The 144,179-nt window shown below is 44.7% G+C and overlaps 1 protein-coding gene across 1 annotated transcript; it reads left to right on the top strand.

Moving 5' to 3' along the window:
- Nucleotides 1-33,334: 33,334 nt before the first annotated feature.
- Nucleotides 33,335-119,617, top strand: PITPNB (phosphatidylinositol transfer protein beta). Its single transcript, XM_065417658.1, has 12 exons — nucleotides 33,335-33,375; nucleotides 41,629-41,659; nucleotides 42,619-42,764; nucleotides 49,296-49,387; nucleotides 50,191-50,198; nucleotides 54,028-54,102; nucleotides 55,380-55,463; nucleotides 91,841-91,918; nucleotides 107,057-107,167; nucleotides 111,484-111,606; nucleotides 116,652-116,737; nucleotides 117,679-119,617. The coding sequence occupies exons 1-11, from the start codon at nucleotides 33,356-33,358 to the stop codon at nucleotides 116,697-116,699; spliced, it is 816 nt and encodes a 271-aa protein (XP_065273730.1). The 5' UTR covers nucleotides 33,335-33,355; the 3' UTR covers nucleotides 116,700-116,737; nucleotides 117,679-119,617.
- Nucleotides 119,618-144,179: the final 24,562 nt, after the last annotated feature.

The following is a 144,179-nucleotide window of genomic DNA, read 5'->3' as shown; positions in this document are numbered from 1 at the left end:
CAGAGGATGTGCATGCAGACAGTTAATAGAGAGAGGGATGATCATGAAACTTTCAGTGCAAAAGACCAGGAAGAGCTTAATGCTCCACTTACACATATTAGAAAATGTGGCAAAACAGTAAGCTAAATCTACTACACTTCTTACTAGATGCAAATTATTTGGCTGTTGCATTACAGCTTCCTATGTGGGTGATGTAATATATTTTATTGGCCCAACTTCTGTTGGTGAGAAAGAGAGAGAAGCTTTTTAGCTACACAGAGCTCTTCCTCAAGTCTGGGAAAGGTACGAAAGCCAGATCTATGCTACAGACCTATATTGGTATAACTACCTCACACAGGGGTGTGAAAAACCCACGCCCCTGAAGACATAGGCCTTGGCTACACTGGCGCTGTACAGCGCTGCAACTTGCTGCGCTCAGGGGTGTGAAAACGCCCCCCCCCCCCGAGCGCAGCGAGTACAGCGCTGTAAAGCGCGAGTGTAATCAGAGCCTGCAGCGCCGCACGCTCGCTCGCAGCGCTGCAAGCTATTCCCCTCGGAGAGGTGGAGTACTTACAGCGCTGCGAGAGAGCTCTCACAGCGCTGGTGGCACGACTACACTCGCGCTTCTCAGCGCTGCTGTGGCAGCGCTGGGAAGTCCTGAGTGTAGCCAAGGCTATAGTTATACCAACCTAAAATCCCGCCCCCTCACAGACAGTACTATGTTGATGGGAGAGCTTCTCCTATTGACAGAGCTACCACCTCTCAGAGGTGGATTAACTATGCAGACGCTTCTCCTGTCAGCGTAGGAGCATCTTCACTTAAGTGCTACAGCAGCACAGTTGCAGTGTTTTAAGTGCAGACCTAAGAGTATGACAGCTAAATACAAGATTGACTAGATAGTTTAGCATAAGTAATGAGCACATATTTTAAGGTACTGTTCATGGTGAAGTGGCCCATTAACAACCCTTCCATCATAGCACAAAAAGGGGGGTTAGTGGGTTACAGATGGTTGTAATAAGCCATAAATCCAATGTCTCTGATCAGTCCAGGATTTTTAGTGTCTAGCAAAGTTATGAATTTAATCTTCCAGGCTTGTCTTTTGAAAATGTTGTGCAGGTTTCCTTTGAAGATGAGGACTGATAGGTCAGATATAGAGTGACCCCTTTGAAAAGTGTTCACCCACAGGTGACAGGTTTTTTTTGTCCTTTATCATTTTCCTGTGTGAGTTCATTGAGGAACATAGTGATTGTCTGGTTTCATCCACGTAGTTGTTGTAATTGTTATTAAGGCATTTAGTACACTAGATGAGGTAATTCAAAGGACGAGCCTGGACCTTAAATTCATGACGTTCCTAGATACTGAAAATACTGGTCTTAAATAGACACTGGATTTGTGGCATATTACAACTATCTGTAACCAGACTATGTCTACACTACAAATTACTTCAGTATAATTTATGTGGCTCAGGAGTATGAATAATCCACGCCCCTGAGCGATGTAAGTTATATCGACCTAAGCACCGGTGTGGACAGCGCTATGTTAGCGGGAGAACTTCTCCCACCTCTTGTGGAGGTGGATTTATGAAGCCCATGGGAGAGCTCTCTCCTGTTGGCTTTAGAGTGTCTTCACCCGAAGTGCTACAGCAGCACAGCTGCATCTGGGCAGCTGCGCCGTTATAGCTGCTGCAATGTAGACCTAGCCCCAGGATGTGTTTTTTTCCACATCCCCGAGCTACAAAATGTTACCGACGAAAGTGCAGTGTAGACATAGCCTTAGTACCTTTCCCAGACCTGAAGAAAACTGTGCAGCTTGAAAGCTTCTCTCTCTCACCAACTGAAGTTGGTCCAATAAACAATATTACCTCACCCACCTTGTTTCTCTAATATCCTGGGACCAACAAGGCTACAACACCACTGCCTTCAGCTTCTTATGTGACAGTTTGGCCCGAAGGGTTATCCTTTCTTCATTAGCCCAGAAGCATTAGAATAAGAGGAAGAAATATGTCAGTACAACCGCTAAGAAATTTTGTAAATGACGACGATGTTGATAATGCAAATAAATTTGGCCACATTTGTTCAAGCCACTGAGAGACCCCCATAAGTTCCACTCCAGTTCTAATCAACTTTACCATTTTAGTACAACATCTTAGAAACATCAAGATTGGAGGTGGGCAGCTTTTCGTTTACAGAACAGCACATACTCCCTGCTGTGCTGCACGACATGCCAGAAATCCCCCTACATATGTTCCATACATGGAGCTATAATCATACAGAACTGATACAGTTCAAAAGCTGCCATTTTCATACAGCCTATTTTCACACCTCCAGTGGGCTTCTTACTAGCAACTGAACTTTCAGAAAATCTGGAGCAGTAAAAATGTATTAAAGAGGAAAGTGATTAGGGTGCAGAGAAGAGGGAAGTTCAGTATTTGGGGAATTGGACACATGGCACTTCTACTGGTTTTACTGAGAGCTGTGAACACTTCCTGCCTGCTCCTGGGTGGGAGACACCTCACACACCCTCACACCTCACTTCCCCGCCCCATAGATGAGAAATGATCAGATTTGCCATTTATGTGTTAAAATTCAGGAAGTAAAAATAACCCATTTTTCTCCTTTTGATATTAGAATCCCTTCTGTGGACGTTACACGCGTTTGTCGTCGTATTTGTGCATGGTACAAGTGATAACACTGCTTAATACAGTGAGCAATAAGAACTAGGTATTATCCACTTTCACGATAAACCTCCCACATGCAAAAAATATCCCCAAGGCAATATATTTCCGTTTAGTTTTGCCCAGTATGTTTTACTGTGTGAAATACTAATTATGAATATTTTGTTGATTGTCTTTAGATAAATGGAAAGAGCCAAAAGTCAAATTCTGTCCTAATTTCATAAGGTGGCCTGAACTAGCCACGTGCTGATTCTCCTTTTTATCAGACCCTTATTTAAACAAGGAAACAAAAAGGTTCATATTGAAAAACTGTTGAGGTAAAGGTAGCTAAGGGGACACTCCAACCATGAATCCTACCCCTCAGCAACATTTCCCTTCAACTGGTACCACTTTTTCACTGAACATCTGTTTTAGGTTGTAGGGTAGGTACCAAGCTTGCAGAAAATCTGCATGTCCATTTAAGAAGCACTGGTCCCTTGAGGCTGGGTGACAATGAATTTGAGCGATTTCAGTAAATATGGGAATACTATAATGCATCTATTCTGCCATGTTGTCCAGAAAGGCTGTACATGTGTATTGTGAACTGGGCCCTTACGTTGCAGAGATCTTGCAAAAGAACTTTGAAGATGGTAACTCAAGGAGGACTAGTCAGCTAAGACCCTTCTCCCATGCAGCAGCTCTTTAGCACTCAATCTCCTTGTATGCAGTATTAGCCATGTTTGGCCTATATGGACTTTTTTGTAAATTAAAACTCTGTTTCCAGACAGCATTAAACATTTTATATTACAAAATTTACCATGTAAAAAGAATTTCATATTTTTATTGAAATTGCTAGGGCATTTGGCCTTCTTTCTTTGTGATTTCAGTGTCTATTAAAGCATGAGTTCTCTCAGTACTTCAGTGTTGTGTCCTAGGATCACATATCTAATGGATTGTTTAGTCCTCTGACTTCCCTACACCAGACATCTGGCCATGGACGACTGCTAACTACCTTCATCCTCAGACTCCAAATAAGACATTTGTCATGCAATAATTTACATGCTGTGGCTACGGAACATTAGCGGCCAGTTCCAACGCTATCGCAACTGCGACTGCCTACTAGTGTGGCAATGGGAGGGTTAGTGAGCACTCCCTTTGCTTCCTGTTGTAGAAGACAGTACTCCAATCAGAAAGCGAAGTAATGGTATGGACACCACCTCTTCCACTAGCAGGGGATGGTAGAGCCAACATATGCTCAATTTTCTTGTTTCTGCCAGCAGCAATGAGAAATGGAGGGGTGATATAACCCCCGGACTCTTTGTCTGCTGGAGCTGTGGTAGAGGGCAGAGTTAAACAAGCTTGTTTGGTTTAAGCTAGACTTTCACAGTGATATGTGCAAGGGCAGTTACTGCTTAGATGCTGTGACGACATGGGCTGCAGGCAATAAATAGAATTTGCCTTTTTATTGTATGTAAGGTGTGTCTGTGGGGCCTATCACTCAGCTATCTGTGCGATCTCTAGTTGTACAAGCAGAACAGAACATCTATGGGGCCTATCGCTCAGCTATCTGTGCGATCTCTAGTTGCACAAGCAGAACAGACTGTAAGAGGCCTACCCCAAATATCTGAAAGACCAGGCTCTCTCACCGTCAGGGTCTCCAACGCCTGGCAAGAATTAGCAACTTAACCCATGGTAGCATTGCTTGGACAGGCTGCTTGGTTACCACTGAACTCCTCACCTTTTGGAAGGAGCTTTCCCAGCAGCGAGTTCTGTATATTTGGCGTGGCAAGTACTGCAGCCCTCAGATGGGAGTTTTGTAGCTGACTGCTCCTGATTGCACTCCTGCCCTGTCAGCCAAGCGCCGTATTTCCATGGTGATGAGCAGTGTGTTAACAACGGGTTAGCTCCCGTTGTTTCCTGTTGGCTTGTCTCATTCTTGTTCCTAAGCTGGTGGCACCTCCTCACAGAGGCATAAGGAATACTGTCTCGGTTCCATCCAGAGATGTACTTTGAGTGCCAACCATTGCAAGATCTCACTGCACCACTGGACAAACATCAGGGATTTGGCTAAAAGTTTAATATCTGAATTGGTCCAACTACATTTCATGGGACAAAAGCAGATGATCAGGGACACTGGCATTTAGACAAAAGCCAGTGCAGCCTTTCTCAGAATCAGACATACAGTACATTCGCCTGATGTACTCTGCATCTGAACCACACACCTCAGTGTTGTAGCCTTTTTGCTGAAACATACAACTTTGGTCTTTTGACATAAAAGGGAAAATGGCTACATTTAGAAAATGTTACATTCTTATTTACAGTCAATTATATGACCATATTTGATGTTATATTGGTAATAAACCCATCCTTTGTCTTGGAAGCCAATCATCAAGAAAGAACACACACAGTAGCAGAATTAGTGAAGGCAGGAAAGCAGAATTCTTCCTTTTAGTGGAATACTGATCTCGCTACAGTCTTGTAAAGCCACCAGATTCCACGCTGATGATCATGTTCAAAAGGTGTAAGAATAATATACCTTTTAGGTGGATGGTGAGCCAGGCTATGAGCCTAATGTAGTGTCTGAACTTCAAATGTGAATTTCCAGTCTTTTAAATGCTCAGCTATTTTCAAACACTAACTTTGAGATTGTTATAAAAGTAATTTTAGATTAACAGTTTTGTGTATGAAAAGTCCAGAATTTCAGAGATGCCTGATATTCTGTAGGAACTCCCAGTTGGGAGAAACATTATTAATTTTGGAAATGCTTGTTCCTTCATTGCAAGCGAGAAGAATTTAATTTATCCTCCCTTTGTGTCTGGGTTTGCAGAGGCTAATGCGTTTGGCTCCTCTTCTCTGACCTGATTCTTTTGCACTGCTGACGTGGGACAAAGGAGCTGGAATCTGGCCAGTTGAGAATTCCCTAGTGCTCTCAGCTAATACAGAGCTGGCTCCTGGATGAACCATCCTGGCCATTGTCCCCTTGTGTTCCACTCCATTCGGCCAATTTTCAGCTGGGCTATGGTCCCCTGGGGGATAGATGCTACTGTTGTAAATTAGAGCAGCCACTAAGTTGCTCCAACTCAAGCCAGGCCAGACCTGGCCAGAGAATCAAGGAGCCATAATCTGCCCCCAGATGGCACTCGCAGCAGTTCTTAGCGTAGGTGAAAATCCAGCCTAATATACCTATTAGCAAGTTTTTTGCAGGGCTCACAAAATGAGAAAACTTTCCATTTGTTTTACCTTTACTAACCCATACGCACAGGCTTGTAATCACTTTGTAAATCTGCAGTAGGATATTTCTATTAACGTCTCCGTTTGCAGATGAAATGTGTTTCCGTCTCTTGGGAGGTGCAGATTCTGCTGCAAATAGCCTGGAGCCATTGAGGTGCTAATACCTTTACAAATGTTAGATCCACAATCAAGACGGGCAAGCCCAACCAACATTTCCATTGAAAAACTGAAATCCCTAGGGAGTCAGCAGCTCTATACGCAGCTACAGCAGATAATGAGGGTTTCAAAGAAAGTACAGACTGTAGCTAGCTGGGTAAACAAAAGACAAATGGTGTCCATATGTGGGGAAAGTTGCAACAGCAGACCGCAGTCAGCCTACATTTTGAAAACCACATAAAGGAAAATACTAAAAGCTTGAGAGCTTAATGCGGCCCTTGTTCTCTTAGCCTTCCCTTCCAGACAAAGTCAGTGGGATGGATATCTGCAACAGTGTCCAAGAGACTCAGATGGGAGGATCTTCTTTGTGGCTTTGAAATCTGAAATCTCCTGCTAATACGTTTCCTTTAAAGCAGGGGTCTCAAAGACGGGGCCCGCGGAGCTTTTCCCTGCAGCCTGCCAAGCTCCCCGCACCGCCCCCGAGTTATTTTATGTGGCAGCTAAGCTTCCTGCTTGCTGCTCCCCAATGTTTGGGGCCGGGTCTCTCCCCTGGCCCCGCCTGCCGCCTCCACGCGTCTCCCCGGAGTGTCCCCCGGGCTCGCTTACTGCCCCGGAGCCTGCAGCTCATGCTGACTCCACTCCGCTCTGCCGGCTTCCGGCATCACCTGCTGCCGCAGGGTCCTAGTGCCCCCCTCCACGATGGCTAGGGCAGGCTGCCCTTCCCCTGCCCTAGTCCTGAGCCTCTCCAATGCCCCAAACCCCTGATCCCCAGCCCCACAGCCCTCACCCCTGCACCCCCTCCTATCCCCAAACTCCATCCCAGACCCCCTCCCCCACCCAAACTCCTTCCCAGAGCCTTAGGCAGGTGGGGGTGGAGTTTGGGGGGTGCAGGTTCTGGGCACCACCAAAATTTCTACAAACCTGCCACCCCTGGAAAAGGCAGAGCAGGGAGGGAGTGGTGGTGCAGCCCAGTGCAGTGGGGGGCTTTAACAGAAGTAAATCTAACTAAGTGCATGTTTTGTCCTTTGAGTGAGGTGCATTACTGTTGGTGGCGCTTAGCACTTTCCAGGAGGGAGGGGGGAGGAGCAGGGAGCCACGCGCTCAGGGGAGGAGGTGGAGAAGAGATGGGGCAGGGGCGGGGCCTCATGGAAGGGGTGGAGTGGGGGCGGGGCCGGGGGCAGCGAGGGGGGGTGTCAGTGATGTGGCCCTAGGGCCAATCAGGGTGACCAGGTGTCCCGATTTTATCGGGACTGTCCCGATATTTCCTTGTTTGTCCCGCGTCCCGACCGATGTGCGGTCGGGACACTGGACAAACAAGGAAATACTCCGGAGCCCGGAAGTGCTCGCGCCCCCCTCCCGCCCCGACTCCGCCCCCTCCTTCCCCCATTGGCTCCCTCCCCGAATCCCCGCCTCTTCCCCAGGCTCACCATTCCTCCTCCCTCCGGCGCTTGTGGAGGGAGGCCCGGGAGACGCAGGGGAAGCGCAGGGCCAGGGTGAGTGAGAGCGTAGGCAGGACTCAGTCGGGCAGTAGGGAGAGTAGGGGGGCGGCCCACGGGGCCAGGCAGCCGCTGTTCTCCCCCCCAGGCAGCGGGACTCGGGAGCAGCCGCGACTGCAGCTCCCACTGCCGCGGGGGAGGAAGCGGCCGATGGCCAAGCTCGGCGGCTGCGGCTCTGGCGCTCCCGAACCCCCCGAGGAAGGGGCAGCAGGCCCCAGCCCCCCCGTCCCGCTCGAGTCCCGCAGGGGAACGAACGGGGCTGTGCTGCCGATGCCTCCGCCCCGGGGCCGCCGCGGGATAGCACCAGCTGGGCAGCAGCCCAGACGCGACTGGCCGGGGCTGGGCGCAGTGTGCGCGCTGCTGGGTCCCCGCAGCAGGCCCGGGCTCGGGGGGTTCGGGCCCGGGCGCCGCAGCCGCCGAGTTTGGCCATCGGCCGCTTCCTCCCCTCGCGGCAGTGGGAGCTGCAGCAGCGGCTGCTCCCGAGTCCCGCTGCCCAGGGGGGAGAACAGCGGCCGCCTGGCCCCGCGGGCCGCCCCCCTACTCTCCCTACCGCCCGACTGAGTCCTGCCTGCTCGGGGCCAGGCCGGACTCTCACTCACCCCGGCCCTGCGCTCCAGTGCTTGTGGAGGAAGGGGTGTGGTGTGTGTGGGTTTTTTTTGTTTGTTTTTGCCCCTCCCCCCCCCCACGTCCTGATATTTGACTTGGGTGATCTGGTCACCCTAGGGCCAATGCAGTAGTCCTCATGTGGCCCTCGTGGTCATTTTAGTTTGAGACCCCTGCTTTAAAGCCTGTTCTACCATGGGCCTCTCTGGATCAGGAAAATGAGATATGTTTAGCACACTTGTTAATTAACATGTTTTTAAATACACGTTGCACCTTGTAGGCAAAGGCAGTAGTGTTTAAGAATGTGTTAGCTGATCACAGACAGTGCACCATCTTCAGTGCTGCGGGAGCTGGTTCTAGATTACCACAGGCATAGGCGCCGACTCCATGGGTGCTCCAGGGCTGGAGCACCCACGGGGAAAAATTGGTGGGTGCTATGCACCCACCGGCAGCTCCCCACCCCGCCCCAGCTCGCCTCCACTCCGCCTCCTCCCCTGAGCGCGACACGTGGCCGCTTTTTCCCCCTGGCTCCCAGCGCGGTGCGGTCAGGGGAGGAGGCGGGGCTGGGGTGGGGATTTGGGGAGGGGTCCAATAGGGGTGGGGAGGGGGCGGAGTTGGGGCAGGGACTTTGGGGAAGGGGTTGGAATGGGGGCGGGACGGGTGGAGTCAGGGTGGGGGCAGAGGGCGCGAGCACCCACCGTCACCATGAGAAGTTGGCGCCTGTGACCACAGGGGACTGACAGTGCAGGAGGAAAGAGGCCTTCGGGTACCCTTTACCACTCACTCTGTTGTATCTGAAAGGGCTGGTTAATGGATGATGTTAGCATTAAAGAAAGTTACTGCACTTTCTAGTGCCTGGGTGAGTGCAGCGATTGGAGCTTAGCAGAATTATATGAGAAGAAATGGGCCTTAGGACTCTGATTTGGGCAATTAACTTTCCAAGTAGGGCTGTCAATTAATTGCAGTTAACTTTATGCGATTAACTCAAAAAATTAATCACAATTAATTGCACTTATAACAATAGAATACCAATTGAAATTTATTCAATATTTTTGGATGTTTTTCTACATTTTCAATATTGATTTCAATTACAACCCAGAACACAAAGTGCACAGTGCTCACTTTATATTATTATTTTTGATTACAAATAATATGCACTGTAAAAATGATAAACAAAAGAAATAGTATTTTTCAATTCACTTCATACAAGTACTGTAGTGTAATCTCTTTATCATGAAAGTGTAACTTACAAATACAGATTTTTTTTGCATAACTGCTCGCAAAAACAAAACAGTGTACAACTGTAGAGCCTACAAGTCCACTCAGTCCTACATCTTATTCTGCCAATCGCTAAGACAAACAAGTTCGTTTACATTGACAGGAGATACTGCTGCTTGCTTCTTATTTACAATGTCACCTGAAAGTGAGAACAGGGGTTCGCATGGCACTTTTGTAGCCAACGTTGCAAGGTATTTACGTGCCAGATATGCTAAACATTCGTATGCCCCTTCATGCTTCAGCCACCATGCCAGAGGACATGCTTCCATGCTGATGATGCTCGTTAAAAAAAAATGCATCGATTAAATTTGTGACTTACCTTCTTGGGGGGAGAATTGTATGTCTCCTGCTCTGTTTTACCTACATTCTGCATACATTTCATATTATAGCAGTCTCGGATGATGACCCAGCACATGTTCGTTTTAAGAACACTTTCACAGCAGATTTGACAAAATGCAAAAAAGGTACCAATGTGATATGTCTAAAAATAGCTACAGCACTTGACCCAAGGTTTAAGAACCTGAAGTGCCGTCCAAAATCAACCTTCTTCTTCGAGTGCTTGTTCATGTCGATTCCAATCAGGTGTGTGCATGCGCACGTGCACGATGGTCGGAAGATTTTTCCCTTAGCAGCATCCGTAGGGTTGGCCTGGAGGCCCCCTGGAGTCGCGCCCTCATGGCGCCTAATATATAGCCCTGCCAACTCGCCACCCCTTCAGTTCATAGAATCATAGAATACCAGGGTTGGAAGGGACCTCAGGAGGTCATCTAGTCCAACCCCCTGCTTAAAGCAGGACCAATCCCCAGACAGATTTTTGCCCCAGATCCTTAAATGGCCCCCTCAAGGATTGAACTCATAACCCTGGGTTTAGCAGGCCAATGCTCAAACCACTGAGCTATCCCTCCCCCCAGTTCCTTCTTACCGCCAGCTGGAACTTCCCTTGGCTCTTGCTCAGCCAGTTTCTTAGTTATTCCGTGTATATAGTTAGTTAGTTGTTAGTCATACTCCAGTTAAAGTTTAGTATGGTATAGTAGTTGGGGGTTCCCCCCCCCCGCCACTCCGGCCCCGGCGCCATGGCATGCCGCGGTCTCCCGGGATTTAAGAACTGTGTGGCTTGCGCCAAGCGCATGCCTAAGAGTGATCCGCACTCGTCGTGTCTTAGGTGCCTGGGGGAGACCCATCAGAAAGATTGTTGTAAGATCTGCCGCGAGTTCCACCCGAGAACACGTAAAGAACAGGAACAGCGGCTGAAGGTGATCCTCATGGAGGCAGCCTTGTGCCCCCACTCTGACCCGGGCTCGAGAGACCCGACCCCTACGGTGTTGTCCTCGACGTGGAGCGCCCCGGCGCTGTCGGCGCCGAGGAAGGACTCCTCCAGGGACGCTCGGCACCGCCACGGCTCCTCACGGGGCCCATCTGATAGTAGGCACCGCTCCCACTCGCCGGTGCCTCCAAAAGAAGAAAAAGCCGGACGACTGTTCTCCTCCGGCTAAGCCTCGAGAAGTGCGACCCCAGGCGGGCCGCTCCTCGGCCTCTCCTTCCGGGGCCATGTCGACTCCTGTCCAGGTGAGGCAGTCGAGTCTGGCCCCACCTCGATCTCCGGCGCCCACGCAGCAGCTTCAGCTCCCGTCCATGCCGGAAGCGTACCAGGCTGCCAGAGATCTCCTCCACCTGACGGCACCGTTCTCGCCCGCCAGGGAGGAACCCTCAGCGCCGGAGCCCCGTCCTCCGGTGCATTCCAAGGGAAAGCCGGCTATGATATCGAGGGGCTCCCCTTCGCCTTGTCCATCGGACCTATACGCTCCGACCGAGCCTTCCTGCTCCCCGAGCTCTCGACATTCGAGGCACCGAGGTTCGGCTCCTCCGTGGTCTTCAGTGTCTGAGACCTCGGAGTCAGAGCCCAACTCCTACCGCTCAAGTAGGAGCAGAAGCCGTAGAGCGAGGTCGGGCAGAGACGGAAGGGAGCATCAGGCGTGGCCTCCGCAGTGCCAGAACCCGCCTCAGTGGCCCTTCTGGACTCCCTGGGCTTATCACCAGGGCCAGGGAGGAACCCAGGGCCCACGCTCAGCAATGTCTTCAGTCGCCTCTGCTACTGTCATGCCGCCTTCCGCTGTGCATCCGCCCCCGGCGCCTACGGTCCCGACGCCTTTCCCTACGGCACCGTCGTCGACTCCAGCACCGTGCCTGGCTCCGACTTCGGCACGGCCTTCGCGACGGCGACACACCCGTCTCCCACACCTGCATCGTTGTCGATGTCGACCTCGATGCAGGCACCTATGGCCCAGGTGTCGATGCAGACACCTGGCCCCCGACCCTGGTGGCTCCTGTGAGCGTGCCAATGCAGCTCCCTCCTGTGAGACTGATGCCGACGCTGGCTATGATGCCTACGGCCCCGGCACCATCATTGGCGCCACCTCCTCCAACACTGCCCCGGGAGTCACGTGATCCGTCCGGGGCAGATGGCAGGGAGCTTCCACCACCGGCACACGCTTCCTCCTCCTCATCGCCGGACGAATCATTGGCAGGGACGTCTATAGCACCTGTGATAGAGGACAACAGAGTTCTACAGCAGTTGCTCCACAGGGCTGCGCAAGGTTTGGGCATCAAGGCCGAGGAGGTGATTGAGGACACGGATCCCATGGTGGACATCCTAGCATCGTCGGGGCCTTCATAGGTAGCGTAATCCTTCATAAAGACGGTGGTGGACACCACCAAGACTCTATGGCAGACGCCGGCATCTCTGACACCCACTGCCAAATGCAATGAGCACCGGTATTTCGTCCCCTCTACAGGCTTTGAGCATCTCTACTACCATCCGCCTCCGGACTCGCTGGTCGTCAATGCGACTAACCAGCGGGAGAGACAAGGTTTCCAAGGTCCTTCCCCAAAGAACAGGGATGCTAAACGCCTGAACCTCGTGGGCAGAAAAATCTACTCCATTGGTGGTTTACAACTCCGTATTGCTAACCAGCAGGCCATTGTGAGCAGGTACTCTTATAACACCTGTGCTTCCATGGCTAAGTTCACGGAGCTCGTTCCTTCGGACTCTCGGTCAGAGTTCACCGCCTTGGTGGAAGAAGGGAAATTAGTCCCCCGCGCTTCACTGCAGGCAGCCTTAGATACTGCCACAAGCGTCATGGCGACAGGGGTGGCTATGGGGCGGGGGGCCTGGTTGCAAGTCTCAGGGTTACCCTACGAAGTCCAACAAACAATTCAGGACCTCCCGTTTGGGGGTGAGACTCTGTTTTCAGAGAAGACGGACAAACAGCTCCACAGCCTAAAAGATTCCCTAGCCACCCTCAGATCCTTGGGCTTGCATACCCCCGCTACACAGTGGAGACACTTCTGCCCACAACCTCCTCAAAGGTTCCAGCAGCAGAACCGCCAGGACAATTCTAAAAGGAGGAACGGGAGCGGTAGGAGAAGGCAACATACCTCCGCTAATCAAGGCCAGCCCAAACCGCCCTCTGGCCCTAAACCGGCCTTTTGAAGGTGTGGTAGAGGACGGCGCACCAGACCAGAGACTGGATTCACCCCGCCTTACCTTTTCCTCCCGACTATCCCCTTTCTACTGTGCATGGTCCCGTATAACTTCGGACCACTGGGTGCTTCGCACGGTAGAGAGGGGATACTCCATCCAATTCTGTGCCCTCCCTCCCTGCCACCCCCCTTCCCCGTCCCTCTTCAGGGACCCTTCTCACGAGCAACTTCTCATTCAGGAGGTGCAGTCGCTCCTAGCACTAGGGGCAGTGGAGGAGGTTCCACTGGAGCACAGGGACGAGGGTTTCTATTCCCACTATTTCCTAATACCGAAGGCCAAAGGCGGCCTAAGGCCTATCCTGGACCTGCGCGACCTCAACAAGTTTGTGAGGAAACTCAGGTTCTGCATGGTCTCCCTGGCCTCCATTATCCCTTCACTGGATCCAACAGACTGGTATGCCGCCCTTGACTTGAAGGAAGCGTATTTTCACATAGCAATCGCGCACAACCACAGAAAGTTCCTCAGGTTTGTGGTCAACGGTTCCCATTACCAATTTACTGTCCTCCCTTTCGGCACCTCGAATCTTCACCAAGTGCATGGCAGTCGTTGCCGCCTTTCTGCGGAAACATCAGATACAGGTGTTCCCATACCTCGACGACTGGCTGATCAAAGGCCGATCCAGGGCTCAGGTGGCATTCATCAAAGCCACCTTCGAGAATCTGGGCCTCCTACTGAACGAGACGAAATCGACTCTGTCCCCAGTCCAGAGGATAGAGTTCATAGGGGCGGTTCTGAACTTAACCCAAGCCAGAGCATTCCTCCCGCAGGTGAGATTCCAGGCCCTCGACGCCATGATCCAGGGACTCAGACAGTTCACCACCACCACCACCACGAGAAATTGTCTCAAACTTCTCGGTCACATAGCGGCCTGTACATACGTGGTTCAGCACACCAGACTCAGGCTTCGGCCGCTTCAGTCGTGGCTTGCGTCAGTGTACAGACCTGCCAGGGACAGCTTGGACAGGACTGTGACCCTGCCTCGCCCTATCCTCGACTTGCTCCTGTGGTGGACGGACGCTCAGCAGGTGTGCTCAGGAGTTCCCTTCGTTGCCCCACAACCATCCCTGACGCTCGTGACGGACCCATCAGACTTGGGGTGGGGAACTCATCTGGGGGACCACAGGGCCTCTGGTCACAGACAGATCTCCGTCTTCATATCAATATCAGGGAGCTCAGGGCGATATGCCTAGCACGTCAGTCATTCTGCCCATATCTAGCAGGTTGATGTGTATTGGTCATGACGGACGACACGACCGCGATATTCTATATCAACAAACAGGAGGGTGCACGCTCCTCTCCCCTGAGCCAGGAAGCCCTCGGGTTATGGGACTTTTGTATAGAGCACTCAGTCGATCTACAGGCATCGTCCCTTCCAGGGGTCCAGAACGAGCTGGCAGACAGCCTCAGCAGATGTTTTCACAGCCACGAGTGGTCCCTTCGCCTAGACGTTGCATCTTCGCTCTTCCAGAGGTGGGGCTGTCCCCTGATTGACCTCTTCGCCACGCGACGCAACAGGAAGTGTCAGCAGTTCTGCTCCTTCCAGAATCACAGTCCGGGCTCCACAGCGGACGCGTTCCTCCTCCATTGGGGGGACTGCTTCTATACGCCTTCCCACCCATACCGCTTGTCCACAAAGTCCTACTCAAGATCCGCAGAGACCAGGCTCGGGTCATTCTCATAGCACCAGCCTGGCCCCGCCAGCATTGGTACATGTCTCTCCTAGACATGTCAGTCAGAGCCCCTGCTGCTCTTCCCGGACCTTCTCACGCAGGATCCCGGGCGGCTCCAGCACCTGAACCTGCAGTCGCTGCATCTCACAGCCTGGAGGCTCCATGGCTGAATACATTCGAGCTCTCCTGTTCAGAACAAGTCAGACAGGTTCTCTTGGGCAGTAGGAAACCCTCCACTGGGGCCACGTACCTGGCCAAGTGGAAGAGATTTTCATTCTGATCAGCTCAGCATGACTTTCCCCCGGCGCTAGCCTCAGTGCCCCAGATTTTGGATTAGCTTTTCCACCTAAAGCAGGAAGATCTTTCCTTGTCTTCTATAAGAGTACACCTGGCTGCCATCTCAGCTTTCTGCCCGGGGGTACAGGGCCGCTCGGTTTTCACTAACTCCCTGGTTAGCAACATGCTCCCTGCTCTACCTCTCCTATAAGGTCGCATTTCTGGTGGCAATAACTTCAGCTGGAGGGTGTCTGAGCTCAGGGCTCTAATGTCCGAGCCGCCCTACACCATGTTTTTTAAGGACAAGGTTCAGCTCAGGCCCTATCCGGCCTTCCTCCCGAAGGTGGTATCGCAGTTCCACATCAACCAGGACATTTTCCTCCCGGTTTTCTACCCCAAGCCTCATGCGAGTAGCAGGGAGCAGAGGCTCCACACTCTCGACGTCCGCAGAGCACTGCCCTTTTACACTGAAGGGACGAAACCGTTCAGGAAGTTGGTACAGCTCTTTGTCGCAGTACCGGACAGGATGAAGGGCCAGCCTGTTTCGACACAGCGCATTTCATCATGGATTGTGGCCTGCATTACCGAGTGCTACAATCTAGCAGGAATCCCAGCGCCCCTGATAATGGCGCACTCTACAAGGGCACAAGCTTCATCAATAGCTTTCCTGGCTCAAGTCCCCACCCAGGAAATTTGCAGGGCGGCGACGTGGTCATCGATATACACTTTCGCCGCACACTATGCAATTACTAGGCAGGCCAGAGATGATGCGGCCTTTGGTAGAGTACTCCTCCAGTCAGTGGACAGCTCCAACCCCACCCTCCTACCCCTCTGTTGGAGTAGCCGGCAAGAAGGAACTGAAGGGGTGGCAGGTCGGCAGGGCTCTATATTAGGCACCATGAGGGCGCGACTCCAGGGGGCCCCCAGGCCGACCCGACAGATGCTGCTAAGGGAAAAATCTTCCGGCCATCGTGCACGTGCGCGTGCACACACCTGATTGAAATCGACATGAACAACACATCTCAAAGATGTTACGAGAAGGTGTGTAGCCGTTTTTTCTGCTGGTGGCATCTGACTCAGATGATGAAAATGAACATGCGTCAGGCCGCACTGCTTTGGATCGTTAGCAACCAGAACCCATCATCAGCATGGAAGCATGTCCTCTGGAATGGTGATTGAAGCATGAAGGGAGATATGAATCTTTAGCTCATCTGGCACGTAAATATCTTGCAACGTCGGCTACAACAGTGCCATGCGAAGACCTGTTCTCACTTTCAGGTGACATTGTAAACAAGAAGCTGGCAGAATCATCTGCAAATTGTAACCAACCTTGTTTGTCTGAGTGATTGGCTGACCAAGAAGTAGAACTGAGTGGACTTGTAGGCTCTAAAGTTTTACATTGTTTTATTTTTTAATACAGTTTTTTTTACATAATTCTACATTTGTAAGTTCAACTTTAATGATCGAGATTGCACTACAGTACTTGTATGAGGTAAATTGAAAAATACCATTTTTTTTGTTTTTTACAGTGCAAATATTTGTAATAACATAAATATAAAGTGAGCACTGTACACTTTGTATTCTGTGTTGTAACTGAAATTAATATATTTGAAAATATAGTAAACATCTAAAAATATTTAAAATAAATGGTATTCTATTGTTAACAGCGCGATTAATCGTGATTAATTTTTTTAATCGCTTGACCGCCCTAGTTCCAAGTTACTGCCAGGGTAAAGGCCCCACCAGGTGTTGCCTTAACCATGGTCAGCGAAGCAGAGCAGAGGCAATCCTCCGGGCTCTGAATCAGTCTCTCTGAACTTCCTAATCCATATTCCAGGCTGCAGGTAATTTATAGGAAGGATTTGTCAGCTGACACTATGCAAAGTGAGTTCAGCGTAAACCAAACACCCCCCCCTCCCCCCCCACACACACACAGAGCTGTTTTCTGGCTGGTGTTAATCAAGTTCGAATTTGAGAAATGTTGGGAATTCTTTTCTAACCACAAGGGAATCGTTAGCAAACAAGAAATTTTCTCTCTCTACCCAATTATTTACTAATTAGTCCAGGTTTTTTGGTGTAGGGGCCAGAGTGTTTATAAGTAGAACAGGAATGTGACTGAAAGCAGTTTCATGCATTGCTCCCCACAGACCTACTGCATGCTTAGTGCAGTACAGAATTTCAGGGGTTGCATTCATACACTGCCCCTTCCCACCCCCAGCACAGGAGACAGGAATCCAGCAGCTGTCAGCTAAGAGTAATGAAATGTTACTGAATGACAAATGACTAGCAAATAAAAGCTGGAGTTAATTGTTCCTAAGGCCACCCACTGCCAGCAAAGAAACCAGAGTGAGTGTTGGTATTCTCAATGAACCAACCAAGAAATGAGACCAGAGCTAATTTAGAGGATTAAGGTGGATGTGCCTGCAGTAACTCAGAACCATTCTGCCAGTGCCAGGCTGAGGATCAAACACAAGGACTAATCTTTGCATGATGCAAACCAGCCCAACAAAGTGAAAGGATCTACAGTATCCAGAGAAGTCAGGCACTGACCATTACCTCATAAACAGGGCCCTACCAAATTCAGGGCCATGAAAAACACAACACGGACCATGAAATCTGGTCTTTTGTGTGCTTTTACTCTATATTATACAGATTTCATGGGGGAGACCAGCGTTTCTCAAATTGGGGGTCCTGACCCAAAAGGGAGTTGCGGGAGGGTCACGGTATTGCCAGCCTTACTTCTGCACTGCCTTCAGGGCTGGGTGGCCAGAGAGTGGCACCTGTTGGCTGAGCACCCAGCTCCGAAGGTGGCACCCCACCAGCAGCAGTGCAGAAGTAAGGGTGGCAATACCATACCATGCCACCCTTACTTCTGTGCTGCTGCCTTCAGAGCTGGGCGGCTGGAGAGTGGCGGCTGCTGACTGAGGGCCCGGCTCCGCAGGCAGCAGTGCAGAAGTAAGGGTGGAAATACCATACCATGCCATCCCTTCTGGCAGCAGTTCTGCCTTCAGAGCTGGGCTCCCAATCAGCAGCCACTGCTCTCCAGCTGCTCGTCTTTGAAGGCAGCGCTGCCACCAACAGCAGCACAGCAGTAAGGGTAGCAATACCCCAACCCCCTCTACAATAACCTTGAAACGACCCCCCCCCCACAACTCCTTTTTGGATCAGGACCCCTATAATTACAACACCATGAAATTTCAGATTTAAATAGCTGAAATAATGAAATTTACTATTTTTAAAACCCTATGACTGTGAAATTGACCAAAATGGACCAAGAATTTGGTAGGGCTCTACCCATAAATGAAAAAAACATCATTACTAAAAAATGCACACTGTCCTGCTTCATTCTTACAGCTGCAAGGCTGGTCCTGTATAAGAACATAAGAACAGCCATACTGGGTCAGACCAAAGGTCCATCCAGCCCAGTGTCCTGTCTACCGACAGTGGCCAATGCCAGGTGCCCCAGAGGGAGTGAACCTAACAGGTAATGATCAAGTGATCTCTCTCCTGCCATCCATCTCCACCCTCTGACAAACAGAGGCTAGGGACATCATTCCTTACCCATCCTGGCTAATAGCCATTAATGGACTTAACCTCCATGAATTTATTTAGTTCTCTTTTAAACCCTGTTATAGTCCTAGCCTTCACAATCTCCTCAGGCAAGGAGTTCCACAGGTTGACTGTGTGCTGTGTGAAGAAGAACTTCCTTTTATTTGTTTTAAACCTGCTACCCATTAATTTCATTTGGTGGTCCCTAGTTCTTATTTATGGGAACAAGTAAATAACTTTTCCTTATTCACTTTCTCCACACCACTCATGTTTTTATATACCTCTATCGTATCCCCCCTTAGTCTCCTCTTTTCCAAGCTGAAAAGTCCTAGCCTCTTTAATTTCTCCTCATATCGGACCTGTTCCAAACCCCTAATCATTTTAGTTGCCCTTCTCTGAACCTTTTCTAATGCCAGTATATCTTTTTTGAGGTGAGACCACATCTGTACACAGTATTCAAGATGTGGGCGTATCATCGATTTATATAAGGGCAATAAGATACAGTATTCTCCATCTTATTCTCTATCCATTTTTTAATGATTCCTAACATCCTGTTTGCTTTTTTGACTGCCGCGGCACACTGGGTGGACGTCTTCAGAGAACTATCCACGATGACTCCAAGATCTTTTTCCTGATTAGTTGTAGCTAAATTAGTCCCCGTCATACTGTATGTATAGTTGGGGTTATTTTTTCCAATGTGCATTACTTTACATTTATCCACATTAAATTTCATTTGCCATTTTGTTGCCCAATCACTTAGTTTTGTGAGATCTTTTTGAAGTTCTTCACAGTCTGCTTTGGTCTTAACTATCTTGAGCAGTTTAGTATCATCTGCAAACTTTGCCACATCACTGTTTATCCCTTTTTCCAGATCATTTATGATAAGTTGAATAGGATTGGTCCTAGGACTGACCCTTGGGGAACACCACTAGTTATTCCTCTCCATTCTGAAAATTTACCATTTATTCCTACCCTTTGTTCCCTGTCTTTTAACCAGTTCTCAGTCCACGAAAGAATCTTCCCTCTTATCCCATGACAACTTAATTTATGTAAGAGCCTTTGGTGAGGGAACTTGTCAAAGGCTTTCTGGAAATCTAAGTGCACTATGTCCACTGGATCCCCCTTGTCCACATGTTTGTTGACCCCTTCAAAGAACTCTAATAGATTAGTAAGACATGATTTCCCTTTACAGAAACCATGTTGATTTATGCCCAATAATTTATGTTCTATGTGTCTGACAATTTTATTCTTTCCTCTATACTTTATTCTAAACTGGCCCACTGCCCTTCTCCAGTAGCAGAGTAGCACTACACACCATAAAATCGTTGTTAACTTTATCATTCTGTGAACTGTTTTGTAAGCAAGAGAGAGAAAGCCCCTTCCTTGAGTCATCTCCCTTCCCCACTGCTGCCAGCTTTCACAATATTTGGTGTTTTTCTCCAAGGCCCAACTACCATAGTCCTGTGATTGTGTGAGAATCTCAGCTTTTACTTTAAGTTTCTAGCCCTTGTGGATGTGGAGAAAAAGCCAGGAAATGTGCCTAGCGTGTAACCGACCAGCTCAGAAACCAGAAGGCAAAGAAAAAGAACCCTAACGTATTATTTTTAAAAGTCTCACAATTGGGGGCAGGGGGTGGACTAATAATTTTCAGTGCTCGGGACTGGAAATGCTTCTCCGCCCGCATGGTTCTGAATGTCATTGTGCAGCTACCAGGGCACCACAGAGCATAGCTTGAGGATCACAGCACCAGGGAGCAAGTCAAACAAAACACCCACGTATGCAACTCAGCAAGTGTCTCCTGCGCCGTTCAGTCTACATTCTGTGGTGAAGGGAATGCTGAATCTCAGTAATAACTCATAGACTCATAGACTTTAAGGTCAGAAGGGACCAATATGGTCATCTAGTCTGACCTCCCGCATGATGCAGGCCACAAAAGCTGACCCACCCACTTTCCCTTGATAAAACAGCAACTCATAGCAAGTCTCAATAGGAAGTGCCCCTATCAGGCCAGCACTGCTATACTGAATTCTGTATATAACCCTTCTCATCTGTCAGCAACGCCCAACCACCCCTCCACCCAACCCTTCCCTCCTATTCAGCCCATCGATTTCAATGACTTCACTACTGCACTCATCCCTTCCTCCCTGTTCTATCCTGCACCTTCTCTGCCTCATGGATTGTCTCCTTCTCCTTTGTTCACTCCTCCAATTGTGACCTGGCATGCTCTTGCATGGCAAAGTCCTTTCCACTAACCTCCCAGCCCTGGGTTACCCCAAACAGCTGCTTCCTCCACTCCCATTTCCATGCCACTGAATACCTCTGAGCCAGTAAGGAGAGGAAAGAAGGCCTAGTGGATTGGACATTAGCCTAGACCCTGAGAGACCCAGGCTCTAGTCCCTGCTCTACTCCAGACATCTTACATGACCTTGGCCAAGTCACTTAGCTTACCTGTGCCCATCTGTACAACACAGCTAGTAGCCCTGCCCTGCCTCCCAAAGGTGATGTAAGGCTGAATACATTGCCCATGGTGAGGTCTCAGCTACTAGGATGATGCAGGCCGCATCTGTGCCTCAGGTGGCCAGATCGCCTGTGTGCCTTGCTACACTCCCCAGCATACATTCCCACAACCATGGCTTGGCTCGCGTCTGCTCCTCCTCACACATGCCCTTCTCCCTTTCTGCAAGTGCTTACTGACATTCTCAAAGGAAAATCAACAGCTGTGGTCTCCCTGCTCTCGCCCAAACCCTCTCTCCCACCACAGCAAGGTTTCTCTCCAGCACACCTCTCTTGCCACCAACCTCAAGCCTTCCACAACCTATTGCTATCCTTTGGCTTTCTAGCCTTTGCACTTACATGGCAGTTTGTCCAGGCCAATAGCATGTGTCACATGGCATGGCTTTGGGAGGGAGGCCCCCCCTTCCAGGGAGGGAGAGAATATGGCATGGGGCTCTGCACAGCCCCTTCGGAGTGGCATCAGGGGCCCCTCCCCTCCAGAAAGATAGGTATGGCAACATGAAGACCCCCTCCCCAAGTCTCCCAGTAGCACCTTCTGCCACACAGTCTCCTCAGCTGGGCTGGTGCTGACAATGCCCACCCTACCTCCCCCCACCCCCACCCCCCAAAGCAGTGGATCTTGGCATTAACACCTCAGAGAGATCCATGGGTCACTCAAATCGGCGCTACGGTTCAGGCTGGCTGTAGGCTCAGGCAGATGTCACCGTATCTGTGGCTAGCGTTTTCAAGCTTCTCTTGGCAGCCACGAGCACTAGAAATGTACTTTTATTCAAGTGAACACTGAGGCTGTGACGTAATCACATGATGCAAGGAGCTGGAGCCTTAGGCACAGGCCTGTGGTACCTACGCTTTGATCCAGCCCTTGCAGCATGTGTTCAAATTGAATCAACTGTTCAGTTCATCTTGAGGGAGCGGTGTTATATGGGTACATGACACAGGCTAGCCCTAGAATTCTCACACAACGGGGCAGCATTGGTCACACTTGCTGCTGATTACTTACGTTACATTAAAATGATAAAGTACAAATATGTTTCCATGTCAGACAACAGTCAACCTTCCTGCCAGATGATTCATTGTGTCTTTATTTGTGCAGGCACATGCTAAAGAAGGGCCTTCATTCACACTTCATGCAGGCATCTCATGAACCTACCTAACTCTGGGCCTTAAGTGAGAGAGAAGACAAGAGGTCTGCTGGTTATTGCAGGAGTGATCTGGGCAGCTCTATGGCATGAACCACTCCTATGTAAGAGAAGGAGAAACATGTTTAAAAATCTTACAATCAATAGATTCATAGGCCAGAAGGGGCCATTGCTGTCATCCTGTTTGAATTCCTGTGTAACACGTGCGGCAGGTCTTTCCTTAATTCCAGTCTGGAGCATCTCTTTTAGACAAAACGCCTATCTTGCTTTAAAAATTGTCAGTGGCCAAGATTGCACCACAGCCCTTGGTAAGATGTTCCAATACTTACTTACCCTAATTGTTCAAAATGTGTGCCTTATTTCCAGTCTAGTTTTAATTGCCAGCCATTGGATCATGTTATACCTGTGCCTGCTAGACCGAAGAAACCATTATCAAATTACTGTTCCCCATGCAGATACTTACCAACTGTGATCAAGTCATCCCTTAACCTTCTCTTTGTTAAAATGAACACATTGTGCTCTTTGTTTCTATCGCTATAAGGCAGGTTTTTCAACCCTTTAATCATTCTCGTGGCTCTTCTCTGAACCTGCTCAAATTTATCAACATTGTTTTTGAACGGTGGATGTCAGAACTGGATGCAGTATTCCAGCAGCAGTCACACCAGTGCCAAAAACAGAGATAATATACGCTCCCTTGTCCTACTTTATATTCCTGTTTGTACATACAATGATCGCATTAGCCCTTTCAGCCAAAGTGTTACCCTGGGCGCTCATGTTGAGCTGATTAGCCACCATGATACCCCCGTCTTTCTCAGAGTCATTGTAAGTATGGCCTTCATTCTTTGTGCCTAGATGAGTACAGTTACATTTAGCCACATTAAAAAGCATATTGTTTGCTTGTGCCCAGTGTACTGAGCAGTCCAGATCGCTCTATATTAGTGACCTGTCCGCTTCCTTTTTACCACTCCCCCAATCTTTGGATCATCTGCAATGTTTACCAGTGACGATTTTATTTTTTCTTTCAGGTCATTGATAAAAATATCAAATAGCATACAACCAAGAACTGTTCCCTGTTGGACACCAGCTCGGATGATTCTCCATTTACAGTTACATTTTGAGACCTGTCATTTAGCCAGATTTTAATCCATTTAACGTGTGCCCCGTTACTTTTGTATTGCTCTAGTTTTTTAATCAAAATGTTGTGAGGTACCAATTCAAAACTCTTACCGAAGTCATAATATATTGCAGCAACACTATTACCTTTATCAACCAAACTTGTAATCTCATCAAAAAACGATATCAAGTTTGTTTGACAGGATCTGTTTTCCATATACCCATGTTGATTGGGAATTATTACATTATCCTTCTATAATTCTTCATTAATTTAGTCTCATATCAGCCATTCCATTATTTTGATGGGGATCAATGTCAGATTGACAGGACTATAATTATCTAGGTTGTCTCATTTAATCTTTTAAAATACTAGTACAACATTAGCTTTCTTCCAGTCTTCTGAAACTTCCCCTGTGTTCCAAGATTTACTGAAAATCAACATTAATTGTTTAGCTAGCTCCTTGGCCAGCTCTTTGAAAATTCTTGGATGCAAGTTATCCAGACTTGCTGATTTAAGACTATCAAACTTTGGTAATTGCTATTTAACATCCTCCTGCATTACAAGTGGAATGGAAAGTATTTCTTCTTCATCATCATCATCATCATATATGACTACATCATCTGGCTTTTTCCCAGATACAGAACAAATATTTATTGAACATTTCTGCTTTTCCTGCATTATTATTGATAATTCTACCATTTCTACCTAGCAATACTAGTGTTAGGATTCTTTTTGTTCCAAATATACGTTGCCCAACTGCTGGACCTCCAGCCTAAACAAAACATCTGATAATTTGACATTTTTATTTTTTAAAATTATTTGATGTTACATCCCATAGAAAAGCATCTAACAACAAGTTCACAAGAATCTCTGCATTGCTGCAAAACCTGAAAATCTAAGCTTCAGTTTTTCCAAATTAAAATCAAATTCTTTATACCGAGACTCCTACTGGTCCATCAAAGAATGTACAAGCCTTTTCTTAGGCATCTGCAGCCCTTGCAGCTCCTGCACTCAGACACATATGCTGCTAATTCCCCCAACAGATATTTTAGACAAGAATTCTTATGGGCCACCATATAAGGAAATAGCTCAAAACATTGGGAAACTCAAGCTATGCACCCTCTGTGAATTTTAAGGGTGGTGGTTTTGATTGGCTTTTCCTAAAGATATATGGCAACATTTGTAAAACTAATTTCTTTTTTCATTTTATTTCTTGTTGCCTCAGAAAATGAAGCTAGTAATTAAGATGCAGTTTGAATCATGCTTAATAAACTTTGCTGTCTTTCATTACATTTCACACTGGTGAGTGAAAACCATTATATACAGCCCCAGGTAACACTTTAAAATAGCTAACTTTGTTTAAAAAAATCTGTTTTCCAAATTCCTTGTAATAAAATGTAATTGCATTTTCTATTTTGTCTGTGTGTAGAATCTGGTCACATCAAGTACACTGGATGAAAGTTCTTTTCAAGCAAAATTACCTCTTGTCAAGACATCCAGCATATGGACAATCAGAAGTTGAAATATTATTTATTTAGTTCAAAAAATGTTCTAGGTACAGTATAGATAAATATGAAGACAAGCTCCCAATCACAGATTTTATATAATTATGTGTGTGTGTGGAGTGGGAGGGGGTGGTTATAGGTGCCTGTGCACAGAATAGGAGACAGAAAGAACACAGGTGCAAAAAGAAAGGCAAGTCAGCAGGGAGACAGTTTAGCATGTGTCTCCATGTTAATTTCAGATCTATTTTAATGCAATTGCTGGGACTATGGACTACTTTTTCAGAGGTGCTGAGCACCCATTTGACTTCAGCTGTAGTGGAAGTCTCTATGGCCTGGGTAATAGTAACAGAAAGCAGCATTCTAGTGGTAACAGTTTTACACATTCCAGAAGAACATAAGAACGGCGTACTGGGTCAGACCAAAGGTCCATCTAGCCCAGTATCCTGTCTACCGACAGTGGCCAATGCCAGGTGCCCCAGAGGGAGTGAACCTAACAGGTAATGATCAAGTGATCTCTCTCCTGCCATCCATCTCCACCCTCTGGCAAACAGAGGCTAGGGACACCATTCCTTACCCATCCTGGCTAATAGCCATTAATGGACTTCCATTGACACATGCTATGGCAAGGAGATCCTGTTAGCCAGCAGGTCAAATAAGGCAGTAAGCTTTTCATCATAAAAGTGACACTCCCATCATGGACACCTCCTTCTACTTATAAACCCCTACCAAAAGGGGGGGGGGGAAAGGAAATACATAATAAGAGAACCCGTTCCCTAAGCAGTTTTCTTACCCCAAAAAGGTACCAAAGGCTCTATGAAATCCATAAGGGACTTTGCTCTTGCTATTAATTTTATGTGGAAGGCACCCAAATGCTATGTTGATGGGTGGTAGGACAAAGCCCTGAGATAGAGCAATAGGAATAACACGACTGTTACCACTAGAATGCTGCTTTCTGTTACTATTACCCAGGCCATAGAGACTGACATAATCTGATTCCTGTGACATTCAAAGGGCAGTTTCTCTAAACTGCAGAAAATTATTGCATGATCTCCAGAACTGCAGCCTCACATTTGTGAGTGATGAGTTGAGATGATGTTTTTATGTAATCCGAGGCAGCAGTGTGTATGTGAGGGAGTGAATTAAATTTGCCCAACACCTGCCTATTGTGTAGTGTAGCACATCTGGCTCTAGCTCATCAGCCATACTTGACCTAGGAACTTTAACTAGCCTATACACCATATCTTTGCCCTCTGTATGTTAATAAATAATCATTTGTGCTTCTGCAGTATCTTTCATCCAAGGATATCATTTTATGAACATCAATGAAAAAAAATCTCACAGCTCTGTGTGGAGTAACTATTATCCACGTTGCATGGATGGCAAAAGCTACAGAGAAACAAATTAACCTTCCCAAGGCTACAAAGCAATTGAGTGGTATAGCTGTGACAAGAATACAGAAACTCTACTTCAGTCCTGGCTTCACCAGTATACCACACTCTCTCCCCAAAGACCACACCTCACAAGCACTAATGACAACTATACAATGGGTAAAATCCTGGTGCCACTGAAGTCAAAAGGGGTCTTTCCAACTGGCTGCAGTAGAACAGGATTTCATCCTATATTCTCTGAGAATTTAGAAGTTTGTTGCTGAGCCCAAAAGGTGACACAGCAGATGAAAATTTGCTCTTCTGAAAATTTTTTTTAACAAATCTTTATATGTTGCTACTCTGAATGTGTTGTCCTTAATAGGGAAAGGCGTGGAGTTGGCTGACATGATGGTCCAAAGAAACATCGATACACTCTGTGTGCAGGAGACCAGATGGTCAGGAAATACACCCTGAGAACTGGGTCTGGGCTGTAAGCTGTACTATGCAGGTGGCAGTGGAAAGAGAAATGCTGTAGGAGTGGTGATTTGCAATGAACTTTGTAAAAGTGTTTGGGAAATCACTAGCGTGAATGACTGTTTAATGGTCTCCGAATACAAGGAAAGGAGTGCACATTATTTGTGGTATTGGTATACATCCCACAACAGAGAAGGAAGAGATCAGGCAGAGCCTGCAAAACTTAGCAGATATGGTTGGACCAGAGAAATTACTGCTGATCCTGGAAGATCTCAATGCTCATGGGTAGTGCCCTACCAAATTCACAGCCATGAAAAACGCATCACGGACCATGAAATCTGGTCTCCCTCTGTGAGATCTGGCCTTCTGTGTGCTTTTACCCTACACTATACAGATTTCACGGGGGGAAACCAGCGTTTCTTAAACTGGGGGTCCTGACCCAAAAAGTTGCAAGGTTATTTTAGGGGGGTCACGGTATTGCCACCATTACTTCTGCACTGCCTTCAGAGCTGGGCGGCTGGAGAGTAGCGGCTGTTGGCCGGTCGCCCAGCTCTGAAGGCAGCGCCTCGCCAGCAGCAGTGCAGAAGTAAGGATGGCAATACCATACCAGGAGCCACCGCTCTCCAGCTGCCCAGCTCTGAAGGCAGCACCACTGTCAGCAGCAGTGCAGAAGTAAGGGTAGTGGTACCACAACCCGCCCTACAATAACCTTCCAACCCCACAAACTCATTTTTGGGTCAGGACTCTTACAATTACAACACCATGAAATTTCAGATTTAAATAGCTGAAATCATGAAATGTATGATTTTTAAAATCCTATGACCGTGAAATTGACCAAAATGGACCGTGAATTTGGTAGGGCCCTACTCATAGGGGTTCAACTCATTCAGACTCTGAGCAAATACTGGGACAGTATGTGCTGGGAGTGGAGAATGCAGCAGGCGCCGCACTGCTTGACTTGCATTTAGATGATCAGTGGGTGACTGCCAACACTTGGTTTAAGAAATGAGGAAGTCATCGCTACATGTACACCTCCTCCCCACACCCCCCCAACCCCCTCCCAGAGCGTGCACCCCAGCCCCAGACACCCCCAGCCCCCAAACTCCCTCTCAGAGCCTGCACCCCCTCCCCACACACCCCCAGCCCTAAAACTCCATCCCAGAGCCTGCACCCCAGACCCCCTTCCCCACCCAAACTCCCTCCCAGAGCCCAGCCTCTCACCCCTTCTGCACCCAAACTCCCTCCCAGAGCCTGCACCCCAATCCCCTCCCCCATACCCCCTCCCCCACCCAAACTCCCTCACAGAGCCCAGGGCAGAGGTTTTTGGGGGGGGGGGGTTTCTGGGCGGCATGAGTGACATTGGCCCTCTGGGAGGATTTGAGGACTGGCACTGGCCCTGAGGTAAATTGAGTTTGAGACCCCTGATATAATATGTACCACGAATGGAGCAAGGTATGTATGGTGCATGGCACTTGTATCTTGGGATGATGGAACATACAGGGTGTGGCACTGAGGAAATGAGGGTCTAATGTATGTTGTGTGAGCATGAGCATACTGCCAGGGTGAAGGGGATGGGTCTGAGCCTCTACAAAGGTGCTATCCCCCGGTAATGGGTGTATAAGGCCCTACAGACTGGAGTTGCTGGGGTGGGGGAACTCTGCAGCATTTAGTACTTGGTTGGGGATTACGGAGTGAGTCTGTAGGATGTGAGATCCAGGGGAGGGACACCAGTTTAATTTTTTCTTTTCAAAAGTTTTTCAACAGAACAAATTTTTTGATTGAATATAAATTTGTTTTCATTTATTTCTTTTATTGCTCAAATAAAACTTTCAAACAAAAATTTTGATTTTTTTATTATTACATTTTTTTTTTTAAATTTGGATGGGTGTAATAGAGCTAAAGTCTCATTACCGGGCCAGGTGGTGTCGTGGGTAGTGCTCCCCAAATACCTCACAGCAGGAAGGCCAGTTCCTCACCTGAGGATGGGTTTAGCTTCACCTTGAGTGCAATGACCTTGCCCTCTTCTTATCAGAGGGGGAGCAAGACTGGAATGAGGCTTATGCCTTGCTTGCCGAAGGGGCAGTTGGTAAGGGAACCCGCGCCCTCCCATTCCACCAGGCTCCTACATAGGGTTCTATGCAGGGCCGGTGCAAGGATGTTTCGCACCCTAGGCGAAACTTCCACCTTGCGCCCTTCCCCCCCTCCCCGAGCCATGCGGCAGCTCCCCGCCCTGAGGCGCCCCCCCCTTCAGCAGCTCCCCACCCCCTCCAGCCCGGGGAGCCGTGCGGCAGCTCCCAACCCCAGCTCACCTCTGCTCCACCCCCCTCCCCGAGCCCTGCAGCAGCTCCCCCCACGCCCCCCCCCCCGCCCTGAGGCACCTCCCCCGTGGCAGCTCCCTACCCCCCCCCCGCCCTGAGGCGCCTCCCCTGTGGCACCCCCCCCGCCCCCCCCGCCCTGAGGCACCCCCCCCCGTGGCAGCTCCCCCCCCGCCCGGGGAGCCGTGCGGCAGCTCCCCACCCCAGCTGACCTCTGCTCCGCCTCCTCCCCAAGCACGCCATCAATGCTCCACTTCTCCCGCCTCCCAGGCTTGCGGCGCCAATCAGCTGTTTGGCGCTGCAAGCCTGGGAGGGAGAGAAGCAGAGCGGGGCGGCGTGCTCAGGGGAGGAGGCGGAGCAGAGGTCAGCTGGGGCGGGGAGTTCCCCTGCATGCCGCCTCCCCCCCTTACTTGCTGCATGCGGCCCTCCCCGCGCCCCCCTGCCCCAGCTCCCTCCGCCTAAATGCCGGCGGCGACCGGGGTGGCCGAAGATCCGGCCGCTGCGGTCGCCACCGAAGAAAATGCCGCCCCCCAAATCCTAGTGCCCTAGGCGACCGCCTAGGTCGCCTAATAGGTTGCACCGGCCCTGGTTCTATGAGAGTCAACAGGGTCGGGCATCCTGGAGTGCCCTCGGAGTTATCCTCCCTGGGTCACTTCCTACGATCTCTCTCTCCTCCATGACTTCAAGTGTAACATCCGGTAACAAAAGAAAAAGAAGAGGCAACTAAACCTTCAGCCCCAACTGGGCTCAGCATGCAGTCCTACTCCCCGGAGGGAGGCTTCTTCAGCACCCTTGTCCAGGAGCTCTCAAGATAAGTCTGTCTTCCAACCCAGCCTCCCCCAGACTGAGCAGGGCTACTCCCTTTTAAGCTTCCTGTCCAGTTGTAGAATGCTCTGCAGGGGCATGGCTACCTGGACCCAGTACTGTCCTTTAACCCTTTTGGGCCCCATGTGGGGTATGTACACCCCATCAAAATGGGAAATCACTTTCTTTCACTTTAACAAAAAGTATGCCTCCTTTTTTCCACTAGAAGGGACTAAAAGAGGGAAGGTACCCACAGTGAAAACAATTAAAAAAAATTTTTTTGTTTAGAAAATTTCTTGTAAATCCAAAACAATTACTGTACCTAAAATTTCAAACAAAATAAAGAAATTTGTTGGCAAAATCAACTTACCTTTTTCGAAAAGCTCTAGACAGGAGGATATATAAATTGTTGCATCAGCAGTACGGCCAGCTCCAAACATTCAAAACTCATGGGTCACACAAATCTCATGACTTTTTGGGGCCTAAAAATGATGAGATTAAAAAAAATGTTGGATTATTTTTATTTGCCTTCTAGCTCCTGAGCCTCCAGAGTCACTCGGTTCATATTTTCAAGCTTTTCTCTGCAACCACCAGAGTTAGAAACTTACTCTTTTTCTTTGAACTGAAGAAGATTCTCATAATCTCATTATTCCAGGAGCTGAAGCTTTAAGACAACATCACATATCACAAGACTCTCAATATAATCCTGTACGAGTACGCACGTACATGCCCATAGGCGATGCAGAGTCTAGTTCCCAGCTGTGGGATGGAGATTCCTATTGGCTATGATACTTGCACTGGGGGAGCCATATACCTATGGCGAGTGAGTGGTTTGGTTTAGGGTGTAACACTTAGTTGAGGAACTGACATATGGATGGGCTTGGCAGAATTCGATTTATTTATTTTTAGACTTGAGACAGACAATAATGCTTATTTTAAAGCATTTTTTATTTTTATCATTTGAAATGTTCAAAATTGCAGGAGACAATGGGTGTGTGTGTGTGTGTGTGTGTGTGTGTGTGTCAGACAATAATTAATGACAGTACCTGCTGAGATTCTGAAAGTTAAAGCTTCATAAAGATAAAAATCACAAATTGTCAACATTACATGTCAAAACATACAAATATCCATAAATCAAACTTCAGCCCTCAAACCAGAGGTTCCCAAACTTATTTGGCCTACCGCCCCCCTTTTCAGGAAAAAAATTTCAGCGCCCCCCCTCAGCATTAGATATATGTATTTGATATTAAATTGTCAAATATCAAACTAAATTTATCAAGAAATAATTAATTTAAAAAATAATCAATATGCAATTAAAAATCAGTTAATAGTTTTAATTTAGTTTGCCCTTATTTAAATAATTGTTACTTATTAACACACGCCTTATTTACCAATTAACACAGATGATTCGATAGATATAAATAAATGTTAATAGTTAAGTTTTTTTACGATTTCATTCCCGTTTTCGTTAATATTGTAATAAAAAATGACAAATATATTGACTGTACACTTCAAATAGTACTGTACCGACACAAGCCTGCTACGATTTTATTATTAGTAAGCACTAGAGACACAGAAATGTACAGTAGATATGTAAGAAAATGTATAAAAATACATGTAAATTGCTGTTTTATTGAAACAACAATAATACAATTTGCTTTGTATGTGATCCGTAATCTGTAAAGATCGAAGGTATCGAATATGAATAAAAATTTTTAAATACTTATTGCACTATTGTTAACTGCTTTTTACACAATTCAGAAACAATCTAAATTAGATTTCATACATGTCGCCTATTTATAGTATCGTATTGTAAACAAGTCATTACATGCACATATTCCTGCCGATGCATGCTGGACTTCCCGACAATGCGCGACACGCTCGCCTGCCAACACTTGCTTGTTAAGAGCTGTTGGCGGACTTGACACCTGATCGGTTATAATTTGTGAATTTATTTGGAAAATAAAGTAATCACTACAACTTTAACTCTATGTTACACAACAGATGAAACATGTACGGACAGTTTTTCAAAATTTTCTTATATTCTCTTCTTTCTTTATGCTTCCACCGCCCCCTTATTTTTATTCAACGCCCCCCAATTGCACCCGAGGCTACTACTGCCCCCCTGGATCGTTCCAGTGCCCCCCAGGGGGCGGTATCGCCCACTTTGGGAACCTCTGCCTCAAACAATAGTTTTCTTCCTTTGCCTTGTCTATAAATTTTTATTAACAATGGAAATAATTTTTCATCAGTTTGTGTGTGTGTGTGTGTATGGAGAAATCAACATTTACTGATTAAAATCTCTGCCTTCCAGTCCTACCTATAGAGGACAGCACTGAGGTGGGGCCCTAAATTGTGAGACACCAGATTGAGGGTCTCTCCAGGGTGTGATGTGTGTGTTTGGGCAGGGCTCTATAAGGGATGTTACCGAGCTGGAGGAGGGGACTCTATAGGGTGTGGCACGGGGGGCTCTCTAGGGGTGTTACCGAGGTGGGGGAGGGGACTCTCTAGGGTGTGGCACGGGGGGCTCTCTAGGGGTGTTACCGAGGTGGGGGAGGGGACTCTATAGGGTGTAGCGCGGGGGGCTCTCTAGGGGTGTTACTGAAGTGGGGGAGGGGACTCTATAGGGTGTAGCGCGGGGGGCTCTCTAGGGGTGTTACCGAGGTGGGGGAGGGGACTCTATAGGGTGTGGCGTGGGGGGGGCTCTCTAGGGTGTTACCGAGGTGGGGGAGGAGATTCTATAGGGTGTGGCACGGGGGGCTCTCTAGGGGTGTTACCGAGGTGGGGGAGGGGACTCTATAGGGTGTGGCGCGGGGGGCTCTATAGGGGATGTTACCGAGGTGGGGGAGGGGACTCTCTAGGGTGTGACGCGGGGGGGGGCTCTCTAGGGTGTTACCGAGGTGGGGGTGGGGACTCTATAGGGTGTGGCGCGGGGGGGGCTCTCTAGGGTGTTACCGAGGTGGGGGAGGAGATTCTATAGGGTGTGGCACGGGGGGCTCTCTAGGGGTGTTACCGAGGTGGGGGAGGGGACTCTATAGGGTGTGGTGCGGGGGGCTCTATAGGGGATGTTACTGAGGTGGGGGAGGGGACTCTATAGGGTGTGACGCGGGGGGGGGCTCTCTAGGGTGTTACCGAGGTGGGGGAGGGGACTCTATAGGGTGTGGCGCGGGGGGGCTCTATAAGGGATGTTACTGAGGTGGGGGAGGGGACTCTATGGGGTGTGGCTCGGACCGCGGGGGGCTGTACAGAGGCGGTACCGGGGACGCCTGGGGCCCTGCCGGCAGAGACCCCCAGGGGACCCTACCAGGCGGAGGCGCCCCACTGGGACGGGTGTGGCCCCTGGGCGGCTTCGAGGCTCTCGAGGGCGGGGCCGTAGGAGACAGGGAGGGTCCTGGCCGCGGTGATTGGCTGATGACAACGAGGCGAGTCTCTCGGAAGAGCGGTGCCTCAGGGATTGGTCGATGAAGGAGCTCGGGGTTCCTAATTGGACTCGATTAGGGCCGGTAACCTGCAATGCTGCTGGCATCGATCATTGGCTAGTTTGGGTGGAGGCTGGCGCGAGCAGGCTGCCGCTTCGGGGATTGGGCGCGCTGCCGCGTAGGGGCGGGGTTCCGATCCCGGAAACAGCGCGGTGAAGTCTGGGTGAGCGGTGCCGGTTGCGCTTGCGCAGTGTGGCTCTGTGTGCGGGAAGATGGTGCTCATCAAGGAATTGTGAGTCGGGGGCTGGGGAGCGACCGCGCCGTACATCGATCGTCTCCTGGGGGAGGGGCAGCTCCCTCATCCCGCCTCTTTTCCCCTTCCCCTCTGGGCTCCGGCCCGTCTCCTCAGCGCCTCCCCCCCAGTTCCGGCCTTGTCCCCGTCCCGGGCCCGCTGCCCCCCCCCCGTCCCGGCCTCCCCCCAGTCCCGGGCCCCTCGCCGCCGCCCCCCCCATCCCGGGCCCCTTACTGCCGGCGCCCCCTCCCCCCCGTCCCGGGCCCCTTACTGCCGCCGCCCCCTCCCCCCCGTCCCGGCCTTGTCCCGGTCCCGGGCCCCTCGCCGCCGCCCCCCCCCCCGTCCCGGGCCCCTCACTGCCGGCGCCCCCTCCCCCCCCGTCCCGGCCTTGCCCCGGTCCCGGGCCCCTCGCCGCCGCCCCCCCTCCCCCGGCCTTGCCCCGGGCCCGGGCCCCTCGCCGCCGCCCCCCCCCCCCGTCCCGGGCCCCTCACTGCCGGCGCCCCCTCCCCCCCGTCCCGGCCTTGCCCCGGTCCCGGGCCCCTCGCCGCCGCCCCCCTCCCCCGTCCCGGCCTTGCCCCGGGCCCGGGCCCCTCGCCGCCGCCCCCCCCCCCCGTCCCGGGCCCCTCACTGCCGGCGCCCCCTCCCCCCCGTCCCGGCCTTGCCCCGGGCCCGGGCCCCTCGCCGCCGCCCCCCCCCCCCCCGTCCCGGGCCCCTCACTGCCGGCGCCCCCTCCCCCCCGTCCCGGCCTTGGCCCGGGCCCCTCGCCGCCGCCCCCTCCCCCCCGTCCCGGGCCCCTCGCCGCCGCCCCCCTCCCCCCCGTCCCGGGCCCCTCACTGCCGCCGACCCCCTACCCGTCCCGGGCCCGTCGTCCCCCGTCCCGGCCTTGCCTCCGTCCCGGGCCCGTTCCCCCTCTTGGCCCCCGTCACTGCCCCGGACTCCGCGCCGCCGCCGCTCCTCCGTCCCGGCCTTCCCCCATTCCGGGTTGCTCACTGTCCCCCCTGCGAACGGGCTCCTGTGGTGCCTTTCTGTCACCCTGTTGGGCTCTGTAGTATCTGCCCCAGTGGGCTTCCCCGTCACCCCTGCAGACACCCCGTCACCTCTCTATGCCATGTTTCCAGCTTGCCCTGCATCTCCAGTGGCTATTGTGCCAGCCACTCACCTGCTTCATGCAGCTCAGCGATACTGCCCCCTCACCGATTAGCCTGGCGCACCTCTCCCACCGGTGCTAACCCAGTCTGTAACACCTTAGACTGTCACTGACCTGGGCACATTGTGTCTAATATGGGACTGAGTGCCTTGTTTGTTCTTAATAATAAGTAATATTCAGCAAGCCATGGGTTTGGGGCTGCTCAAGGCGGATGAGATGTGCCTTAACTGTGATCTAGGTTTCTCCTGAACTCTCTTGGGGAAGGGAAAAGTCAAGAGGAGATTCTGAGCCTGGACTGTCTTGGAGGGATGAGCACTGAGCCTGATTCCAGAGAGGGCAAGGGTGAATAATTTTCAATAAGTCCTGAAGCACTGGGGAAGATCCATAAAACTGGAAAAAAGCTAATGTTGTGGCAATTTAAAAAAAGGGGTGAATGGAATGAACTGAGTAATTATAGGCTTGTGAGCCTGCCATTGATTGTAGGCAAGATATTGGAGCAGCAGATGCTGCACTCCATTAATAAAGAATTAAAGGAGGGTAATATAATTAAAACAAATCAGCATGGGTTTATGGAAAATAAACCTTGTCAAACTAACTCCAGATCTGTGTTCATGAGATTGCAGGTTTAGTTAATGAATAGTGTTGACACACTTAGATTTCTGTAAGGCATTTGACTTGGTACTACATGACATTTTGATTAAAAGGATGAACGGGATAAAATTATCGTGGTACACATTAAATGGATTAAAAACTGGCTAACTGATAGGTCTCAATCTAATTGTAAACAGGAATAATCGTCAAGCAGATGTATTTCCATTGTGGTCTTGCAAGGGTTAGTTCTATGCTATTTAGAAGAAAATGTAAAATCATCACGGACAGAGTTTGCAATTGACACACAAATTTGGAGAATGATAAATAATGAAGAGGGACAGGTCACTGATTCAGAGTGATCTGGGATTGCTTGGTAAATGGGGCACAAACTATATGTTTTAATATGGCTAAATAGAAATGTATACATCTAAGAATAAAACATATAGGCCATAGTTACATGATGGGGGACTCTGTCCTGGGAAGTAGTGACTCTGAGAAAGATTTGAGTGTTGTGGTAGATAATCAGCTGAATGTGAGCTCCCAGTGTGATGCTGTGGCCAAAAGAGCTAACTAATGTAGTCCTTGGGTGCATAAACAAGGGAATCTCTAGTAGGTGTAGAGAGGTTATTTTACCTCTGTATTTAGCACTGCTCTAGTGCTGCTGGAATATTGTGGTTCAGTTTTGGTGCCCACAATTCAAGAAGGGAATGGATAAATTGGAACAGATTCAGAGAAGAGCCAGGAGTGTGATTAAAGAATTAGAAAACCTGCCTTATAGTGATAGACTCACAGAGCTCAATCTCTTTAGTTTAACAAAGGGAGGTTAGGGTGTGACTTGATTACAATCTAGGAGTATCTACATGGGGAACAAATATTTAATAATGGACTCTTCAATCTAGCAGAGAAAGATCTAACATGGTCCAATGGCTGGAAGTTGATGCTATACAGATTCAGACTGGAAATAATTACCCTGTCAAAAATGTACAACTTAACCACTTGAACAGTTTACCAAGGGTCATGGTGGATTCTCCATCACTGACTATTTTTAAATCAAGGTTGGATATTTTTCTTAAAAAGATGCTCTAGAAATTATTTTTGGGAAATTCTGTGACTTGTTTACAGGAGGTCACGCTAGATGATTACAGTGGGCCCTTTTGGCCTTCGAATCCATGAATCTGAATTATCGGTTTGCTCTGAAGTGTATTTACATTAGACCTGAGTGACTGAGTTTTAAATAACCCTGTGAACCTGGCCTAATAATTGCCAAACAGACAATGTTGATGATTTTACTTCACATGTTCTTTAGTCCTTTTTCACTTTTTGTGGCAGGAGAACCAGCTAGAGGTTTTTTCTCTAAAGGAAAGAATGTTCCCTTGGCATCACTGCAGTGTGTTGGCCACACGTTTTAACCAATATGCCAGATTTATCTATTCTATTTTATTGTTGTTTATGGAACAAAGTGTAATTGTTGAGATTGTACTATCAATATGCAAGTGCAGACACCTATAGTAGTTTTAAGTATGGAACTACAACTTGTGATGTGTTATGCATCCTTTTACTGTTAGATAAAGGAAATGCTAGAACTGCAAGAAACCGCAATAACGGATTGGGATGAAATAACAATTGTCAATTGCAAAGACCGACTCAAACTTTTGCACTTTCTTAGATAAAAACTACATATTCTATCTGACAATGTCTCTGAGTGCTCGGCTTCTAGAGCCCTTTCATACAGCAATGCCTTAAAGTGTTGGTTTTGCTCAAACTCGAGGGATGGAATTGGCAGCGGCTGGCTTAAAGTGATGGTTCTTTGTTTTAAAACAATTAGCTCTTTTCACCTGTCCAAAGCAATGTCAAAGTTGGTGTTTGGAGGCAATGTCTAAAATATCTAGTAGCAAATGAAATTGCCTCATTCCCATTATGTTGAAATGTCTCTTCCTCTGCTGGACATTGCACTGAATTTTGTTTTGTTGAAGAAATTCCCATTGTGTCCAGAATAAATCTTCCCTTATGTTGCATTTCCAAGTCAACTATGGTGACTTGTTAAAGGAACATATTTCTTTCTTGTACATAACCTGAACTTCTGGCCAGGTTTCTTATGTTTGGAGCCCTAGCGTTAGCTTTAGGAATTAATGCTGTGACAACTTAAGCAATATTTAGCGAATTCCTCTGCCAAGCAAAGGAGTGTCAAATGTGGACCACCGCCAAAAGTCATAATGTATAGAATAGTGCTTCAGCTCTTGTCTTTATAGCACAGATACTAATAATCTTGTTGATTTGTGGTTAATATGCACTGTCATCCTGTGCTTTATTGTGTTCTATCCACACTCGTTTGTCCTCACAGTCTCCATGAGAGGAGATAATTGCATCCCAGTAGAAATGAACATTGCAGACTGTTCAGAGCATCACTGCACTGAGACTCTGCTGTTTAGATGGCCAACTTGTTGGAGAGAGAGGGAGGGGTGGTTGGACTCCTCTAACAGTTCCCTTCTGATGGGTTATGAGTAATCAGTCAGCTAAAGAAACCTCCCTCTTACAACAGCAGTTGGGAAAGAGTCCATAGATTCTGGGCTGCAGTGTTGGCACAATGACTCATAGACGTCACTGCTCGAAAAGACCAGTTTCATTTCTCTACCTCCCCTGACCAGTGCAGACTTGTTCCCTACATTGTTTTCTAATGGTTTTTGTAGTGTAGTTTTGAAGGGCTCAGTTATGGGGCTCTCACCATTTCCATTGGGAGAGTGCTTTTCCTGGTGATGTACAGAAATTTTTCTGTTGCTTAGCTTTATATAATTGCACCTAGTTATGCCCGCTTGGACTCCTCCAAATAATTCCTTTCTTCTGGTGTTTATACCCATTCAGCGCAGTACAACATAATACAACTTTATTTGCATTTTGTATTTGACACAAACTGTGTCCCAAAGCCCTTGGATTAAATTTCACAACTGTGTCATTGTCATACTATCCAAACTATTACATACTTAATTTTCACTCTTTTGGCATAAGGAATTATTTCAACCTGTTAACTGTTTATGCTGCTCTTATCAGAATTTGCTTCAGTTTTTGATTTTAAGCATCTTTGCAGTGCTTGAGATGTGGAACAAAGAGTTAAAAATATACATCATTAAAATACAAGTAAACACAAGATGCCAAGAATCTCCAAATAATTGCTCTCCAAAACCCAGTAAATGGTACCCCATCATCATCATCATCTCCAAATTAATCCCATCAACCCATCTCCCCGTATGCCTAGGGGAAAACATGAGCCTGGGAGAGTGTCCAGAAAATTAACAAATCTGAGGAGTGGCCAGGAGTGCATTCTGGAGTAAGGAGCACCACCTTCTCCTGTTTAGACCAAAGGGGCTCCAGTTTGAGCATTTCTGTTGCTTGCAACCACCGGAGTATGCATAGGGAGATGGGCTGTCACTTAATGAGCCATAATAATTAATTTTATTAACCACTTTGCACTTTATAGGTCAAAGCAGCTCTTTGAACTCCACCTGGGAGTCAGTAGATGGATTGATCAGCTATATAATGTGCTCCCTGCAGGAAACCCCATTTAGCAAGTGGACAGCCACATTTGCCACTAACTTTAGCTTCCAAATCATTCCAAGGTCTGTCATCACGTGTAGCATGCTGCAATAATCTGAGCTCAGGGTGTCAAAGGCATGAATAATTGTAGCAAGGTCTGTGTCTGATAGAAACAGTCACTCCTCAGGCACAGATTGGGTTGTGGAGGCAGTGCTCTTGGCCAAAATTCTTAGCTCTGGGTAGTCCCAGAATTTATAAAGAGCTGTGTATTGTAGATCTATGAGACAACTGAACAGGTACCAGTAATTTCAGCAGTCGGGTGCCCAGAATTGGATGTTTACAGCATCCTAGCTGTGTCTGCATGCCACAGCTGTAGTGGGAGAGACAATCTCCTCCTTGCTACAAAATGAGGGTGGTGCTACTGCTTTACACATGCCCCAAAACTTCATTGGCCGTTTTTGCTATTCTATCCCATTGCACACTCTCATCTGGTGTGCTCTCTGCTATCTATAGGCCTTGCAACTACTGCTTCCCAAGCTTTTGCTTTCCACCAACTATCTGTATTTCAGATTATTTTCTCCTGGGGTATTTATTAGCTGTATTTTCCCAAATTGAACCTCATTTTATGTTTTGCCTTGTTATAGGATAGGAGAATGAGTCACTATAGTGAGGTTGCTTAAATGAATTAGGGTGGGTGAATTATTATTTTTTAAAAAGAACAGGAGTACTTGTGGAACCTTAGAGACTAACAAATTTATTAGAGCATAAGCTTTCGTGGGCTACAACCCACTTCTTTGGATGCATATAGAGTGCATCCAAAGAAGTGGGTTGTAGCCCACGAAAGCTTATGCTCTAATAAATTTGTTAGTCTCTAAGGTGCCACAAGTACTCCTGTTCTTTTTGCAGATACAGACTAACACGGCTGCTACTCTGAAACCTATTATTTTTTAGGACACAAACTGGTTTCTATTACTCACCCTGTTTCATTCATGTAGCTTTCCAAATTATTCACCTTTAGGGCTATAATCTTCTGTTCTTGGTTTCTGTTTGAAGGTGAAATTTTGGAAAGCTCAAGCAAAATGCTTTCAGTTATGGGATAGGATAAAATATTCTCTGTGGGAAGGAGAATTTCAAAGACCCTTTTACGGCTGAAGTATAAAAAGTAAAACTATGGGTAGTCCTTGGGGATTAAAACCCTAGCTTGTTGGGTTGAGGCAAAGGAGAAATAATTTTTATAAGTAATTATAAACCACTTCTAAGCATGCATAGTGGGAAGCTAAAATTGTAGCGAAGCCTTTTGAATCTCGACCCCCCCCTTGTGGCATCACTGCGAAATTCTGCCTTACTGGAGGCTTATGCAGGCACAGAAGCTGTAGCTGGGGCATTTTGTGTGTGTATATTTAAAAAAAAAAAAAAGTTTGCAGGTGTCTAATTGAAAACTCCTCAGCCCGACAAGCGTCTTAACATTCGGAGCAAGAGAAAATTATGGGTGGCAAGAAAAATAAATAATAATAATCATTCACAGCGGTTGATCTGTGTGCAACCGTTCCTGCATTCTACAAATACAAGCTTTTATTTACAGGAAAACTGTGCCATTCTGTTGCAGAGATGCAGCTCTTCCCAGTGGCGACTGATGTGCTGTAGTTTTAGTAACCCAGTTTGATTTGACAGTGTGGCCAAACAGTAGGAGCAACAAAAATGGAGCATTAATCCCTGTCGTCTTTCCATATACACTTTGTTAGTGTAGTATTTAAATTGAGTTTAAATACAGAAAATTCTCCCATCCCCTTTTCTTGGGAAAAACAAACATTAAAAAAAAATGCAAATTTCTTAATGCAATATTAAGTTGGTCAATTCTTGGGTAACTTTTACGTTCCAGATAATTACGATTTTAGGGTTATTTCAGCAATATTAAGTTGGCTGTATTGCACATGTGCATTTAGTGTAGAACAGAATTGGTAAATACTGTATGTACAGAAGCTTAATTGTGGCTGTTGAAATATTAACATTTCCTGATATTTGTGATTTTAACTCTGCTATATTACATGTATCAACACCGTATGTAAAGTACCTGCCCAGTCATACACTCCCTTTGCTCTCCCAAATTCAATGAGGCAATCTGTATTTACTTTTTGTAATGAGTACTTAATAGTTGCAATAATTAAAGAAATTCAGTGCACTCAGACTTGTGGTCACTCTCATTTATTATCTTAGGGCTAGTCTACACTGGCAATGCTAAAGCGCTACTGTGGCAGCGCTTTAACGTGCCTTGTGTGGTCGCGGCGTGGCGCTGGGAGAGAGCTCTCCCAACCCTCTTTAAAAACCCCACCTCCACAAGGGGTGTAGCTCCCAGCGCTGGTGCACTGTCTACACTGGCGCTTTACAGCACTGAAACTTGCTGTGCTCAGCGAGGTGTTTTTTCACACCCCTGAGCGAGAAAGGTGCAGTGCTGTTGTAAATTGCCAGCGTAGACAAGCCCTTACTTTGCATCATCATCAGCGGTTATTCAAGGATCTCAAGGTATTGTACAAATCTTCATTCCTGTTTTACAGATGAGGAAATTGAGGCCCATGAGTGCTGGGTGGTGGTAGTGGCCTGAGATGTACAGGAGGTCAGACTAAGGCAATAAAGGATGGTCAAAGCATTTAAAGGCTGACTCTCTGAAGTAACTTGCCTGAGGTGTCACTTCACGTCAGTGGCAGAGCTGGATATAATTCTTGGGTCTCCTTACTCCTCCCCTGCTTCAACCACTCAAACTTTTTTCCTTATAACAAGTATCTAACATGGGGTTGTACTTGATTGATTACTTTCTACTTATGTAATTTTGTCTAACTAGTATTGTTTTATAAAAGGTCAATGAACATAATTGATTTTGCCATTTTTATGAATATCTTTATAAAGGCTAATACAGATATTGCCTGTGGAACAGATGACTGACTGTTTAGATGCTTATTTTATACGTTCAGTTTGTTCCTTTTCTTTTTCAGCCGAGTGGTTTTACCATGCTCAGTGCAAGAGGTATGTACTCTCTACCTTTCTTGTTGGGCTTTATGGTCTTGTTTTAAAAACTGATTAGCCTGGATCCAAATGTTGGTTCTGTACTGTGTGTCCATTAGTCTACCAGATGTGAGTTACTGTCCCATCAGGGAGGCAGAGCAAACTTGTCTCAGCTCAGTGAACTTCAAAGCAGACAAATGACTACAGGTCAAGAAACGTTAGCCGCTTCCAAGCCAATGCAGTGCTTATGATCAAGAAAAGGAAATTGTAAATCTCTTCATTGCTGCAGAAACTTCCTGCTGATGAGGCATTGTGTGACTCGAGCTAATATACTTCTGTCTCCCATCAAACAGGGATAGGGACACTCTTTAAGTGTTTGAAACTGAGGATTTAAATGGCACTGAAATGCACTTAACTAAAGCTCACTCCCCAGAGTCCAAGTTGAACAGAAAACTTCCTGTTCTAAGGGGAAATGCAGCCTCTTTTGTTTACCTTCTGGCAGCTAGTTCCAGCCACCTAAATAGCTTTTTCCAAAGAAAGCTTTGTTATATACATGTGTGGTGACCTCTTGAATAACTGTGTGCATGTTAAAGCTGCAACGCTGGAAATAAAACTAATCATTTAACAATTTTACATGTAAACTAAAAACATTTAAATAGCCATACTTGCATGTCTTTTGCCAGAACAGAAATAGTGTTTCGAAGTTCTCTTGGGTATCATGGAAGATTGTATGCTGTTGTATTAATGTGGAACAAAACAAATAGAGCCCAGAGCCTGTTTTCATGATCCATTAGACATATTTTCCAAAGTTTTGTCATTCTCTAGTGTGCACTTTCCTTATAGTAAAGTGTCCATTCGCTTTCATGTCATTATGTCCATACAAAGTTCTCTGGTCAAATTGAAATATCTAAATTCTGACACACTAAACAGTTTTCCTCTGTCACATTTTAATGTTGAAATTTTGCATCTCTTAATTTCAGTATCAAGTTGGGCAACTTTACTCTGTGGCAGAAGCTAGTAAAAATGAAACAGGAGGTGGTGAAGGAATTCAAGTCTTAAAGAATGAGCCTTATGAAAAGGATAGTGAAAAGGGACAGTATACCCACAAAATCTATCACTTAAAGAGGTAAGGGATCTATTTGTGTTCTTTCTGTGGGGGAACTACTGACCCATGATTTCCCAGCTTCTATTTTTATTATGTAAAAGTACAATACACTTCAGTCTTGACCAGGAAATATTTAGAGCCAGTTTGGAATTTTATGAAGGGTAATGGGGAAGAAGAGGAGCACACCATAAAATAGGTCTGGACATCAAAAAAGGTAAGTTTTAGGCATTTCATTCAGAAGAGACTTTTCTGCTGTTTTATACAGCTCATCAAATTGCTCATGTTAAATACATGAGTTTTCCCAAAGCTTGTGATACTTCAGCCTGTGCTTTTGTTAGTGAAGAAATTCACGGCAGCAGCATATCCCTGCTAACATGTATTTCTGACAAGACTTCACTTGATACCTTTCCCTGTGCGACGTGAGCACTACCTCAGTCAGGCTACAGTTCCCTAGACTCTTCGTGAAATTGGGCCATATTTGCTGCCAGTGAGCTACGTTTTGTTCCTTTTACAATTATGGAAGAGGATTTCATCTGAGGTCATTTTCTTGCTTACTGTTTTGACACATATGCACCAGTGTGATGGCTAGTATAAAAAGTGGTTTAGTATCCTGGCTACAGTTGTCTTCCACTTCTACTCTTGAATGGGAAATGTTCATTAATATTTGCCTATTAAAGTTGTTGCTGGAATCTTGCTACAGCTACTGGGACCCCTGATCTATTTTGATCTTGTCACTACTGTAAACAGACTGTCCAGTGGATCAAAGAGTATAGTTCTGAATCTATTACGATTTTCTTTGAAGGCTTAAATAATATAGAACAGAAGCTTGTAGTTAAGACCTAGAAAAAATTGACTAATGAGAAACTGAATTGTTGACCAGAACCACCTCCTAGTTCTCTGTGATTGGTAATGTCAAAGTCTTCGAAGTTAGGAACATAACTTTCTGACCTAAGAAATTCCTCCTTGGTTGTCTTTCATTTTCCTTACCTAAAGTGGATCTGGGATTCAACTAAGCCCATGCTTTGTGCTAGTGTTTAATTTGGTAGGTGTATGCAGTACAGATTAGTAATGAAGACATGTGCCAGGGCTTCATTTCATCAGGAAGATGAAGATTAAGATACTGGTAATTTGTGTGTTGCTACAATTTTGTGGTGTATCTAGTAGAAATTGACTCGTGCAGAGTTTGCTGACCTAAGTTCATGAGGAGTGAAGCCCTCCTTCCTTATTTTCTGTTGGATTACTCACCATGATAGTTGCTGGTGTTGTTTTGTATGGCTTACTATATCTAGTTTACCATTTTACAAGAAACCAGAATTTTCAGCTCTCTTGTAATTGTTTAAACTGCTCTTCTTTTTTTTTTTTTTCCTCCAAAAAATTATGAAAATTGTGGGTATGTTGGAACAGAGTCTCCCAGCTGGCCTGTCATATTTCTAGAGCCCTTGTCGCAATACTACTTCTAAATCACTTAGTACCGAAATGTATATTAAATACGGAGTCTTAACTTGGGTCATTAGAGTATGACTTGTTTATAGACTGCCTTTAATGTGGGGTTCCTTACAGCTTTCCAGTTAGTTCACTGAGCTCTAAGAATAGGTATTATCTCTTTTAAAAGAGCTCTGAAACTCAGTAATATTTCACTTTTTGATTTGGTTCCCTCAGAATATATTACTCCTGGGGGAATTCTGCGCCACTGCGCAATGCAGAATTTAGCGGAATTCCCTGTTTACTCTGCAGAATTTCTGGCTGCCACTAGGGGCCGCTGGACTCTGCAGAGCCCAGCTCAAAGTGAGCGGATCGCCCTGCCTGGCAGGGCTGGATGCTGCACGCTCTGCTTGATCCTCATTCTCCTGGGATGGAGAGGGCCTGGGAGAACCAACCAGCTTTGGCAAAGGGTGAGGAAGGGCAGGGCTGCATCACAACACGTCCCCTGGTGGGACAATAAAGAAATTGGAGCGAGTAAAGGCTCTGGGTGTGCTGGTGCCTGGGGGCTGCCCCGCTGCTGGGCTCTGTGGGGAGTGGGGTGCCCCGTGGCTGGGCTCTGCGGGGAGGGGAGTGCGGGTATCTGAGCTCTGTGGGCTCCACACAGCCCCCTCCAACACCCCCAACTGAAACTGGGTTGTTGTAGGGGTTTCTTTAACTCTACTCCCAGGGGGAATCCTTTTTGCTGTTGTCTGTACTGTTGACATGTTGACAGGTATTTTGAAATAAATTACCAAAATAATTGAAACTGGAGTGATTATATTGTTGTTTTGACAAATAAAATATGCAGAATTTTAAAATATTGTGTGCAGAATTTTTAATGTTTTGGTGCAGAATTCCCCCAGGAGTTGTGTGTGTAATTTTTATATATATATATATATATATATATATATATATATATATATATATATATATATATATATATATATATATATATATATATATATAGCCACTTTCTGTGATACATGAGGATGTAATTCCTATGTTTGTTTAAACTTCAACATTTTACATACTTAAAACTAGAGCTGGTTAAGCAAAACTCCAATAATTTAGCTAACTCTCTTCCATCAGTTCATGAAGAAATTATTCATGAATTACTTCTTCTGTTTGACCAACTCCTTAAAAAGTAAAAAACCCAAAGGCACTTTTGCGAGTGCACGCGCATTTATTAAACTAAATGTAGAGTTAGGTATGTCCTAGTGCATATTAATCTCTGGATGGAAATATCCCTTAGACAGGAAAGTATGCCATATTTGAAGGATTGTAGCCTAAATGGGCACAGGGACAATAGACAAACTAGGGTAAGGCAATAATAGCAGGGAAGGCTGCAGATCTCCTTGTCAGACCTGGGCACAGTACAGCGACTACACTGTTGGATGTTGTTGAAGGTCTCCTGACAATGAATGAAGATCCACTGTCCATTGCTGATGTTTTCTATCATTGGCTTTCAATACCATTAATTATGAGGTGTTGCTGACTTGCCTGTAGAGGGAGTGGATACGACTTCTCTCAGGTTGCTGACCATTCCCAAAGGAGGAGGATGGATCCTTGTTCATCATACCCAAGAGTGCTCCCATGTGGAATCAAACAGCTTTCAATTTTATCTCCCTGCCAATTCAAGACATGCATGGAATCAGTGGCAGGGCAGGGATGGTGTTAATGAGGGGTATTTCAATATGTTGATGTGTGCTTTCTCATTTGACCCAGCCAGTGCTGTCCAATGCCCGGTTCAGTGTCTGTGGGAGACTGAGGTGACATGAAAATGAGACATCACTCCCAGCAGAGAGCCAGAGCAGGAACCCCTTTGGTTTAAAAGAGGGAGCTGCTGACAGGGTCCTGAAGTGGTGAATGCATTTCTTAAATAGCCAGATTTGGTGTTCTTCAGCTTGTGCTACCTTGGCATTTGGGGAAGGAGGGGTATGATAAGAGCTAATGTTTATGGTAAAGGCGGGGAGTGGTGACTATTTGTCAAATTTTAATTTAATCTTTGGTTAATTATTTTTCTGGTTTGGAGTGAGGAGCAGCTACTGGTTCAGCCTTTTTATGTGGCTTTTGTGTTTGTCAGTGGTGCATAGAGCTTGGATGTGTGTATCTTTTGTATATAAATCAAATAAATGTTCAGCTGGCTCACGTCTGATCCTTAGGTGTGTTTCCTTTTGGTGGAAGAGTGGTACGGGCACTCTTCAGTGTACACTGTAAATTGGGAGAACTTCAGTTGATGTATAAATGTTAGGATAGCCAGATCTGCATGTCTCTGCTAATTAGAATAATTTGGTAATAAAGTTTAGTAAGTAATACCTTATCTATTCACTTTAAATACTGAAATCTCATGTTTGCTATCAAACCAATCAAATCAGTGTTTTGCTATCCAAGATTAAACTTGTTCAAGTCAGATAATTTTTTTTATTGCCAAACAGAGGTTCCAGCTTGGCAGCATGAGCCAAAACATGAGCTGATCTGTTGGGACTAACTACAAGCACATGGAAAATTATATCCGGAACTTGATGTACAGGGTGCTGTGGCTACTGTGAAGTTGTTAAAATATTGTTGTTGGGTTGGCTCTGGCTAGGGTTACCATATTTCTGCAAGCAAAAAAGAGGACGGGAGGAGCCCCGCCCCCATCCTGCCCTAGCCCCGCCCCTGCCCCTCCCACTTCCCGCCCCCCTCAGAACCCCCAACCCTCCCCCTGCTCCTTGTCCCCTGACTGCCCCCTCCTGGGACCCTCCCCCCATCCTAACTGGCCCCCTAGGATCCTACCCCCTACCTGTACCCTGACTGCCCCAACCCTTATCCACACCTCCACCCCCAGACAGACCCCTGGGACTCCCACGCCCCATCCAACCACTCCCAACCCCCTGACAGCCCCCCCCCCCCCAGAACTCCCGACCCATCTAAACCCCTCTGCTCCCTGTCCCGACTGCTCCGATCCCTCTCCCCACTCCTGCCCCCTGACAGCCCCGCCCCCAGAACTCCCAACCCCCCCCGCTCCTTGTCCCCTGACTGCCCCCTCCTGGGACCCCTGCTCCTATCTGCCCTCCAGAACCCCACCCCCTACCTAAGCCTCCTTGTTCCTTGTCCCCTAACTGCCCCTCCTAAGACCCTCCCCACCCTAACTGCCCCCCAGGACCCTACCTCCACCTGTACCCTGACTGCCCAAAACCTTATCCACCCCCCCCCAAAAAGCCCCCCCCAAACTCCCGACCCCCCCGTCTCATGACTGCCCCCTCCAAAACCTCCCTGCCCCTTCTCCGACCCCCTGGCCCCCTTGTTGTTGGCCTTCACCTAACGTCTCTGTGAACTTGCTCAGGAACGGCCTGAGCTGTTCGTCCCGGCACGCTGGGGAGGAGCTCCAGACTGCCGGAGGCGATCTGCGAATGCAGGGAGGGAGGGAGGGAGTGATCTCTGCTGCAGGGGAGAGGAGGAGGGGCTCTCTCTGGCTGTCGGAGCCCCATGTAAGTGGCACGATCCGGCCAGCTGCCCTGTTAGCCGTGCGCGCTCTGCATGGGTGGGGGGGAAGTCCGGACACTTACAAATTCCCCCCGGACGCTATTTTTAGCTCAAAAAGCCGGACATGTCCGGGGGAATCCGGACGAATGGTAACCCTAGCTCTGGCTGGCCCATCTCCATTTAAATCTGTTTAAAGCATTGAGGTTGAATATTTGAAAATAACAATACGTTATTTTGCCATTTGTTCTGGATCGCTCCCATGTGGTCAGTCACCAGTGGTACCTGTAGAGTGAGTGAGCTCACACTTCAACAATCCTAGTGAAAAGGCGATCTTTACTTACCAGCCATTTTTTAGGGAAAAGATGACTTTTCCATTCCATTTGAGGTAGAAAGAACCTTGAATGATTGTCCAGAGTGTTGGACTTCAGCCCGGGTTGCTGGCCTTGTTCTTGGCCCCTTCATTCCTTTCTCGGAGTAACCCCACTGACTTTTCAGCTTGCTTTCTTGATCGAACAGGGCATGGGATACTGAAAATATTCTCCATTTAAAAGGAATCTGTTCAGGAACTGGGAATCATCAAACAGTAGAGGTAGTGAAGTGATTATAAGGAATTAAAGCAGGCCATAGAAATAAATTACTGCATAAGATGGCACTTGAGCCTTTCATCTTGAGAAATCAGATAAAATCCTAACTTGAGTTGCAAGAGAAATGAGTTCAGTAGCAATCTAACTACATAGCAGATAACTGTTACTCACAAATGCCATGTTATGTGGGATTAATTGGTGTCAAAAGGAACAACTAACTCCTGTAAGTTTGTTGCAGGTCATTCTTTAAGTGGGCATGGGCAGAGCTGAGTGCAGATGTCTGTACTATACCTAGCTTAAGTCTGTACCACTGATTACAATTGTATAAGCTACAAACTCGCTTGCAGTCTTTAAAAAAAGAAATAAATGTTTGTTTAGTGGTGGAGCTACTCCTGATCCATTAGGGATAATGAGAATGTCCACAACTGTAGATAGAATCTCTCCTGCTTCAGGGCATAAACCAATCACCAGCTGCCTGGGTTTCAGAAAAATTTATCTTTATGGGGTTTCTGTACTTTACTCTGAAGCATCTGGTCTGACCACTCTTGGGGAGAGAATTCTTGACTCGGTGGGCCTTAGGTTTAATCGGGCCTGGCAATTCTTATAGTAGGAAATCAATATTTACTTCTTAAGACATAACTGGGATAATTTAATCTATTCCTATCCAGGTTCTAGATCAGAGCTAACTGAGTTACATGACTTGATCTCTGTTATGCCATACTGCTAGAGAGCTCAGCAGACCAGAACCTTAGAGCAGAGTTTCTTTAGACAATGGTGTTTACTGTAGGTGAAGAGAAAGGAAAGCTAAACTGAATTTATGATTGAGATCATGCTGCTGAAAATATGCTTAAGTGACTCAATTACTTTGGGAATGGTAACATTATTGCAGTTCATACAAATTAAACTGATTGCTTGTGCATCATAATTTTTAATATGCTTCGGTAAAAAAATGTGCCTTTTCAATTAGATTGCTAGAAATCATTGTGGAATCTCATTCAGTTGGCAAAGCTGTAACAAACGTACAATATTTTGCTCTTCACAGTAAAGTTCCTGGGTTTGTAAGGATGATTGCTCCAGAAGGCTCCTTGGTATTCCATGAAAAGGCTTGGAATGCATATCCATATTGTAGAACAAGTAAGCTTGCTCTGAATTGATTCTTACATTTTTGCCATACTGCTTAGAGATGCTATCAAGTGGTTTAGGCCCCAAAGTTTTGTAATTGGGTGGAAAATATCTTGCAGATCACTTTTTGGCAAACCTACTCTGGCTGAGCTATGCAGCCATGAAAGGCAACGTAAGTTAACCAGCAGATTCTAGTCCCAAGACATAATTATGTGCTAGTGCATGATGTCTCCTGTACAAGACTAAAGAGTCTGACTAATGTCTCTTTCCAAGTCCAGGATAAAACTTGTTAGGAAAGAGACATAATTTACAGTCCCTAAAAGCTTCTGCAAAGGATGAGTGTAAAGGTTAAAAATTGCAATTGTAGATAGCAATCAGAGTTCCTTTGATTTGATGCAATATTCATGTTTACTGTCCAGAAAACTCTTTGGTCTTTAGAGGAGGAAGTTGTGTAAAGGAGATGCATTCACCATATTCCATTTCTGAAGCTTTGATTTCTTTACATTCCAAGAATCCTGTCCCTTTTTATTTTTTGGCCTGTCTTGTGTCAAAGTGTTTAAAATACCTTAAAGCATACTTCATCTTTAACATTAACAAATTGTTTCACAGAAGTATGCTGATGAATGGTTTTATTGTGGGGTTATTTTATTGAACAAGGGGTTTTTAATGAGCAATTGTTATACCCTCTGTATATAACTCCATCTGTATTACAGATTGCTTTAGAGTTAATACTTTTGTGACAGACCTGTTGCGCATATTAACACTATTTTGAATGCCTTCTTTTCCTTTTCGTTGCATGTCCCTCTGGCTTTCAGTTGTGACGGTGAGTACCTGGATTATTATTTGTTTATGAAATGTGTTTTAATGTGGCTCTTGGTTATTAAAGTTATAACTGACTTTCTGATGCTGCATATCTGCCAATCCAGACTCTGGTTTACTGATTAGGTAAGATTTCACCAGTCAGAAATCAGAATTTTCAATCTGATACTTGCCGCTACTTCTCTCCTTATTCTCTTGTTCTGCTCTCATCACTTACTCTGCTCTTCATAATTCCTGATATTGGAGCAGTACACCATGCTAAATGATTTAATAGCTGTGAATATACAGCTTAAAATGGCAAGAGTTCCACAGGAAGCTATCCAGGAAAGGGAAGAAAGTGCCTTGGGGGTCTACTTTCCTCCAGCTTAGCATAGCAGACTAGCTTTGCCCTATTGCATCAAGCACTCTCCACGCAATTACGGCAGAGTCTGGGCATGTGACCTGATCAAATGGACAGCCAATGTCTCTGGAGGAGCTTTCTTTTCACCAGAAAGTGGTAAGTACTCTCAAGGATCGTCAGAGGGGTGCAGGCTTTCTCTAGTTCAGTGGTCCTGCGTGGTAAGGTCTTTGTGAAGGCTGGCACTAAGGAATGCCAATTATGTGTCCAAAATGCAAGTACATAACCTCTTCCATTAGGGAAAGCTGAAGTGAAAAAACCAGCCAGCCTAAAACATCCCCCAGCAATCCCTTATAGGATGCTTTAGTTTTCACCATAGTCTTTGAGAAGGGTAAAACCTCCAATAACTCCTGAATCAGTGTGTGTATATATAGTGAAAACTGCTTAGTTATCTGAGCTATGACACTCTGTTCCCTGCATAAGACCAAATTAGCCATACTGTACTGTACTGTACTTGTTGGATTCACTCACTGAATTTAGAGGTGAAAAATACTTGGGTCTTTGAACTTCCAGGAGACAGAATACTGTATTAGATGGAGCACAAGTCTACTGGAGTGGCAGTTCTTGCTGTAGTTCCACCCCAGAGCCAGCTGCTGAATTTTCCTTCTGAATCTCCTGCTTGGAATCATTTAGGTTGAGTGCAGCTGTAGAAGGGGAAAGGATTAGCACTTCCTCATTTGATTTGTAGACATAGACAAGAAATGCTTAAAATAGTGTCATTGCACTGAGCAAAGTTAGTATCCTAAGTGGTAATGGTTTAATGTAGCGGACACACAACTGCTATCATAATTTAATGGGAATTTGTGTAACCTCATGCATCACTTTGCAAATTTGGCCCTATAGGCTGATGTGCAAAGCACTTCTCACTGGCAATGCAGTAAAGTGCATTTTAAATGAATGTTAGATTTCTATAAATGAGCAACTTCCTTTGTGACTCTAGTTTGGCCCATCCTGCAACATCATAAGCCAGTGTGTTAAAGCTGGACTAGTCAGAGTAAGAATGACACCAGTGGGTATTTAAACATTGAGCTAATGTCAAACAAAAAAGCCCTTCTCATTGTTAAAAACCGTTGCTGTAAAGTGTAAACCAGTGTTTGGTCTCTTCTATAGTATATAGCCACTGTATCTTGAAATTAGTCAGTTGACCCTGGGATGCTTGGCAGAAACACACCCTGCCAGCATCTGAAAATATCATGGATCGTGCCTACAGAGATAACACTGATTCATAGATTCTAGGACTGGAAGGGACCTTGAGAGGTCATCGAGTCCAGTCCCCTGCCCTCATGGCAGGACCAAATACTGTCTAGACCATCCCGGATAGACATTTATCTAACCTACTCTTAAATATCTCCAGAGATGGAGATTCCACAACCTCCCTAGGCAGTTTATTCCAGTATTTAACCACCCTGACAGTTAGGAACTTTTCCCTAATGTCCAACCTAGGCCTCCCTTGCTGCAGTTTAAGTTCTGATACTGTCAGAACTTGCAGTCCAACCTTTCCTCCACACTGAGAGCTAAAATGTTTGTAAGACGTTGAGGTGAGGGCATCTTATTGTCCCTTGAGCAGATAATGGATAATCCAGCACGGAGTGAGTTGAGCTTTCTGTTACAGAGAAGGGCTGGGGACCAGACTTTCTCATTGGGAAACTCACATTAACTCAAGCTCCACTTCTATAGTGCAGAAGATTCCTTCCTTTTATGTATGCCTTGCCAAGAGTTCATAGTTCTTTGTGAGACTGACATCCTAGATAATAACTGTAATTTAAAGTGTTTTTTCATGACAAATGAAACTCCTTCATTTGCCACTTCCCCCCCCCCCCCCACCCCCAGTCTTACCAGTAGGCAGTTAGTCTGAAAAGTCAGCTCTGAGGCAGTATGATGAAGAATCTCAGGTCAAATATATAGGGTTCCTTGACTGTGGGAAGAGCAGGGTAATAAGACTGGCTCATATGTGCAAAAATTCCTATTCCTGATTGGTGAAGTCCGGCTGATTTGAATGGGTTCCCTAGGGAGGTGGTGGAATCTCCTTCCTTAGAGGTTTTTAAGGTCAAGCTTGACAAAGCCCTGGCTGGGATGATTTAGTTGGGGATTGTGCAGGGGGTTGGACTAGATGACTTCCTGAGGTCCCTTCCAACCCTGATATTCTATGATTCTATGAAATGGGCTAACCCAGAATCTGGATTGGTATCACAGAAATCTGTCTTAAATTTGAAACTAGTGCTTGTCATAATGGTAAGTGTCTTTTCAAAGACTGGTTTCAGAGTAGCAGCCGTGTTAGTCTGTATCCGCAAAAATAACAGGAGTACTTGTGGCACCTTAGAGACTAACAAATTTATTAGAGCATAAGCTTTCGTGGGCTACAACCCACTTCTTCGGATGCATAAGATATGCATCCGAAGAAGTGGGTTGTAGCCCACGAAAGCTTATGCTCTAATAAATTTGTTAGTCTCTAAGGTGCCACAAGTACTCCTGTTATTTTTTCAAAGACTGTTTTTTTTGTTTTTGTAAAGTGCCTTGTGCCCTTTCTAATGTCTTATTAGTTGGAAGTAATGTTAAATTGCTTGACCTGCTCTCTTTCAAGCAGATTTCATTTCTGAATCCAAATTTATTGTAGAGTCACCACTGTGGACACTCCATGAAAACAGCTCAGCTCTCACTAGAGACCAGCTATGCAAGGAGTTGCAGATGGGGCTGTAAATCAGGTTTAGCCTGACCAATAGCAGTATGTGTGCGCACACACGCATGCAAGTGCATGCTTTCCCTTTGTATCAGTAACTGCTTTCCTTGCTGCTCGGGGGAGGGGTGGAAATTTGGTCTGTTAGGTGGAGTTAGCTTTGTTACCTTAAACTTCATGTTCCCTGGATTTTAGCACTAACTCACAGAATATAAAAAAAAAAATGAAAAAAATGAAAATTCTTTTGGAACACTTCCTACATTTTAGTACTATAGGAAAGATCCCATAGCAGAATAGTATTTTTGCATGGAACCTTTTGTTAAGACTTCTGTGGTAGTCAGTCTTAATAAAGAAAAAATAAAATCCTGACTTTAGAAGAAATAGAAAACTTGCTGTGACATGGGGTGGGGCGGATACTGAAACCACTTGGAGGAGTCCAACTGAAGTGTTTACAGATTCTCCATATTTGTATGGGTAGGTGTCATGGGTATCTAGATTTATCAAATGACCATCGTTCAAGTTACATCTTATGCGCTAACCAATATTTCAGATTGAGGTGTAGGGCATCTAAACTTGTCTGTTTCCATGTGCAGTAGTGGAGCCTCTATTTCTGTTTCTATCGGAGTTAAAATGGGAAGCAAAATTGCTAGTCAAGGCCTACAGTGCCTCCCCTGGTGGAGAAATCAACTTGTTAAATGTAAGATTTAAAAGGGGAAAAAGTATAGTCACCCTTCTGCTGCTTGGTTTTTTTGTTTTTTACAGAATGAATATATGAAAGATGACTTCTTCATAAAAATCGAGACCTGGCATAAACCAGACTTGGGGACATCAGAAAATGTAAGTCAGGGTCCAGTAGTAACCCAGCATTTGCCATACTTACTGCACACATTGAACCTGATGGACCAGTATTCCTTTTCTGGCTGTGCCGATAGCTGATGCTTAAAGGAAGGCATCCTCCCTCCAATAAATAATAATAAGTACTCCTCTAAACCAATTAAGCTATTTCTCCTACAGCTGTGGAAGGAAGAGGTTGGAGAAAGGCAGATGTTTTTATTTTCAAAGTTTGAGATCTTCAGATCATACAGTGAATGGGAATTGTGTAGCTACCTAGATATTGTTCCTGAACACTTATGGAAGGAAACCTCTTATCCTGGATGTCTCCTATCCCAGCGGCTCCAGCAAGGGTTTTAAATGAATCGTACTGGTCACTTTGAAAGCATACAGTCTTCTTTGTTCAAGCATTTTATTAATGTTCCATGTTGAAATTCCTTTTTTAGTTAGTTTTCTATCTGGAAATATCCTGGATCGGTCCCTCTCAGCGTAGCTGGTTCAGTGCCAGTAGGGTGGTGCGTGATTTGGACTGTCCCCTTTCTCTTCTCTAATGAAAGAGTAGCCAGATACTAATGGTGGGCCCCTATATAAATATAATTGTCCATTTTCAGTGTTTGGATGACTTGCCTGGACCATTGTTTCTCACACAGGCTAGAAACCTGCAGAGGGGATGACTTATGCTAGTGAAAATAGAAAGTAAAAAGTGTCCCTAGACAATTCTGTGTGTGCTTAATCTGAAGTGTATCTATGGCTAACAGCTATATGTATATGACACATGCTATGTATCTGGGCCCTTCAGTTTGCATTAGGTCATGTCTTTTGAGAGATGCACGTTAATGGATACATTTCAAAACAGTATATGGCTAGCCAACTTCAAAATGTGCTGGAGTCTCTAATGAACTCATTTGATGTATGGCAGGTTACTAATAACTGGATCACTTGCACTTCAGAGCTTTATGTGAAGGTTGCTCACTAAATAATATGTCTGCCTAGCCTATTGAATGCGTAATGATTCTAATTACAGTGTTTGATGTCCTTAGCTGTAAGGAAAGTGGCAGAAGAATACAATTTAATCTTAAAACCAAGCTCCTCTGAAAGCACAAGAATTGGAGGTTTAATAAAGTTACAACTAGCTTCAGAATTGCTTAATTAATTAAATGGTAACTTCAGAGTGTATTCCCCAGGTGATTCTAAGAAAACTGTCCCTCTCTGTAGAACTCAGAAAAACCTGGGTAATACAGAACTAAGGCGACAAAGGGTTAAGCCCCTTTTCCCCGTTGCAGGTGCACGATTTGGATCCAAACACGTGGAAGAGTGTGGAAGTTGTCCATATTGACATTGCAGACAGAACTCAAGTAGAACCAGCGGTAAGTAGACACTGTGCTTATTGGGAGATGGTTGTCCTATCTAGCTAATTACTTTGGCCTTTATTTGCACCTTAACATTGTTTTCCATTGATTGTAAATAAACTAATATACCCAATGTATTTGATCCCACAGGTAAATATAAAATTGCTTTAAATAGAAGTATTGATCTAAATTAGGGGATGTCAAATGATTAAAAAAATTAAATCACTAATCACGAGATTAAAAAAATTAGTTGGTTTTATTTGCACTGTTAAACAGAATACCAATTTAAATTTTTTTTGATGTTTTTCTACATTTTCAAATATATTGATTTCAATTACAACACAAATACAAAGTGCACAGTGCTCAGTTTACATTATTTTGATTACAAATATTTGCACAGTAAAAATAAACAAAAGTAGTAGTGTTTTTCAATTCACCTCATACAAGTACTGTAGTGCAATCTCTTTATCAGGAAAGTGCAATTTACAGATATAGAATTATTATTTTTTTTTGGGGGGCTGTTAATCACAGTTAACACATTATTTTTTAAACCAGTGTTTAATCACACTTCTGTTTTGACCCTCTTCACTTACGGTAGTTCATCACTTGGCGGACACTGGCACAGTTCTACTGTGTTCTCATGATCTGGAGTGATTAAATATCAGAAAGTTAATGGAGCAAATCAGCAAAAGTTGAGGTCTTTTGAATGGGAAGTTTATTTATAAAAACTTCCAGATGGTTCTTTGGATAAAGAGACGGTTATCTGTAGCCAAGGCAAGGCTGAATTCCACTACCATTGAAGTACTTTGAGTCTGCGGTAGCACCTATGCTCTAAACATGCTTTCACCTCCAGTTCTTGTGCTACACATAACCCACCGACAGCAAATGAATCCCACCAGCCGCAACAGAGTACACTTACAGAGTTTCAAGATCACTGCAATCTCATGGATCAAAGAAAGTATAACAGCTTAACCAATTGTATTGCAAAGTGGTGGATAGCTATCGACTGCAGACCACTCATCATTGTAAATGACAGAGGGCTAAGAGGTGTTATTCAAATTGCATCTTCCAATCAGTCATACGCCCCGCCCTCCTGAGGAACCTTTGCATCAGGAATACATGACCTATATCACAATGAAAAGACTACAAATTTGGAACTTCTGAAAAATGCACTAGCTGTTTGCTTTGGTGATCACTGGACATCCTTGAACGATCACAGCTGTCTTGGAGTCACGACACACCTGATTGATGCTGCATGGACACTACAGTTGTTTGCTTTAACAGTAATACATAAACCTATGATTAATCACAACTAATTTTTTTCATCTAGTTAATTTGTTTTGCATTAATGGCAATCTAAATGCTCAGTACTTTTAAATTTTGTGGGTATTTGCTAATGTATCAGGTTTGATTTTTATCGGCACATTGTGGGCAATGGATTTTTGGGAAACAGACAGCTTTTAGTTTTAACAATACAGTGATTGACTTGATCAACATTTGTGTGCTAGTTTCAGTGTGTGAGGCTGAAATTGAAATAGGAATTGAATCCAGCTCTTCTGCATGGCCTGGCACAGAGCTCTGACCTGGCCATCCCTTTTTGTTGCTGTCTTAGGAATATATTCTTAAATAGCCCTCAGTTGGGTTCTGGCAGGTCTGTCTTTGCTGCAGAAATCTGTGTTGGAGAATTGCTATTGCTTCCATCTTTTCAAACTTTATTGAACACTTCTGCCCTTCAGTGCAGTAATTATCACCAGGTGAGCTGGTCTTTCATCTCTGCTGACAGATAGATGGGCCAACTGTAGTTAGAGAAACACCAGTGTCATTTCTTCAGCTTCCCCTCTCCATTTACTGCTTTGCTGCTGCTATTATTTTGAAGCACGTAGTATGCCAAGCACCTCCCATGGTCCCTGCCCTGAGAACTTACAACCTAGTTTCAGATGAGATGCAATTCAAGGATAATGCAACAATGAAAATGGCAGAGCGTACCCTGGTAAGGTTACACAGTTACTTAGTGTAGGGGTGTGTCGTTTGGGTGTTGCAGTACTGGAGGTGCTCAAGGAGCATAGCACATAGAACTGGAAGGGATCTTTTGGGTCATCGAGTCCAGTCTTCTGCTGTTGGCAACCCCATCATATAATCATGTTCATAAACTTAGCAAGCTCCGTCTTAAAAGTAGTTCAGTGTTTTGCTCCCACTACTCCTATTGGGAGGCTGTTCCAGAACCTCCCTCCTCTGATTGTTAGAAACAATCTTCTAATTTGCAGCCTGGCTATAGGCCTGGCAAACTAACTCGGGAACGGCAGTGCATGTGTAAGGGGGGGTGAGAGAACAAGGCATGGAAATGATTGCAGAAGCATTAGATGTCCCTTCAGAAGCAGAAAGAAGATGCTTAATCCCAGGCATGCACTTTTATACAGCATATAAGCTTTCAATTCATTGTGCTGTCCAGTACATCTCACGCGCACATAAAAAAGTGATATATTGAATCCATGATTGCATCAGACTGCACTGTAATGACTAGGTACAAGGACTACGCATTCTGTCTTAACCGTGCTATGTCCTGACTTTGAATATTGAATGTTGCCCTCTTACCATTGGCTTAGCCTACTACTTGAAATGTGTATTTTTCCCCTAAGTTTTTGACTCTGTGGATGTCCATTCTCCACTGACCAACTGCTGTTTGGTTACATGGCTAATCTGGAGAAGAATGTAGAATACCTTGATTTGTAGGTTAGCTGCTAGACTGCTTAGAACAGAGTTTTGCAAGAAAACTTGAGTTCTGTTCATGTTGCTGTCTTTTGTCCCTCTTTTACTTATGCATGCGCGCACACATACACATACCCTTCTTCCCCACTGCATATCTTTTTTCACTTCGCTTTTTCCAAAGTCCTCTTTCATAACTGTCCTAACCACTGATAGAAGAGAATATACTGTGTATTCATGTGTTGCTTATGGAGGGAAGGAAAATTGTACATCTTAACTGCACAATTCACCAAGTTGTCTTTTTCAATAATTTTGTTTATTTTTAGAATATTCTGAGACCCTCCATTTAAATCAAGTTAAATATGTCTTGCATATTTTCATGCAGCGAGGAATCACTTTATTGTTACTTGTGGTGGTTTTGTCATTGTATAAATGATCTGGAAAAAGGGGTAAATAGTGAGGTGGCAAAATTTGCAGGTGATACAAAACTACTCAAGATAGTTAAGTCTCAGACTGTGAAGAGCTACAAAAGGATCTCTCAAAACTGGGTGACTGGGCAACAAAAGGGCAGATGAAATTCAATGTTGATAAACGCAAAGTAATGCACATTGGAAAACATAACCCCAACTATACATATAAAATGATGGGGTCTAAATTAGCTGTTACCACTCAAGAAAGAGATCTTGGAGTCATTGTGGATAGTTCTTTGAAAACATCCATTCAATGTGCAGCAGCAGTCAAAAAAGCAAACAATTAGGAATCATTAAGAAAGGGAGAGATAATAAGACAGAAAATATCATATTGCCTCTATATAAATCCATGGTACGCCCACACCTTGAATACTGTGTGCACGTGTGGTCGCCCCATCTCAAAAAAATCTATTGGAATTGGAAAAGGTTTAGAAAAGGTCAACAGAAATTATTAGGGGTATGAAACGGCTTCTATATGAGGAGAGAGTAATTAATAAAACTGGGACTTTTCAGCTTGGAAAAGAGATGACTAAGGGGGGAATATGATTGAAGTCTATAAAATCATGACTGGTGTGGAGAAAGTAAATAAGGAAATGTTATTTATTCCTCATTACACAAGAACTAGGAGTCACCAAATGAAATTAATAGGCAGCAGGTTTAAAACAAAAGGAAGTATTTTTTCACAGAACACAGTCAACCTGTGGAACTCCTTGCCAGAGGATGTTGTGAAGGCCAAGACTATAACGGTTCAAAAAAGAACTAGATAAGTTCATGGAAGATAGGTCCATCAATGGCTATTAGCCAGGATGGCAGGGATGGTGTCCCTAGCCTCTGTTTGCCAGAAGCTGGGAATGGGCAACAGGGGAGGGATCACTTGATGATTACCTGTTCTGTTCATTCCCTCTGGGGCACCTGGCATTGGCCACTGTTGGAAGACAGTATACTGAGCTAGATGGACCTTTGCTGTGACCCAGCATGGCCACTCTTATGTTCTTATGCATATAACCTTAGAAAAGATGAAGTGGCAGGTAAATATGTTGTGTATTTCCTATTCCAAGCCTGAAATTGTGGCAGGCAATACCAGTGCTGTCATCTGCAAGAATGCTGGTTCTGACCACAGTATAGTTTGTGTATAAATAGGAAGCTATGGTAATTATTAGACTCCAAGGAAGTGAGTTAGTACTTAAATCTTTCCACTCTGAGGGATCCTCTTAGTGTAAATGCTTCTGTTTACTATATGCCCTTCATGCACCATCAGAGAATGGGCACTACTGTGCTTAGCTACAGTATCAATACATTTTGTATTGAAGACTGACCAGGCAGCATAGCTAAATATCTGTGCTCGGAACTCCACTCCCCCATCTGCGGCATTCTTTGCCTGGTTCCTTTGGATAGTCTGTGGAATGCTTTATATTACTTGGCCTATTTTTCCTTTAGTCACATTAGTTTTGGTTTTGTTGGGGGTTGGGGATAGTGTAAGTGCCTTTCCTGTCTTTGTGTGGTATCTTACTGGTACACTACGGAGAGGGCTTGCCGCTCTCCTGTCTGAGGAAAGTTGTATATATTTTTCCATTACTTCACAATTTTTTCTGAAAATAAGGTAATTACATTTGTAATTTTCTAGCAGTTTTTCTAAAATCCTTAAACTTTTGTCCTCCATACTAAGTGAGTAAACTTTAGCCAAATTCTGTGCCAGTTTCTTTAGTTTCCAACTATAATCAAAACTATAACATATAAATATAAAAATAGTAAATTCCTTAAAGATTCTTATGGCATGCATATGCTAACCCACACCCATGTAAAAATGTATACAAATGATTCAGCAGACATATGCTATTCTCTTAAGGTATACATTTAAACCTGGCCTCTTAATCATCTCCAGCACTTTGTCTAAGTAGCTTTTGTGATTTGTATACAAAAGTCACTTCCCAAGAGAGGATGAAGCATTAAAGCATAAGCAGAAGTGTACATACAATTAACGTGAGAAGAGGTTACATTTTTGGAAGTAATCGGAAGGAAAACGAGCATAGTGAAAACAATAAAATTGAAATCAGGTTTGTAGCTATTTCTGTGCACTGAGGAGATTACATCTGCCTTGTTCCAGACCATATTTGATGCCTATTTTGTTTCTAGAACAGCATCTGTGTTTTAGTAATATCATTTAGTACAGATCAGTAAACTTTCTAGCAATGGTGCACAAATACCTGAGGCGACAGAATTTCTATGGAGCATGTGGCACCATCCCTGTTCTGTAGTTCTCACTAGAAATGTAGCTTTAAAATTTGAAATAAGCTTTTGTTAAGAGGACTTTTAAAATATTCCCATTTGAGAATAAATACTTGTCTTCTGAAGGTAGAATGGAGCTCTGCTCTGAGGACTCTATTCATGGCATGTTGTAGAGCTAAAAAATTCTTTTTGTTAGCCCAGAAGCTTGGCTGACACAACGTCTGTTGTTGGAAGTGGCCTGGGAACTTCTTGTCTGGCTCACGAAAGTTGAGAGTCTACATTACAAAAACAATCGGAGCATACCCAGTGGCTTGTAGAGGGGTATAGACGTTGCGCCTGAATGAAGGGGTGAGTGAGAGCTCTAGTTGTTCCAGGCTGGCTCCAGATCCAGACCTTATCTTATGGATCTCTCCATTTCCATCAGGCTTGGGTAGGTGAAGCACTCAGTGCAGACAGTGTGTTTCATCAAAAAGTGAACTGCAGAAGCTTGGAAAAAATGAGCTAATCCTATAAAGTGCAGATGTTTCTTCACCAGTCCCATGAAGCCCGACTGCCTACCTCCCTGAAGTGCTGTCACTCTAGAACACATTGGTTTTGAAGAGTGTTTTATTTTAAAGGTGTTTTGAAGTGCTTGCTCTTTTTAACAATGTTTGTTTAACCACTGCTGGCCTGAGCCACTGTGCTGTGACTCCATTGCTCCAGAAGAGATATTGGGAGCTGTGCTGTCCCCAAATGATCCATCCTAAGGTGTCAGTGATCAGTAGCCAAGCAGCAGGGTGTCCTGGAACCTAACATTCATAGATTCATAGATTCTAGGACTGGAAGGGACCTCGAGAGGTCATCGAGTCCAGTCCCCTGCCCGCATGGCAGGACCAAATACTGTCTAGACCATCCCTGATAGACATTTATCTAACCTACTCTTAAATATCTCCAGAGATGAAGATTCACTGTGTAGTGAGACCTGTGCATTTGAAGTACTGGCATTCAAGCTCTGCCAACAATGGCCGTGTAACGTGTCTGCTAACCAACAATGATGACACTTAACAGTCTAAAGCTTAAAGGTAAAATTTAACACGGGGCTGAGGTGACAACTTTGAGAGATTCTGTCCATCTGAGCACCCAGTGCTGCATCAGTTCACATTCAGGAGGTTTTCTTGAGGAAAGAGGCATATGGAATCCTAACAAAAATATGAATGGTGCCATGTAAAACTGGCTTAAGTTAAGCCCAGGGATAGAATTTTCTTTCTTATGTAACTTCCCTTTTTACACGTGTCTTTCAGGTCTTACCGTGCCTGGGAGGCTGAACTGAGATATTTGCTCAATTATAACTCTTAGCAGTTGTGGTGACGCAAGCCTGTACCACCTCAATAATAATGTTAACTTCTACTACCTTGGTCTCTGTTGGCCTGGCCACTGGCCCAGGTTTTAGAACCATTTCTCTGTGGAGCCTGGGATGGGTCTCTGTCACTCTGAAAAGAATTACAAAGACCGAAGCATCTTGGTTCATGGTTTCATGTTCTTATTGCTGTAATTTATATAAATAAAGGCTGAAGTTTCTTTGAAGAGTTCTCTATTGCACTGTTGCAAATGATGCCAAAGGTGCCATTGAAATACTGTCCTTTGAAACAGCCTTTGAATCCTCCACATGCTGTTGCCCTATTGTATTATAATTTTTTTTTCCTGTCTCTTCAGCTTTCAAGAAGCTTTCCATTTTTTTTAGCTGTACTGTTTATTCAACAGTTGCCTGTTTCACTTCCTAAGAAGGACTTGCTGCTGTTGGGAATTATGCTCTGGCTGTATATATATTTTCCTTAAACTTTGAAAAGAGCTTTTGTTTATTTGTGATCTGGCTCTAGTCCAGGCTCCTTCTTTCAAGCCTGGGAGAAGGGCCTGTGTCTGAGAAGAGTGCCAACAATTCTGTCTTGTGCATCGAGAGGTTTTAATCCAGACAGTCTCACTTTTTCCTTCTACTCTTAACCAGACTTGGGTTAAGTGATTCAGCACCTTTGCACAAATTGGTCTCTCTCTTGTTCCAGAAAAAAATTAAAATGGATTAATCATGGTAATTTTTGCTTAAATACCAGATTTTACTTATCTGTGACTCTTCATTTGCAATATTTTCTCTCCTGTCTCATCTCATATTGCTGATCTTTCCCGTCCTGCCCAAGAGCAGGTAGATCTTTTTTTTTTTTTTTCCCCCCCTTCCCCTGTGCAAAGTGCTAGGAGCAGGCCAAACATCATTTGTAGAATAGGGTGTTCTCGTGTCTGGCCAAATTTCGAAAGATAGAATATATTTTTCATAGACAGAATTTATAAAGCTGCATATTTAGGTATGCAAAAATGCTGACTTGCCAAAACTAAGGTTGCACATGCAACCGTGACTCTACCCCTTAGAGCTCGTTTACATGGAGGAAAAAGCCTGGAATAGTTATTTCTGAGTAACTGCTCCTCACTCTCCCTATGTGAACATTGATTCTCCACTGAGTGTCCTTGTGTAGTTTAAATTAATGCACTTCGGAAGCTGATTAATCTAATCCACAAACAGGCATTCTCAGTCCCGGATGAGAACTTCTACATGGGAGTTAGTATGGAATAGCTGTTGCACTTTAAATTCACACAAACTTCCCCATGACTTCTGTTGTAGGCAAGACCTTAGTATTCATTATGATGTCTGTTTACATGATCCCATACAGTTTCTCAAGTATAATGTCCTACAACTTTTTCTGCAGGCTTGCTGAAGAGATGCACAGATGCCCTGTCTCATTTACTGCAGATATTGTATGATGAGCTGAGAGTAAGCCCTTGCCTTATTAACTGACATCTTATACGTGCCTTGCATGGACTCTAGCATTCAGTGTACTTAGTAGAAGATGCTACATGTGTATCTAAGATTATAGAGAACTATGGGTGGGACAGTGAGGTTATGTAAAGACTGTTGTAATGTAAATGCACAAGAGGGCAGAGATCAGGTTGTACAAACCCACCTGGACCCCCGGGTACATACTCGGGGTGTCTAATATGTGCTACTGTGGGTTGTGATCTTTGATGTACATATTTTCAATTAGTCTTTTTAAATATAAATAATACCAATAACCAAATTTAATTCTTTAGGTTTGAGCCTCTGAGGCAGTCACAGATTAATTAAGTTTAGTGGAGGACTGAATGATACAATGATCGATACAGTTAAAGACTTTATTTAAAATAAAATAGCTAAAACAGGCATTACAATATAATCATAGACTTCATTTTAAACTCTCGTTCTAAGATGAAATGGTGATCCGGGGTGAAAAGAATGGGTATATAGTCCTTTCGCTAATGGTACCCTCATGGTGGGTGAGCACTTTAATCTACCCTTTTTATGACACTCCCTAATTATTTAGTATTTAACCTGCCTTTTACCATAATTAAAATACCCTTATTAGCTATTTAATATTAAACATTACCTTAATTAACATCTGTTTAGACACCATTCCACTAACTATCAACATGGATAGTATCCTTCCAAAACATTCGCATTTTGTCTAAAATATTTTTAAAACCAGTTAGAACCAAACTTGTTTACATCATGACCTAGTGTTATGTCCTAACTTATCTCTAGCTTGCCTCTGAGCTGTCTCACTTCACTTCACCCACAATTTACCAGGCCTCATTGTTCTCAACCCTATATTTAGGCCCCAAAACCTGTTCTCTACTTACATTTAGCTCATTTCTATTTAACATCACTTTTATAGGTCACAGGGCACCAGCACTGTTTTTAGTGCACTGGCTTGATGAGCTAGCACAAGTATGTCCGCGAGCAGGAGGTCACACCCGTGCTCCAAGTGCAGACGTAGCCTCAGATCTGCATGTCGCTAGATTGTCCCACCACTGTGCTGATTGGATCTGCCCTCTGCCTTACCCAGAATGGATTATTATAGCACTAATCCTTTTAAATCGGCTTTTTCTTGTTTGAACATTTGTTGCTTTAGTTTTGATACCTTAAATTAAGTTATGATGATTGTGAAGTAGCAATTTTGCTGAAGGCAGTGCTCTGTGTTGACATGGAAATTTTACTGACACAAATACAGCTATTGACTTTAGTTTTCACAATTTTTGAACATTTTAAAGAACTTATTAGCAAACACATTAGATTGCTGAAAATACAGTGGAGTTCACTGACATCTTTATAGAAATACTGTACATGATTCTTAATGTTAAGTAGAACATTTTAAAAGAACGAACTTTCACTGTAACTAGAATATCACTTGTGCTTCAGACATTCATCATTTATTTAGCTGTCTGTGTTGTACAATAACGTTCAGCTAAGTGTGCTCATCATTGTAAAAATATTTTGTGGAAGAAGGTTAATGCTGTTGGATTATGAAAACCTTTCATTAGATGCTTGTTTTCAGTAAGTGGCTTTTTCAGTGTCCGAATTCATGAACATTTAGCAATCTGTCTGAAGACTTAAAAATAGCATTAGAGCAGGGGTCGGCAACATTTGGCATGCAGCTCGCCAGGGTAAGCACCCTGGCGGGCCGGGCCAGTTTATTTACCCGCTGACGCGGCAGGTTCGGCCGATCGCGGCCCCCACTGGCCGCGGTTCGCCGTCCTGGGCCAATGGGGGGTGGCGGGAAGTGGTGCGGGCGAGGGGTGTGCTGGCCGCGACTTCCCGCTGCCCCCATTGGCCCAGGACAGTGAACCGTGGCCAGTGGGGGCCACGATCGGCCGAACCTGCCGCGTCAGCGGGTAAATAAACTGGCCCGGCCCGCCAGGGTGCTTACCCTGGCAAGCCGCGTGCCAAACGTTGCCGACCCCTGCATTAGAGGGATCTCATACTTTTTTTGGTCTATAGTTATCCTTTCCTTCCCTTCCAACAAGCAGATCTCGGGTTCACTGTTTCTTTTTCCATCATTGTAGTGCAGTTTTTGCTTGTTGAATGCCAGTTTTGGTAATTTGTGTTTTCTGGGCTGTTTTCACATACCTGAAGACCTCATAGTAATGAAATCTCTTCCGGTCCACAGCCTGGTGGTGATAATGTCAGAACTGAGTCTCATAGTGTTTGTTGCAATGCTGTGCATTTAATAGGAAGGTGAGGAACTGCAGCCCATCAACCCCTCAGTGAATTGTCTGTGAAAGTTCTACAACCAAATTCAAGCCTTCTCATTGTTGAGCTAGCATGCTAATTTTCCATAATCCTCCTGATTTTGAAATGAAATTGAAAAATTACTAGATTTTAAACTTGAATTATAGTAATTTTGCATGTGTGTGCATACATGTACACACACTTACGTCACTCACCACCACTCGTGTCCAGTGAACACAGCAAATAGTGATGCGGTCTCAGGGGGTGGAGTCTTCCCCACTGACCCTGTGGCACTTGTGCAGACTGCCCAATGTGGTCTGTTAGGCAAGCCATGACATTTTTGAATGGGTTGGGGTGCCTCTGGGTTCACCGCCCAGGCCACAGGCTTCTCGTTGTGCTCCAACTGCTCTGTGTGGACTCTGTTGGACTATGTTAGCATGCTCTAGAGCAGGGGCGGGCAAACTTTTTGGCCTGAGGGCCGCATCGGGTTTCGGAAATTGTATGGAGGGCCGGTTAGGGGAGGGGGTTGTGGCCTGCCCCATCCACACTCCCCTGTTCCCTGACGTTGTTTCACCCCTCCCCCGACCCCTGCCCCATCCACACTCCCCCACTCCCTGACCCCCGCTGCCCCATCCAACCCCTCCTCTCATTCCTGACGGCCCCCCCGGGACCCCTGCCCCATCCAACTACCCCTTTTCCCTGTCCCCTGCCCTAGGTAGCAGTGGAGGGCAGCTTTCCTAGGGTCAGTCCTCCTCTTCTCGCTGTTTGGGGCTGGGGGCCAGGGGTGCAACGAGGAAGGGGCCCAGAGGATCCAGGCCACCCCTTGAGGAGAAAAGAGATGGGAAAAGAGGAGAGGTCCAAATAACCTCCTGAATTACTCCCTAATTTACTCCTGAAAAGTCTCTGTAGAACCACATGATTTACCCATACCCCAAATTAGCAGTTTGTAAGCTCTGTTGCACAGAAGCAACTTAAGTGACCATTAAGACCAACATGAAAAGCCTTCCGCCCTGCATCTTCCTTGTTCTGCATCGCAGTGTTCCAGACAACGAGCTGAGGAGCAAGCTCAACCACAATTTCTCTGGACTTCCTGTGGTGAATGTGATGGTGGCATAGGGGACTAAATGGTGCTACCTCATGCAAGCATCCATGTGTACACTCCTTCAAAAAGGGGCATCCACAAGAGACTTTTGGGACTAGTGCGTAAATGGGTAGATCCTTCTCTGGGCTGGGAGTGCAAAGGTCATACTGCATAGGTGGAGAACACAATAAGCTCAAAGTTATGTCCTAGTGCTGCCAAAGTGCTTGGGATGCTGAAGGGCTAAATTGAAATGCCATTTTAAGGGCTGCTTACATACCAATTCTAAGAGTCTGGGTAACAAGAGGAATTGGAAAGTCTCATTAAGAAGCAATTTGATATAATTGGCATTACTGAAATCTAGTGAGATTAATTGCATTGTTGGGATGTTAAAATCACTGATTATAACCTGTTTAGGAATGATAGAATGGGTAGAAGAGGGTGGTGGCCTTCTATATTAAACGTTATCTGTTTCTGAGTTATTGATAACTCAGAACCACAAGATATTGAATGTTTATGGATCACTGTGCCAACTACCAAAGCCCAAAGGGGTCCGGGTGGAGGTCTGTTGGAGACCAGAGAATCAAACTAGGGAACAGGATGAGTTACTACTTAAGCAACTTTCTGTAACGTGTGGAAAGAAAAATTGTGGTATTATATGGGACTTCAGTTTGGAGAGAAATATACTGAATGTCTCATGCAGCCAGTACTAAAACATTATAGATTATGGTTTTGTAACACAAAAGGTATTGCACCCAACACAAGGTAACATTATTTTGAATCTCTTTATGATGGATCAATATGAATTAAATTGGACTGAAAGTTGGTGGTTACTTAGGGACTAGTGGTGATGACAAGATTATATTCAATATGGACAACAGAGGACCGTCTCAACCAGTACGATATATATTCTTGGTGCTTCAAAAGGGCAAATTCCCCGAAGATGAGGGAAATTGATAGCAAAATTTCACAGTCAAAAAAGAGGACAATTTTGGTTAAAAATCAGTCTTAATTTAGCAGCAAATTGAAGGCAGCAATTAGAACTAAAAAAGCAATATGTAACATGGAAAAAATGGGAAATAGTCAATATAAATGAGTAGTTATGAAATGTAGAAGGAAAACTAACGTCATCGGGGAAAATCCATCACTGGCAGGGGTAAGGACAATAAGGAGTTATATTAGGAACAAAAGAAATCCTAGTCATGGGATAGACCCATTACTACACCGCTACCTCGATATAACGCTACCCAATATAACACGAATTCGGATATAACACGGTAAAGCAGTGCTCCGGGGGGGCGGGGCTGCGCACTCCGGTGGATCAAAGCAAGTTCAATATAACGCGGTTTCACCTATAGCGCGGTAAAAATTTTTTGCTCTCGAGGACAGCGTTATATTGAGTTAGAGGTGTATATATAGACATGATAAAATTGTTAATGATTCAGAAAAGGCAGAGGTGTACAATAAATATTTCTGTTCTGTATTTGGAAAGAAGCAGGATGATATGCTTGTATCCTATGAGGATGAAGTACTTTCCAGTCCATTAGTAACTGAGGATGTTAAACATCTACTAGGGATAAACTTTTTTAAAATCAGACCCAGATAACTTACACCCAAGAGTCCTAAAAGAGTTGGCTCTTGGGATCTTTGGCCCACTGATAATTTTTAATTAATAGGTTTCAGTTAATAGAAAGAGTGACGGGTATTATCTCTCTGTCATTTTATGGAAAATAGGTCTTGTCAAGCCTGATGTAATTCATTGAGATTACAAATTTGGTTGCTAAAGGTAAAGATCCACCGGAGTGCGCGCGCACACACGCACGCGCGCACACACACCCGGAGCACTGCTTTACCGCGTTATATTCAAATTCCTGTTGTATCGGGTCGCGTTATATCGAGGTAGCGGTGTATTACTTAATGATCTCAAAGTAAATATAAAGTCTCTGCTGATAAAACTTGCAGATGACACAAAGGTTGGCAGAATGCTGTATAAGACTGCCCTGTTATTTACCAATCTAGATTGCTGGGTAAGCTGGTCCCATTCAAAGAAAATGTGTTTAATATTGCCAAATGCAGAGTTCTACATCTAGGAAGAAGGAATGCAGACCCTGTTTACAGAATGGGGGACGTTACTCTGGAAAGCAGGGATTCTGAAAAGAATGTAGCATCATAATGGACAATCAACCCAACAGAGCTCCCAGTGTGATGCTGCGACAAAAGGGGCTAATGCAATCCTCGGATGTATAAACCGGAGAGGAGTGAGTAGGAAAGTGACTTTAGTTCTGTATGACATTGATGAGGCTATACTGAACACTGCATACAGTTCTGGTGACAACCTTACAATTATATGGAAAAATTGGAAAATGTGCAGAGAAGAGCTACAAATTTTTCAAGTCTAGAGAAATGTTACAGTAAGACTTAAAGAGCTCAATCTGTTTAGCTTTTCGAAAAAGATTGAGGTGACTGATTTAAAATGTTTAAATGCTTTTATGGCGAGAAAAATATCAGGTATTTAACCATGGGAGCAAACTACCCAAGGAAGTGGTGAGGGAATTCTCTATCCCTTGAGTTTGAGAACCACTGATCGCCATATGTGGGGTGGGGAAGGAACTTCCCCCCCCAAGGTCAGATTGTCAGTGACCTTAGGGATTTTTTGCCTTCCTCCACAGCATGGGGTGCAGATAACTTGCCAGGATTATCTGTATAGGTCTTAATCAATTTCCTGCCCTTGTGGAGGTCCTCCTATCCTCTCCCTATAGCACATTATAGTCTGTTCTCCTATGGGCTGTAATACCTGGTCTAATTTCAGTTGTTGGGTTTGGTGTGCGGGTGTCGGTGACCTGCAATATATAGAAGATCAGACTCGATGATCTGGTTGTCCCTTCTGGCCTTAAACGCTGACTCTAAGTTCTGTTGAAGATGTGGGGTGAGATGGATATTGCAATATACCCTACAGTGTGGAACTTGTCTCCTCCAACAAAGGACTTGTTACCTGCCAGCCTAAGATACAGCTCTGAATTTGCCTAAAAGTCAGGTGATGTCAGAATGCAGATATTCATTAGGTCAAGGCTCAGGGAGGGAGTCTTGATTTTGGTCTTCAATTGTAGTTCATTATAACCTGTAGACTCATAATAGACAGCCACAAGAAATTGGAGAATAGGAAGGAAAGTTGTTTGCAAATTCTACGTCCTACTCCCTGGATGGGGAAAAGTGTTGAACTTTCTGCCTTTCAATGTCCCTGAATGAGCACTTGCCCTTGTATTATGGAAATGGTGAATAGCAGTGCCCAAACTACATTCTCTGTACCATTCATTATTTTATACATTCTTATGTCTCTTATTTGTCCCTCCTCTAATGTAAATCTCTTCAAACTCTTTATATAGGCATTCTTCCAGGCCTCAAATCAACGGGTATACCTTTATCTGGAATGCTACTTTCTGGTCACTATATCTAGGAAGAGAACAGAATTAAAGGGATTCAGAGATGAACGATGAAGATAATTAATGACACACTTTCAGTATATGCCATTCCGTTATGTATCCTAACATTTTGTTTGCTTTTTTGTCTACATTGAGCAAAGATCTTCACTTAGCTGTCCACAAAGTTGGCTAGGGTTTTCCCCCTAAGTAGGGCCGGCTCCAGGCACCAGCCTACCAAGCATGTGCTTGGGGCGGCACCTGGAGGGGGGTGGCGCCCCGGCCGGTCGGGGAGAGCGGGGCCCCGGCCGGTCGGGGAGAGCGGGGCCCCGGCCGGTCGGGGAGAGCGGGGCCCCGGCCGGTCGGGGAGAGCGGGGCCCCGGCCGGTCGGGGAGAGCGGGGCCCCGGCCGGGCTGGCCGCCCTCCTCCCGGCGCTCCCCGGCGGGGAGCGGCGGGAGGCTTTTTTGCCGCCCCAGGCAAAAAAGCCAGAGCCGGCCCTGCCCCTAAGTTATTAGTTAGGTTGGAATCCAGAGTAAGCTATATGAACAGTTCAAATTATTTCTTCCAATGTGTATTAATTTGCATTTATCAACAGAACTTCTGCTGTCGTGTTGTCCATTCACTTAGCAAAATAATATTCTTTAATTATTAGTGGTAAGCCCCCGACTGACTGGGGAGCGGTATGAACTGCATCAAGAAGAGAGTTGTATCCTGTTCTGCCAGTTGGGAAAAACTACCACAACATGAGATCTGTTAGCAAAAAGACATATTTCAGGAAGATGCATTTTCTGTTAATGACTGGATTCTGACAACTTTCTGACTTGGTTATAGCCCTGTAGGACTTGCCTGGTGTTGAAGAATGGACAAAAGAAAGCCAGTGCTATTTTCTTGAGTCTTCAAAGGCTGGTTTATTGCTAATGAAAAATTTTTTAATGTTACAACACAAAGATGGAGTCTGAACTCGGATACTACTGTTCAGAAATCATATAATTATTAAAAATATTTGCATATTCAGTGTTACTGCAGATCAGACTGAAATGTCATTTGTTAGACTGGCTTATGCTGTAGCTTGATGTGGAAGTTACTCGATTAAATGTGAAACACAGGTTGAAACTCTCTAGTCCAGCACCCTCGGGACCTGACCGGTGCCGAACCATGGGAGGTCAATATGTAGCAAGCGGGTCTCTCTTTATTTTTATCTTGCCGAGACGAATAAACGGAAAAATGCTTGCAATGGCCGCCTACCCAAGCTTTACCGGCTCTCTTCATAACAAAGTGTTAATGTTGTTACACAATTTTACTGTATTTGCACAAGGAAATAAGTAGATAAAGCATAAAAAACAAAATAAAATCATGCCAGACTACGGATGTTGCTGGACCAGAGTGTGACGGACTACAGAGGTTCAACCTGTACTGTCATCATTCAATATCCTGTGACTTTTTTCTCTACCCAACTCTCTTCCTGTAGCTTTTATTTTCAAGGTGAGCAGCTTACTTTTAAATATATTAGTAGGAATGTTTTTAATAATCTCTCACAAGACATTTTTCAGAGGCACAACTTAATTCACAAATTTTATAGAGCAATTTAGATAAGAGCAGCCTGCAAGAAATTATTTTTGGTCTGTATTCAAATTGAAGAGGGCTACTCAGTACTCACTTTAAAAACTCAAAAGAAAAAAACAGCATTTACCAATACATGTATTGCTTATGTGCAACTTAAGTAAAAATTGCCATTGTGTGAAGAGTTTTAGTTCTAACAGGCATCAGATTTAAAAAAATTTCTCCACTAGAAAAACTTTCCTCATTGGCTACCTGTAGCACTCTATTTACTTTTTTTTGCTAATTTAAAAAAACAAACAAAAAGGTAAATAGATATTTTTTTAAAGACTGTAATGGCTTGATGGAATTTTTTTAAGTTGCTATCTAGGAAGGTGAGGTACAAAACTGCCACTGCACCCTTAAGAATTTGGGGAAGGAAGGACAACAGCGTGAAATAAAATTAGTGGCCAAACTCTGCTGGAATGGTTAGGTAAATGGCAGAGTCATTTGGCTGAAGGCTAACTCCTAAGCAAAACTAGGAGGGGTCTTGGTTGCACTCTAGAGAGAACAGTATGTGGGAGATAGGAGCTACCCTACGAAGTGGAACTATGGTTGTAGTTGTAGTACAGAAAGGACCTTACAGTCCTCAGTGCTGATTTCTCTTGAAATAGTTGCTGCTTTGTGTGAAACATACAGACCAACAAACCCTTGAAAGTCAGTGCAGTTACTTGGGCAAGTTGCTGATTCAGAGGTTTGATAGCTTAGGGTTCAGCATACATGATAAAACTGCAGGTCCAGCAATCTGGAGACCGTATGCAAATGAGGTCACACCATAATCTCCATTTTGATATGTATTACCTCATTTACATAAAGTCACACTCTTCCCAAAGATTCTCTATATCCCCTTTCTGTAACTATCCCCCCTTGAGGTCCCCTCCCTTCTGCTTCTCTCTGGCTCCCTCTTGTTATCTGAGGGCAGGTTTTCACTACAGGGGGGGGTCAATTTAAGATACGCAAATTCAGCTACGCGAATAGCGTAGCTGAATTCGACGTATCGGAGCCGACTTACCCCGCTGTGAGGCAAAATCGACCTCCGCGGCTCCCAGTCGACGGCGCTTACTCCCGCCTCCGCTGGTGGAGTAAGAGCGTCGATTCAGGGATCGATTGTCGCGTCCCGACGAGACGCGATAATTCGATCCCCGAGAGATCGATTTCTACCCGCCGATTCAGGCGGGTAGTGTAGACCTAGCCTTAGTTTCTTCTGCCTGCCTCCCCTCCCCAGTGAGTTTTCATACTGAACATAGCATGCTCCCCAAACAACCCATGGCCATAGAGATAGCTAGAGTGACTGCCTACATAATGCTGCTCTAGCTGCATCTCTGTGGCTCTGGGCTCTAGGCAGGGTGTATCTGGTTGTTACTGGAGGAGTCCTACATGTCTCCAGGCTTACAGTCCTAGAGTAGTCCTCAAAGATTCTGACCGTACAGATGCGTATTAGAGCGTGCGCACATTCATGTATGCAGCTCCCTGGCTCTTTTTCCGGAAGGTACTGAGGATAGGGTGGCTGAAATAAGGAGCGTCAGACTACTGCAGGAGGCAGACGAGCGCTGGGTTTGGGGAGTTCTTAACTATGAACAGAAAGAGTTACTTGTGTTGGGAGCCACCATTGACTCATTTGACATCAGAGATGGCCAATGACGAGACAGCTTGCTGGCTTTAAACTGTGCCATATGAGACACTTTGTGTTACCAGCGTATTACAATAACAATGTCGATCCATTTGTGTAATGGGATAAGGGCCCTTGCAAATTGTTCTGCTGCATAATTGCATATTTTATGTAGATAATTGAAACTGAGACAATTAAAAACTTAGTAATAAACAGTCGTTTCTCCCCCCACCCAAAAGCCTGTCTTCTAAAGTCTATACGTGCACAAATCTTAACTGTTAAAAATCTCAGCTGATCCTTTTTGAAGATTTTAAAAAACCGTAAAAGTCTCAGAGTTCACTGTTCTGATCAGTTGACTATTGAAGAATGACTGTCACAGGTCTCCTGATAATTAGCTTCTAATAATTTGGTATGGTTGATGATTCTGTAAACTTAACTTGAAATGGTAATTGATTTTATACTTCTAAGTTTAGCGTTTATCTGATTTGAATTATTCTACTAGGCAGGTGGCCACATGCTGGTTTTACTTCTACCTCATCCTCCACTTTCATAGATTCCAAGATTAGAAGGAACCATTATGATCATCCATTCTGACCTCGTATGGCCTGTTATACAAAACTTGCCCCAAATAATTCCTAGAGCAGATCTTCTAGAAAAATATCTAATCTTGATTTAAAAAATGTCAGTGATGGAGAATCCACCACAACTATTGATAAATTGTTCCAGTGGTTAATTACTCTCACTGTTCAGTATTTATGCCTTATTTCCAGTCTGAATTTGTATCTAGCTTCAACTTCCAGCCATTAGATCATGTTATACCTTTCTCCGGTAGATGGAAGAACCCCTAATTAAATATTGGTTCCCCATGTAGCTACTAATAGACTGTAATCAAGTCACCCCTTAACCTTCTCTATATTAAGCTAAATAGATAGACTCAAGGAGCTAAATCACTATAAGGTATGTTTTCTAATCTTTTAATCGTTCTCCTGGCTCTTCTCTGAACCCTCTCCAGTTTATCAACGTCCTTCTTGAATTGTGGGCACCAGAACTGAACGCAGTATTCCAGCAGCGGTCACACCAGTGCCAAACACAGAAGTAAAATAACCTCTCAACTCCTACTCGAGATTTCCCTGTTTATACATCCCAGGATTGCATTAGCTCTTTTGGCCACAGCATCATAGTAGGAGCTCATGTTCAGCTGATTATCCACCACAACCCCCAAATCTTTTTCAGTCATTGCATCCCAGAATAGAGTCCCCCATCCTGTGAGTATGGCCTACATTCTTTGTTCCTAGATGTGTACTTTTACATTTAGTCATGTTGAAAATGCATGTTGTTTACCAAGTGATCTTGTTTGCTCTGAATCAGTGACCTGTCCTCATTATTTACCACTCTCCCAATTTTTTCATCTGCGAACTTTATCAGTGATTATTTTGTTTTGTTCCAGTTTATTGATTAAAAATGTTAACTAGCATAGGGTCAAGAACCAATCCTTGCAGGACCCCACTGCAAACACACCCACTCAATGACAATCCCCTATTTACAATCACATTTTGAGAACTATCAGATAGCTTTTAGTCTGTTTAATGTGTGCCATGTTAATTTTATATCCTAGTTTTTTAATCAAAATATTGTGCAGTAGCAAGTCAAAAACCTTACAGAAGCCTAAGTACATTACATCAACACTTTTATCAACCAAATTTGTCATCTCATCAAAAAAAAGATATCAAGTTAGTTTGACAGGATCAATTTTCCATAAACTTTCCTCCTCCTCCATTTGCTTGTATTTGGTCACCTAGTATAGTAGATTGTAATCCAGACTGTAAAATCTTTGGTACAGAAACTATCCTTTTGATAAGTGTTTGTACAGTTCTAGCACATTGGAGCCCTGACTGCAATAGTATTTATGCAAATAAATAATATCCCCAGTTCTGTCAGTAGTTTCCAAACCTATCCAGAAGGAGAATGGCATATTTAGCAAGAACTTCTAGCCCAGATTATGGGCATTGTTATTTCCAGTGTTAGCCATGTTTGTTTGGGCTTCCAGTGGCTCGTCTCAATTGTTCTGTGCATTTGCTGGCTTCTCTATAAATGCTCTTCTAGCCTGTTCTCTAACCACGAATTACAGGTCATATGTTTAGGCTCCTTAAAATGATCGCACTCACTTTTCCAAGGAATTCTACTGAGAAGTGAATAGATATCAAAACATATTTTTATAACATTCCAGTTAAATAAAGTCTAATGCTGCAGTGGGAATATCCTTCCAGCCAGGGTTGTTGGTCAGCAGCACACTTCAGAGTAGATGCTGATGCAACTGGAGAATCTGTTGATGCACTTGTATGTACCTGAAGTGACCTGTGCCATTGCTCACTCAGAATGTATACAGACCATGTTTGTAGCACTTTAGGTCACGACCATCCTAGGAGATTCCAGGCTGTTTCCAAATGCAAAGAATGTTCTCATTTGCAAGCACTAGGATTTGTGCATCTACGTTTATTCATTCGCTTTCTATTTTATTTGCTTTTTTTGAGAATGAATAGTTTTTATATGACAGTATAAACCAACTTTAATTTTTGAAAAAATTCATTTAGTATATCCCTAAACCTAATATGCTAGCATTCTTACATAGTTTAATAATTAATAGTTTAGAGCAAAACATTTCTCGAATAAATTCTATTCAACCCTTAATATAATTTTATTTAGTAAGTCCCCTCTCCTATGCCACCCAGTCAACCTACTACACGAGCACTTTAATTACTGTTTATCAAAATTGTATTTAAAAACATGAAATACACAGAATAACTTCTGTACTGTTAATGTAACTTGAAACTCATTTAAAATATGCTTCTGTTAAAAAGCAAATTTACTTTTGTTCTTTGCAAAGGAATGCAGAAAGTGCATACCAAATTCAGCCTTCAAAATACCCAGGAGCTGGAGATTCAAGTAGGCTACAGCTGTCTTCACCCCCAGTATTCAAAAATTACTAATGAGATGCAAAGTCTACAGCTGGTGGCAAGCACCATAAACCGTGAGCCAAGGGCTTCTTTACGTTCGATCCTCTTTCCCCTGTGAGATCCTAAAGGAGACAGAATATTAACAAAGCCAGCAGGCTGTCTCATTCCATGCTATTGCTCATTTGCAGCTATAATTGGGAGTTAAGGTTGCGTACTGTATACTGAAACTCATATATGAAGGAATATACTTGCTCACTGCAGTATGCTTATAGAAAGGAAACATGCAACAACTTTCACTGCTGTATTCCAGCAAAATCACAAATGAACATAAACACCGATATTTAAAAAGTCGATATTTTACTATTGTATTAGATACTGAGATTATTATCATAGTAACTCAGTCTCAGGGTTAAATATGTGGGTATGCATTTAACTGACACAGATTTTGAATGCAAACATGCAATGGTTATGCTCCTTCCTTAGTTTGTCAGTGTGGTGGATAAAGCACTCTGACCAAAGTTAACACCATTGAGAGCACTTGTGTAGAATTGTCTGGTTAGTGGTTTTGCTTGGCCTTTTAATGTTTTTCGAACTTTTTTTTGTATCCTTTTTGTTCAGAAGTGAGACAGGTGAGGTGGAAAATACCCTTCATGAAAGGTTATAAAACATGGTGATTAGACATGAAAACAGATTGATTTTGAGCCATCCTTGTCTTTGGATAAAGACTTATTTAGGCAGTTTTTGAAGTGCATCTTGAATACACTGGTGGACAAGGAAATGTTGCAATCTATTGAATTAATGTTCATGCATTTTTTTTTAAGTGTATTTACTTGGTGGCCCAGAATAGCTTCGGAGCAGCTTCTCCAGTTTATCTTGTTGATATGTGCTGTGTTTAGATGTATCAGAAGCGAAAATTCTTGGGGGGTACAAAGTAACTGCACATGAGCAATAGCTGAATTTCCATGGATATCAGTTGGTTGAAGAGGACCTTCTGAGTCTTCCAGTTCATCTGTTGCAAGAAATATGTAGTAGTCTACTACAAAGTCCGCATTGTCTGAACTCTATTCTAGCCTAATGATCTTCCATAGTCTTGTTAACCTGGCTGCTAGAAAGATGTCAACCTAACATTTCCTTTCCTAATGTCATTATTTCCAATAGTACTTCAGTAATTTGTGGTTTTAGTTACCTTTCATCCCCTCATCTGTTCTTACTGCAGTATTAAAATACAATCATGAAAACATTTCTATTTAACTTTTAAAACAACTTTTTCTACAAAAAGATAACAACCTTGCAGTGTTTCCTCTTATGAATTCTACAGTGAGGAAGAAGAAGAATCTAAGTTAGTTTCAGGCAAATGTAAAATTTCCATTGTGGTCAATTCCTACTTCCATTCTAAAGCTCTCAAAATGGGGATTATAAGTGGTATCACTGGCAATTACTACCTATAGTATTGGTAAAGTACCTTAACTATTATACACCTGGATGAAAACTACTCTAAGCAGGATCTCCAATAGGCAACCCCACTCTTGAGAACTTTTAAAAATATCCTTAGTTACTGTTGACCAGTTGATAGACTCATCTCTTTTGTTCAGACTTTTGCTAGTCCTTTGGATTGTTGCTGAAGTCAGGCTTCATTGTAACTATAAAATTAGATACATCTTTGCCATTTAAATCAACCCAGTCATTTGCCTCATTAGTAAGTGGTACTTAATATTACAGGTGTCTAGGTAGTGATTATTTACACACTATTTTTGAAAAGTAGGGAACAAGTGACTGTTTTAGCTGCTAGGTTTTTAAGGGGATTTGAGACTCCCACTTTCCAGGGTGGTAACAATTATGCATGTTCTATGCTAAACTGCACAGCATTCTTTGACCGTGAATCTTTGCTGCCTCTCTTTTGAAACAGCATGAGCAGTGGCTTCAAATTGTCTTACTTTTCTGGTCAGGTAAAGCCACATGAGCGTCACCTTTTGTGGATAAAATTTGGACGTAAAAGCAGATAACTAATAAACAATACCACGTATTTATGAACAGTGTGGGGATGTGCCTGGCTTTGGGCTGCTCCAAGACACCCTATGCAACCCCTCAGTGTTTAAGTCCAACTCCAACAGTTTAGGTTCTTCTAGGCTAATCTGTTGGCCACTCTGACTTGCTGACTAGTTACCTTGATAGCTAAGTCCATAGTTTTCAAAAACTTTGTTTTGGATAATGCTTGCTTTGACTGCAGTAGATTTCTGAAGTAAGAGACGCAGTGTCTCCTGAGATGGTTATAAAAAATACCAAAGTGTACTTCTATAAGAATTTTGCATGTTCTTTACATTGCCAATAATGTGGATTGTTGTTTTAATGCAAATGATTCGAATCCTTGTCACAATTCTGATCTGCCTTATTATATGGCATTGACGATATATATATATAAAACCAGTTAGTCATACAGAATGTTGCAACATCACTTAACAGTGAGACAGTATGGGCTATAATTTCTGCTCCCAGTGGATCTGTGCACATAGTTAATTAGTTTCCATTTTGATGATTCCTATTTGGATTAAGGAGCACAGATTTCCCATTAAGTTTGTGAGCAGTGATGCTGACCTCCTAAATGGTTTTAATTTGTGTAGCAAATGAATATTAAGAACTGACTAAAACCAGACAAAGGCTTAACTTAGAGACTTAAATGTGCAACCAAAATATTTAAACAAATAACACTTATTTTTTCTAACTTCATTTTAAAATTGCTATTGAAGATTTTTGTAAACCCAGTTCATCTCATCTCTTCATCCTGTCAGCTCATCCAGTTTCTCTGCTTAATACATTAGTCATCACTGAAGGTATGTCTAAACTTAAACTGTTACCGCTATAGCACTTGAGTGTAGACACTACCTATGCCAATGGGAGGGGTTTTCTCATTGGCATAGATAATCTGTCTCCCTCAGAGGCGGTAGCTACGTCAGTGGAAGAATTCTTCCATCGACATAGCACTGTCTACACCAGGGGTTAGGTTGGTTTAACTACATATCTCGGGGAGGTGGATTTTTCACACCCCAGAGACATAGCTATGCTGATGGAAGTTCCCAGTGTAGACCAGCCCTAAAATGCCACAGTTAGAGTATTTTTAATTTCATTATGTAAATGAGCAGCGTGAATTTATTTGAGAGAAACTCCTTCAGTTGCAGATGTATTTTGATATTCACTTCTTTTCTGAAGGATACCAGACTGCCTTAATAATTAATGTTCAACCTACCATCATCAATATTCCCAAGCACATTTTAACCCCACCTGACTAGATTTTCTTCTTCTGAAAACTTCATTCTATTCTTTATCCAACCTTTTAATTATTTTTTTGAATGATTGCTGTAAAATCTTCATAACTAAATTTCTATTCACCCACTAAAAGGTTGAGACAAACTGTTTTATTTTGTAAATGCTCATCTCGTGCCACCCAATAAAATGATAGTTAACTGAAAATTCTTAACTAGCTGTGTTGTATCCTGTTTTATCAGACAAGTCTTGCTTATTAGCTGCACGTTGGCAGTTGAATAAGCTGCCATGGTCCTGTGAAGTTGAAATTTCGAAGTGGAGCTAGTTTTAGCTCCTTTCTACCTGTAGTGGAGAATTCTAGATTTAAAAATACAATATGCAGTTGAGTTCTGTGTATGGTGGTATGCCACTAACTTCTGTGTAGAGAAAGATGAATGCATATGCCAGCCACAGAATTTTCAGTCTTAAATTAGTACTTCTGTCTCTTGAGTTCCTGTGGCATTTGTTGCAAATAAAGGATGAAGGAACAGAACTGGTTCTGATGGGTTGAGAAATGCTCACCAGGGTTGTGACCATCATACGCTGCTTGTTATTTCCAGCTTGAATTGTGACTTTGCCTTGCATTCAACAAGAATGAATGGTATAGAGAAGACCTGCTGGGAGCTCCTACTTTCCCTATCTTATAATAAAGATCAAGGGGAAATCCAGTGAAATTTAAAACTGGAAAAAGAGAGGGTTTTTTTCTGCAACATGTAATTAACCAAAACAACAAGGAGTCTGGTGGCACCTTAAAAACTAACAGATTTATTTGGGCATAAGCTTTCGTGGGTAAAAACTTCACTTCTTCAGATGCATAGAGTGTAATTAACCAGTGGCACTCACTACCAGAAGAGATCACTGAGGTTAAGAATTTATGGTTGAAAGAAAGGATTAGGTACTTATATGGTACCTTCGCAGTTTCATTAGACAGGTTTGTTTTGTTTTGTTTTTTTTGAAGTGATATAAACCCCAGTGGGATAAGTCAACCACTGACTGCTATTTAGAGTTATTCCATAATTGTCCACAATGGAATTTTTGGTAACATTTCCTGAAGCATCCAGTACTGGCCACTCCGAGACAGGATACTGGGCTAGTTGGGCTCTTGTGTTAGTCTGTTCTGGCAGTTCCTGTTAGTAAGATCACTTTGTATAAACAACTCTGTGTGTTTGTATTATAAGATCCTGAGTGCTATATTATATGTTTGTGCCAAATACAATAGATCATGCTCTTGACTACCGGGACCTGATCTAGCCACAGAGAAAATGGACTTTTCTAAACTATGTACTTTCTGCAATTGACCCTTATTTGGTTGTCTTAAACTTTTTTCCCAGGAAGGAGGAAAGGAAGGTGTTCTAAGTTAGAATTAAGTGACTTGTTTGATTCAGTTACTTTGTCTCTGCCTAGGGATTGATAACACTTCATTTTTAATCTTAAGGGATGCAGTAAAAGAGGTGACAGTTTAATTTCACTTTTCATCTTCAAAACACTCTGCAAACATGATTCCCTGCAACAGCCTCTGAGGCAGGCTTCGGGAAATACCAGTAACTTCTTTGTGATAGTTCTCTCTTCTCACTCCACAAATTTTATCCTGCTAAGCATCAGTCCTATCCCCTCAAGCTTTTAAAAAATGATATAAACCAAGCTTCATTTACCTTGTCATAGTTATATCTCCTGTCTCTCTCTACCTTTCTTGTCTTGGGTTTTTTTAACAGTGTCTGCCACTTTTGTATCTAATTGTTTTGAACGTAGGATAAAAATTAAATGAAGTTATAAAAAAAAATTATTTTTAGCAATGTTAAGTTAGCATTTAAATGTGAATGTTATTCAAGACTGAATAGTTACAAAAGAAATGAAATTAAACAAAACAATCACATAGCAACTATAAAAGGGAAAAAGTCATTAAGTGGATTTATGCAACATAGGCAGCCTGCCAAGTCTTAAGGCATCTTGCTTTTCATTATTATCTACTTCATCTGTATCTTTGTGGTCATTGCCTTCAAATTCATCAGTAACTCAGGGTATGTCTACACTACGAGGGTAGTTCGATTTCACTTAAATCGAATATGTGGAATCGATATTGCAAAGTCGAACGTGTGTGTCCACACTAAGGACAGTAATTCGACTTTGTGAGTCCACACTAACGGGGAAAGCATCGACATTGGAAGCGGTGCACTGTGGGCAGCTATCCCACAGTTCCCGCAGTCCCCGCTGCCCATTGGAATTCTGGGTCGAGCTGCCAATGCCTTCTGGGTAAAAAAAATGTGTCGAGGGTGCTTTTGGGTAATTGTCGTCATCCGTCCGTCACTACTGCCCTCCCTCCATCCCTGAAAGCGCCGGCGGGAAATCAGTTCGCGCACTTTTCTGGTCAGTGACAGCGCGGACGCCACAGCACTGCGAGCATGGATCCTGCTGCGACCATCGCTGCAGTTGTGGCCGTTGTCAACAGCTTATCATCCACCTTTACCAGAGGCAGATGCAGATAAACCAGGCGAGGAGGCTACGGCACCGCGGTGAGGACCTCAAGTCTGAGAGTAGCACAGGCTTGTCAGAAAGCACGGGACCCAGCGCCGAGGACATCACGGTGACAATGGGTCATGTGGATGTTGTGGAACGGCGATTCTGGGCACGGGAAACAAGCACGGACTGGTGGGACCGCATAGTGCTGCAGGTCTGGGATGAATCCCAGTGGCTGCGAAACTTTCGCATGTGGAAGGGGACTTTCCTTGAACTTTGTGAGTTGCTGTCCCCTGCCGTGAAGCGCAATGACACCCGGATGCGAGCAGCCCTGACTGTCCAGAAGCGAGTAGCCATAGCCCTCTGGAAGCTTGCAACGCCAGACAGCTACCGGTCAGTCGCGAACCACTTTGGCGTGGGCAAATCTACCGTGGGGGTTGTTGTGATGCAAGTAGCCAACGCAATCGTTAAGGTACTGCTCTCAAAGGTAGTGACCCTGGGAAACGTGGAGGTCATCATAGATGGCTTCGCCGCGATGGGATTCCCAAACTGCGGTGGGGCTATAGATGGAACTCACATCCCTATCCTGGGACCGGAGCACCAGGCCAGCCAGTACATCAACCGAAAGGGCTACTTTTCAATGGTGCTGCAAGCACTGGTGGACCACAGGGGACGTTTTACCAACATCAACGTCGGATGGCCAGGCAAGGTTCATGACGCTCGCGTCTTCAGGAACTCTGGTCTGTTTAGACAGCTGCAGGAAGGTATTTACTTCCCGGACCACAAAATAACTCTTGGGGATGTGGAGATGCCTACAGTGATCCTTGGGGACCCAGCCTACCCGCTAATGCCCTGGCTCATGAAGCCCTATACTGGCGCCCTGGACACTGAAAAAGAACTGTTCAACTACCGGCTGAGCCAAGTGCAGAATGGTGGTGGAGTGTGCTTTTGGCCGTCTCAAGGGGAGATGGAGAAGCTTACTGACTCGCTGTGATCTCAGTGAAACCAATATCCCCATTGTTATAGCAGCTTGCTGTGTGCTCCACAATCTCTGTGAGAGCAAGGGGGAGACCTTTATGGCGGGGTGGGACGTTGAGGCAAATAGCCTGGCTTCTGATTACGCCCAGCCAGACAGCCGGGCGATTAGAAGAGCACAGCGGGACGCGCTGTGCATCCGGGAGGCTTTGAAAGCTAGGTTCCAGAGTGAGCACGGTTACCAGTGACTTTTCAGTTTCTGTACAGAGAAGCTGAACCTGCCCCCGTTTCTTTACCCAGTTAATGTTGACTATCCTCTCCAGTTACATACCCCCTTCACCCCCTTCCAAAGAAATAAAATCAGTTTTATTTTCTTAATGAACACCGTTGTCTTTATTACTGTTTTCGCGGGAATGTTTTAAACCTGGGACGCAGACTGCGGTGGGGAGCGGGTGTAGTGTACTGATGCAAATGATGCTTCTAAACTCCAGGAATGACAGGATTCGCAGTGGTGGACTGGTTGTTTCAACAGAGCCTGCCAGCCCTCCTTAGCGGGACTGCGTGTATGTGGGGGCTATGTGACTGTATGGCAGGGGGAGGAGGGTTACAGATCCCCTGCTGCGTGGCTCTGTGATCCAGGAAAAGGACCGCTGCATAAGATCTGTAACTGCCCTCCCCCGCCACACAGTCACAGAGCACCCCCCACCCCCCACAGAACATGAAAACCACCTCCCAGACTGACCAGGGTAACTAGTCACTGCACTGTGTATGTGCCCTGCTGCTGGACCTGCCCCCGCCTCTGTACCCTGCTAAAGGTGACTGTCCTGTCCAATTACCAAGCCCCTTCCCCCCCTTCAGACAGACTCTCCTCCAAAACAACATGATGGAAACAGTAATGAACAGAAACGTATTTTTTATTAACAACCACACATGAAACTGGGGGGTGAAACTTGGACGGGGGCTTGGGTGAGGCGGGAAGGAAAGGACTTTTCAAATTTTGGGGAATGACAGCCTTCTGGTGCTTGAGCAGTCTGCAGGGGTGGAGTGAGAGTTTTCACGGACTCTGCCGCCCCTCCTTCTTTGGACTTTGGGCGAGGGGGGTATGGGACTTGGTGGCGGGGGAGGGCGGTTACTGATAGACTGGAGCAGGGCTCTGTCCTCCTGCCTCCGTTCCTGCAGAACATCAACAAGGCGCCGGAGCGTGTCCGTTTGCTCCCTCATAAGTCCAAGCAGCGTTTGAGTCGCCTGCTGGTCTTCCTGCCGCCACCTCTCCTCACGTTCCATGTGTGTCCGGTGCATTTGGGACAAATTCTCCCTCCACTGGTTCTGCTGTGCTGCCTGGGCTCGGGAGCAGCCCATTAGTTCTGAGAACATGTCCTCTCGCGTCGTCTTCTTCCTCCGCCTAATGTGCGCTAGCCTCTGGGAGTGTGATGCCAGGCTGGGTTGGGAGACAGTCGCAGATGTGGCTGTGGGAAAGAGAAAAAGGTAGTGAATTCCTCCGAAAGATAAATGTAGTTGTGAACAAAGAACATAGTCTTTCTCTGTGAACAAGACCATGCACTGCACCTATCACATGCGCACTCAGGACAAGGTCGAATTTTCGGACCTCGCCTTCAGTGCCTGGGGTCTTGCACTGCCGATCTGTGAAGCGGGGCAGGACACCGGAATTTCTGTAGCAGGCAGACATGGTAAGCCGTAGACTTGTGGCTGATTAAAACTTTAATAGTAGCACTGGCCTCCTTTCACATTGAAAGCAATGCCAGTCTCTGCTGCCAGCAATCGGCCAAGCATGAACTCTGCCCCTGTCCCACCCCCTCGCGGCTGTCCCAGGGAAAGATCCCTGTATGCTGCCCCTCTCACACCTCCACCGCGTGGCTGTAAACCGGCGGTTACAGTTCTGTAAAGGAACGGGCTAGCAGTCCCAATACGAACAGTACCCTACCTAATTCAAAGCAGGTCATCATGAGCGACATCACAATAATGAGGATCTCAGACAGCGATAAAGAAAGGATGCTTCGGGAAAGCCTGCAAAGACCAGGGCCCTATGCCGCCATGCTGTGCAAGGCTATGATCCCGGAGTACTTGAGGATCTCCTGGCGCGGAAACTTCTCCTACTTCGGAGGACCCAATAAGGCCGCTCTCCCCAGGAACCTGATGAACAGGCTTTCCAATTACCTCCAGGAGAGCTTCCTCGAGATGTCCCTGGAGGATTTCAGCTCTATCCCCGGACATATAGACCGCATTTTAATATAGCTGCACTGGCAGGGACTAAAGAGTGGAGCGGCTTGGGCAGCAGAATCATGCACAACCAGACACTGTTAGATTTTTTTAAAATAGTTAGGACTGAATAGTTAAGCAAACAAATCATGAAAAACACATTGTTCTTATTGTTAATATTCCAGTTCTGTTAAAAATAAATGTTTACGTGTTTAAAACACTTACTGCTTGATCCTTCCCCTGAATCTGTGTCCGGGTTAAATGCTGGGGACGGTTGGTAGGGGATCTCTGTAAGGGTGATGAAGAGATCCTGGCTGTCGGGGAAATCAGCTTGGTAAGCGCTGTCGACTGCCTCGTCCTCCTCATCTCCTTCCTCATCTTCCCCGTCCGCTAACATGTCCGAGGAACCGGCCCTGGACAATATCCCATCCTCAGAGTCCACGGTCAGTGGTGGGGTAGTGGTGGCGGCCGCACCTAGGATGGAATGCAGTGCCTCGTAGAAACGGGATGTGTGGGGCTGGGATCCGGATCGTCCGTTTGCCTCTTTGGTCTTCTGGTAGCCTTGTCTCAGCTCCTTGATTTTCACGCGGCACTGCGTTGCATCCCGGCTGTATCCTCTCTCTGCCATGGCTTTAGAGATCTTCTCATAGATCTTTGCATTCCGTCTTTTGGAGCGCAGCTCGGAAAGCACGGACTCATCGCCCCACACAGTGATCAGATCCAAGACTTCCCGATCAGTCCATGCTGGGGCCCTCTTTCTATTCTGGGATTGCACGGCCATCTCTGCTGGAGAGCTCTGCATCGTTGCCAGTGCTGCTGAGCTCGCCACGATGTCCACACAGGAAATGAGATTCAAACTGCCCAGACAGGAAAAGGAATTCAAATTTTCCCGGGGCTTTTCCTGTGCGGCTGGTCAGAGCATCCGAGCTCGGACTGCTGTCCAGAGCGTCAACAGAGTGGTGCACTGTGGGATAGCTCACGGAGCTATTAGCGTCGATTTCCATCCACACCAAGCCTAATTCGATATGGCCATGTCGAATTTAGCGCTACTCCCCTCGTTGGGGAGGAGTACATTAGTCGAATTAAAGAGACATCTATGTCGAACTAAATAGCCACGTGGTGTGGACGGGTGCAGGGTTAATTCGATGTAACTGCGCTAAATTCGACATAAACGCCTAGTGTAGACCAGGCCTCAGTCTTCCTTTTCAACCATCTTGCTTTTTCATTCTTTTTCTGAATCAGCTTCAACTGCTTCATCTATATCCTTGTCATCTTCAAATTCATCATTATCTCCTTCTTCCTCTTCATCTGATGAATATTGAGTCAACTCTTCATCTGTCATTTTCTTCTCTAATCTTAAATTGTGATGCATGGTCACCAGTGTCCCAGCAGTAGAGGTCTTCAATCTGTTTCTGATTTTTGACTGGATGACTCCCCAAACTGACTGTTTTCATTCCCCACATGCAGTAGTATATGGAAGTGTTAAAATAATTTTTGCCCCCATAGCTAGAATGCAAGGATGCAACCCTTTCCACTATGCTGAATCAGCAAGCTGTTTAGGTTAAACTGCTGGGCTTGCATTCCACATTGTTTTACAACTTGGTGGGATACTTGTTGCTTTATAACTTGCTACTTCCATGAGAATTGTTTGTTCATTTGTACAGTCTTTAAAAATTGTAACAGCCACTTTGCGGTCAGAAGCTGAATCAAATTCATCGTCAGAAAGGTCTTGGCCCTGGAAGCATGGATCAAGATTATGTCCAGGAGTGATCTCTTGTTTTTTCCATGATACTATTTTATTATCTTTTTCTTCAGCATTTTTAAGTGAACTGTGTTCAGTGTTCTCATAAATGTTCCTTAATGTTCTGGAACTCATTCTTGGCACCAGACAATGTAGAACTATAATTTTCCATATTCGGGATGGACCGAGCTATGGTTTCAAGCAATTAAATGAATTTAGAATTTTGCATCCAAAAGACAGTCTTCAAGAATGTCGTCTGACTTGGGGGTAACACCCAGCCATCCCTTCTTCAGGAGCAGCTGATTGAAGAGACTTCTTGCATATTTGAAGATTTTAGACATTTAATAGATACCCATTGAGTATGACAAGGCTTCCTCAGCGTAGATAAAATACTAAATGATGCAGAAAAATGGCTGCTAGTATTTTTTTTGTTTGTTTTTGAAAACCTTGAAAATGCTCTTCATTTTTGACACGTGATGAGAAAGTTGTCTGGTCTTAATAACCAATGAAAAGCGGCATCGCATCCAGAATACAGATGACGTGGCTACTCATTTATCAACAAAGCCCAAGCGTCTTTCATATTAGCCTTGTTGGTCAGAAGTTAACAACTTTCCCTGGATCCAGTTGTTAATAGTTTTAAACGGGTCAGCAATATATTGGGCGGTGCGGTGAGAACGCAGTCCAGTGCAAAACTGAGAAAACAATGGTTGTGAAGTTTTTTACTGTCAAGTTGATGTTATCATTGTGAATATTGCTCCGTCCATCAGACACTAGACACGTGAGAATGCCAACTGTTACACTACACATCTGCTTTGGCACTTAGACTTCCTACAAGCCATTTCCTACATGATACTTTAAATTAGGCACAATTTATGAAAAAAATCTAGTATATAAGGAATTTTGACTACATGAAATGTGTTGCTGTTATAAATTCATCTAGCAAATGTACAGTCAAGTTTGTTTTTATGGTCATGGGACATTCTATCCAAAAATCTCTTAAAACCAATTTGATGAACATCTGAAGATGTTCCAGGAGTAGGAGTTCTCAATGCTGAAGCAGATGGAGTAGCAAAATCTTATTAGAAGATTAAGAAATTGAATTAGTTTCACTTTCATTGTCACTCATATCACTGCCTTCATTTAAAGAATCCAGGCTTCATGATGATGCTGAGGACGAAAGAGAATGCATAAAAGCAAACAAATTTTGATGCCAACCAATTTTCATTTTTTGCTGTTTGACAGTAGCTGGACATGTCACAAGAATTCAACAAATGTTTCTCCATTCTGTCATACACAGACGAACAGAACTTGCACTTAGCTTTATTAGTTTTTCCATGTTCATATCTAGTAAAAAATTTCCATACAAATGATTTTGGCTTCCCCAACTCTGCATAATTTGTCACTGTTAAGGACTCGCTACTTTTGGAATGCTGTTTAGATTAGGAAGTAGCTCTTGTATTACAATCAACCAGTAGCCATTCAGTTCTGTTTCTAACTGCTGCTGTTCCAAAAGATTCCAACCAATCAAAATGTTTTCAGGCATGTGGCCCCTCCCTCCCAGGATGCTTAGATTCCCGGATCATATGGAGAGTGTCGGGGTCAATTGGCCTCTCCTCGTTGCAGCAACCACAATGGAACTGTAAGCAGCGGCAAGAGGAGGAACAGAGCAGGAAGGGAGGGATCTATACAGAGATGTGATATGTCACCCCCATTGGCTGAAAATATGAATATTTCTATGCTAGGTGTGGTCTGGAGGGGTAATTGTGAAGGGGATTTCTGTTGAGAGGAGAGGAGTGGGGGTTTATTTTACACGGGCATTTAATGTGGGCTGACTGTTTTGCTCCGGTGAAGGAGGTCTGGAGGGTTTATATCTATGATACTTTTGTTTAAGGGACAGTGTTAATAGCTGTGCATCTTTTTCCCTTTTGTGTTGGGGGAACAGGTTTAATGACTATGAGCCCTCCTCCATTCCCATCTGAGTTAATTTTTATGTAGGTCTTGTCAGTTTAGGCTTGTAAGCTTTTTGGGGCAGGGATCATGTCTTTTTAACTTGTATTATGTATTTTGTGAACTTTCTTGATGGCCTGGTATACAAACAAAGATATAGATACATACCGTGTTTGTTCTAAAAGATTTCAGCCAATCAAGATGCTCAATTTTCTATTCACCGTTTTACCAACAGGTGGTATTAGCATGTAGTAAAGTGAGTGACCAAGACATTTAAGTAGGCTTGTTAACAAAAGGCACTATGATGCGGTCAAAAAAGCAGGCTGCCACCTATCTAAGGACATTCTTGATGGAATATTTGACTTTAGTCAAATAATAGGCATTCAGTTGACTGGCTTGCCAAGTCTATTTGAAAGTAAATTAGGCTTGGTCCACACTGGGGCGGGGGATCGATGTAGGAAACGCAACTTCAGCTACGAGAACAGCGTAGCTGAAGTCGACGTTTCCTAGATCGAACTAAGTTTACTTACTGCGGGTCCACACGGCGCAGGCAAGCTCCCCCGTCGACAGCGCTTCCTCCTCTCGGCGAGCAGGAGTTCCGCGGTCGACGGAGGAGCGCTTCTGGGATCGATTTATCGTGTCCATTTGAGACGCGATAAATCGATCCCAGAAGATCGATCTCTACCTGCCGAATCAGGCGGGTAGTGTGGACCTAGCCTTAGATTTGCATGGCAAGATTGCTACTAAGTCTCATGGAGTAGTCTTGTGCTCTTCTTGCTTCCCTGCCCTCACTTTCAGTATGCATCTAGAAGGTTTTTCCTCTCTCAAAATGTATCCTCGATAGTTGACCTTGAGTAGCTTTCCTGTAATCGGCATCCAAAATTATGCCCAGCACTCCAGGAGTGCTTGTATCCTCCCACTTTGCATGGACCTAATGGTCTCTTCAGACTTGTTTTCTCCAGCTATTACTTCAACTCGGTATTTTTTCCTTTCTTGCTGTCAGCCATTTTGTTGATGATAGCTTCTATCCCTATGGTTTCACTCCTAAATCCTAACTTCCTAATCAATCTCTATCTCAGATACTACAAAGATGAAGGCTATAGAAATGCTTAAAGTAAATTATAGCTTGTAAACATTTAGCACCTTTGGTCTTGTTTAGCTTAATTTTAGTTGCTTGGCATTTTTCTATATTGTGTAAGTTGGTGGGAAAATGTTCTGTGCTCTTGCTTAAAGTGAACTGTTCAAAGCAGTTTACAATCTGAGGGTAGTATAAATGGCTTAGCACTGGATTATCTGCCCCTTCCCTCTCAAATATTATAAACTTACTTCTGCCGTAATGTCTACAAAAAATCAGCCAATGTGTGATTACTAGCTTGAGGGAGTGTTGTGGAAATTTGATAGTTACGTAATAATTACATCTCAAAACAGTGCATGTATAGATGTGTGTACTTTGTAAACTCTGTGGACCCAGGATAGTGTCTACCTTTGATTTTGTACAAAATGAGTTATAGCTATAAGAGGTTCTTTTAACTACATTGGAAGCAAGAGAGCGACAAAGGAAAGTGTTGGACCGCTACTTATCGGAGATGGGGAGCTAATTACTGAGGACATTAAAAAAGCTGAGGTGTTCAACGCCTATTTTTCTGCAGTCTTCACTAAAAAAGTTAATGGCAACCAGATACTCCCTACAATTAATATTAAGAACAAAGGGGATGGAATGCAAGCCAAAATAACGAAAGAACAGGTTAAAGAACATTTAGATAAATAAGATGTATTCAAGTCAGCAGGGCTTGATTAAATTCATCCTAGGGTATATAAGGAACTAGTGGATGCAATCTCAGAACTGTTAGCAATTATCTTTGAGAAGTAATGAAGGACAAGTGAGGTCCCAGAAGACTGGAGGAGGGCAAACATAGTATCTGTCTTTAAAAAGGGGAACAAAGAGGACCTGGGGAATTATAGACTAGCCAGCTGAACGTCCGAAGGATACTGGCTCAAATTATTAAATCTGTTTGTAAACATCTAGAGGATAATAGGATTATAAAGAATAGCTAGCATGGATTTGTCAAGAACAAATCAATCTAATTTTCTTCTTTGACTGGGTATTGGCCTATTGGATAACTAACCCCCCCCCCATTTACATTAATTCTTATGGGAAAATTGGATTTGCATAACATCGTTTGGCTTAAGGTTGCATTTTTCAAAAACATAACTAGGACGTTAAGTGAGGAGTTGGTAAGGACTTTTTTTTTTTTTTTTTTTTTTTTTTTTAAAGATCAATTGTTCTCCATGTCTACTGAAGGTAGTACAAGAAGTAATAAGCTTAATCTGCTGGAAGGGAAGTTTAGGTTAGGTATTTAAAAAAAACAAAAAAAAAACCTTTCTAACTCTCAGGGTTCCTTTTTGGAACAGGCTTCCAAGGAGATTGTCAAACCTGTTTTTAAAAAACTTCCAATGACAAGGATTCCACAAACACCTGTGGGGGATGGGTTAGGTTTACTTGGTCCTGCCACAGTGCAGGGGCTGGACTTGATGACTTCTCGCGATCCCTTCTATCCCCATTTGGCTCAGTAATTTTGCTACTTTGCACTGGTGGTGGTAGTGTCTCAGATTTCCCTCTGACTGTCTAGCTTTTTTCTCTTTTCAGGACTATAAAGCTGATGAGGACCCAGTATTGTTTCAGTCGGTGAAGACCAAGAGAGGACCTTTGGGGCCTAACTGGAAGGTATTGTGAGCTGACCTTACTGCCTTACAAAGTCTTGATCAGCAGAAAGTAAACATTTGACAGCTCTTGAGGGCCTTGAAGAGTTGGTGGTGGCTTTAGTTACTACTGAGATGGCAGGAATATACTTTAGTTTCTTTTCCTTTTCAAATCCAGTTAAACTAAGACAGTGCATTTGTTATGTTAGTGAACAAAATATACCCAGTCTGTCGCTATAACAAAAATACTGTACTAATGTTAAAAATAGACACAGTGATTTAACCTTTTGGGATCATAAGGTTAATTATGAAATTGTTATATTGAAAAAGTACTAATATCTTTGTTATAAATACACAGCTGAATTTTGTACTACAATGAATTCCATGTGAATCATTTGTCCTAAAGACACTGTCCGTGGTTTGCCATTTGAAGTAGTTTTAGACTGCAAGAAGCTATAATTGGGAGTAACTTGGTGTTTTTAAATTTGAAGAATCCCTGGTTACATCTGATGAGTAGCTAACTTAATTTTCTCAAAAGAGATAAGAACAAGTTCTTACCTTGTATGACCCTTGTTTAATTGTATTTGGAGGGGTGCTATTGGGAGGCTGATTTATCTGGATGTCATATTTTATAAATACAACATTTACTACACAAGTTGGTAAGCAGAAAAATATGCTGGTTCACTGAGTTTCCCTGGTTCTGCATCAAAATGATATTAGAAACGTATTAGGGACTGTGTGTGGATTCCTTGAGGCAAATTTTCTATACTGGCTGATCAAAGAATCCAACATGCCTCCCAGAGTTTTCGTCTTGGTACCTGACCATCTCTACTGCTACAAAACCTTCCATCACTCAGCTTCCCTCAGCATTGCATGATCCTGACCATTGTCCTTCCTCCTGATCCTTCGTTGCTGTGTATCTCATTTTACATTGCAAGGTTCTGTAGTCTGGGACCTTGCCACCTTTCATGATTGCTAAGCACTATGCATCGTGTTATACTATTTGGGGCTATTGCGCACTTTAAAAAAAGGAACCGTGCAATTAAAAAAAATAGAATACCATTTATTTAAATATTTTTGGGTGTTTTCTAAATTTTCAATTGTATTGATTTCAATTACAATACAGAATAGAAAGGGTACAATGCTCACTTTATCATGAACGTTGTAGAATTATATGCCAACAAATGTAGAATTATGTACCAAAAAAACCTGCATTCAAAAATAAAACAATGATCTGGAGAAAGGGGTAAACAGTGAGGTGGCAAAGTTTGCAGATGATACTAAACTGGTCAAAATAGTTAAGACCAAAGCAGACAGTTTTGTGAGGTCTTTTTGAAGTTCTTCACAAAGTGATTGGGCAACAAAATGGCAAATGAAATTTAATGTGGATAAATGTAAAGTAATGCACATTGGAAAAAATAACCCCAACTATACATACGATATGATGGGGGCTAATTTAGCTACAACAAGTCAGGAAAGAGATCTCGGAGTCATCGTGGATAGTTCTCTGAAGACGTCCACGCAGTGTGCAACCGCAGTCAAAAAAGCAAACAGGATGTTAGGAATAATTTAAAAAGGGATAGAGAATAAGGCGGAGAATATCTTATTGCCCTTATATAAATCGATGGTACACCCACATCTTGAATACTACGTACAGATGTGGTCTCCTCATCTCAAAAAAGATATACAGGCATTAGAAAAGGTTCAGAGAAGGGCAACTAAAATATTAGGGGTTTGGAACGGGTCCCATATGAGGAGAGATTAAAGAGGCTAGGACTTTTTAGCTTGGAAAAGAGGAAAGTAAGGGGGGATATGATAAAGGTGTATAAAATCATGAGTGGTGTGGAGAAAGTGAATAAGGAAAAGTTATTTACTTGTTCCCATAATATAAGAACTAGGGGCCACCAAATGAAATTAATGGGCAGCAGGTTTAAAACAAATAAAAGGAAGTTCTTCACACAGCGCACAGTCAACCTGTGGAACTCCTTGCCTGAGAAGGTTGTGAAGGCTAGGACTATTAACAGGGTTTAAAAAAGAACTAGATAAATTCATGGAGGTTATGTCCATTAATGGCTATTAGCCAGGATGGGTAAGGAATGATGTCCCTAGCCTCTGTTTGTCAGAGGATGGAGATGGATGGCAGGAGAGAGATCACTTGATCATTACCTGTTAGGTTCACTCCCTCTGGGACACCTGGCATTGGTCACTGTTGGTAGACAGGATACTGGGCTGGATGGACCTTTGGTCTGACCCAGTATGGCCATTCTTATGTTCTTAATGTAAAACTTTAGAGCCTACAAGTCCACTCAGTTGTATTCCTTGTTCAGCCAATTGCTCAGACAAACAAGATTGTTTACATTTGCAGGAGATAATGCTACCTGCTTCTTGTTCACAATGTCACCTGAAAGTGAGAACAGGTGTTCTCATGGCACTGTTGCAGTTGGCGTTGCAAGGTATTTACATGCCAAATGCACTAAAGATTCATATGTCCTTTCATGCTTCAACCACCATTCTAGAGGGCATGCGTCCATGCTAATGACGGGTTCTGCTCGATAACCATCCAAAGCAGTGCAGACAGACGCATGTTCATTTTCATCATCTGAGTCAGATGCCACCGGTAGAAGGTTGATTTTCTTTTTTGGTGGTTCGGGTTCTGAAGTTTCCGCATTGGAGTGTTGCTCATTTAAGACTTCTAAAAGCATGCTTCACACATCATCCTTCTCAGATTTTGGAAGGCACTTTCGATTCTTAAACCTTGGGTCGAGTGCTGTAGTTACTTTAGAAATCTCACATTGGTACCTTGTTTGCGTTTTGTCAAGTCTGCAGTGAAAGTGTTCTTAAAATGAACAACATGTTCTGAGTCATCGTTCGAGACTACTATAACATGAAATATATGGCAGAATGCGGGTAAAATAGAGCTGGAGACATACAATTCTTCTCCCAAGGAGTTCAGTCACCAATTTAATTAATGCATTATTTTTTAACGAGCATCATCAACGAAGAAGCATGTCCTCTGGAATGGTGGCCAAAGCATGAAGGGGCATATGAATGTTTAGCATACCTGGCACATAAATACCTTGCAATGCTGGCTACGAAAGTCCTGTGCAAACACTTATTCTCACTTTCTGGTGACATTGTAATTAAGAAGTGGGCAGCATTATCTCCCATAAATGTAAACCAACTTGTTTGTCTCAGCGATTGGCTGAACGAGAAGTAGGACTGAGTGGACTTGTAGGCTCTAAAATTTTGCATTGTTTCATTTTTGAGTGCAGTTATGTAACAAAAAAAAATCTACATTTGTAAGTTGCACTTTCATGATAGAGATTGCACTACAGTACTTGTATGAGGTGAATTGAAAAATACGGTTTCATTTGTTTATCAATTATTTTTACAGTACAGATATTTGTAATAAAAAATAATATGAAGTGAGCAGCGTACACTTTGTATTCTGTGTTGTAATTGAAATCAATATATTTGAAAAAATAAAAACGTCCAAAAATATTTAATTTCAATTGGTATCATATTATTTAACAAAGCGATTAAAACTGTGATTAATCACAATTAATTTTTCGAGTTAATTGCATGAGTTAATTGCGATTAATTGACAGCCCTAATACTATGTCATTAACCGACTCTTAACTCCCTTGTTGTCCAAAGAAACTTAACTCTGTTCACTTTTATTCCTTGGACTAACAGGAGCTGAGTAGGAAGAATTTATAAAAATAAGAGGGAAGTGGCCAGTAGGGAAGGAAAAAGTAAGGTGCTGGTAAATGAAAATAAAGCAACAGTTGAACGGAAGCAAAGCCCAACCTGTCTCTGCCCTGTTGTGTGTCTGGTACTCTAACTCCTCGCACACTCGACCCCTGCCGCAGTAGAGCTGCTTATGCTGGGGTTTAATTTATGAGTTTAGATGAGAGATCGTATACCTTGTTTAGGTGTGCATTTGGGTTCTTGAACTCTTTGGTTCTGATACAGATACACTTATCCTTTGGAATACGTGTCTATCACATTTTTCATTATTTAGGAATCAAACTATTAAGTGTCCTGAGTGCATAGTGATATGAGAGTGATTTAAACAGTAACTTGACTCACCTTTTTGCTTCAAGGCAAAGCCTTCAGGCCTGTGTCTCTCAGTAGTCATGGCTACAAATACTATAGTGGTGTTCTTAAATGCATTAACAAGCTGCTTGTTCAACATGTTTAGTTAAAAAAAAAAAAAAAAAAAAAAATCATACCTGGGTTGATTGAGTTTTAGCTTTTCTCTTAGTTTTATGTTGGGATAGGGTTGTTTTGTAAAGAGAAATATTAAGTTCTTTGAAAATTCTGTTTACATTAGTGTCACCTTTCTGTGTAGACAGGCTTAATTTATTGACATTATTTTGGTGCATAACTTGATAGGTGGTCATCCAAGTACCACAGTGGCTCCCATGTCTCATTCTTGAGATACAGACCTGCCTTGGAAATCTTCTCACAGGAGTGGAGACCCATAATTCAGCTCCTTCTGCACTGTATAGTCAGCAAAGTGCTTTACAAAGTTGTCTTTTTTTGCCTTCTGAAGCATCAGGTTGTGGCTGCCTTACTTGTAGTGCTATTCTGGACTTGATGGACCAGTAATCTGATCTAGCATGGGTAGCTTCCTATCTTTCTCAGAATGGTTGCTCATCTCAGAAACTGAGGTCAAGCCTTCTGTGATTAGAATTTGACATCTGGGGGTAGCTTACATCCCCTGAAGCAGCCCTAGAATAGAAGGATAAAAATATACTTCAGCTAGAGGCTGAGCGCAGAAGCTGAACCAATGTGGGTGTGGCTTTATGGTAGAGTTATCTTAAGGTTTCAGGTGTTTTGAGACTTGTGTTCTGTGATGTTGCATGTCCTGGGTGGGAGTAAGTTCACATGACAGTGGTTTAAATGAGGTGAGATTTGGGCTGAAGCATTGATATGATTTTCTATGCTGTGGTCTGTGTGTGGTATGATGAATTGGCCTCAGCTGAGTGAATGGTTCCTGTAGAAACGTATTGCATAATTATCCCAAGATTTCATTTTAAAAAGTTTCCTGTCTTTGGTTGCAAATAATCAGAATCTGAAATAAGTATACTTGAGTCTGCAGACAGCATAAAGTCCCCGCTCTGAGCGCTATGAACTGCCCCAAGTTTTAAGTGTAAACCAGGCCTTAAAAAGCTCAAGGCACAGTAAGGCTAAGTTGCTCCCTTAATGGGAGCTGGTGGCAGTCTGGCTGTGTCCTGTTTTCCGGCATGGGGAAAGCGTGGATCCCCCCACAGTCAGGCTGTGCAGACCCTGCAAAGCTGCCTTGTATTTGTCTCAATGTTGTAGTAGCAGCTTATTGGCTCAGTACTGAGTGCTTGTACAGGGGACTCCATGGGAGAGGGATTTCAGCAGTTGATGCTCTGCACACTGGTTTGTGGGATTAAAATATTGACACTGGCTGCTTGCTCTTCCCAGGAGGAAAGATATGGTGACTTCAAAACATCAAGTTAGCATTATAGTGTAAATGTGTAACTTGGCAGCAAGGGCTTTCCACTGCCATGAATCATGGATGTGGATAGGTGTTCACAGCCAATTAGTGACTTGGATTTGCACAGAAGGATTAGGTACGTCACCCAAAATTAATTGATTTTGCATCTTAATTTCTGTGTAGCCTCAGTAGAATCAAAGGATTAAGATGCCTCTTAGTAAATCAACAATGTACAAAGAAAGTAACTTCTTTGCCTTCAGGTCAAGGAAGAAAAACAGTGTTGGTGGATGCATTTTCCATTCATTGAAGAAATTGGTGGAACCAGCTACCAGAGAAGAGTAGATTGGGCCTATGGGCTGACTGATTTTTTTTCTGAGTGTGCGGCAAGGCTCTTTGCAAAAGTTTCCCATAACAAGTGTTTATATTAGGGTGACCAGATGTCCTGATTTTGATAGGGACAGTCCCGATTTTTGGACCTTTTTCTTATATAGGCTCCTATTACCGCCACACACACACACCCCACCTGTCCCGATTTTTCACATTTGCTGTCTGGTCACCCTAGTTTATATTAACCCAGCTTAACCAGGTTCTAGGAAGTGGACAAAGAGTAGAATCCTCTTGGAGGTCAGCATGCAGATCTAAGCATCCTGTTCAGCAGTCAGATTCTACAGTGATGGCCACTATAGAAAAACCAAAGTGGAAACAATCCTCTGTGTGTGCCTTCCAGTACTCCTGTAGTGTTCCGTGTCCCAGTGAAACTCAGCGAGAGGTGGAAACATTATAATTCTGATGTACCGCTATTAGTCTGGAGCAATATCTCCTACCCCCCTTTCCTCAAAGAATGCTCGTAGCCCACCTTTTACTATAGAGTTATCTGGACATCTGATTTAATTGTATTTACTAGTCCAACTACATCTCAGCTGTTTTCAAACAAGAGTGCACAGTGTTCAGTATTACTGATGACATTAAAAAGAATCCCACTCTTCTCTCATAATGATGTTCAAAGGCAGAGTAGTTCTGATGCCCATATCCCTGCATTAATCATTCCTGCAGCAGGCTTTGGCTTTGCACTCTAAGACAGTTTGGATTTATCAAACTTCTTAGAAATGATGAAATATTCATTGAAATAAAAAATATATACATTTTGATGTAATGGTCTCTCTGTTTGCAGATGTTTTCATGAACTTAATTTAAATATCTTGTGAAAAACATGAAATGAAATGTTGTGAATTGATATTTGGCTTCCTGTTGAACATTAAATGATTAATTAATCCTACCTTTGAAGTCAGGAGCATCAAGGGAGTAAGGATTTATTCAGTGCTTGCTCTAGAGATTTTGCTTTAAGTTCTTTTTTTATCTGTAGATTGTTTAAAACATCAAGCAAAAATGGCTTTCTCATCAAGAAGCCACTAGTTTGAATGTTAGAACTATTTCTTTGGAGGTGTCGTGTGTTTTATTTGTAAAGTGTTACCACAGTAACTGCCTAGCATTTTGATCAGCTAGTCATGGTGCATTTGTGCTACAAAAATAACTGAACACTGGGCCACAACACACTTGCAGTAATCATGTTATAACATGGCCCATGCAGGCAAGAAGAAACCACCTTGAAGAATTATTTCTAGACAAATGCACCACGAAACCAATGGTATACCAGAGATACATAGATGATATTTTCATCCTCTTGACAGACAACCTAAACTCCCTCAGATTTCCACCACAACTTTAACCACCTCCATCCATCCATTAAACTCTAGTCTAGAATACTACCATACTAGCATCAACTTCCTGGACACCACAGGACACCATTATTTGATTATGCTAAACAATGTATTCCCCCCTATATTTAGCTGTGACACTTTGAGGCCACGTCTATAGGTACAGTGCTGCAGCCTAGCAGCTGTACCGAGACAGCTGTGCCGCTGCAGCACCTCTGGTGAAGACACTCTGTGCCGTCAGAAATCTCCCAACTGCAAAGAGGATGGATCTAGACTGTTCTCAGTGGTACCAGATGACAGAACAAGGAGTAATGGTCTCAAGTTGCAGTGGGGGAGGTTTAGGTTGGATATTCGGAAAAACTTTTTCACTAAGAGGGTGGTGAAGCACTGGACTGGGTTACCTAGGGAGGTGGTGGAATCTCCTTCCTTAGAGGTTTTTAAGGTCAGGCTTGACAAAGCCCTGGCTGGGATGATTTAGTTAGGGTTGGTCCTGCTTTGAGCAGGGGATTGGACTAGATGACCTCCTGAGGTCCCTTCCAACCCTGATATTCTATGATTCTATGATAATAAAACCACCTCATGAGCGGCAGAAGCTATGTCGGCAGGAGAAGCTCCCCAACTAACTAGCGCTGAGCGCATGAACTCTTACAGTGGTGTAGCTTACATCACTCAGGGATGGTTTTTTTCACACACCTGAGTGATATGAGTTATGCCAACATAGGCTGTAGTGTAGACAGAGCCTAAGTACCTTCCCCAGAACTGAAAAAGAGCTCTTTGTTGCTCAAAAGCTTGTGTCTCTCACCAGCAGTAGTTGGTCCAATAAAAGATATTACCTCATCCACTTGTCTCTCTAAAAAAAAACCTGATTTAAAATAGGTTCCTTATCACGGTTATCTAGGTATACACCAGAGTTACAACAATTCTGTTATGGGGTTATCACATGTTTTTCTGTCTTCAAAATGGTGACCCGTGTTATAATTTGCATCAAAGATTCCATCCCTTCTAATACATGGGGCCTGGTTTACTGAGCTTCAATGAATATTAAGGAATCTCTTGTATAATCCAAGTATTTATATTGCAGACAAAAATACATTCAAATAATGTGACTTAGGTTGCAAAGTCAAGCACTTGGAAGTTAAGTAATGCCAGATTTACAGTTGCCTACACAGCCTTAATTCTTGTCCCTTATTCATTCAATCTCTGCTTGTTGAGGCTGTGGTACTGTGGAAAAATAGTATGTGATCATGTAATTTAAAGTTATATCCTAATGCATGCACACAAAAGGGTTAGTTCTGTAATAGACCTGTACCCCTTGAGCTACAGAGCTAACTATACTAGCAGACAGCAAGAGAAGGCTGTTATCCCAGAGTGGGGATGGACTGTTACCACATATACTGGTCTCTAAGGTTAGGGCACCTGACCTGGCTGATCTTTCTTCCTCCCTTGCTGAGGAGGTGGGGGCTTCCTGCCCCATGTGGTGCCTGTGGGGGATTGGTGGTGGGAATGACTTGCTTGAGCCATATGCTACATCTAAGGGTTGTGAGGTGGGGGGAAAGAGGGTCTGACTGACCATCCGTGGTCCATAGCCTCAGGGTCCTTCCAGACTCCGTGTTGCTCCTGGACTTCCAAATTGCCTCAATATGCTTAACAGACTTGCCCCTGGAGCTGACAGACCATGCCCTTCCTTTTGCTTATCCACAGCTCTGTAATGTCTCAGCTATGCTTGTTTGCCATTTAAATTCTTGGTGGTGTTCAAAGTGCAGGTCTCTATACAAAGCCACATGTTGACCAGTGTCATTTCTGAGTTAGTACACTCTAGATGTGGGGCAGATGATGGCATATCGGAATCTCATGCATTCCCTTATACATCCTGAATGTTTAGCAGTGACCTACTCAGATGGAATTTTTCCTATTCTGATCAAAGTAACTGAAACACTTCACCTTGATCAAATTGGGAGAAATAAACCTCTCACCCTCCATCTGCATTCTTGTCCCCAATGTTTTCTCTGTATTTCTGCCTTCTGTAACAGAAAACTCCAGTATTTCCATCTCATTACATCATTCTGAGTCTTACAATATTTGGTTTATTTCTTAAAGCTTCAGCTTCTAAAAAGTAAGCCTCTAGCCCTCATGGTTGCATGGAACCTTGAAAACGTGATGCCTAAAGGCTTAAAAAATCAGAAGGCAAATAAAAACCCAACATTTATTATTTCTTAAAATTTCATTATTTTAAGCCAAACTCATGATTTTTGAGTGCTGGGGGTTGGCTGCTGAAACTATCCTCTTTTTCCCTCTCTCTTAGTGGTACCTGGGTTGAAGATTTGTGCAGTTTCAGCACATAAAGCAAACATTGCATTTTAAATCTTCTGTTTGTAAACAGAACGAAAGTCAATTCTGGATACACTTATTTCCACTTACTACTGATAACCAGAGCTCTGTAGTGAGAAATTAGTGTAGTAAATAAATGCACATAATTCAGCTCTAGTGTGTCCTATATTTTTAAATGTCTAGAAAATGTTCAGCAGAAAACCTTTTACTGTCTGCATGAATAATGAACTGTCATATATTAAAAAGAATGTTAGTTTCAAAAATTAATTTTACTCTCGTCTGGCATTCCACCTTTAATAAGTCCTTCTGATGTATTTGCCATAGATATAAGAAATGAGAACTTGTCGTCTTCATATACTGACTGCTTCCTATTCTAGCCAAACACACAGCTTTTTGTTAGTTAAGTTATGTAGCTCAAATATACATTACTTTCCCTTAGGCCTCTTCTGCATACCATGGAGTAACTTAATATGCATTGTTAAATTAAAAACATGGTTTAGCCTCTTGGATTACATTTAAACCTAGACATACAAAATCTAAAGAATCCAACAAAAATAAAACGTACGTTAAATAATCTGGAGGCACTTTGCAACTGCTTAGTAGTAAGGAATATCACAATAAAATCAGTTTGTGCTACTCACATTTTTCAGGATTATTCTGATTTAATAGTTCTTCCGGCTTGCTAATAGTGTTTCAGTGAAATAGCTTCAAAGACCTTCGTATTAAAGATGCCTCCACGAATTATGTTTTTCATGTGATTGTTTCAGAGGGTCTCTAATTCCCATCATGTAAACTAAAAAGTAATTCTTAGTGCAGTGTATTGATATGCTGGATTTAAGAATTGGCAAGAAGTGCTTCCAAACTTTATAAATTGCAGGTGAAGAACACTATCAATTATTTTGATTAAGGTGTTTGTAAATGTTGCAGTAATCCTATGTAGATGAAAAACATTCCTATCAAACAACCTACATATTAGTCGATTTTAAAAATGGACAGGCATATAGTCAGATGAAGGAGGAGCTAGGCAAAATACTTGCCAAAACTAAAATTGCTTAATTTCCCCTAGAAATAATTTTGAATATTTTTTTAGTTTTTGTCAAGAAATAGAATTTTTATATTTGCATTTTTAATAGCAGATTTTAATTTTAACATGGAAGGGAATGACAAAATAGACGCTAGTATTCTTAATAATTTGCCTAAAATAGATGTGCTCTAGCATGAAGTTATCACAAATGCTCACAAGGTTCAAGTACAATTAGAGGGATTTTTGGAAGCAGAATAAATACTGTCAAGCAAGTTAGTTGAACTTCACTTTGCTGTCACTTGTTGAATTGCCGTTACTCTGGATGTCCAGAAAACAAAACAAACCTAATGTAAGTACAAATAAACTGATTTAAACGTGCATTATTATCTGTCCTAAATAGGATGACTAATTTCAAACCGAACGTACAGTTTCAGTTGAAAATGTATTAACTGAAGTATTTGTTTCTTCTCTAAGAAAATAAACTTGGCATGCTGTGACTTCAGGTGTGTAAGAATAATGGACTTCATAAAAGTGCACCTGTAACTCAGGTTCTATTAACAGACTAAGGCATTTAGGCCAAAATATCACTTGTCTTAAAACTGGCATGGGGTGATGAATATCTTCCAAATTCTAAAATCTGGATTTAAATCATTAGTTTGTGCTTAACAGATAACCACAAGGTGTTGAGTTCTCCTAGTACAGTTATGGCAGAGGGAGCATCAGGTTAACGTGAGGCTTGTAATCATCAGTGATGCATATGCACAAACAAGGAAGTAACCAAATTTCACATTAATGTCAAGGTTTGTTTAAAAGCCTAGCTGAATAAATCAGTGTCCCTGTTAATCAAGGATGACATTAGTAGGGAAACTTCAGTGAATAATATAAATCCCATTTAAAAAAAATTAAGCTTGTCTTTCTCTCTGAAGCCCCTTTCTGATGTGAAGCCTGCCATGGCATGCAAATGTGGTTTATAAATCGTTACATAATTTCACTGTGCAAAGCACCGAAGTGTTACTTTGCTTACCGATGTTACTGTTATAAACCGGTTATCGTGAAAACTGTCTGGAGGTGAGTAGAACGTATGTGTAGTTGTGTAATCATGCCCTTTTATATTGCAGAAGCCTTGGAGTCCAATGTGTGTACTTGACTTGTGACACTCTCCTTTTGTTTGTAGGCATTTTTGGTGCTTTAAATTTGTTCTTCAGCTGAAACTGGGCTTTGACTTACTGCTTTTGTGCAGTTGTTTGAAAATGTCAAAATAGCCTTTCTACTTTGCAGTAAAAACTATATTTTTCAGATCAGGACTAGTCAGCTAAAGTGGTGCCCCAGACTAAAGCCTCTTTCCTCTTGGAACTCTCTAGAGTTCAGCACCTGATACACTGGACTTCTAAATTAATTAAGCCATCTTAAAACTCATCTTTCTCAGTGAATTTAGAAATCCTGTTGTAACCTAGGTCCTGTGTTTAAAACTGGCTTCAATGCAGTTAAAGACCATTAGACGGAGTTAGACTTCTTATTCTTCAGTGCCAATTACTAATAGTAAGAGAAGTGGTCTGCAAACAGCCATCTTCTCAACTCATTTTGCAGAGATCTGAAATAGCCTCTGAGGCCACAGATCCCTGAGTGTTGCAATCCTTAAAGGATTCAGTGTAAGTTGTCTGACAGTAGGTGGCATGTTGGTTAAGAGAACATATTTCTGTTGTGCTCCAGTGACCCGCAGGCTCTACGAACAGAATGAGGAGGGAGAGCTCAGTGCAGTGCCACAAGCTTTTATTCACTTTTGAAGAGGCTCAGCACTTTGGGTTTGCGGTGCCAGGCCTGTCCAGCTGAGTGGCTTATCTACATTACCAGCCTTTCTTTTGGGAGCCTGACTGATTTTTCTGGGATCAAGAGGGCAATGTGAAGAGTACTCATTAATTTATTTTTTTATTAGTCACTCTTGTGTTTTTATCCTGTGGCAGTGCTGGAGAAGACAATCCTCTGTCCCCACTACCGGCAGCAGAGAAAGCTTCCCCATTAAAGTGCCTTACTCTTAATATGTAGAGGCCATCTTTTGTGTGAGAAGGGAATTCTCGCTGTAGCCTTCCAGCCTGTTGTCTCTAAGGCTGTTAGTCAATTAGTGCCATTGTAGATTTTTTCTTTTTTCTTTTTTTCTTTTTGGTGAGGAGCACGTCTGGCCCACTGGGAGTATCCATGTGGTTCTGGGAACTGGCCACTCATTGGAAATAAACTGCAATTTTTCAATATTTTAATTAAAGCATAAGCAATGTTTGTCAAGCTTGATTGAGACTCAAAGATTGCAGTAGATATGGGACTCTATTTTGATATCCTAAACCTTATCTCCACGGATAATACTGGTCACCTGTAACTTTAGATTTTTTTTTTTAAGCTAACTAATTTTGTTTCACCAGAGAATTGCTGTCAGAAGTGTAAATTCAAAGTCCAGAGTTTCATTGTTAGGCAAGTAGAAAGAAAACAGCATGCAGACTAATCCCATGGGAAAGAAAGAACTCGTGCTTTAACTCTCTCTTCTAATCAGGCCTTGTGAAGTAACTGATATTTTATGATGCAGTGAAATACTGTTACTACTTAATAAACTGCTGCAAGGTAAAACATCACAAATTGCTTTGTTTCTGTCTTGGATGACTATACCTCTGAGACCTAGGGACGTCTTTCCTCATCTTAAATTTTTTTAAAAATAAGATGCATCTCCTTTTCCTCAGTGTTGACAAGCTAAAACTGGAATCTTGGCTAAGTCAGTGTAGTGTTGCACTCTTACATTTGAAAGCAGGGCTTATTTGTTGTTCACCTGGTCACAAACAACTAGTCAGCCACCATCGTGTTTTTAAAAAATACAAAATTATGTGTGTTGGAAAAAATAAATTAATGGACCTATTCGTTACCACCAACAGCTTACATACATTTTGATGTAATTAGTGTTACAGATGCTGTGAAGTCACAATAGTAGCTTTTCAATGAAGGTTGTAGGACAGTTTCTATTATGTCTGTTTTTTGCCAACCCACCCACTCCCAATTTCTGAAAAAACGTTTTCTGCTTCTGCACAGAATTTCTTACGACGTCCCTTGTCAGAGTATATTTTCATTTTGAAAGTGGGGGTTAATTGGCCAAATTGTTTGTTATGGCACTTTAACAAGTGCTGGTTTAGCACCTTCTGAAATGTCCTAACTTTTTTGTCCACTTGTAACTTGGGAACAACTTAGTGTAAGATCTTCAGTTTTGTCTAGTCCAGAATCCTCAATGAGAGCAAGTAAGCCAGGTCCTTGGTCATCAGAGGTGTTCTCCAGGGGTGTGCGAGCCTCCACAAATAGTCAGCAGACTACAAACTCTGTTCCACCTAATCTGAGCTTTGATTTAAATGATTTTAGCCAAATGTTAGGCTTAAGTTTGTAGTGGAGAATTTTAGGAGATATACTGCCTCCATCCAGCTGCGCTCACTTGCTACAGCTGGCAGAGGTCCAGTAATTTCCCAACGGCTGCATCTCCTGCTGTGGGGAGGGCAGGTGATGGTGGGCAGCTTTTCACTCCCCTCTCAGTTCAGTCCCCTGGGGGGGGGCCCCCACACTCCCCATGTCCCTGAGTCTGAACCTCTTTCCGTCATTCCAATGAGATGAAGTCTCCATAGGGCTGATAGCCACTTGCCAGTACTGCTGGCCATTAAGGAGAATGGGATGCCCCTGCCTGATTTACTCCTGCAGGCAGAAGTATGATATTTGCACCTACAATTAACTGAGTGCAAACAGACACATGCAGATTATGCTAAGAAACTGGACACTGACTGTAGTACCAGTTCCCAGGAAAGGAAGACGGGTATGACATTTATCTGTCTGCACTGCGGTATGTAGGCACAATAGGCGTGAGGTAATGGTATTCTAACAAGCCTACTGCTAAACTGTCTTGGTTCTTGGGTTTTATGTTGTTTTCAGTGGATTTTTGTGTTATGAAATGTGGAGAAAATAACTTGGGTTTCAAGTGTAAATGCAGTGTTCCACCCATTGTCAAATGGTGTTTAATTGGACATTGTCAGGTCAAATTTGTGAAAAATAAACTGCTACAAAACCAATAAAAACATTTTACATGAATCTCTTTTCAGTTCAGTGGAAATAGTTTCAACAAATATTCCCTTGTAGTGTGTTAGCTACCCAAACAGTGCAGAATTGTTATACTAATGAACAACCAGAAAGGGAAAATGATTTGATATTTACTTAAACCAAAACAAAACCCACCACAGTAGTCTATTTTAATTGTCAAGCTAGAATACTCAAAAAGTAACCTATTGGCATAAATCATGACAAGGAAATGTAATTTTTTAAATTATTTCAGATTTAATTATAAGACATGTTTATAACAGAGGTAAAGTAGTTTTTTAAATATGGCTTTTAACCTGACAGTGTCTTATTAATCCTTGGCACTCTGCATGTTCAAATCGCAGTACAACCATTGTCTAAGCCTTAAAATGGTGCTTTGCAAGAATAATACTAAATGTGTACATCTGAATCCTTGTTTATTATTCACATTTATAAATTTCCATGCCAACAAGTTTTTATTCAAACACTAACATTAAATGAAGAGATTTTTTTCCCTCCCCAATTCTCCACAAACAGAAAGAGCTAGCAGCTGATGAAGACTGCCCTAAAATGTGTGCTTACAAGTTGGTGACTATCAAATTTAAATGGTGGGGACTACAGAACAAAGTAGAAAACTTTATCCAAAAGGTAAGGGTTGCTTTTTAAATACTCTGCAGCATAGTGGGGTTTTTTTGGTTTTTTTTTTTTTAGTAGAAGTGAAAAGTTGGGACATTTTTCTTCTATTAAAATGAAATGTTAGTGAAGACATTGATCCATTCAATTTTTCAAGAAATCAAACCATTGACTTCTAAGGTCCCAAACCGGCAGCCACTTATGGCTTAACTTGACTTCTGTGAGTAGGCGCATTGATTTCATCAGAAGTACTCATGATAGTAAAGTTAAGCACATGTGTAAGTATTTGCAGGATTGGGATCTATATGTATATGGCACTTAGGAATGTCCTTTGCTTCCATTATTCTCTCAAGTTAAAAAAAAAAAATCTATTTACGTAAAACATGAGTGCTTTGATGCTTTTCCAGCAGTATGTGCACCAAAAGGCTTGTGAAAGTATCTTATTTTGGTTTCTTGTAGCATTAAATTTTACAACAGCCACAGAGATTGAGGGATTACAAAGCAAAATGTAACATATACCATTGACTTAGTTAAAAGCTGCACCATACCTGACTGGATAAGTGTCCAGAGGGATCATTCCCAATGCGGTCGAAAAACAAAAATGTATCTTGCAACTTGGAACGTCCATACGCTGCTAGACTAATCAGAAAGTGAAAGACCCAAATGCAGAACATCAGTTATTGCCCGAGAACTCTCAAGGTAGAACATAGACATCACTGCTCTCAGTGAAACAAGACATGCAGATGAAGGCCACTTGAGGGAAGAGGGCAGTAGTTACACTTTCTTCTGGAAAGGAAAACCAGCAAGCGACAGGTGAATACATGGTGTTGGCTTTGCAATCAAAAACCACCTAGCCTGACTGAGCTCCCCATTGGCGTCAACAAGCACCTTATGACCCTCCGCATCCAATTGGTCAGTAAGTCATTTGCCACTATCATCAGTGCATATGCACCAACTTTTGATGCTGAAGAACAGAAAGAATCCTTCTACACTGATCTTGATAAATTTTTATCAACCGTTCCAAAAACAGATAAGATAATCCTCTTAGGGGACTTTAACGCAAGAGTTGGCCGAGATTCTAACCTATGGAGTAGTACCGTTGGGAAGGAAGGAGTGGGCAAGACCAATTCCAATGGCACCCTTTTACTCAGGAAATGTGCAGAGTATGACCTTGTGATCACCAACATAATCTTCAGACAAAGCAACAAGTACAAAACAACTTGGCAACACCCCAGCTCAGAACAATGGCACCTCCTAGACTGTCATTGTAAGAATACAGGATCTATAAGATGTCCAAATCACCTTTGTCATGAGAGGAGTAGACGATTGCTGGACTGACCACCATCTGGTAAGGTCAGTCATGTCCATCAGGATTGCACTGAAACATAGAAAGCAATCCAAATCACACAGATGTCAATACAACAGCCAAACCCTTCAATCCTCAGTGCACCAAGAGAACTTCCAAACATTCCTCAGTGAAAAACTGGCCATATGCACACTTGGAAATGACAACACACCTCTGAGATCTGAAGATGGTAGTGCCCTTCTTAAAGATAATTAATCCATCAAAGAGCACAGGAAGGAACACTACCAAAAGCTTCTAAATCGAGAATCAACTGTGACTGACGATACCATTGACTCCATCCCTCAGCACCCAATCTGGGAAACTCTTGCCAACCCACCAACACCTGAGTAGGTCTGCAAAGCAATTAAACAAATGAAGAACAATAAAGCACCAGACCCTGATGGCATACCAGCTGAAGTACTGAAAGTGGGGGAAGAAACACTGACTAACAAGCTTCACTTGCTGCTCCTCAAAATCTGGCGCATCGAAGAAATCCCTGGTGACTTATGTAATGCGAATGTAGTCACCATTTTCAAAAAGGGAGACGGCCGACTGTGGCAGCTATAGAGTCATTGCCCTCCTCTCCATCGCTGGGAAGATTCTTGCTAGAATCTTACTAAATTGCCTGCTCCCTCTTGCAAAGGAAGTACTTCGAGTCCCGGTGTGGCTTCAGACCATCACGAGGCACAACATACATGATTTTTGCAGACAGGCAGATCCAGGAAAAATGTCAAGAACCACACCAGAAACTGTGTATGGTCTTTATTGATCTGACCAAAGCCTTCGACTCTGTCAACCGTGAGGCTCTATGGAAAATCACGTCAAAGTTTGGCTGCCCAAGCAAATTTATCATTGTAAGACTTCTCCATGGCCAGATGACTGTCTCCATCCTGTGTAGTGGCGCTACCTCTGAGCCTTTTGTCATCCGAATTGGCACCCACCCTTTTCTTCATTTTCTTAGCAGCTATGAAAACATTAATCCAAGACCACCTACCCCAGGGCATTGGCATCCTATGTCGAATTGACAGCAACCTCTTCAACCTCTCTTGTCTCCGTGCCAGAACTAAAGTAATATCAGCAACAATAACCGAACTCCAGTACACAGATGATTGTGCTGTAGCTGCACACTCAAAGGAGGAGCTTTAAACAGCCCTTCATTGCTTCTCTGAAGCTTACAAAAGCCTATGGCTAGCTCTGAACATCGGCAAAACAAAAGTTCTCCACCAGCCAGTCCCCGGTCAATCATCAGACCCAGCAAGGAAGATCTATATCGACAAAGATGAACTGGAAAATGTAGAATACTTTGCCTATCTTGGCAGCCATCTCTCACAGAGGGCAGATATAGACATTGAGATTCAGCACAGAATTCGCTGTGCCAGCCTTGCCTTTGGCAGATTGTCTCATTGGGTGTTCATCAATCACAACATCGAAACACACACTAGACTTTTAGTTTATAAAGCGGTTGTAAGGACCAAAAGATGCTGGGACCATGCTTGCTTTAGGCTTGTACTTGAGTTGTTTGCTCTCCCGGGAAGAGGAGCTGCACATGTCACAGATTTCAAACCAAAAAATACAAGAGGATAAACCAAGCAGAAGATCCAAAACTGTTTCCCTGGTACATGGCCTCATCGCTTACATTCTAACGTACTTGTGTTCTTTCCATCACTAACTCAAGTCAGTCCACTCCCCTTCACAGAGAGTTAGTCTGACTCTGTTTTCATTTATTGGCAGTAGCCATAACCTTGCTTTATGTAATCAGCATAGTTTCTCCAGAATGAAGCATCCCAAAGGATAAGAGTAGAAAAAATCCCATTAGTAGTTACTATTTACATGGCACCACATGTGTGCATGGCGTTTACAGATAACACTAGGGCAGGGTCGCTGCTCTGAGGAGCTTACTGTTTGTGTTATATGTACCTAATGTCATGACCAAAGTGAGCCACAGTCCGGGGGGTGGGGGAGTATCCGTGAGGCAACAAAACATTCTGTGAGAGAGCTTTGGGTTGCAACCTTGAATAGTTCACTACTAGTTTTTGTGTACGTGTGTGTATATATAGGTACAACACAGAACTATACCTATCGATGTAATTCTACCAAGGTAAGAAGCAGGGTTGGCAGTTCTATGGTGAAAAAAGTTTGTATCATTGATATGAGAACACTATCTTACTTTTCAACTTGAAAGCTCTCACAGCACTACAAACTGTACAGGAATTGCTACAGCCGCTTTTGAATTAGACAGTTACAGCTCTTTAACGGAACAATACTACACATGGTTTAGGATTGGCAGAAATGCAATATCCAAAGGAAATCACCAGGTACCTTAAATATAGCAGACAGATGGAAATACCCAAATTGGAACTGGTCAGGACGTAGAAGCTAACCCCTTTAACTCCTAACAAAAGGTGCCAAGGAATCCTTAATTTGGCTTACATGTGCACGGTTATATCTCTTAAAAAAGATGCCCTTTGCAGCAGCCAATTGTTCCGTGCACCATATCGGGACATAATTCAGTTCTAATACGAGGGGGACAGAGAGGAGGCTGGGAGTGTAAATGTGCCACCTACTGAATTCCCAGTGTCATTTTCTTCTTCACCTCATTTTACCACAGATGTTTTTATTACTGAGCTTGTACAGTAGCTGTGGGTTTTTTTAAAAATGGATTCTGTCTAGGATCAGATTCAGTGGAGTAAATGTATTTTGGAGAATGCATCCACAACCTTTACAAGTAACAAAATTGCCAAACTTTTTTCTAAGAACAAATTGTTATTACAAAGTGCATTTCATTTTCCTTGTTGAGAGGCAGAGAAGAGATGTGAAATCATTAACTTAAACCCAAGAGTCTGGGGAGGCTGGATAGTGCCATTGTGAAATAAAGAGCATGAGACTATATAGCTGCAACATCCTTTAAAATTTAACTCAATTCTCCTTTGGACATTTATTGATAAATCATGAGCATATTTTCTAATGCTGCTTTGTCTCCTTAAAGCAAGAAAAGAGGATATTTACCAACTTCCATCGCCAGCTGTTCTGTTGGATTGACAGGTGGATTGATCTGACTATGGAAGACATCAGGAGAATGGAGGATGAAACCCAACGAGAGCTGGAAGCGGTAAGAATGCTTTGAGGGCTGTTTATAAATGTATACTCTATGGTAGTTGGGGCTGTACAAGAATCAAAGAAGGCTACATCAATGGCTTGTGTCCATCCTGCCAACTCTGTGTGCTATGGGATAACACTGATAAATGCTATGCTCTTCACTGGATCTCCTCCACAGAGCCACACTCGTGGAGCTTCTGCATACCATGCTGCAAAGAGCCAGGAGTTGTTGAAATGTAAATGTTTCTGGTAAGTATCCCATGTCTTGAATGCCTGCACTGAGCATCTCTTTCCGCTTGTGAAAACATTATCTATACCTAGTGCACGCAATCCCACAGCTCCCTTTTCACCACTTGTCAGTCGGACCTTGGAGCTGTCCCCTCACTTCTGCATCGTAAGTGTCTTGTTTTGTTTAGTTTTCAAGTTGTAATTAGAGTTGATTATTTTTCCCTTCAAACGTGTCTTGAAGTAAGTGTGTGTCCCCCATGAGGACAGTTGGACTTGTCTTGATGAGCGAGATAGACATTGAGAAACTCATTCCTGAAAAAAATCTGTCATCAGAGAATTAACAAGCACTTGTGTTGCCTCCTTCCGTGTCTTAGAGGCTATGAATGCTCATAGTCTGACCTGTCTGTATGGTCCCAGAGTGTCTGAAAGGAAGCTCATCCTTCAAGCAGTTTTCTCCCTCTTCTCTCAGATGCTGAGGAACACAACAAGCTAGGAAAGGACCTTTCTGCTGCAAAGTCATTTTTCAGGCTGTGGTTCTCCCACTGTGAGCATTTCTCTGTAAATTCTGAGCCTCACTCAGATTTTTTAGCATCTGCCAAAGCTACAGTTTGAACTTTGTAAGGTGCTTTCTGACCGCCTTATTGCCCAGCACCCATTTGGGTTGCGGTCTTTCTCCTAGCAGCACTCTGGTTCTGCTCAAATATGCAGAGTAATGAGATGTGAGACTTCAACACATTTGGGCTGCCAGAGACCCAGAAATAGTCTGGCTTTCTCGCCACAGACCCAGTATTGCTATTAATACTAGTTCTTCTCCAATACAAACTGTTGCTCGGGTCAAACAGACCTACTTTCATATTGATATGAACACTACCTCTGACTCTCCCATCCCTAGTGTTACCCTGGGCATGTGTGGCTAGATCAGCCTTATACACTGCTGTTTGCATTGTGGGGAAATGTTTTTGAGGAGGAATAGAGATGCTTCTGCTCATCCCCATGAACATGAGCCCAACAAACCTTCCTAACCTGGGAGTTTGGACCGGCTCTGCTCTGGAGGCTGGGGAGGTTGTAGGAATCCGTCTTTTAGCACAGGAGTCCCTGAGATCGGCTTTGATCAGCTCTTAATAAAAGGCCAGATAACCATCACTCTGCTCACCCTTACAAGACACTTGATTCTTGGACCATTGGATGGGCTCAGTCTTGTATGTCTTAGCCGTATGGAATGCCAACTACAGTACATGACCACCTGATGCTGAGAAATGTCTCTGTCAAAATATTCTCTTTTTTGGATAAACTACAGATCATTGGTTTCAGAATGGCCAATAACGTTGCCCCATTGACCGAGGGTTTGCTAGACTTTTTTCAGATCACAGAATTGGGTATTGCCTTGATTACCTTTAGTAGTTAAGTGCCTGCTGTATTCCTGAGCCATCTTAGATACCTGACCTTCCTTTAAGAGTTATAACTAGTATAATACAGGATGACTGGAATTTCCTACTCACAGACCTGTAGCTGGCAACAAACCCAACCACCTTCAGGACAAAATATGGAGAGACTATCAGACAGCCAAGGCCAGAGGCAGTTTCCAAAGGCCACATGCTTAATATTTATACTGCTTACTGTATTTTTCACTCCATGCATCCGATGAAGTGGGCTGTAGCCCACGAAAGCTTCTGCCCAAATAAATGTGTTAGTCTCTAAGGTGCCACAAGGACTCCTCATTGTGCCCAACAATGGCTCTCAGCAATATGCTTTTTTTCAAGCAAAATTTCGCAATCAAGATGGCTCAGAAGCATTAGGCAGGTTACTCAGACAGTGTTAAACTGTATGTTTGCAATAGGAGAGATCTGTGTTGCCTTTGAGGGGCAAAATACCCCATTTACTAACCCTGTAGCGAGAGTGGATGGAAGAAATGTATTCGTCTGTTTACTCCGGTTCTAAATGCCTTCCCATATTTCCTAACTTTTAAGCCAAGGGAAAATAAACTGGCTGGCTGTTTTATCAACACAGCTGGGTGCAAAATGTCCTTCCTCTTCAAGTAAGGCAAAAGAAGGGGCTGCTTTGGCAGATCCCAGAAACACTTTTTGGAATAAGATGGATATCTCCCTCCCCTTATGAACACTTCTGCCTAGATGCCAATATGAAAGTGGATGCTTGTTATGGTAGGACATCTCTACATTAATTATTTCCAAAAGAAATAATTTCTGAATTTCCCCTTGTACTCCCACTTTATCCCAGACTGACGAGTTTGGGAAACTGTTCCATCAGTAGGGATCTGTGAAAGCGGAAGTGGTTTCCTATCTGTAAGGAGTTCATCAGAAGGGTTGTCTTTATTTTTTTTTAATTTTTTTTAACAACCACCTCAGTTCCTGACCTGGTATGGGCCAGACATCATTCAGTCCCTCTGGGAAAGAGGGAAATATAGTATGAGGTGTGCACACCGCAGGTATGTGTAGGACAAGCCTCAGAGATCATGGAAAACTTCCCTAAACCTTCCCCTTTTTGTGTCTGCATGGACTGTAGATGCTTGTCTTTGTGGAGGAGGCTACCCGTTGATAGATATCTCATAGGTGAGTAACTGCTTTTTTGACTTTGCAAAAGTGATCTCAAAGATCAAATGTTCAGATTCACAAATGTTTCACATAAATAGAATGTGCTCCCTGATCTTTTACTTCCAGAAGTACATGCTAGTTTGTGAAGATTTTCCTCTAGCTGGGTTAAAAGAACATGGGCTAAAGAGAAATTACCAGTAACTTTTCTGTTTGTGTTCACTGCTATGTAACTACTTACATAGTAGTAAGTAGGGGGGAGGGATAGCTCAGTGGGGGGGAGGGATAGCTCAGTGGTTTGAGCATTGGCCTGCTAAACCCAGGGTTGTGAGTTCAATCCTTGAGGGGGCCACTTAGGGATCTGGGGCAAAATCAGTACTTGGTCCTGCTAGTGAAGGCAGGGGGCTGGACTCGATGACCTTTCAAGGTCCCTTCCAGTTCTAGGAGATAGGATATCTTTATTAATTATTATTATAATTATTATTATTATTATTATATAATTAACTACTTACATGTTGTCAGTCTACTAGCAAATACTTTAATCCCTAAAATATTTGTTGTACATTAGCTCTTATCTGCCATACTGAAGTTAAACCTGGTTTTCTTGCTTTCAGGATATAACTTTTAACCTAGTCTTTTTTTAAGGATTGTGTCAGTCCTGGAAGCTGGCTTTTACTTCCCCTTTCATTCCTTGCAGAATAAAGCAGATGGTTTTGTCTCTCAAGATTTAGTAGATTTAAAGCTCCTCATGATAACTTATTAAATTACTTTTTTTCAAATGTGTACTCTGGTGACCAGGGCCAGCTTCAGGCACCAGCCTGGCAAGCCTCCGGAGAGGGGCGGCACGTCCAGCTATTCAGCGGCAATTCGGTGGACGGTCCCTCACTCCCATTCAGAGCGAAGGACCTCCCACCGAATTGCCGCCGCAGATCGCGATCGCGGCTTTCTTTTCTTTTTTTGGCTGCTTGGGGCGGCCAAAACCCTGGAGCCGGCCCTGCTGGTGACTGTTTAAAAAACATGTGGTCTTGTAGCTGGAATATCTTCTTGTGAGCCACGTAGAAAGGGTTGGCTCCTGGTGTTTTAAATACTCTTACCGCTCTTTCTTTACTAACATAATAGAGGTATCTGCAGGCACCTACAAAACACATTCCAAGAACATTTTTGTGATGGGGGTATCCTCGTGAGGGACAATAACCTAAGGGTGGGTAGAATGTAACCACGCATTGGGTCACTCACAATATAAGTTGAACATTCCTTTTAATTTTATCCCCAAAGAATTTCTGCTCTCCACGTGCCACATTTAACTAGCCACTTGCTGAAATATTGTAGCAAATGGTAATTTTCACTAAATCTCAAATACTTCAAGGCTGACACTTACTATTATGGGCTTGGACCACCGGAGAGAAGGGGGCTCAGTGATGAGATGCCCAGCATGATAGAAATGTCCTTGCACTTCCAGCCCTGAGCAGTATTCAGCCTCTCTGGTGATATAGTCCAGGAGATCACAGGTGTCTGCAGTTTTATGTTGTTACAAAGAAACAATTGCAGGAAACAACCCAGTGGAGTCTAATTGGGTTGGCAGTTTTGCATTTTCTTGCGTTGCTTTCTGTTACTATTTGCTTTCTTTAAAATCTTTTCTCCTTTTTCATTTCTGGTGTTACTTTTCTTTACTTAGATTCTCTGCTGGATTTTTTTGGTTCTCCAGTTCTTCATCTGGATCTGTTTTCATTTTGTCAGTCTTTTTCCTTTACTATCCATTGTTTGCTGCTTCCTGGATGCCTTTTCTCATCCCTGTTCAGTGGGCTTCTAGTCTCGCCTCATATCCTGTTCACAATTTTTCTGCACTTACCTCTATTTCGCTCTTCTGTGTGATTGCTCTCCTTATGTGGTCTGACTCTGTGGACACCCAGAGCACTTCTGCCATATTAGACCCTCTCCATCAGCTGACTGCTGGACAGTGCGGATCCTAATCAGAGCATAAGAAGGAAGCAGCTTGAAACTGCCAAAACTGTGCTCCTTCAGCCCTGAGAAACAGTAGCAGTGCTGTATGCTTCAAGCAGTTGGGTATAGGATTCAGATGGCCCTTAGGAACTGAGAGGCTGCCTCCCTTTACAGCAGCTGTACATTGCTCACTCTGACTTTCCTGTCCTACAGCATGCCTCTTCCACCTAGCTGCCTCCACTCCTTCAGCTGGACCTGGGACTGGCTCTGAGCCATTTAGTTCTCCTAATAACCTGGTGACCAGTGCTTTATTTGGTAGCTCACGGTTTTATTTTACATTTAGATGCGTAAGAAGGGTTCCGTTCGAGGCACAGTGGCTGCTGACGTCTAGCGGAATCCTCTGTAGGTTCAGAGGCAAAATCAAGCTGTGTAAGTGAATTCCTGGGGGAGAGGAGGAATCCTTTCTGGTGATGGGCGTTACTGGCGGAACAACTATTCTAGAGCGGTGCAGCCAGATTCCTTTCTTGGGACTGAGCCCCTGCTGCTCCCCTGCTCTGACCAATCAGCAGCAGGACAGCAGCCCCATGGCTAAGATTCATTTGAGACCTTCCGCATGCGTTTGGCACCATGATGGGCTCTGGGCACATGCTCCATTCAGTCCGTAGGATGCTGTAATTTGGCGCAAGCTAGCTATCACATCGTACTTTATGCTTGTCTGGTGCAAGAGCTCAAAGTGCAGGCTCTACAGTTTGTCTCCTGACATGTGCTTTGGCTTCAGGACACTTAGGCTCCAAAGCCTGCAAGAGGCTTCCTGGACAGAGTGACATTTTGCTGCTCTATTAGACCCTCTTTGTGGTTAAAGAAAATATAACTGCATTTAGAAAAACTGTACAATCAAAATGGGTGTGTGGAGGGGACGCCAATCTATTTCCCAGGTCAAGAAAAAAAAAAAAACCCTGAAATGCTGCCACCAGGGACTAATTTCCTCAGAAGTCCAAACCTTTATATTCACACCCAGTACCTTAATGTTCATATTTCCTGCTCTGAGCATTTTCTCACATGCCTTTAATGGTGGATCCTGTATCTGCAGCTAACTTCAAATCCCAGAGATCCAGCGTATGGGAGTGCTTTGTACTTATTTCCATTGTTTGATGTCTGAGTTGCTGTTCTAATCACAAGACTGATATCCAATCTAAAAGATTCCCTAGAAAATTTGAACTGATACAATATGATCCAGCTCAATGCTGGTGAAGGTTTGACTGCGCTGCACTAACTATTTTTCTTAGAGAATTAGTAAAATCTGCATTTTTAGAGTTTAATTTTACTTGAGTAACTGTTAGCACTTATTGTATCTTTTGTTTTTTCTACAGTTACGTAATCAAGGCCAAGTGAGAGGAACAAGTGCTGCCAATGATGAATGATAATGGATCTGACCTGTCACTTGCAGTGTTGATATACAGATGTGTGTGTGGATGCATGATTATCTGTATATAATTATATATACATACACGCATACTGAGGGGCTGTTACAGTTTCTCCAGGGTACTATACCCATCTTCAGCAAAGATACAAAGGAAACTGCTTTCATTATAAATACCTGAAGCAAATACAAATTGACTGAGTAGTGTCATTTAAAGGATAAATTGACTGCAGAATTATGCTAACTGGTATGTTTCCTGAATGTCAGTACTGGACCAATTTATTCCCTACCTTTGTTTTATCCCCTCTTGAATCACTCTGCTATAATTTGCCTATCTCATTATAAGCCAACAAATTCAGATAAAGTAATTTTCAATTTTGTGTTTTCCCTATGTGATTTTGGAATAGGAACTATGAATGTATTTATACCTATTTATTTCTGGATTGTCATCTAAGTCAAATCAGAAGATTTTTTTTCTATTGGTGAGAATTGGAAGACTTTTGCTGTTGAATGAGGAATACAATAATGGCCCAACTTTTACCCATCTTACTGAAAGAAATCACCTTTTTATTGGAGTTTTGTACATTGAAATTCAAATGTTTTCTTCATTAAAAATTGGCAAAATTAAGGAAAAATGGCTTGTGATTTATAACAGTTTGAACAGAACAATTTTCCAGGAGGCTTTCAGACAAAATAACTGACAATACCGGTATTGAGCCTTTAAAGGCTGTGTAGTTTAATTGAAGGTGTAACACTTCCCTAGAATAACATTTATTTCTGAAATTATTTTTTTTTCAAAGTTTTCATTTGGAAACTATGCAAATGGTCTCAATTTCACACGGATTGCGCAATGGAATATAATGGTGACTTTTAGCTCTTTTCATGTTGAAAATTCACTTTTAAAAAAAGATGTTCACTTTCAGATATGATGAAAGTTTAAATTGTAGCATCTGATGTTTCTCTGATTTATTAGAAGTAGACATAAAAGGAAAGATGGTATAATAAAGGCCTTTTTTAGATAGTTCTCAAATAGTAAGTTGTCTTCATGATTTTTTTTAAGAAAATATTCCAATGAAGCATATCATAGATTTATTATCAAAATGCTTGTTAAATCAGGAACAACTTATTTTAGGACCACTAGTTAGGTAAGGTTTCCTCCCAGAAGCCTCTGTAGGGCGAGGTTTGCTGAAGGATCTGTATAGTTTTTCAACCCCACACCCACACCAGACACTTGGGAATAATTGCTTATTTAATTAGCTGATAGCGGGAGTGATTCTTTCTTCCTTTACAGTCAGTGGCAAAACTCTCATTGACTTCAAGGGGAGCAGATCAGGCTTTGAATATGACTAGCCCACCTAGTCCATCGCCTGTAATGACGGTCAGACAAGTGGACATGGATTTTTTTGTATGTCTGTACTGTATTATTGCCTCACTATCTTCCATGCTACAAGGTCAGTCTTTGGTTAGTCCTTCCTCGCCTAGCAATGAAAATAGATGTCTATTTTCTGTACCAGCAGAAGATTGGTTTTGTAAAAACTTTTAAACCATGTTTATACAACTTGCTACAAGGAGGGTTTTTGCAAATTTGTGAAACTAAGGGCTGAGTTCTCTTTTCAGTGCAGGAATGTAACTCCCACTCTCACCAATGGGAGCCGGAATACGTTCCAAGGAGGGAAAGGAACCCCTATCGTTTTCATGGTTTTTGGACTAGCTATGAAAATTTGAGGGAACTTTGTAGTGAATGTAAATGTTTAGTTTACTTTGGCAGTCTCTGATGTGAACTACAGTAAAACAGTCAATGAAATGTAATTAAATAAATTTGATCATAAAATATCCCTTGTGTCGTGTCTTGGGTATCATTAATGTCACTTTGTGGATTTCTCATATTGCCATTTTAATTCTCTCGCTCTGTGGAAACTGGATGAGATGGTTAAAAATCTGATGCTCTTCAGTCATTTAAGCTGAAAAAGAAAAAAAATTCAAATACCAATGGAAAGCCTTGAAATACTTGGAATCCCAACTGAGTAATATAAATATTTAGGTGAAATCTTATTGATAGTTGTGGAGTGTTCAGCTGATTGTGTTGCTGCAGTGCTGTATTTTGTGTGTTCTGTTGATAACTGATCCTTTTTTGCTGTTCACCTTAGGAATTATTTGTCTGGAAACAATGGCACAGTCTGCAGTAGAAAATAGGAACCCCTCAAAGTAACTAGAACAGTTTGGTCACTGATGTGGACAGGGCCGAAATTTCTTCAACCTCAATACAGAAAGCATGATCATCCCCCTCCTAACAGTTTAGTCATGTTTTCTGCAAGTTATTACAGTAGCATTCAAAGGTCCACTGAGGATCCTATAGTGCTAAGCATTTGTGCAGATGCAAAGGAAGACAGCTTCCATGCCCGGAAGAGCTTGTGCTTTTGTTGCATCTTGTTTCAAATTACATTTTAATGGACAATAGTTGGCAGGTTCCTATGGGCATGCTAGCAGAAGTGACTGTGCAGGAGGGATTTCAAGGAAAAGAGTAGTGACTTCACCAAGTTCAGGAAGAATGTTCCACATGCGAGGAGTGGTATGGAGAAAATGAACATGCTTTGGAAGACACAGACGGGTAGATAGCTGAGGCTGACATCATTGATTGTTGTTTCTCTCTCATATCAAACTGTCAAATTACAGCTATGCAGGGCTGGGGGAAGCAGCCCTACTCCTACAGCAGATACAGCATTAATGGAGGCCTGGGTTGGTTTGGTTTTGCAAAAGCTCTTCCAAGGCTGATACCCTATCAGGACTGGCATGGGAATATGGCTACACAGGGGGGATAAACCTGCCACTGGCCCAGGTCAGCTGACTCAGGCTCATGGTGTTGGGCTCTGGGGCTGAAAAATTACTGTGTAGACAGGTTTGGGCTGCAAGGGTGGAGGGTCCCAGAGCTCAGGCTCTAGCCTGAGCCCAAACCTCTACACAGTGATTCTTAGCCCTGCGAGCCTGTCAGCTGACCCAGACCAGCTGCAGCATTGCCATGGTTCTTTGATCCCCGTGTAGACATATCCTTAAAGCCCATCTAAAGCATGCAGTTCATGCTTAAGGACAGTGCATCGTATTTCCACATCCTTTGACCTGTGGCTGCTGGCAGTGTTCTAGCGAATTCTGTGCTAATACATGACAGGAAGCAGGAAAGCATGACCACTGTGGTCATGGTAATAGCAGTGTGCTCAGAGGAGCTGCTAATTCACGTGGGTTTTAAGGCAGGGATAGCCATAAGACTATTCCCATGCATGTTTCAGCGCCTGTCGTGGGGGCAGTAATGTTGTGGGGTGATGGGCCAGCTGGAATTGGAAGTGTATGCGTAAAGACTGAAATAATCCAGACTCACCAGCTCACTCCTCCCTGCCCTGCTCTGACAGATGCCTCAGTAAGTGGATGAGCCTTTGACCGTGCCGTGAAGGGCAGCCCTGGGCTCTGCTAGCCCAAAGGGAAATCAAATTCTAGTGCTAAGGGCCTTGTCCGGTGAACTCTGTGCCCCTGTTATTTAAATCTAGGGCTATTGGATTGGGCATTTTGGTGAGTCTCTGCTGCTGCAAAATTGTGGGGGAGAAGGCGTCTCGGGTAGACTGAACCCAAACCAGGCAAGTCTTGTATAGATTAATGGGCAGCTTCAGCTTGCACTGGGGAAGTAACAGAAAGCTAGTAGAGCCTTTGGCCCACTGCAGGGATCGACAACCTTTGGCATGTGGCCTGTCAGGGAAATCCGCTGGTGGGCCAGGACGGTTTGTTTACCTGCAGCATCCATAGGTTCGGCCGATTGCAGCTCCCACTGGCCGCAGTTTGCTGTTCCAGGCCAATGGGGGCTGCAGGAAGTGGCGACCAGCACATCCCTCATTCACACCGTTTCCCACCCCCCCCATTGGCCTGAAATGGCGAACCGCAGCCAGTGGGAGCTTTGATCGGCTGAACCTGCGGACGCTCCAGGTAAACAAACCATCCCAGCCTGACAACCGATTTCCCTGACGGGCCACATGCCAGAGGTTGCCAATCTCTGGCCTAGTGGTTGTTAAATTTACACTGTGGGTGATGCTGTTCAACAGGTGTCAGCTATGTTCTGTGCTAGCTGGAGACCTAGTTACCTGCAGGCAAAGCCTCACATAGTTGGTATAGAAGGAAGTGATGATGGGTAACATTGGCCAGACCTGCATTGGCAAGTTGGACACAATCCTCGAAATGCAGGTGGGAATAGGTGTTTAGGACGCGAAGAGCAGTCATGCCCAGAAACTCCTCCTGATGGGTGAACCTCTGTACCCATGATGTGAGCAGCAGGTACTATTTAAACAGGCAGGTACTACCCCAGTTTCCCTCTCAATACTTCATGTTGCCTGCCATGGGCACCTCAGCCTTGCCTGGACTGAGCATCCATCATCTTGCTTTGATCCAAGCCCAGTCTCCACCTGGTCAGAGTCCAATTAAAGAACCCCGTGCAGTGAGAAATATTCAACTCTGCTTCAAGATGAAGGCAGCTTGGCTTCACAAGGCTGTTCCCAGCAGAGGATGTTCATGGATTCGAGATTTTGTGGGCAATATGGTGGAGGAAAGTCTCCGCCTTCGGCCAAGTTCAGGCTCCCAATATTGTGAGAGACAACGTGTTTGGACTCTGAGCACATTTTAAACTCTACCTCGTACGCAGGGTCTGTAGAGATGCTATCTTTAATCTTACTTGGTATTTCAATAGTACCTTGCTGTTCTAGTGGCAAAATGTCTCTCATTGTTATATCAGCTTCCCAGAAAAGGCAGAAGTTGGGTTTTAGTCTGTTAGAACCCAACATTTTGAGGGATAAAAAGCCTAGAAAAAATGTTTGTGCAAATACTCATGAATAAGTAAAATGAGTTCTGATAGGATCAGGTGAGAGCTGCTGAATTGCAGAGGTCAGTGAAAATTCACACCTGTAAAGGTTTTGTGTGTTGTGATAGTGAAACAACACATGTGGCTTCCCTGTTTGCCTTTAATGCATTCTGATACTGCCTATGAATCAGTCAGAAGCAGAATTGCCCTGTGCAGCAAGCCGAGGCAGGACTCAGAAGGGGAACAGGAAGAGTGACTTTGTGTTTATTAATATATTTGCTGAACAAAAGCTTTGCCTGTGGGTATCCTATTGAAGCCAGCTCCCTGCCCTCCCAAACTGACCACACAAGCTCAGCTTTCTCTCTGTAGAACAGTTCTGGTAACTATTTTCTCAAAACATGGAGTGCCAGTTGTCTTAATGCATGTTCTTCTGCTCTGACCGGTATGTGACTGACGGTTTCGGCTTATCTAGGAGGCACACAACACTGTGTTCTTTAGCAGTTTCCAGTGTTTAGAAATAATGCAAGAAAAAGGAACAAAGTGCCCATGTGTGGGGCTCCGAGTGACATCCAGGCATAAGGGAAGTGCAGCAGAATCTTTACAGGAAGAGAATTTTGTTCTGTCAGTAAGTTGGTAAGATACAGAGAAGCTTAGAAACCATGGCTACTTGAACATGTAAGGTGTCTTTTGAGGTCCAGTCCCTAAAATACCAAATAATTGACTCATTCCTTTTTTTTCCCTTCTGTTTGCTTTCTCTCATGTCACTGTTTCCCAGTGTTACTTTATGGTATCATTGAGCACCCAGCATTCACACCGCACCTTGGTCTTGTCTGTCCATAAGAATGGCCAGACTGGATCAGACCAAAGGTCCATCTAGCCCAGTATCTTGTCTTCTGACAGTGGCCAATGCCAGGTGCCCCAGAGGGAATGAACAGAACAGGGAATCATCAAGTGATCCATCCTCTGAACTTTTATCCTACGTATTCCCACTGCTGCTATCACCAGTGCTTCTAACAATGGGAGGGATAATGTCATCGGCTTTACCACCAGATCATCTCAACCTTATCTGAGCCAGGTTAGACTACACAACAGATAACGTGGTGACCATTGGTGCCCTTTCTCCATTAGCACCACCGGGGAGCAGCACATGTGGCCACAGTCTGGAGGGAGATTAGTGCAGGTGCAGTTGCCCTTACCTCAGTTTACCTGCATATTGACCCAGGCTCTGTGGTGGAGCTGAGGGTGGATGTTTAAGAAATTTAGCATGTTATTAAAATAAAGCATTGTTCCAGCAAGGCTGACAAGAACAGTGTTTGCCTGTAAAATGGTAGGTGACTTTCAGAGTGAGAACAAACCATGTACTGGTGGCTGTAGGTGTGTTTGGAACAGCACCAAACTAAGAGTGTCGTCATAGCCCAGCTGGAGCAAGGAAAGTTTAGCCTCAGGCTGATTTTATTCTGTTTGCAGCAGTTCGTCTGTCCGCAAGAATGAAATTTATATAACCTGAAAACAAGTCAAATGGCTACTTGCGGAACACAGTGCAAGCTGCGTGTAAAGACCATCCTTCCTCCATCGCATGGGACAAGTGCTTGCATCTAAGGCACTAGTCCAAAGGCTGAAGAACACAGGCCTAGGAGGGTTAAGGGCTGCTTAACATTCCCCTGGTGCTGCGGATGCTGGCTTTGGAAATCGTGGCCTCTGTTCTCTGCCTGAGCGTTCAGTGCCTCTAGATGCAAACTAATGCTTTCCAGGGCTGTAAGGCACCTTGCTCTCACCTGCCCTTAGCGTGAGGGATCCTTGTCTGTGCCTGCCCAGGGTTCATCTCCTTGACGCTACTAATCGTAGGCAGCACAAGGACTCCTGGCCCTCTGCAGGTTAACAGGCTTCAGCCCTGCAGCCTTCTGCATGTGCCCCCGTTCGGCTTGTCTCCACTAATTGGGGGATCCATGCACGGCGATAGATCCACCGGGGGTCGATTTAGCGGATCTAGTGAAGACCTGCTAAATCGACTGCTGATGGCTCGCCCATTGACTCCGGTTCTTCGCCGGAACGAGAAGTGTAAGGTAAGTCGACAGGAGAGTTTCTCCCGTTGACCTAGCACGGTGTAGACACTGCAAAAGGTTGACCTAAGCTCCTAGGCTTAGGGCTGGGCGGTCGGGGGTTCGCATGCTGCCCTGCCCCCTGCCCACAGGTGCAGCTCCCATTGGCCAGGGCACGGCGGGGGACAAACTAGCGCGCCTAGCGGTGGCTGTTGAGGCGTCGTGGCGTGCGCCTCTCCCCACTGCTGCCCCGTTCGAGGTGTGTATCCCTGTCTCAGTGTTGGGAATGGGGCAGCACCCGCATCCCCCTCACTGCATCCCGCCTTGCCCCCCACCTACCCATCCTAGCCCTGTACCCCTTTCAGCACTCTCCAACCCATCCTCTCCACCTCCCAGAGCCGCCACCCCCATGTCCCTCACCCCCCACAACCCTGCACCCCATTCACCTCCATACAGTTCTGCACTCCCATTATGTCCCTATACACCCCTGTGCCCCCCACATACTCGTGCACCTGTAGCCTTCTGTCTCCCCCTGCATCCCCATCCACCCCACAGACCCCCCACGCCCCTCCTCTCTCCACTGCCCCCTCTCACCCCCACCCTGCTCTCGTCCTTGGCCTCTTTCCCTCCCCATCCTCTCTCCTCCACACGCACCCATCTTTTCCCTTCCAGCCCAATCACACTCCTCCCTTCATGGCTGGGTGTGTCTGTAGGGAAGTGTGTGCATGCATGCATTGTGTGTGTGTAAGAGCCTGTTTTTGTATAGGGAAGTGTGTGTATTGCCACATGTGTGTATAACTGTGAATAAAATTCGCAGCCTAAGTCTTTCCTCTTGTTGGCTTGTGCACAAAATTGACGACGTAACATATGTCTTTGTTTCATAACAAGTTTTTAAAAGAGAAGGGAACTCTAAAAGAAATGTATTATTTATTAAAAAGTTAATATTGTTGACTAGTAATTGCGAAAGAGCCGATGTGTCATACATTTCTCCCCACCTTTGTCTAGCTACATTATAAACTTTGTTGCAGAATCTTTTTGTGCATGTCCAGCACCTACCTACCACCCTGCAGCCCTGATCTTAGTTGGAGTCTCTAGGCACTAAACAACAACTGTAACAATAAATAATGTGGAAGTATGTGTGTTAGTGCATGCTAGATGTGTACACATGAATACACGTGTGTATCTGAATGTAGATGTGGGAGTCCGTTTCTACAGATTTATTTATACAGGTATCTGGACAGGTGCGTTTCTGTGGTTGTGCTCTCTGGATTTGTATTTGGGCTTCAGGGGTGGCCTTTAATGGACCCATTGCAGCTGTGATAATGTGTGGTCCGAATTCCACATATAAAATTACAATAACTTTAGTGAACAAAAAACATGGAGCTGATTAAGAAAAATGGGAAGAGGGGAGGGAAAGAATCATGAATACCTCTGTGAAATTTCATTTTTTTTTAAATTACCCTTTTTGACTATTTTGCTGCCAGCTCTAGTGTCCTGTAACAAATAAAACCTGAACTTAGCATAATACAGCTGTCAAAACAATAAATATGCCTGTTTGGGCCTTGCAGTGAAAACGAGCACGTGAGCGAGGGTTGGGGAGAGCAAGCGATGGGAGTGGGGGGAGGATGGAGTGAGCGGGAGGCGGGGCCTTGGGAAGGGGTTGTTCATTTCTTAATCTTGATTAGCTGGTGGCTTAGTATGCAGATAGGAATCCATTGTGCAGTATATAATACTCAATTTGCATGTAACCCGACAGATAGAGGAGTGTGTCTGACCTGACTGAAAGGAACATGTTAGTCACCTGGTGACCAGCTTTAATTCAGACCATAGAAACCGAATTTCCAGTATAAGTCTCTAGCTCATTATCTTTACATACATTTCCCTGGTTATGACGACCAGTGAGTTAGTCAGTAGAGACCTCACAGGCCACCCTTTAATGAATTATTATGCACGTAACTGACCCAGAGGATCCCTGTAAAGCTCTATGCATCCCATGTGCCCTCAGCCTGTGGGTATCAGGAGGTTCCTGAGTGTGTCAAACATCAGCACCACTGTCTCACTCAGGTGCACAGTCCTGAGGTTTTCTTATGACAATCAGTGAGAATTATTGGGATGAAGGCGTCAGCTTGCATTGTTTGTCTCTAGAGCTGTCTCTCTAAGTAATATCCCTCTTTCTTGCATGTCTTAGAGGCCGATCCTGCAAGACTTGCGTAAAAATAAACTTGTGTGCAGGGGTAGTTCCATTCAAGTAAATGGGACCACTCGCATGCATGAGCATTGGTGGGGTTGGGTCCATAACGTGTGAATAGGCTTTGCCGCCGGAAGTTTTTTCTATAAATGCGTCTACAGCAGTAGAGAATTCCATACAGTTCTGCAGGTTCCTCTTGCAGCACTGGTGTGAATCTTACTCTCTGTGGAGAGAGTTTGGCCTGCTAAGAATGCATACTGTCTGCTCTACATTGTAACTTGTATGGTTCATTTTGGTAAATGCAAAATTGGATTCTCTTCTTTTTACTACACGCCGCCTGTTTAGTTTCCAGATGGCAAACCTACATGAAGTAATGGGAGTGATACATAGTTTTGTTATAATGAATATGTAAACCTAATATTTATTCACTGCAATGGACTGCTGTGAATGATATTTTAGCAGCAACCTTTTAAGTATATGACTTGGCTGCACAAATGTGTGTTTCTAAAAGGGAACTGCAAAGAATTTTTTTTAATTGCATGTTCCCCTATTTTTTCTGCTTTTCAAAAAAAGTTTGCGGGGTTTTTTTACTTTAGCATTTCTTACAAAGTCTGAGTCCCTTCTGGTTTTTCTGGGTAGCCCCGGTGCGTGCTCATTCTGTAAAGCCATCGCAACACTGCTGAACCTCGACACAAATTTTCCAGTATTATTAGCACTAGTTTAGCTTCCCCTGGAGGAGCAACACTGGGACCTGTGGTGCAGCGTTGCCTCTGGGTCTGTCAGACACTCAGGCTAGCAGCAGCCTTAGCGGGTTCTGCGGCACCACGGATGGGGCTCTTGATTCTTGTGATGTCACTATTTCTCCAGTTTTCCAGTCACCACACTTTTCTCTCTCGCAATGACGTGTGTGTGTATAGACTATCCTAGCAACACAGTATCTGAGTGTAACACCGACAAAGCCCGGTTGTCGGCAGGCAGGATCGAACCAGGGACCTCTGGAGCTTAGTGCATGAGCCTCTACCGCAGGGGTCAGCAACGTTCGGCACGCGGCTCGCCAGGGTAAGCACCCTAGCGGGCCGGGCCAGTTTATTTACCTGCTGACGCGGCAGGTTCGGCCGATCGCGGCCCCCACTCGCCGTGATTCACCGTCCTGGGCCAATGGGGGCGGCGGGAAGCGGCGCGGGCCGAGGGATGTGCTGGCCGTGGCTTCCCGCCGCCCCCATTGGCCCGGGACGGCGAACCGCGGCGAGTGAGGGCCACGATCGGCTGAACCTGCCGCGTCAGCAGGTAAATAAACTGGCCCGGCCCGCCAGGGTGCTTACCCTGGCGAGCCGCGTGCTGAACGTTGCCGACCCCTGGTCTACCGCATGAGCTAAAAGCCACCTGGCTCTTAGTTAAGGCTGAAGAGCAGACTCATTTTCTCTCTCTCTCTAAGTGGTCTCGGTGCCACTAAGTGGGACAGAGCACCACAGCCAGTAGGTATGTGGGTTACATAAGCACTTTTCACATGTCTAAAAATAGAAACAACACCCCTCCCTCTTCACCCTGTGGGAGCAATAGCTTACCTAGTTTACAAGATCACTTTTCCCTTTTTCTTCACACACACACTCACTCTCACTCTCTCTCTCTCTCTCTCTCTCTCTCTCTCTCTCTCTCTCAGTGACCAAAAGAGGTTTGCATTCTGTTCTGAAGGGGGCAGGGGAATCTCAATCTCCTCAGGGAAAGAGTCACATGTGCTTGCTCCTGTGATCTGCAGAGCACTTGATGGGGTCCACAGAGCACTGTCAGGCCATGTGGGGTGGCCGCCTTCCATGACCCCTCTTTTTTCCAGATGCTAAACTGCACTGAAAGAAACTGAAAAGGCGTCAATACTTTCCCAGTGTTACTCTTCCAGCTTGGCAACTGCTGCAGGTGCCACGGGGATGGATGCAGTGGCCACCAGGAGGAAAGGTGTCCATGGGTAACAGGGTTCCAAGATGAGGACGCGGTGGGGGGAAAGGGTACCTGCAGGGGGGGCACTCAGTGTCGGTCCCTGTCACGGTGGCTGGTGCAAGGCCTGGATGCAGCGACAGCTGTCAGTCAGCACCTCCAGGCGGGACCCCCTCCCCAGAGCTGGGAGGGTGGGATCTGGCAACTGGCTGCAGGGGAATGGCCCAATCAGCTGCGAGTGCAGGGAAGGGACCAATCAGGGCTCTTTCTGAGCTGCAGCCCCTAGACATTGCCTGTTGTTTGAAAAATCCCCATGGGCAGAGTCCGGATGCTCAAAACAAATTGGCTTTGTCCAGGCAAACCTGGGTGTCTGGTAACCCTATCCAAGGGGCAAGGTCTCCATTCAGATGTGGCCCACTCTGGCAGGTGTTTGGGAACCCCCGAGGTAGCTGCTAGTATCCAGCTGGATCACAGAGTGCAGCGTTGTACTGGATGCATTTATTTTCGAGGATGATAATTTGAAAATGTAATAATTGAAATCCAGAATCCGTGCCAGCGAGCTGTTTCAGTGTGTAAAGGGTTAAGGTTCTTGATCAAAGAACTGCATGCTCCGTCCCTCTGAGCAGGAGTCAGTCCAGGCCAACCCTCGTGTAAACAAGTGCACAGGAGGAAACTGGCTGAGATCTTATTTTTAACATGAGCTTGCAAAGCAGCCAGCTGTAAGCTATTTCTTTCTCTTTCTCTTTCTGTTCTCAGCCCTGGTATGGGACATGGGGCCCTGGAGGCTGGGAACCTGTGGGGAGGGACTGGGGTGTGAAAAACAGGTTGCCAAATTCAAAACAAGTAAGGAAACCACTTAGCACTTAATAAACCATCAGGAGAAAACAACCCCCAGCAAGATAATGTTCACAAGCTGTGTGAGCAAACAGCCATTAGGTCCAGCAAGCTAGTGCTGCTGTCAGTAATGCTTCAGAATGAATAAGCTAGTGCTTAGCATGGGAGAACGAGGGGCTAATGAGATCTTCTGTGGCAATTGGAGAAGTTATTACTGGCCTGTTTGCTATCCTTCACCATCAAAGTTCTACAGCCTCTTGGGACAGGGTTACCATATGTCTGGATTTTCCCGGACATGTTCGGCTTTTTGGTCCTCAAATCCCTGTCTGGGGGGGATTGCCAAAAAGCCGAACATGTCCGGGAAAATGCCGGCATCCCTGCCCCAGTATCCTGCTTACCTGAGCGGCTCCGGCAGGCTGCGAGCTGCAGGCGGATTCCCCGCTGCGGCGGCAGCTGCTGCTGCTCCCCCCAGACACCTCAGCTCTGTGTAGCTGAAGAGCCGAGCTGCCAGAGCGCTACCGGCTTCACGGTTTGCCGGGCAGCCTCCAGACCCTGCGCCCCCGGCCGGGCGCTTCCCCTCCCGGGCTCCGGCTGCGCTGGGGAAGCGCCCGGCTGGGGGCGCAGTGGGTCTGGAGGTCTGGGGGCTGCCCGGCAAACCGTGAAGCCGGTAGTGCTCGGGCAGCTGTTTTGCGTGGCTGGGAGGGAGGAGGGGGAATGCGGGGTGCTCAGGGGAGGGGGCGGAGTTGGGGCAGGGCCAGGGCCCCGTGGAGTGCCCTCTCTTTTAAAACCTTAAATATGGTAACCCTACTTGAGAAGACTGTAGGAAATGTTAGCCAGCCTCCCATCTGTGGCCCAGAGATGATTTAATACCTTTATGTACCGGTGCTTTTAATTACAACTCTAATTGTATCTAGCATTATCAATGAGGTTTTATTACAATGCATTTCATGAAGAGAGCAGGAGTTTATAGTAAGCTGCCTTAACAGGAAATGCTAGTCTTAACAGCTACCTCCATGGGCGCCCCATGGCAATCTCTCTCTCTGCTTCTGAATGCAGCCACAATGCAGTCTCCAGCTTTGTAAAGGAAAGGTGGTGTTGGGAGGCCCTGCGCAGAGAGGACGAAGTGAGTTCCTAGTGGCATGGGAGATTGCAAGGTTCTCTCCTGTCCTTTCCGGGAACTTTCCTGCATGTTGAGTAAGCTGCTGCCTTTTGTCATACAACTAGGGTGACCTTTGTTTTTGTGTGTCTATGATTCATAGGTGAACCTAGCATTTTACAACAGATAAAATGTGCTAAGCAAAGAACAGGCTGAACAATTTGGGTTAGTCCCATAGAGCCAAACATAGGACTACATGCCACTTGCTGCACCAAGGCAGAGAAGTGCCGGCACTACAAGGCCTGTCTACGCTGACTTCCCTGGTGCAGCTCCACTGATGGTAGCAGCAATGGGCGCATCATAAATTTTGCAACAAGGCAGCACTGAGCGGGTTCCTGTTGTTTCAGGCGTTACCCCCACCGGTGTGCGCTGTCTGGAGCCGCAGGGCAAAATAAGAACATTGATAAGAATGTGTTCAGCTGAGGGAGTGGTTACAATATGGAAGGAATAACTAGCCATAAAGTGCACAGTCCGTCGACACTAGAGAGCTGATGGTGAGCTCCAGTGCACAATACCAGCAATGCGAAGTGGAGAGAACGTTGCACCCCATTAATGTCTCGTTGTGCATGGCACATGACAAGCCCATGACACGTGTGATGAGCATGCGTGGCAGAAGTGAGTGAGGCTTTGTGTGGGTGAGTGAGACTGACTGCAGTTTGTCACAGGTAAGGGAAATGCTGCTCTCCTGCTATGCAGAAGGCCTGGCGGCAGAGGGAATGACCTGGGGAAGGTATCTGCAGGGAGTAGCCTGGCGTGTGTGCAGCTGTGGGAATGGGGGTCACCAGTCTGGCACACAGCAAGGAGGGAACTGAAAGGTGGGGCTGAGGTTCTGTGCTGCCTGAGTTGGAGCTTTCTATTTTGAAAAGATTTTCCTGTTTCATAAGCTGCTGCGCCTGCCCTCGTGCTGGAGAGGAGCTGGCCGAGCGGAAGCAGAGGGGTTGCTGCCCCAAGGGAGGTCTGGGTCACTGTTTTTCACAGAAGATTCCTCCGTAAAGCTGAGACTCCTGACTTTGCAGGCAACTTGCTACGAAGGTCTCCGTGTGGTAACGAGGAGCCTAGGGGCCCGGGCTTAGCACTGGAGTTGAAGGTTGTCTCTGAGGCTGGGGAGAAGTAGCAACAACAAATCAGGCCAGTAATGTTTTATACCAACATCTGAGCATGCCATGGCCACTACTCTCGTTGTCCTCATTCTGCTTTGGCTAACGGCCTCTCCGGTCCCTTCTCTGCACCAGTGCAGACGTCATTCTCTGTGCCTCCAGCATGGCCCCAGTTATGAACTTTGGCTCAAAGCTAAACAGGACCTTTCTTTTAATCTCTCTCCATACGACTCTCCCTCCGGCATCTGACGAGTCTTGTTGCCAGTCTCTGAAGCTCCCCAGTTTCTGTTCTCTCCTTGCTGGGATAGGACGGCCAGAAATGCACGTGCAGTTCTAGGCCTGACCTCCCCCTGGTTAACAGTAATGTGGTAGCATGTTCTAGGGCCAGGCTACCCCCAGCCTTTCAGCAGTACCTTAGCAGAGTGTCTCATGGATCCCTGGGCTCCTCTCGTTCCTGATTGCACATGCCACTTCCCTTCTCGTTCGTAATCATCCTTGGGCAACCACGGCCCTTGCTGAGGGTGACCAGGCATCTGGTTTTTGTCCGGAACACCCGGTCGGCAGTGCTGCGGGGCTAAGGCAGGCTAGTCCCTACCTGTCCTGGCACCGCTCTGTGCCCTGGAAGTGGCCAGCAGGTCTGGCTCCTAGGCGGGGGGGGGAGGGGGGAGACAGGGCTCCGCACGCTGCCCCCGCCCCGAGCACCAGCTCCGCGCTCCCATTGGCTGGGAATTTTGCAGGCAATGGGAGTTGGGGTCGGTGCCAGTGGGCGAGAGCAGCGCACAGACCTTCCTGCCCCCCCCCCTCCCCTGCCTAGGAGCCAGACCTGCTGGCTGCTTCTAAGGTGCAGCGCGGTATCCGGACAGGCAGGGAGCCCGCCTTAGCCCCGTGCTGCTGACCGGGAGCCCCCAAGGTAAGCCCACGCCCCACCCCCCTGCCCAAGCCTGGAACCCCCTCCTGTGCCCTGAACCCCTCATCCCTGGCCCCAGCCCAGAGCCCACAGCCTGACGCAGCCCTTCCCACACTCCAAATCCCTCGGCCACACCCCCTAGCCTGGAGCCCCCTCCTGCACCCCTAGCTGGAGCCCTCACCTCCTCCTGCATGCCAACTCCCTTCCCCAGCTTGGAGCCTCCGCCCACACCCTGAACCCCTCATTTATGGCCCCACCCCAGAGCCCGCACCCCCAGACGGAGCCCTCACACCCCCGCCCCAGAGCCCGTACCCCCTCCTGCACCCCAACCCCCTGCTGTAACCCCCTCCTGCACTCCTTGGCCACACACCCCAGCTTGGAGCCCCCTCCTTCACCCTAGAGCCCTCACCCCAACTCCCTTCACCAGCTCGGAGCCCCCTCCTGCACTCTGAACCCCTCATTTATGGCCCCACCCTGGAGCCCGCACCCCCAGATGGAGCCCTCACACCCTCCTACACCCCAACCTCCTGCCCCAGCCCAGTGAAAGTGAGTGAGGGTGGGGGAGAGCAAGCCACTGAGAGAGGGGGAATGTAGTGAGTGGAGGTGGGGCCTCAGGAAGGGGCGGGGCTACGGTGTTCAGTTTTGTGATTAGAAAGTTGGCAACCCTAACCTTGCTTACATGGCGAAGGCTTATTAGCACAGTAGCTGGTTGATTTTTAGGTTGTTTAATGTGATTTTTTCAGTGGCAACAAGGTGAGTCAGACCAGGGACCTAATGACTGTGTGGAGGAGTCCTGCAGAAGGGCTCCACTCAGCTCTCCTCCATGCTGCCACTGAATTACATTTTAAAGGAGATTGATTACTGGAGTGGTTTAAACCTATTCCCGGTAGTTAAAGCTGGAGGCGGCGCTAACTAAAGGCCAAGGACAGATGTGTCATTTTGTACAAGTGGCAGCAGGTTTCTGTGACGTTCCCGAGCCACGGCCGTGCTCACCGCATCTTGGTGTCTATGCAAGGGACTTCAGGAAAGCCCTGGGAGAAAGGGCTGGTTCTTACAGCAGCGGTTCCCAGACACCACGCAATACCAGACCTGGGCCTCCAGCCTCCATCTACCTCCCTCAGGGCCTGAGTCAACAAAGCTCTTAAGAATGGGCTTAGGCCCTCATTGATGTAAATGGGACTTAAAAAACAGCCTGCAGGAGAAACATCTTCTTCAAGTGTTTGCATGTGTCCATGATGCTGTAGGTGGGTCCGCTCCTCATGCATCAGGACACAGAGTTTCCCTAGGGGTGGCCCCACCCAGCATCAAGCTCCTTGTATTGTGAAGGGACAATGTAAAGGGCAGAGTCGCCCCCACACCACTTTAGTTCCTTCTCATCGTACAGGATCCAATATTTAGTGTCCCTTGTGAACGGCTCACCTAGTGGTACCATTCATCCCCAGTGCTCAAAAACCTTATTTTTATTTTCCCTTTTTGTTTGCTTTAATTTTCTTTAATTTATTTTGGTCCTGTTTTGTTTTTTCACTTAACAGGGCCTCAGGGTTCAAGCCATTTGTGGGCTGCAGAAAGCTGTTGGTGATCCTCATTTGCGCTGTCTCGGGTGCCTGGGTGAGGTCACTTTGGGGGTAAGTTTTCCATTTGTTGTTGCTTCGAGACCAGGACAAAGGAGCTGCGGGAGGCGCCTGGAGGCAGCCCAGAGGCTGGCGTTTGAACCCCTTGGCCATTGAAGGGCAGTTCCTCAGCGATGCCTCCCCGAAGGGCTCCCTCAGCCTTCCCAGCAGAGCAGAGATCTCCATCACCAGGACCAGGACTCTAGGCCTTCTGAACCGTGCCCACCTCAGAAACACAAGAAAAAATTGGTCTCCAGTTCCTTGAAGTCCAGAGTCTGGGACTCCTCCGCAGAAGGCCAGTCTGGCTCCGATGGCAGAGCATGCCCTTCAGCTCACTACTCCTGGCACCGGCTCATCCAGACAGCCCCGAGCTATCAATATCGATGCCCTCGCAGGAACCGTCAAAACAAGCTACTTCGTTGGCTGCAACAGAGCAGTTGTCCTGAATTTCTGCAGGTCAACAGCCCACGTCAGTCCCAACCACACTGTGGGCCTCTGCGGGGCCAGAGACTTGCTGTGCCTGTCTGTACCATGCTCCCCCTGGCTGGAGACGCAGAGCCCTTGTACGGGGTTGGTACAACAGCCAGAGCCCTCAGCTCTGGAGTGCACCACTCACGTACGAATACCCCCCTCAGCCCTGGTACCCGTTCCTGCCTGGTCTTTGGACCGGTACTGGTTCATCCATGCTGCCTCTGCCAGCAGCTAGGAAACCCTCTATGCCTCCTCCGGCACTGTGTCCTTTGCACAGATCCAGATTGCAGTCTCTGAGTCTCCCACTTCCGCATCACTGACTCCTCCTCAGACTCTCGGGAAGCCCAGTACCAGGAGTCTAGCGCTTCCTCCCATTCCTGTTCCCACACTTGGCGTGGTTCCAAGAGGGTGTCTGCTAGAGCCTGGGATGCTGGGGCCAGACATGCCTGGGGCCTGCTACCAAAGCACCCCCAATAGACCTGTTGGATGCCTTGCGGGATACCGCCAGCATCCAGATCTACTTCAGCACTTCCTCACACAAGTCATTCTTCTGCCAGGGAGCCTTCTTCTGCAGGCGCCAATCAACCTTTGAGCCCTCAAGCCCAGAACTTACTCAGCCTGTCCTGAAGCCACAACCCATCCTTGTACTACAAGAGCAGCTTAGGGAGACTTCTTCCTTGCCTCCACTGCAGCCATCCTCCTCCTTGCCACCACCTCCTCTGCACCAGATGACTGTACGGTGTACCTGGAGTTCCACAGGCGAAGAGCAGCCTCCCTGGCTATGCGAATGGAGCAAGTGGAAGCGAGTATCCCCAAACTCATTGACATTCTCCATCCCACCGTGTCGGGGTGGTGACGCTGCCTGTGAATGAGACCATTATGCAGCCAGCCAAAACCATCTGGCAAAGTCTTTCCTCCGTTCCACTGGTTGCTAAGAGAATGGAACAAAACCGATCAGGTTCCATCTCAGGGGCTTGGGAAGTTGGTTTACACCTGACACCTGGGTAGTTAGTGAATGAGAAGAGTAGACAGGGCAGAGCTAAGGCTACCCCTGAGGACACAACCACCAAGAGACTTGACCTTTATTCTGAGCAGTTCTGCATGGCCAGTCCTGAATCCTGTCACGGACCCATTGGCTCATACATGTTACCCCTGGCAGCAAAGGCAGCCTTTCCTCCACCACTATACGTGGTTTTCAACCAGGCTCAGGTGCAGCTGAGATCACATCTCCAAGTTCCTTCTGAAAGTGGTTTCTAACTTCCATCCGAATCTATTTATCTGCCAGTGGTCTTCCCGCAACTGCTTTTACATAGGGATGAGTGAAAACTCCACCCCTTGACATTGGCTGAGCCATTAGCTTTTTACCTCAGTAGGACTAAGGCCTTTCGAGTTTTGTCCCAGCTGTTTACCCTGTACACCCAACGTACAAGGGCTCATCCAGTCACCACTCAGCCTCTCAAAATGGATCATGAGCTGCATTGCCATGCCTTACGCTGCCCCGGGGTAACACTGCTTGACAGACTCATGACATGCTCCACCAGAGTGCAATTCACCTCAGCAGCATTTGTGACCCATGTCCCTGTTATGGACACCGGCAGAGCAGTAGCGTGGTCCTCCATCCATGCTTTCCCCAGACATTACTCTCTGTGCAGGCTGGAGAGGATGCAGATGTAGGCAAGGCGGTCCTTACAGTCCCTCTTCCCATGAGAAAATGCTGGAATGCCAGAGAGGGAGTTCTGAACTGGCCAGAATGAGGTAAGTGAAGTCGGTTTCTTAGCTTCTAGACTTTCTCAGCATAGTCCAAAAGCTTGACCGTTTTCAAGGTCACACTACAAGGTTGTCTTTTAAAGATGTCAATTTTCCCATTAAATACATTCCAGATTTTCTGGAACCAATTGCTTATTTTAGGCTGATGTCTAGAATTTCAGTTTGCTGCTAGTTCTGTAACAGAAAGTGAGTGAGTTTAGGAGAGGCATGAATGGGGTTATTCTCTGTAAATTGAGAGGGCCATTTGTGCTTCCCAGCCTGGTAGAGAATCTGCTACAGTTAGATATGTTGAAAGAGATTCCTCCAGTAATGTAACTGTTGCTAGTTACCCAGTGAGAGACAGTTATGCCAGCAAGAACCAAATTTTAGGCAATCCATGTGAAACATCACCTCAATATCAGATAGAAGCAAAGGATTTTATATTGGGTTTCCATAGAAGCTGTGGAAATAGAAAGATTTGAGTGTTGTGTAACAGGGTGAAAATCTACAAAGCAAAATCTTTGCTTCATAAGGTGTTGGGGAAGGATTTTTTTCCTCCTCCATCAAACTGGAATTAGAATTCTAGCCCCTTTCCACTAGGCCTGATTTTTTTACAATGAACAGGTTTGTTTGAATTGAGTTAACTTCAGTTGTGATCATCCCCATTAATGTTCCATTTCCACAATGATTTCAACAAGTGAGTTTGGTGACAGGAAACAGTGAATTGTAAGTGACCGTTCATGGTAAACAAAATTGGTTTCATAATTGTGAGGTTTGCACCAGACACTGAGTTCTGTACAATCAGGTCACGTCATAGGTGTGTGTCCCATCAAAACAGCTCAAGACTGAATTGTTCAATCCTTGCAGTGAACTGCTCATGACCAAGAATTCTTCTTAAAAAAATTTAAAAAAAAATTACTCAGTGAACAACAAATTGGGAACAATGTTACATTTGCAAACAGAGGTGAAATTCTACCGACAAATTAGCTGTCGATTATTTGCAAGCCTTGTTCCTGACTCTGGCTGCTTCTGAAGCTGTGGGTAATACCAGTATAAAATGTTACCTTGTGTGCAGTTTCTGCTGTCTAGATTGCTGGTAGATTTGTAGGTTTTAACATCTTCAGGCACTGCTGTTAACTGCCAGCATCCACCAGCGGAAGAGAAGAATTAATATTGTTCCTGTCACTTGAAACCTTTGTGGTTGTAGCAGCCGAACTTGTGACCCCTAGCAGGCTGGCCTGGCACCATGCGTGTCAGGAAGTGCACAGTGCGCTGAGTAGGCAGATAGTTATTTGGGGGGCCCTGATGCACATGAGTTTCCTTCTCTTTGCGTCACATCCCTTTAAATCCCAGAACTATTGAACAGTGCTGCCTTACAGCCTGGTTCTTACTTTATTTCTAACCATGCTTGACAGACACATTGTATCATCTCGACCTCTGCTAAAAGAGTTGGAGTAAATAAGAGTTTCACTTTAAATATTGAAAAATTATGGTTATGTTTGTCAAGAAGGATAAAATAGCTTTGTAACCTTTAAGAAGCTTGTAACCATAAGAGCTTCACAGCTGTCCTGTGTAGTGGCCAGTTTAGGCCTGGAATTTGTCTGTTCTAGATACCTAGGAATCCTAGCTGGTACTGTTAAAGCTTGGAAATGTGGAGAGAACTAGTTTGTAAAATGTGTTGAGCTCCTTGGGTGGCAGGTGCTACAAAGATCAAGGTTTGGGCTGGCTCTTTGGAAGGACTCATTGCTCTGCATTAAGTTAGTCACCCTGGCAATCGTGTGGTCTTGTGCATCCTCCTTGAGTCTGTTTTTAATGCCACACTCTGCCAGTTTATAAAATCTGACTCCATCCTCACCATGACATCCGTGAATTTAGCATCATGGCTCTTGTATGTGCAGGTGCATGTTATGAAAGATGCTGAGGAAAATGACTGATAGTGGAGTGTCCACAGCTGTCAGACAAACACGTGCCCAGTAACAGTGCACATGACCCTCGTAATGAGAGCAGTAGAAATGGCTAAGTAGCCAAGACCCTTAGCTCCATGCTCTTCACCAACTCATTTACCCCTTTTGCCACCACTGCAGCCACTGTTTGTTCCACAAACCCCAAGGGCTGGCTGCTACCCTGTGTCCCATTCCTCCCTGCCATGCTGTGCTGCTGAATGTCTCTGGGGAAACTCCAGGTATCACATTAACTTCCTCCTCTACAAACTGAGATTTCTGCCCCCTTTCTAACAAAGCTTTGCGTCCCTTCTCCCCAGTCAGCCCCACTGCTACAACCCCGATGTCATTTTCCGATCTGACACAGTCCCTTGAAGCCCTCTTCACTCTCTGCTCCCCTTCGGCCAAAACAATATGAAGAAACTCCCCATATGGGCACAATTGGATCTGAAATATAATAACCATGTTTACTTGCTAGACACAAACCTGCAAGGACCAGCTACAGACACTCTGCTGCAGTGGTGCCCTTTTGGCAGCTTCTGGAACACACAACACCGTGAACACCACTAGAGACTCACATACCACCCTCTTCTGATACATTACAGCTGGTACATTGACCAGCAAACTGCCTGGCCACACTGCCTCCTCCCCAGTCTCCCTTTGGTTCATACTGTATCAAGGACCAGTCTGGTACCACCTGTGCCAAAGCAAGTCCTGCAGTATCGCCTAGCCAAGCCTTTGAGACATGCGAGGCAGGAGTTTTGTCTCCTACCAAATCATTGATACTTTCTTGGCAGTCAGCACAAACTGACACCCGGGATCCTCCTTCACTGACACGCAGAGGAAAATGGGGACTGGAGATGCAAGGCAGAAGCATAAGTCAAGGTGCTTCACCATATTATAACCTCCTTATCTCTCCATGCCCATGGCCATCACCCCAGCGGCCAAGGGATCCAAACCATCACAGGTGTCCACATCCGCAGCTCACAGCAGTGCCACTTTATCCTCATCTCAGCCATCACGGGGCTCTAGCGGGGCACCAACGTGGGGGCCTCCAGCACAGGCTGCCAAGGGGATCACCATGTAACTACCAACCTCCCCCCAAGCAGGTAAAACATCTCCGCAAAAGGGCCGTGATAACCCCAACCAAGTCAAAGAAAAATCTTTTCCCCCATCTAATGTGGCCCCTGTCCTGGTCCAGCTGAGACCTCCTCAGATCACTCACCCCTGGGGGTGACTTTGACTATCTCCAGCTGGAGAGAGGGCGTTACCCTGTACCTAGACTAGAAGCTGAGACGTGCTTAGACTGATATTAGCTACAACTTAACTAACCTGGACCACTTTTCCTAGTCCCAACACCTGTGTGTGTGTGTGTGGGGGGGGGGGCTCCTCTCTAAGGCAATGCCTGCACGCCACGCCACTTTTGTAGAGTAGGTACAGTTACATGCCGCAATGAAAATCAGGCTGTGCCCACGCGGCAGTGCGTAGCTGTGTGTCAGTGAAAGGTTCTGGCCGCAGGGAGACGGTGGGGGAAAGCTTCAGCAGTTCCCCTCTGCCGGAGCCTTTCGCTGCACTGACACTGCCCTGCCAAGTAGGGTGTGTGTGTGTGGGGGGTGTTGGGTGTGTACTCTCTCTCTCACTCACACACACACCCTTCAGGCATGTTGTTACTCACCTCCAACATGCCTCATTGGCTGCACCGCTATTTATACCTGTGCTGGGGGGGCTGGGGGGGGTCTGTACACTACACACCGCAGAAAATCCTAAGACCCAGTCCCTCTCTCATTGTTGCAGGGACTGCCCAGGAGTTGTGGTTTGTGGGGCCCTTGCTGGTGCGTTCTGTGTGACACTCTCCAGTGGAAGGAGGGCTAAGCATTATGTCTGTGCCACAATGTGGGGCATAGGGCTCTTATTTTACAGGTAAGGTTTCCTGTAGCCACAGTAAAGCCATCTTGTCCTTTCTTCTGCTTCCAGTTCAGGAAATAAACAAACCTGCCAGTGTAACAGCACCTCTGTGCCTCCCACAAGCACAGCTGGTTTTGTTTTATTTGTGGGATGCTTTACAAAGTTACCGATGGAATGGAGGAACCTGTGGCTGATTTGTGGTTGGAGCGGTTGACATTTCTATGTATCACTAAATCATCATTGCTAGGCCAGGAGTAATTGAGCATTAAAAATAAAATAGCCATGTTGGTTACTTTCATAAACATCTTTATTTGCATGGCTGATGGCCTCCACTGAGATAGATGTGATATGAATGCTGGGTTCCAGGGATACATTTAAAGGTCACATAATGTTAACATGGTTTTTCAGGCAATTGCTTATTGGTGTTCAAGGATTTAATAGCTAGTCTTTAATCTCTGGACCTCGGTCTTTGGTATGTGACTATTCTCTTGCATGGAAATGCTGAGGTTAGAACTATTTCCTACCTTCTTGTGTGAAAAGCTCCCTGAAGCAGTGCAGACGTCCTTATCAAGGAATGGCCTAGATAACTGTATCCATATTACTGGCTAGCAGTGACATTGAAGATCTGGAAACCCTGGATGCCTCCTATATAAAATGATTGGTTAAGATGTCCACAGTGTCATGAATGGGAAAAAGGTCCGTCTCACAGAGAAACAATAGAGCGGAAAGAATACCAATGACACTGTTGTTAGTCAATTTTTGGACAGGCCCTTTGCTGCTCCTTAGGCTTAGGTACGCTGCTCGGCAGTGAGTCTGCATTGAGGTACCGTCTGTCTAGAACTGTTTGTTCCTCACTGTTTTGATGTGTAACCTACCTGTCTTACGGTATAAGGGTATGTCTACACTGTCAGAGTTACAGCGCCACTCAGAGAGCACTGAAGGGAAACCGCTGTTGTGTGTTCACACTGTCAGATGCCTGTGCAATAGCATGTTCACACTTGCGGCGATATTCGGAGCGGTGCACTCTGGGCAGCTATCCCACAGAGCATTTCTTCCTCTTCTGCCGCTAAGACTTGTGGGAAGGTGGAGGGGGTTGCGGGGCTTCCTGTCCCAATGCCCTGTGATGCATTGCTTCGCATCCCAGCAATCCCTGTGCGTCCGTCTGCATTTGGCGCCATCTTTCAATGGTTTGAGTACTGCGTGCCCTGCTCTGCCTTTTCGGTTTGCAGGAATGGATCCCGCGCTGTTGACCAGAATGCTGCTCGCTCTGACCGACATGTCACGAGTGGCAGTGGAGTTATTCCTTAAACTACAAAGGCAAGAGCGGTGCGACATTGATCTCGCCACACGTAGCTGTGACACGAGATTGCTTGTGGCATTCACGGAGGTGCTGACCACAGGGGAACGCTGCTTTAGGCTTGGGAAACAAGCACTGAGTGGTGGGATCCCATCATGATGCACGTCTGGGATGACGAGCAGCGGCTGCAGAACTTTTGGATGAAAAAAGCCACATTCATGGGACTGTGTGATGAGCTCGCTCCAGCCCTGCAGCGCAAGGACATGAGATTGAGAGCTGCCCTGTCATTGGAGAAGTGCGTGGCGATTGCACTGTGGAAGCTGGCTACTCCAGACTGCTACCAATCAGTCGCTAACCAGTTCCGAGTGGGAAAGTCGACAGTTGGATTTGTGTTGACGGAAGAGTGCAGGGCCATTAATCACATCCTGCTCCGAAAGACTGACTCTGGGCAACCTGTGTGACATTGTGGACGGCTTTGCACAAATGGCTTCCCTAACTGCGGGGGGGAGGGCGGAGATAGAGGGCACGCATATTCCAATTCTGGCACCAGACCATCTAGCCACCAGGTACATTAATCAGAAGGTGTATTTCTCAATGGTTCTCAAGGCGCTTGTGGATCACTGTGGGCGTTTCACGGACATTAATACAGGCTGGTTTGGAAAGGTGCATGATGCCTTCGCAGTGGAGGTGGGGTTGCCACCGAGTATCGCGTCCAGCTCTTTGTAGAACTGGCAGCTCGTGGTGCAGCACCGGAGCGGTGATTTGCCTCCCGCACCATGTGGTAGGCGTTCCGCAGCTCCTTCACTATTACCCTGCACTGCGTGTGTCCCGGTCATGGCCCCTTTCTGTCATGCATCGTGAAATCTGTCCGTAGGTATCATCATTCCTACGGCTGGGACTGGACAGCCCGCTCTCCCCCAAATGCTGATGAGGTCCAGCAGCTCGGCATTGCTCCAAGCGGGGGATTGCCTGGTGCGTGGAGCAGGCATGGTCACCTGGAAAGATGCGCTGAGACCACTGCACGCATCACCAAGCAAACAGGAAGGGGACTTTCAAAATTCCCAAGGAATTTAAGGGCTGGGGATGACGGTTGGTCACCTGAAGGCAGGGCAGTAGAGTTCAAACCGATGACCAGAGAGGTGAGAACAGGCATTGTGGGACACCTCCCGGAGGCCAATCGCAGCACTGTCATCGACCAGGGTGTCTACACTGGCACCGTGGCGCTGTACCCCTGGCGCAGAAAACTGTACACCTCTAGTCGGGGTGTTGGTTTTTTTACAGTGCTATAACTGTGCAGTTTCTGCGCACTAAGCGGCTTGGCAGTGTGTACACCTCGGGAGTTACAATGCAGAAGGCTGCTTTACTGTGCAGAAACTTGCCAGTGTAGACGAGGCCTAACTACTTAAGAATAAGCCCCCAAAATAGAGGGGTTTGATTTATTTAGTTTACAGTGGCTGAGATCTTGAAAATGACATTCCTTTCCTTGAAAGACAGGTGGGCCGGGTAATATCTTTTATTGGAACAACTTCTGTTGGTAGAAAATACAAGCTTTTGAACTTCACAGAGCTCTTCTTCAGGTCTGGGAAAGGGAACCAGAGTGTCCCAGTTTAATATGTGGTGGGACAGGTTGTTAACCATAAGGGGTTAACACATATTGCAAGAAACCACTTAAAATGAAGTGGGCAATTGACACTTCTGTTGTGCAGGTTTCCTTTCTCGAATGAAGTGAGGCACGGCTGTGTACTTGTTCCAGTGCTGTTCAACTTGTTCTTTGCCTGTGTCCTCAGCCATGCCACAAGGGAATTGGATCAGGGGGATATACATCCACTACCGACTCAATGGCTCCCTCTTTGATCTTCAAAGACTCAATGCTAAGACCAAGCCACTGGAGAGACTTCTTATCGAGGCACTTTTTGCAGATGACTGCGCCTTGATGGCCTATAGACATGACCACCTTCAGGTCATCATTGATAGGTTTTCTAAAGCATCCCAGCTCTTTGGCCTCACCATCGCTCTCGAGAAGACAGAGGTCTTGTTCCAACCAGCACCTCATTCCAATGCCCCAGCACCAGCCATCTTCATCCAAGGCACACAGCTGAAAAATATGGATCAGTTCAAGTATTTGGGCAGCATCATCTCAAGTGACGGTTCCCTTGATAAGGAAATTGCCTCCAGAATTAGTAACGCCATCCAGACCCTGGGCCAGCTCTGAACAAAAGTCCTTAACCAACACAACATTACTCTCTCCACCAAATTGAAGATACACAGTGCAGTGGTTCTAACATCTCTCCTGTATGGATATGAGACGTGGACTCTTTATAGACGTTACATTAAACAGCTCAATTTCACATGCGCTCCCTCTGCTCGATAGTGAGAATTTGCTGGCAGGACAGAGTGACCAATATTAAGGTCCTTGAGAGAGCAACTCAACCAGCACTGAGGAAATGCTACTGAGAGTATAATTTAGATGGACCGGACATGTCATCAGAATGGAAGACCAC

This window comes from Emys orbicularis, chromosome 16 (assembly GCF_028017835.1).
Source record: "Emys orbicularis isolate rEmyOrb1 chromosome 16, rEmyOrb1.hap1, whole genome shotgun sequence".
In the NCBI taxonomy this organism is placed as follows: domain Eukaryota; kingdom Metazoa; phylum Chordata; order Testudines; family Emydidae; genus Emys; species Emys orbicularis.
This window is presented reverse-complemented; position numbering and strand designations above follow the sequence as displayed.

What these genes read in the sequence shown, in the direction of transcription:
- PITPNB (XM_065417658.1), top strand. Translation starts at nt 33,356, where the DNA reads ATGGTGCTCATCAAGGAATT. An exon ending in ATGGTGCTCATCAAGGAATT is followed by an intron (nt 33,376 to 41,628) that starts GTGAGTCGGGGG and finishes TTTCTTTTTCAG; the next exon opens with CCGAGTGGTTTTACCATGCT. An exon ending in GAACTCAAGTAGAACCAGCG is followed by an intron (nt 55,464 to 91,840) that starts GTAAGTAGACAC and finishes TTCTCTTTTCAG; the next exon opens with GACTATAAAGCTGATGAGGA.